The sequence below is a fragment of the Aulostomus chinensis genome, chromosome 3, assembly GCF_037954235.1.
Source record: "Aulostomus chinensis isolate RoL2024-O1b breed Wild chromosome 3, RoL_Achi_v1.0, whole genome shotgun sequence".
NCBI classification, from domain to species: Eukaryota; Metazoa; Chordata; class Actinopteri; order Syngnathiformes; family Aulostomidae; genus Aulostomus; species Aulostomus chinensis.
This window is the reverse complement of record NC_141322.1, coordinates 17,960,973-18,083,958: the sequence shown is the minus strand read 5'-3', so window position 1 is coordinate 18,083,958 and position 122,986 is coordinate 17,960,973. Positions and strand designations below refer to the sequence as shown.

At 41.9% G+C, this 122,986-nt stretch overlaps 10 protein-coding genes across 20 annotated transcripts; 8 read left to right on the top strand and 2 right to left on the bottom strand.

The window, feature by feature from the left end:
- The first annotated feature begins 7,622 nt into the window (after positions 1-7,622).
- Positions 7,623-13,055, top strand: LOC147268010 (inositol hexakisphosphate kinase 2-like). Its single transcript, XM_086199232.1, has 5 exons — positions 7,623-7,930; positions 9,823-10,054; positions 10,753-10,916; positions 11,041-11,216; positions 11,317-13,055. Exons 1-5 carry the CDS (start codon positions 7,717-7,719, stop codon positions 11,953-11,955), a joined length of 1,425 nt encoding a protein of 474 aa, XP_086055358.1. The 5' UTR covers positions 7,623-7,716; the 3' UTR covers positions 11,956-13,055.
- Positions 13,056-23,937: 10,882 nt separating this feature from the next.
- LOC147268009 (protein transport protein Sec61 subunit alpha-like 1) lies at positions 23,938-29,959 on the top strand. Its single transcript, XM_086200745.1, has 12 exons — positions 23,938-24,061; positions 24,697-24,764; positions 24,905-24,970; positions 25,487-25,565; positions 25,647-25,778; positions 25,862-25,971; positions 26,364-26,517; positions 26,633-26,793; positions 26,901-27,098; positions 27,304-27,495; positions 27,665-27,741; positions 28,940-29,959. The coding sequence occupies exons 1-12, from the start codon at positions 24,055-24,057 to the stop codon at positions 29,124-29,126; spliced, it is 1,431 nt and encodes a 476-aa protein (XP_086056871.1). The 5' UTR covers positions 23,938-24,054; the 3' UTR covers positions 29,127-29,959.
- A 441-nt stretch (positions 29,960-30,400) lies between these two features.
- Positions 30,401-32,333, top strand: chchd4b (coiled-coil-helix-coiled-coil-helix domain containing 4b). The gene is made up of 3 exons (XM_086200744.1): positions 30,401-30,781; positions 31,324-31,422; positions 31,532-32,333. The coding sequence occupies exons 1-3, from the start codon at positions 30,760-30,762 to the stop codon at positions 31,873-31,875; spliced, it is 465 nt and encodes a 154-aa protein (XP_086056870.1). The 5' UTR covers positions 30,401-30,759; the 3' UTR covers positions 31,876-32,333.
- A 1,029-nt stretch (positions 32,334-33,362) lies between these two features.
- Positions 33,363-40,841, top strand: uroc1 (urocanate hydratase 1). Its single transcript, XM_086199230.1, has 19 exons — positions 33,363-33,674; positions 34,244-34,374; positions 35,170-35,263; positions 35,423-35,482; positions 35,579-35,707; positions 35,799-35,860; positions 35,968-36,034; positions 36,270-36,413; positions 36,512-36,600; positions 37,149-37,211; positions 37,285-37,464; positions 37,552-37,649; positions 37,754-37,826; positions 38,027-38,216; positions 38,492-38,590; positions 38,692-38,791; positions 39,054-39,135; positions 39,252-39,351; positions 39,439-40,841. The coding sequence occupies exons 1-19, from the start codon at positions 33,549-33,551 to the stop codon at positions 39,577-39,579; spliced, it is 2,028 nt and encodes a 675-aa protein (XP_086055356.1). The 5' UTR covers positions 33,363-33,548; the 3' UTR covers positions 39,580-40,841.
- An 869-nt stretch (positions 40,842-41,710) lies between these two features.
- On the top strand, positions 41,711-49,510 carry LOC147268006 (MAP kinase-activated protein kinase 2-like). Its single transcript, XM_086199231.1, has 10 exons — positions 41,711-42,289; positions 43,018-43,157; positions 45,118-45,182; positions 45,259-45,338; positions 45,423-45,549; positions 45,702-45,777; positions 45,937-46,061; positions 47,437-47,522; positions 47,604-47,684; positions 47,763-49,510. Exons 1-10 carry the CDS (start codon positions 42,035-42,037, stop codon positions 47,973-47,975), a joined length of 1,248 nt encoding a protein of 415 aa, XP_086055357.1. The 5' UTR covers positions 41,711-42,034; the 3' UTR covers positions 47,976-49,510.
- Positions 49,511-50,776: 1,266 nt separating this feature from the next.
- Positions 50,777-67,523, top strand: pfkfb4b (6-phosphofructo-2-kinase/fructose-2,6-biphosphatase 4b). Of its 10 annotated transcripts, none has more exons than XM_086199218.1 (15): positions 51,312-51,804; positions 58,811-58,986; positions 60,412-60,528; positions 60,617-60,713; positions 62,041-62,107; positions 62,198-62,272; positions 62,359-62,415; positions 62,510-62,631; positions 63,284-63,491; positions 63,572-63,718; positions 63,810-63,914; positions 64,052-64,181; positions 64,980-65,042; positions 65,122-65,186; positions 65,371-66,343. In XM_086199218.1, exons 1-15 carry the CDS (start codon positions 51,728-51,730, stop codon positions 65,512-65,514), a joined length of 1,650 nt encoding a protein of 549 aa, XP_086055344.1. In that variant the 5' UTR covers positions 51,312-51,727; the 3' UTR covers positions 65,515-66,343. The 10 variants fall into 10 exon arrangements, 9 of the variants coding, with proteins under 9 accessions (XP_086055352.1, XP_086055353.1, XP_086055349.1 ...); XR_015112093.1 differs by lacking the exon at positions 51,312-51,804 and adding an exon at positions 66,362-67,523 and having other exon boundaries at positions 57,837-58,986; positions 65,371-65,601; XM_086199222.1 differs by lacking the exon at positions 51,312-51,804 and adding an exon at positions 58,021-58,036.
- arpc4 (actin related protein 2/3 complex, subunit 4) lies at positions 67,334-71,615 on the bottom strand. Its single transcript, XM_086199229.1, has 6 exons — positions 71,480-71,615; positions 69,787-69,905; positions 69,600-69,711; positions 69,430-69,525; positions 68,219-68,389; positions 67,334-68,073 (listed from the first exon to the last, which is right to left on the bottom strand). The coding sequence occupies exons 1-6, from the start codon at positions 71,480-71,482 to the stop codon at positions 68,068-68,070; spliced, it is 507 nt and encodes a 168-aa protein (XP_086055355.1). The 5' UTR covers positions 71,483-71,615; the 3' UTR covers positions 67,334-68,067.
- A 1,492-nt stretch (positions 71,616-73,107) lies between these two features.
- LOC147268003 (ras-related protein rab7-like) lies at positions 73,108-81,199 on the bottom strand. Its single transcript, XM_086199228.1, has 6 exons — positions 80,833-81,199; positions 76,862-76,924; positions 75,662-75,788; positions 75,253-75,471; positions 74,600-74,728; positions 73,108-74,441 (listed from the first exon to the last, which is right to left on the bottom strand). Exons 2-6 carry the CDS (start codon positions 76,912-76,914, stop codon positions 74,346-74,348), a joined length of 624 nt encoding a protein of 207 aa, XP_086055354.1. The 5' UTR covers positions 76,915-76,924; positions 80,833-81,199; the 3' UTR covers positions 73,108-74,345.
- A 2,632-nt stretch (positions 81,200-83,831) lies between these two features.
- Positions 83,832-88,727, top strand: LOC147268002 (fibroleukin). 2 transcript variants are annotated; one of them, XM_086200742.1, is made up of 6 exons: positions 83,832-84,429; positions 85,612-85,807; positions 86,195-86,272; positions 86,865-86,977; positions 87,115-87,377; positions 88,153-88,727. In XM_086200742.1, exons 1-6 carry the CDS (start codon positions 84,175-84,177, stop codon positions 88,493-88,495), a joined length of 1,248 nt encoding a protein of 415 aa, XP_086056868.1. In that variant the 5' UTR covers positions 83,832-84,174; the 3' UTR covers positions 88,496-88,727. The 2 variants fall into 2 exon arrangements, with proteins under 2 accessions (XP_086056868.1, XP_086056869.1); XM_086200743.1 differs by having other exon boundaries at positions 85,612-85,811; positions 86,199-86,272.
- A 13,270-nt stretch (positions 88,728-101,997) lies between these two features.
- gata2b (GATA binding protein 2b) lies at positions 101,998-109,736 on the top strand. The gene is made up of 6 exons (XM_086199217.1): positions 101,998-102,097; positions 102,295-102,724; positions 103,136-103,726; positions 104,923-105,068; positions 107,124-107,249; positions 109,133-109,736. The coding sequence occupies exons 2-6, from the start codon at positions 102,499-102,501 to the stop codon at positions 109,406-109,408; spliced, it is 1,365 nt and encodes a 454-aa protein (XP_086055343.1). The 5' UTR covers positions 101,998-102,097; positions 102,295-102,498; the 3' UTR covers positions 109,409-109,736.
- The last annotated feature ends 13,250 nt before the right edge of the window (positions 109,737-122,986 follow it).

Genomic DNA, 122,986 nt, shown 5'->3' with positions numbered 1-122,986 from the left:
AAAAGCTGAGTTTGATTGGCCGGTAGTGGCTGGCTTTTGTTCCACGTCTCATCCTCAGGGCGAAGCAGGTGACTGCCCACACATGCTTGACATTACTGCCCTGTCGTCTTGTCGCTGCTGTCGCTCGGGCACTTGCTCATGGGGAACAGTTGTGTTGTTTAACTAAATCAGTTTAAAGAGTGCAGTCCTAGACTCTTTTCTAAATTGTCAGGCAATAACTTGTTGTTATTTGACTCGATATAAATAAACTTGACTTGGCAGTATTGTATGCTAGTGCACTGGAAATGCTAACCCCACTTTCCCAGCCTGCATCTTGTCCTAAATTATCACAAACCATTAAAACCAATATATCGTTCCTCACTTCTCTCACAGCTACAAGCTGTCCTCTCAAGACTGTTCCCATGGTGATGTGCAAGTGCAGACCTAGCACTGATGTGTGGGGTGTAAAAAAATGGCCCGTGACACTGAGGCAAGCACCTTGTTTTCAAAGCAAGCATGTCTGTGTGTTTACCTTCCAACAATAGACAGAAATATAACCTGTGACACGCCCAGCAATTCGTTTTCTTACACACTCCATCATTCAGTTCTCTCAAAACTATCTCCACGCCTCACATTACAGTTTGACGCATGTTTACAAACAGATAATCGGAGGGCCCCCACCTTGAACCAGGCTGACTTAAGTTGCTTCCTTCAAAGTGGGTCATGGTCTTGCTCGATGTTGACTGACTGAAAGTGCTGATAGCATGGTATTATCTCTGACACTGCAATCATCTGATGTCATGGCATCTGGTGAACGCGTGTATTTATCTCCAACACTCGTGAAGGGCTTTCTTACCCCCTTGAAACGCAGCAAGTATAGCTTATGTTGGAGCTATGCCATAAAGATGTGCATGCTCTCAACTTTCACTGAGTTATGCTCTCAATCTGCTGTGCTTAATAGAGGCCTCAGCTTGAATCTGCAGCATCAATGTTGGTGTGTCCTGAACATATTGAGCTGCAGAGCATTCCTGAAACCTGGAAGAAGTTACTGGAGAGCAGGCACACCAGTTTCCCTCAGGCTATAGACCATTGTAACGCAGGGGTGTACACAGGAATGTGTTACCCTTCAGGAATGCACTTGAAGAATCTGATCGAAATGTGCGAGGTTGCTCAGGTGCTCTCCATCGCCATCAGCAATTAGACTGATGTGCATGTCGAGTCCATTTTTCTACATTAAAAAAAACAATGCTCCACTCAAATCAATGTAGCCCCGCTGCATCTTGTCTTCGTGACTTTGTACAGAAGGAGCCAGCCATGTATTTTTAGCTTGAGGTTCATGGCTGCCAGCTACGAACGGGAGTAAATTACTCCGCTCAAAGTTCATCTTATTGATAGTCGTTTGCTTGCCATGAAACTCAGGATTGAACCAGGGACCTTAAGATCTTCACTGAGCTGTTTTGGCGTATTAAGGTTAATTTTTATTAATGATGACAGTGAAAAATAAAAGCTCTCAGTGCATTGGTGAAAAAAATTCTCTATGAATTCAAGGCACCTATTTTTGATCAAAATTGAAAAATACAATTTTTGGGTGAAGTATTGCTTTAAACTGGCTTTATTTTATTGTGCCTATCAAATCAGTCTGTCGTTTTCTATTCATTCATGTGATCACGTTGTGATGATTAAAACCCCAGTTTATTTACCTCGAGAACTACCGACTGATCAGTGATTATTTAGATTCCTCCCAAAGACAACACTCTATTTTCTCTCACTCTCTTGCCTCTGGCTCTGATAACCACACTTTGTATAAACAAAACACACACTAGCCTAGTTTCTTATTTACCCTGACAGTTGACTATCACTGTTTGTTTTTCTTTTTTCTTGCCAAGCCTCAAATGCCAATGCACACTCATGAGATAATGCTCGTCATCTCAGGAAGTTTTCTTGTCCTTGCAGTGGATTACATATTATCCGTCTATTGCTCTGACGAACGTTTTATGATTGGTGTTCACCGGAACATCCTTATTGCCATCCAGAAAATCTGAATCCCTCATGTTTATCACTCCCATGTGGGCAAATACAAATCGTTTTCTTCGTCTTCTTTCCTGGTGCAAGAGAGACGTCACCAACCATCATTTAAATAAAATTCAGGAAACATGAGAAAAGGCAGGGGCTGAGACAGAAGCAACATTCTAGCAGAATACTTTTTTTAAGCAAAAAGCAAGTCTTAAGGGGGGGGGGTAGCATGGCTGAGAGGTAGAGTGGCCAACTAGCAACTGAAGGGTTGCTGGTTCAATCCTCACTTCCCCCAGTGACCTTGTCAAAGTGTCCTTGAGCAAGATACTGAACCCCTAATTGCTCCTGATGGCCCTGGGATGGGCCTCTCGACCAATGACAGCTAGGATAGGCTCCAGAACCCCGCAACCCTGAATAGATAAGCAGTAGAGAAAATGGGTGGATGGATGGATGGATGGATGGATGGATGAAAGTCTTAAAGGCTCAAAAGAGATTCAATAAGTTGTTGAGACAAACCTCTTTGAAGTGTCAGAGGTTTTCTTTTTAAATGATGGTAATAATAATATCACCGATGACTAACAGCCACTCTGATAGTGTTTTATCATCAAACTGTCAGCGTCTTATGATCTGATGTGTCTTTCTTCCTTCATAGACAAAGAGATAGAAGGAATACCAGGAGGAGTAAACAAGGTTGTCCTTGACTTGGCATCAAGTTTCCTGGTGCCAGCAACAATTATCACTATAAACACACGTATATTTACGAGAGCGTCAGGCCACAGCCTCAACAAAGACAGAGCCAGTGGGTCCATCCCCTTGCTGTCGTAAGCTCCCACACTCACCCATGTTTCACTTCCTCACGTGTCTGGGAACGAGGGGGAGGGGTCACACTGGAAAATGGGATCTCAAGTTAGCAGAATATGACTGTTGTAGTCCCCCCACCCCACCCCCACTCTGGAAATTCAAGCCCTTTCTCACTTCACAGCACAAGACTGTACTCCTTCTGAGTGTGCCGTGTCCTCAGGAGGGAGCAGACAATTTCAAGTCCCTCATCCACTCAAGTAGCTTTACCCCATGAAGGCTTTTATAGCTCATGCCATGGTTGAAGCACATTCACCTGAGCACAGCACTTCTATGCTTGTATGTTTTTGTGTGTCTTTCTTCCACTATATTTTTTTAAGACAAATTCTGTACTTTTGTTTCCGCTAAATTACAACAAAGGTTGTAGCTTGTTACTTTGAACGATGAAACTTTAAATTCAGATGTTTTTGTTGTTTGTTTTTTTTAATGCAATTGGCCACAAGTTGCAGAGTAAAAAAATATGAGCGATACCCGAAGTGATTAACAGTTGATCCGAGAGCGTTTCTATGCTCTAGTTTCAATTTCTGTATCTATAGACTATGTGTAGCGTCGTTGTTCTACAGAGTGAGTCCTATAGGGCTGTGGGTGGTTTCACAAATACTTATATTCTTAAAAGAAAAAGGACTCCAGTACTTCAATATGTATGAGACCTTACAATATTCAGAAGAATCCATCAGTACATTTAGTAAGTTTGTGATACCGTCAGCTTGTTATCATTCCTCTCTGTTATGGTTTTACTTCTCATTTCCAGATTTGTGTAACACAGTTCACACAACTAGTGAGCGATGCACCGACTGGACGCCCCTCCCCTCGACCTCCCTTCCCAAAGCGTTGTTGGAGGAACTACAGCTGCCTTTGAAGTTTGGCTTTGTTAGTTGCTGGATGACATGAGGTTCACAGTTGTTTTGTTTTTGCAGCAGCAGCTGTGGGCTGATGGTTACATCACCAGATGTTTTGGGTCCCAATAATAAAGAAAAATGACAGTTTGTACTCATAAATCTAAAATTACAATCCTAGTGGCGATTCAATTTTTTTTTTTTGTTTTGTATATTTAATGAAGCTTAAATACCTGCCCACCAGATATCGGCAACATCTGCAATACTCTGAAAATGTTTGTTCCTCATCAACATGTTTATGCTTTTTTTCTTTCTCTACACCATGGTGATAATATGATCGTTGCTGTTGGTTTGTCTGTCTCTAATCAAGATCACCCAAAAAGACACGGCTGGATTTTGATTAAGTTTTGTTGGATGATGAAAATTTTTGGAAAAGCAATCAATGGGATTTTGGAGTCTTTGTTTCACATGATGGTACACGCATGAAATCATAATTTTAATCAATTTTAATGAATTCAGTTTAATGCCAGTAGGTTAACCTAAATCCTTTAGTCATCAAACAGTAAGGTCAGTATCAATTAGCCATATGAACCTGGCGTATCCCCTCTAAGTGACATGCCTGGTAAACTTAAATTAAAAACATTTTGAACTTAACGTTTATTTTTCTAAGTGTTGCCGTGTCTCAGGTAACAGGTTCATTGCTGCCCAGCAGGTGCACTTCATGAGCAATAGGTGCCAGCACCTTTGGGGATTAGCCTCTTTGCTAGCATGGCCAGCTCCCATGTCAACGGTCCTGAGTCCTAGTTTATTGCGGGACTGTACTTGTTACACAATGCAGGTTAAATTGGTGCGGTGACCTGCATTGGGAGTGAGGTTTAGGAGGATCAGTGTTACGGGTACTGAAGAGTTTGTTGGAATTTGCATCACTGCCCTGTGTCATTGTTGTTGTGCCAGGGCACATTGTCTGGGGGTTTTGACCCATGGCATGAGAAGGGAAGCCACGCTAAGCTGACGCATCAATGAGGCCAGAGTGACTAGCCTGGAAAGACAGTCATAACTATTCCATCTTTCATAAATAATGACGAGAATTATAATATGGTAATGTCAGTTTGCACATGCCGACATTTGACGCCCGACCGACCTCCAGGACCATGAGAAAAAGCAAACTGCCTGCCCCATTCTGGGTTGACCAAGTAATCTCTTTCCTGCCTGGGTTTGGGATCCTTTTTTTCCCATTTGTAATCCCAGTGAAGAACTGGAACATCAGAGATTAGTGCGTGATTAGACTGTAACCGTCTAGTGACCTGATCTTACACTCAGTACCTCAGCTTGTTCTGGCTTAGCACACAAGTCAAACTCATTAGGTAGGTTGCCAATCACAAAGACATTTTCCATTGGCTCTGTGTACCTGAAGCATGTTGGCTGAGCAGTGACCCTTTACTGTACTGAGCCATCGGTAAGTTCATGTCTGCCCACAAACCAGACAGTGGGGCTCTGCTTACCATTCTTGCTCTTACCACAGTATCTTTGCAATCATTATCAGGGCTGCCGACAAGATGATTGCTCATGTATTTTTGACAAAGTATTACAGCAGATTATTTAAAGGTTAGAGGGTACTTCTGGGCCCCCGTTGGGCCAGGGTGTGAGACAACTGACTCTGTTGCACCTACATGTCCTCTACTGTTCTGGGATTTCTCACTCACTGGGAAAAGAAGTACAAACTAAATTTTAGGGTTTAAGATTTTCACAGCCAGTAACTGCTTCATTGTAAATGCTCTGCACGTGAATGGTAAAGAACTTTTGTCATGATGATGAGTGTCTTTTTGGGATTTACAGGTGGGATAACTTCCTCCAAACTCTAAAACCTACATAAGCAGTTTGAATTTTCCTGTTGGCAAAGCTGCTGGGCCAACCCATCTTTCTGTTCTTTTGACTGAGACGTGCCATTTCTTTTTCTTTTTCTTTTTTCAGAAACGCTTATTTAGAAATGATCAGATTCAAATGTGTTGTATTTTTATATCCAGGAATGTTTTCTTGAACTTCACACATTAAGTGCAGATAATTAATTACAAGCATGGATGATTTTTTTTTTTTAAGGAAAAAAATCTTCCCAAAATGTTACCACAGTGTTAACAGTGAATGTTGGCTCTTTGGTTACTGCCAGGATGTCAAGGGTAAACGAACTCCATACAAATGGGTGACAGCTGTTTACTCTGATCAGGTGTAGGGTGTTCTGGATCTGATTCCTGTGGAGAACAGAGGCAGTCACCTCTACACGCACTGCTGCTTCTCCCCCTGGGGACTGGCAGGTGCCCTACCACTCTGACTGACCCCTAATTGTGCACCTCCATTTGAAGACAAAAAAAAGGCTAAAGATTAGTGCAGCATTCATCGTACATTCCTCACTTAATTTAATATGACCTAATGCAACAGATTTCTTGCCTGATCTAACTGTAAAAGCCAGAAACCTCTGTATGTCTGTATGTGACTTGATTATGTCAACAACTTTTCATCTGATCAACGTCAAACTTGGCATGTGACTTACTTGTGCCCTAGGGTGCAGCAGCACCAAGTTTGAGGTCTGGTTGAGTATGTGTGTAATGTCAAAAATGGTGTGTGTGTGTGTGTGTGTGTGTGTGTGTGTGTGTGTGTGTGTGTGTGTGTGTGTGTGTGTGTGTGTGTGTGTGTTGCTGGTATCCACTGGTACATCCACTGGTCCCATATGTTCTGTATCAACATGGAAATAGGATGAATAGATGAATTCTGGATGTCTGGTGTCTATACTTTCATGGAGGATTTGCCCCTTAGACGGCATGGAAACATATTCTCGTTAGCCTATGTAAGAGGCTACTTTTATCTGTTTTTGGCAACCTACATTTGTGGAATATCTGCATGGAACACTTCAGAGATAACTGCAGAGAAAGCATAAGCCTATTTTTAACTCATCCATAGCCTGTTAGCTAGTTTTTGCTAGCATTGCCCACTGCCTATCCAAACTCTGCTGCAAATTCCCATTTTTTTCCAACCAAATAGAATACATGCAAATCAAATAAAGGATCAACTATGATAACACTGGAAACGGTGATGTCACTGTTAGCTATAATGCACGGCATACCTTTGATTGCTTAGCCTTAATCAATTTCTTAATTTTGTCTTCCAGACAGATGGACAATAGCAGATAAACTTAGACTAATGTAAAGTAACAACATCACATCCAGATCAAACAAATTGTACTGCGCTAACCTATAATAAAATATACATAAGGCGTAATTTCCGCAAATGACACCCCCCCCCCCAACAAAAACCCACACAGGGGTTCCTTCACAGTCATCCTGTTTCATTTTAAATTCTCCACTGACTGATGTATGAATAACATAAATTTAATTTGCAACCTGCAGCTTGTCCCCGAAGTAACACACTTGAAGACAGAACATTCGCTACCCGAGTAAATTAGAAAACAAGATGCCTTCAGTGTTGTGTTTTTGTGTCTAGTATTTTTCCTGTACTCCCCTCCCCCCTGTTTTCTGTCCTTCCTCTTTGTTTGCTTGATCTGCTTGATCCTCTCTTAGGTGCCTTGTCTCCTCCCAGCGACAGCTACGGCGCCTGTGATTGGCTTGCTGTGGGACGGGGGTGGGGCCTAAGCTCTACTTTGTAGATCAGCTCAGACTCTGTCGTCATTTGACCAGCGACACACTGAGTGAGACAGGAACACACGTTGCAGGAAAACGCGTTTTAGCAGCATTTAAAGCTGTATAACACCCGTAACTGACGAACACTGAGATTATCCTGCGCAACGGAGGAGTATAACTATTTACTCAAGGACAAGCGAAGGGAATAAAGGATATTCTTGCGCTTGTCCTCACTGTTAAGCCTTTTGTTTTTCACTGCCTCGCTCCAGCAGCGACTAGCAGCGCCCCCTGCGAGCTAACAGCTGAAGAGTCGCAGCATAGGGAGCCCACCGAGCGGCCGAGCCACTTGCCTCCCGTACGACGTGGGTCCACCCAGCTCAGCTGTCCGATGCGGAGTGAGGATGAGTCCCGCTCTGGAAGCCCTGATGCAGGCGGACGGGACTCCTTATCCCGGAAAAGGGGTGATGCTTGAGCCCTTCGTGCACCAGGTGGGAGGCCACTCCTGTGTGTTACGGTTTGGGGAGCAAACAATCTGCAAGCCCCTCATCCCCCGAGAGCACCAGTTTTACAAGAGCCTCCCACCAGAAATGAGGAAGTTCACCCCTCAATATAAAGGTAAGTGAACCTGATTTTGTGACAGCATTAGCAGTATTAGTATGTCTTCATACTGATGCTATCTCTTGTGCTATTTTGACTGTTTTTAATATTAACCACGTCCGGTTACGCAGATGAGAGGTTGATTATTTTTCTGTAGGTGGTGATGGGTTGATATCGGGCTAAGATAATGATGTAACATCACACAACAGAATACCGTATTTGTTATGTTATAAATAGATGTATGGCCCCCTGTCATGCCAGTATCAGAGGGGAATGTTAAGCAACCTGTAAGCTGAGGGCCTGCTACCTGTATCTGAGTCCAGAGGCCCTGCTTCTAAGATGGCTGTGGTTTCAGCATGGGGTGAAGTTCCTCTGGGATCAAAAATATATAAATGGGAGAGATCACCAGGGGAGTGATTAACAAGTCAGTTGAGTTTTTCCAGCTCTGGTTTCAGGTCCATAGCTGATATACATTTTCACCTACATGCATGCTTTTAATTGACATATCATGTTCCTGGCTGGCATCCAGTTCCGCAGTCTCTCCCAGTTTCAACCACAGACAATAATGAAACTTGGAACATGCTGATCCAAACGTCTCCAGGCTGCTTATGACAGGGACACGCAATGTATCTGACTCCTCAGAAATGCAGTGTGGGACTATAAAAAGACCCAGAATAAGGAGTGGGATTTTCAGAGTGGGTGTTAAGAGGACTTCAGTGTGCTAAGAGAGTTGTCAAACCTGGGTTTAGAAGGGTCACTTCAATATCAAATGTGTAATGTGCATTATGGTGGCCTGGATAATGACATTGTGAATACATTTCATTCGAATGTAAATAAAAAATATTAGAAACATTAATATTAAAATGAGATGTGGACCTTGTTTGAGCTTGCACCGCACTGAGTTAATTTGTAAGCCCTTCTTGTGAATTGAGCCAGTGACTCATGGGTTCCCACACTGGCTGAGGTGGCGTGATGACGGTGTAGGTCTGAGCGCCCAGCTCTCTCCATCAGGACATAATATGAAGGACTTCCTGCAGGATGGTGATGTCAGCGTCTATGATGTCAGCTAGGTCTTGTATGAGGAAGAAGAGTGGACAGAGGGTCTTGCTTTTATTTGAGCTAAAACTCGATGCGTTCAGTGCTTCTTCCAAATGAATGAGTCCTAGTAGTTGCAGTACTACAAGAGCTGCTGTACCTTGTTTGCTTTGTGCGGGTCTCTGCTACTTTCTCTGTCTGTTTTGATTACATCCCACCTTCCTTTCTGTGCTTCCGCTGTATCAGCCGCTGCAGCTGTGATGTTTATTCTCAGTTTGACACCTCCCCCACCCTGAACACAGTGCAGCACACAGGCCCTTCTAGGGACTTTTTCTTTGGGGGGGGTGTTATGGAGGTTCTACCAGGGGGGCCTGTTTTCGGGTCATGTCATAAATTAGCTTTGCCATCAAGGTACACTGTGTTTCCTTTCCTCACCTGTTAGCTCCAATCCTTACCTCTGGTTTGTTTTTGTCTAGCTGTGTTAATAATCTCTACGGATATCAAAAATATAATAAACAACTCTCTCAGTAATTGAATAGTCATCCTTGAATTTTTGCTATATGCTAATATGCCTCCACTCTTATTTCAATGGCGGTAATGAAGGATGACTGGTTGTCGCATCATCAGCAAATACTTTTATTGAGGTTATGTAAATGTTCACTGTAGCTGGTTTATCTGATGCTGTACCATTCATGATTGTGTTTGTGTCCTGCGTGGTGGTTTATGTCTTTAATGCTGCTTCAAGCTATGAAATGTTCACTCGTGCGTGTTGAAATGAGTATTTAAACATGTTGCGTCGTAATAGCTGTTCTACTAATATTCAGTGACTTAAGACTCGAGTGCTAAAACCCTCCCTTTTGTTCTCCTTCTCACAGGTGTCGTGTCTGTCAGTTTCGAAGAGGACGAGGAAGGGAACCTGTGCCTCATCGCTTACCCCCTCCACAGTGAATCGGGGGACCTAGAGAACAAAGATCCATCTTCTGACTGCGAACCCAAGAGCAAGATGCTCAAGTGGAGTAACAAGAAACAGTCGTCTTTGCTTCTGGAGAACGACAACTACAGCAAAGATAGAGCTCGGCAGAGTCGCAAAGAGGACAAGATCATGAGGTGAGGATGCGTGTCTTAGCATCTTAACGTACGTCAGGTGGTGACGCTCGACACGCAGGTCCACAGTGCTTCAGTAAGGTCCGAGCTTTTACTGCTATCAAGAGCAGCAGGTGCTACGTCGAGAGATGAGCGCTCTCGTCCATCACTTTACTTGTGATTGATAATGTCACTGTGCTGCATCTTGGCTTAAACGGCTGTGCTTGAGACGCTTTAGCGTTGATGTTGTTGGCGTTTGCCTTCCTCCTTCAATTTTTTTTAAAATTTCCCAAGCCTTCGATCATTTTATTCACACAACTGTCCACCAGGCTAGCAAGCACTCAACGAAAGAGGGTGACAATTAAAAACTTAGTTCGAGCTCCTCTTCCTCCACACAAGTAAATTGCAATGTGCACTGCAACCATTTAGCCCTGTCAGTTAACTAAAATAACGTTAAACATACATTAAGCAACTGCCAGGAGGAAATGATAAATCTCTCACTCACATCACAAGCGATGGACAACTGCAAATATATGAGCATACACATGTCACTGCTGGTTGGATTATTGTACTATTTTGTTAATAAAAGTAACACAAGCTTAGGAATTTGTTGCCTTTCTGAAATATTCTTGTATTTCTACCAAATAATTGAAAGACTCCTTGTATTGAAAGACTGTCTGCAACACCAGCGCTGACATTTTTCTGTGTTGTCACCTTTCCAGTTACCGTGACGATGTGCAGCCTCAGCAGCAGGCAGAGGTCCTTTACTTCAGCTTGGAGAAGGGCAACATGGTGCCACAAATCAAACACAACCCCTGGAGTCTCAAATGTCACCAGCAACACTTGCAGAGGATGAAAGACAACGCAAAGCACCGTAACCAATACAGTATCCTTTTACCAATGAGCGATGCTTATCACAGGGTGGCTGGTGAACTTCTTGTTTATTCATATTTGCGAGTGTTAGTTTATCAGTCTTCAGTTGTAGTACCATCCTTGACCCACCTCCACAGAGTTTATCCTCTTGGAGAACCTGACATGGCGCTACACAGTACCGTGTGTCTTAGACTTGAAAATGGGAACCCGCCAACATGGAGATGATGCGTCCGAGGAGAAGAAAGCCAACCAGATCCGCAAATGTCAACAGAGCACTTCCGCCTCCATTGGAGTGCGACTGTGCGGCATGCAGGTACAGTAGAGATCAAGAGACTCTTCTGTTGCGTCAGGGTTTTTTTTGTATTTGGTGCCATAGTGCTCATGTTCTTCTATGATCCCCCACCCACCCACAGGTATACCAGTCAGACTCCGGCCAGCTGATGTTTATGAATAAGTACCACGGTCGTAAGCTGACCCTAGCTGGCTTTAAGGAGGCGCTCTACCAGTTTTTCCACGATGGTCGTCGGCTTCGTCGTGAGCTGCTGTCCCCTGTGCTGCGCCGACTCCGTGAAATGCAGGCTGCCCTGGAGGCCTGCGAGTCCTACCGCTTCTACTCCAGCTCCCTGCTCATCATCTATGATGGAGATCCACCCAGAACTCCCTCCAGACCTAGACATCGTGGAGGAGAAGAGGGCGATGAGGACGAGCCGTCGGATGATGATGATGATGATGATGATGATGATGATGATGATGATGATGATGATGAGGAAGAGGAGGAAGGGGCTTTTGGTTTTCCTCGCTCCTCCTCAGCAGGTTGCAGCAGTGGTGTGGCTGGAGGGAGCAGCAACAGTGGCGGCAGTCGCTCGTCCCACATCACAGGAGAGGCCAGCAGCCCTGTGGTCGATGTGCGCATGATTGACTTTGCTCACACCACCTGCCGCCACTACGGAGAGGACAGCGTTGTGCACGAAGGCCAGGACAGTGGTTTCATCTTTGGCCTGCAGAACTTGATCACCATCATCTCTCAGCTGGAGGATCACAGCACTGACTGAGGCCCAACTGGAGCTAACATGGTCTGAATTTCTAGCCTGGGAAAAGCTCAGTGAGTTAAAAACCCGGCTACTCCGAGGTGCATCGTCCTTTCACCTACAGGGCTTGGGAACCTCCGTTGCTTGGAGTGGATGTCGGACACCTCAGAGTCAGGGGAGACTGCGCGGTCACTCCCCCTTACCTGCCAGAGGACAGGGCTGCCTGTGCCCTCACTTGCACTATTCTCTCTCTGAGACTGCTCCTTTTCTTTATTAAACATTGTAGGAGACATGTTGTATGAGATGGCGGTGTCTCGTCTAACACAGGGAGTATCCCAGGACTCTTCCTCCCTCTCCTCCTCTGGACCCGACTGGTTTTTTTTGTTTTGTTTTTTTTTAATTGTAAGTTCTCTCTGAGAGAGAAAGAGCGAGGTAGAGGACGTCAAGTGTAGTTCTAGGAGCCTGATGTGGTGCTTCACCTGTAACATGAGTTTCTTTAGTTTGTCATTGGGGGGGGCGAGTGTGGACTGCCGCTCCCCAACAGTTCAGCACATTATTAGCGGGGAAGATGGCGTACAAGCTGACCTTGGCTGGCTGGGTCGGCAGCCTCGTAGCAATTGACAACTTAAGCTTCTGATAAGGACATTTTTGTGTTTATATTGATGACATATTTGTAACAAACACGGTTTGTGTGTCCGATTGGACGCTTTGATTTACACTTTGTGGTGGAAGAACAAGATAATTTAGTTCTAGAAGAAGGGATTTTCCTTTTTTCAGCAGTTGTTCTCCCCTGTAATTTGTTGCCTGTAAACAAAAGACACTTTGCGAGGGGATACACAGCCTTGTTCTATCTGTCTTTGTTTCCGTCGGATTTTTCTCCTCTTCATTCCTGAAACATTGACTTTTATAAAGAGAATATATTGATACAAAACACTAGCAACAAAGACTATATAGAGAATATTTATTTGAAGGGTTGTTGAAAATGGAAACAACTACATTCCATGTAACCACTCGAAATGTTCTGTTCTGATACCAAATTTGATTTATTTTGTTATTGCAAGAGCCGATACCTTTCTTGTATACTTGTGTGTTAAGTGTCTTGAAAAATAAAGGCATTCATTTGTGATAAGAGCTGTCGTCTATCTCGTGTTCTTTTGCAGTATTTCACATGTGTTTGGTGTTAAAATGCTTTCACTGGGAAGGAAAGAGTGACCTGAGGAAAAGGAAAATGAAAGCAGGACAAAGTCACCTGATCTGCGCATGAGGTTGACGCAGGATGGTGCAATGCCGTGGAGAATATTAGTCACCCTCTTACTTGATACCACAGACTCTGACATTCCATGACTGAGCCGTCCTCCACCTTTCACAGTACCGCTAAACGCCCACGTTGAACAGATCCTGTGGATTTAGATTGGATTACTTCAGTTGGGTTGTTGACAAATATTGTTGAGAAACCTACGCTAGTTTCATAAATGTGATGTCAGAGCGTGGCTCTCGCCCGACAAATCCGTTTGTCCGAAACTCTACGAATGATTTGCTAGAGCTGCTGTCAGCACAGATTTATGACATGACTATGGGCAAATAAAACCCAAGACTTTGTGTCAAGTATGTAATCTCATGGGTGGTTTTTTTTTTCAAAATAGTCTGCTGTAAACACAAGTTACACAAATGTCTCATGGGATGTCACAACTGTATGACGTGAAAAATGTAGTAAATAACCCAAAGTATTTCATTCATACTATTTCAAACCTGTATGATGATTGTTGAGCATGTAAACCCCGGTGTTTCTCAAACACAATCCTTCAAAGAAAAATAGGTGTGAGAAGAACAGTGAAAAACACTTGAGTGCTTTGTTTTTAATTTTTAATTGATCAACTTGATGAAATTTTGTGCCAGATTTTCTTCTGATTGGAAAGACGCAGAAGGTCATGATTAACATGAAATAGCAGAGGAAGCAGTCAGGCAGAATCAACATAAAAGCTGAATCGAAAAAACAATTATTTGATTTATTTTCTCAATTCTGGCTATAATTGAAAGGCCGGCAGACTTGATATTAGCAAAGTCACTGACATTTATGATTGCACTTTGGATCTCGTAGCCCCGATGAACCCGTTGCCTGAGACCGTGTCGTAAATTTCTTGCTGACGACTGCAGCTCAACCACCAGCGCGAGGTCACATCATGTAGAGTCCACGTATGCATAACCCTGTTGTATTATTTACATACATACACGTATGTCTACATGTAGTAGGGCAACTTACATGTGCCTTTATTATACTTACTGTTTCACCTTCAATGAAAATACAGTTACAACTTACTTTACTTTGCACAATGTGTTTACATTAGTCTGTTCTCTCCGAGCAGCCGTTACTGAAGCTTCCCAAAGATTCCGTGTTATAAGTATTGGTGTTAATTATACACGTGTGTCTGACAGAGTTCACCGAGTGAAGGGATCCGTCCGCACATGATTTCTCAAAGTCAAAAGAACGTGTCAAAAGTGAGAAAAGTTGCTCTGAGCGCAAATTAATCAGTTTTGATCTGTTAGCCACATCAAAACAAGTTTTTGTGCAAATTGTTGACAGTTGTACTTATTCTTTTTGCGGTTTTGTGCCAAAACGCATCTCATTTGCGTCAGTGAATGAGAAATTCTGATTTGTTGTTGGGCTTGGCTCATTCAAGGACAGGGCCGAAGTGAATGAGAAAAAAAGGTATTTATAAGGCAAAAAGCTGCTGCCAAGGAAAAAGTCTTCCCTCATTCAGGATTTCTCTTCTCTTCTGTGTGACTGAGAATGTTAGCAGATCATAACCCTTAAACAGGTGCTGGGTTTGGTACTTATGACAATGAGGTCATATTTTTGTTATCTTTTGTAGGAACACACTGCTAGTGGATGAATTAATAACATTTGTAACATCTAAAACATAGATGTGTCGAACATTGGCTCATGATAAATTAATTTCCATAAAATACGGATAAAATGTCACTAGTGCAGGGATGCACGGTAATAACAGCACGTCGTCAGTGTTATACACATGTTTTTCAGTATGTGCACAATATGACCATCGTATGAACTTGTCTTTATGCACATAATATTTACATTGGGAGATATCGGCTGTCGTCCAAAAAATTGGAAAATATCAGATATCTGCAAAAATCCAAAATCACGCAGCCCTGCACTGGACATCTTTGTTAATTTCTCAACAGCTATTACATGGACCCTGATGGAGGGCAGCTCTCTGCAAGGGCACTTCCTCTTACTAATCAGTTAAGCTGAGATTTTTGCCCAGTTGCTTTTCTACGGCGACATCGGTGACCGATCTGTGTAAGACCGGCTCCAGATTACACATTTAAAGCATAAAATACTTCCTCAAGAACTGCATAGTGTGTTAAGCAGGACGCATTAGTGGGTGTTAGCTGGCACCCGCATACACCGACTTCACCACGACCTCAGATGACCCCTCTTTGTTCAACATCAACTTCATGGTGAGAGTTGTCGCCTGACCAATCTGGAAGCTTTGCAACCATCTTAATAGGGTTTCCTCAATAGGAAAAAGACTCCAAGGATGTTCTCAAAGGGCAACAAGTACACCGAGAAATAACTTTGTAACTTGTTACCGCTTGTTGTGGGGTGAAGGGTGATGCTCTCAGTAACGGATGATTGCGTTTCTAAAGGTCAGGTGGTGTAGGCGCAGGAGCATGACGAATGAAATAAACACCTTTTTAATTTCTCATGTTGGCTCACGGTGACTCCTGAATGTACAGTAAATGCACGAGATTTATAACATCTTAAAGACAAATATGATACTGTATCATGTTACATCATGATCATGTAACACTAGTCAGACACCCAGTACAGAAATGAAGTGCTCTGCTGCCACATCCCTTCACCATCATCTCAGTGATGTATCGGCACAACTCACTGGAGCAGACAGATGACCCACATACCCACGCCATTCATGCATATAAGAAAATAACTGAAAATACATTGAGAAAACAATGGACACGGATGGTGTCTCTTATCTGTTGCGTTGCCCCCGGATACAAGGGTGGGGTGGGGTGGGGGGGGGGTTGGTTTGTGCAGGGAACACCATGAAAAAGAAAGCAAGGAGAGAGACAGGCTGTATGATTGCACGAGGCACGAGATGAGAGGGATTATTGTTTCCTCTTCTTAAAACACACACACACACACACACACACACACACAGCCCATCTGCTGCCTGCTGCAGACAGATTTAGGAGTGTGTTTTTCTCCAGGTAGCACAGACTCAAATTTATACATGTGATATTGATGATAAAGCCCCGGAATGTGGCATGAAAGCGCACTTGCTCAACTTCACTTTGTGTGTGTTGCATGTTTTAGATGCTTGATCTGTGTTGTGCTGGTATGTGGGACACAGACGGTTGCCTTGGTGACTGTGTAGGTTTTTAACAGTGATACATTACTATGGCAACAGCTGTAGTATTTTTATCAATGCTGAACTTGAAGAGATGGTTTGGCCTCATTGCTTATATAAAAATATTCACACAATAACACAATAATCTGATTAAACAACCGGAATTGATTGTAATTGAATGTGACAACAGTGATGTAAAAAGCATAAATTTCACTTGCTTCAGTTGACAGAAATCTCACAAAAATACCAATTAGCCCAGCGTGACATTGCTAGTTTACTTCGATGGGGTGTTAGTGGATCAACGGTTATGCAATGAGCTGCACGAATGAATAAAGTCTAACTGACCTCACGCTGGAAGGTGTGGACGTTGAAGCAAGAACCATGATAATCATTGATGATAACGTCCCAATGTAATGTGGCCATCGTACATTAGAAAAGGTCAGTTTTTATTAACTTTAAACTCAGTATAATCAATCAGTATAAAACAGTGGGAGAGCGCTTCATTCCACCTCTGTGCTGAGAGCAAAGGCAGTAACACCATCGAATTGACATCTATTTAAAAGGCAAAGCTGCAACAGCTCACTCAAAAGTTTATACTGTGATTATAAACGAGCTGGCGGCGGCATTGCACCAGCTTTGGTTGGTTCTGTGTAAACAGGCAAGGTGTAATGATGGCGAGGCCAATCTTATGCCCTCATTGAACCATGTTGTGGAGTTTCCCATCCAAAAAAAAAAGGTAACTTCCTCTGTTATGGAAATAATTTTCAGTGACATCTGTGTGTCTGTAAGTTTGCACAAAAAATGAGGCTGATTTTCTTTGTTTTACCTTGAGCTTGGACGAGGTCACCTCAGGTATGTACTCCCTCAGTGCTCTCTGGTTATTTTTCTGTTTACTGTGAGCTTTATAGTTTTACCTCAGGCTACCATTGACCTTTGGTCCAGTTACGGTTCATTCGTTCATGGATTTAAGCTGTTTCAATTTCACTGGTTTTTAACCAGGTGTGTATCTTTCTGAGGAATATGTATTTTAGTGTGCTTAGGAAATGTTTGAATAGACCTTTAAAGGATTTTTGAGGTGTCAACACTGCCTTTCCAGTTAAAAAGAAAGTTTAGTTAAACTTAAAGGTTTAAACATTTAGGTGTGATGGCTGAGGTCAGAGGCTGGGCTTCGCTCCTTGCCCTCACATGGATAGAAGTTTAAATGCGCATGCTTGTCTGAGTTGCAAGGAGGCCTAGTGCATACTTGGCAGTTTGTGTGTGTGTGTGTGTATGTGTGTGTGTGTGTGTGTCTGTGTGTGCGTTTAAGTAGTATGATTGACGTCACAGTTCAAAGATAAGCTGGAAACTTATCTGATTGTGATAGTTGTTGCTACTTGAACATCTCAGCCTCACGTCTTTACAGTAAAGCTGCTCTGTTGAAGAAAGGATCTGCAAGAAATGCTGCAAAAAATTTGTCACTTCTCTCCTAAAAAAGTGTCTGAGTGGGATGTCAAACACGTACGAACTTGCAGTACAGAACATGCGCTCTACTTTCCCCTCAATAAACCACCGTAGGATTTTGACAGCTTGAAATAAGCCAGACAGGAACAGAAAGGCAGAGGTAAGTATGAGATTATGCAATCTGAAATATGTTTCAGATTCAAAATCAAATCAAAGGCAAGGACCGACAGGACTTACGTTCAGAGCGTAGCATGACGTCAGAGCCTGTGCTGCAACCCTGCTGATCAAGATCAGCCCTGATAATCAGATCAATCAGCCAATAACGGCATGAGGAATCAAATGAAAGCTGATTAGAGGGATAATATATGATATTATATGATGCGATAGACCTGAACACCCTGTGGCAGTAATTGCAGGTAACGGCCCATTTTCTTATCAGGCCGGCTGTCATGATTTTATTTCTTACCGTTCACTGAAGTAACCCTGCAGGTACTAACGTTCTCTTGGAACTTTGTCCTTGAAGACTCATGAATATAGATGGATAGATAGATAGATAGATAGATAGATAGATAGATAGATAGATAGATAGATAGATAGATAGATAGATAGATAGATAGATAGATAGATAGATAGATAGATAGATAGATAGATAGATAGATAGATAGATAGGGAGAGACTACTGTTGTGCAACACTCTCAGGGTCTGACTGCAGGGGTCAGGGGTCAGGGTCATTGCAGTCATGGGTATGTCAAGTTGCTGCAGGCCAAAGCAGCACAACAACAGTGTATCCAGCTTAATATTCATCAAAGCTCTATTTTCTGTCCTCTGTCCTTTGGTCTGGCCCAAAACAGAACAACAGGGATTATATAATTCCTCTGTTGTGTCACTGGCTGTCTCTGATTTATTTCTCAACAGAACCTAAGCAAGTCAGTGCAGTCTTTATATGATGTTCAACTTTGGCCATGTTTGACATGTAAATGTTTGCCGCTGGCAAATAGCACCATGACAGTTGAGGGAAGGCTGAAATACATACAGAGTACAACTTGAAAGAAGCCACAGAACCACATTTTTAAAATTTGGCTCAGTTAAAGAACAAACCGTTCTACAACACAGATGTTGTTTCACAGCTCTGCACAGATGTGCACTACAAAGCGTACTAGAGATGGCGTGAGTGTGCATGTGAGGACGGGCATGATGTGGTTGGTTTGAAACTAGAAACCACTGAATAAAGCATGGGCAAAAAGATATTTGTATCCACATGACTATGCATGCACACTTATTTTCCCTGCAGCAACCACAGTGAAGTGTATGAGTATGTTTCTAAAAATAACTCAGATAGGACACAACGCAGTGTTAGCTGGACAGTGCATAGTCTGGAATAATCTGGATTAAGCTTGCTGAGTCCAGTTCAAAACAGTCAACCTGTGTGTGTGTGTGTATGTGGGTGGGGGGTATGGTCAGACATTCAGTGGGACTGAGCTGATCCTCTGCTAGTTACAACACACCTGCATTAATCCTCACGTGCAGGTTCCTCTCTTCATACATAATACATGGCAGCGCTCTTCTTCCCTGAGGTAATTGCAGTGCTTCTAGACAGTTCTAATGACTGGTGGAGGCAGGAAGTTTCAGTGAAGCGCTCTATAATGATGGAAGATACCTTTTTAATTACTGTAATTATAGCACTGACAACTAGGGTTCATGTCATGTACTGGCATAGTTTTTCCCTCAAGCTGTCCTGCATCTAAAAGACAAAGCGGATCTTCTTCACTACTGTAAAATTATATTTTTTAAGAAAATGTAGAGTTTTGTAAAAATATTCTAAATATTCAGCTCAAATAAAGTGGCTGCAAAGACCTGTAGCTGTAGTAAACCTGGAAGGGCCACGTCTCCACTGGGGTCATTTGATCGTCATGTCTATGTTTATGTTAAGAGCATGGACGTCAGCGGTCCTTGAAACGTGTTACATAAGACTGGTACACTGGGGCTGATCTGAGCACAGTGTGACAGTGAGATTAGAAAGAGCACGAAAACAACAAACACAACCCCACTCTGCTCCTGTAGGAGTGGAAGGTGTAGCGCCTTCTTCTGGGCTACTGGTTCGGGAGGGTAGTCTTTTTGCTTTATACACACACACACACACACACACACACACACAATGTTATTTTGTTACCGTCAGGAACAGTTATGCAATTTTTCTCAGCATATATTCTTAAGATTTTGAATGTGCGAGGGAAAATAGTTCTAGATATGAAGGCTGGAAAGACTATAGGACTGTGTTCTTTCCCTGCTATGGGTTCACAGGCCGTTATCTCAGTTATATGAGAATGTCTGTCTTTTCAGTACACATACGCCAACCAGCCATGAAGCCTTTCTCTCCTGCTTGTACATTTGCGTACATTCCTGTGATATTCTTTTTTTCTATTTTTTGTTGAATAGATTTTTTGACATACTTCTGTGCTGTTTCTTTATTCTCACATATTTTCCCATACTTGAATAGGAACACCTGTATTGTGACCGATAAAGTCTGCCTCTTACTAAAATCACTCTATAAATCAAGCAGGACGGAGATATCAGTTCTATCTTACCCGGCAACAATGAACCAGTTAAATATTTCAAAATCGGATGTTTTGCCCTGCTATTTCACATTCAGATTCATGGCTCTATCTCAAAGCTTTAGGGAATCCTCTGACCTCCTTTGTTTTGCACAGGTGTGGATGGTTCCTTCATGTCAAATCTTTGTTGATCCAGGGATTTTAACTCCTGCACCAGTTTTGGTTTTCAGTAAAATATCTCCTTGGTTTCTCCCAGCAATGGATGCCCTCCTTTTACAGCTCAGATATGTTGACAGTTTTTCTTTGCAAACTCCACCGGTCAGTTTTATGTGTGGTGACGCTCTAGAGCCCGTGACTTCTAGTGTTAAGGGTTTTCTGCAGCCAAACGCAGAGACGATCTGCTTCCTGTTTGCACCAGCACATGCATGCCCGGTGTAACAACCTTACACATTTTAAGGAGTGTTAATACAGATTGGGATGAATTCCAAAATGGGGCTGAAACACTTGTGTGGACATTTTAGTTTTAAAAATGACACCTTAAAATGAAAGTATGTTAGCGTGAGTGTAGCTTCAGTCATTTTTGTTTGTTTTTTTTGCTCTTAAACCCCATCTATGTTTGATGAACATGAAGAACCTTGCACCGATATTTTAAACTGAAGCTGTTCTTCATTAACCCTTGAATGCCATGTGAGTCTACATTGAGGGATTAGGGGGTCATTGCGCTGGTGATGTTTATGTAACCTGGATCATGAGGTCGAGGACAAAATGTTCCATCACTACTGGATCGCTGCAGAGGATTAGAAGGACATTTAAATCCATCCAACTTTAATCTTTGACTTATAGCACAGCGAACACCCTGAATGACCATCACCTGCTGTTTGTCACAGGAACCAAAGCAGTGAGAGTTGTTCCGAAGCATCAACGCTTCCGCCGTGTAGTGAAAAATCGGTGACTGTGGATCGACAACACGAGAAGACAGATACGATAACTGAACAGGGACTGACTCACACTGCTCGGTCTCATGGTCTTGTGACTTTTACTCCCACCCATTTTCTTGTGTTGACACTTTCACCCATCCCCCCTCAACCCTCCACAAACATCCCAGGGGGGTGGGACATGGCAGCAGACGTAGTATAACCCTCTAGCCATCAGTATGTGGCCTTTACAAACACTCTGACGTCTGTCTTTACTTTCCTGTGTCAGGAATCCCCCTGTTACTGGTAAAGGAGTACAAAGGAGGACTTGGTTAAATGTGCAGCAACTGAAGCAGAAACACACACACACGTCCATTCAAACGAACAGAACTTGTTTCAAATCTGAGGTCAATGTAAAGCTTTTGATCCCACTGATGGGAACAAGGAAGGTTTGTGATAGGAAAAGGAGATCTCTTGCATCAGAGATGGATAAACTCTCACCGACAAAACAAAGACTGAAATGAATTCAGGGAGGGAAAAAAAATGTAGGGCAATAAAATGGGCAAATAAAAAGTACTGAGGAATACAATGTTCCTTCACGTCTATTTTGAACCACAATAACATTTTCTAATTGTGTGTCTTTGTGTACACTGACACAGAAAAGTCAGCCGGTGGGGGACAAGGGACGTCACCTGATTTGAGGAATGCTCTCATATTTCAGACAAAAGTAGAGTGTCTTTACCCGCTGTGAATGTTATATTGTCACATTTTACAATGAAATGCATTTGTTCAACTGCTGCATCTGATGGTCCAACTGAAAAAACAGATATGATCATAAAAGATAAAGGTGTAACAATATATATTGGATTCAAAATATTTTCGATGATTGGAAATCTTTCGTTATGAAGATCTTTTGAAACTGCCCTTGTTGATTCAGTAAACAAAATAAAGGTCTGGGTTTATTTTAATCCTCTGCCCTCAGCTTGTTCCTAAGGGGCTTTCTAGAAAACATGCAGATGTTTTTACCCCGTTGTTTGGAAATCACATAGAGAAAGAAAAATGAAAGATAAAAACCATTTCGATGTTTATCTTTCGGAGAAACCCGTTTTTATCTTTTCCCTTATGCCTCCTAACACTATGGGCACTCATGGCAAAAATGGAGCTGTAATGTACCGTCACTGTACACTCAACTATGTGAGAAATGCTTCGCCAGCACCACAACGCACCATATTCTAAGAGCAAAAGACAAATTTGACAAATCTACTGGAGGCGTGTCCGTTGCCTCTGGATGCATGTGGTCAAGTCAAGTCCTCTTTATTGATCTCAGGTTTTAACTGCTGAGATCCCACTGCTTGCTGGGTCGATGGCAGTGTAACTAGGGGATGGTTCAAGACCTGAGGCCCAGGTACGCAACCTGACCCACAAATTCTGTTATTCCTTATTAATGTGGAATAACTCTCTGTTTGATGACATTATTGGCCTGAATTAACCTCCTGTTCCCTAAACTTGTTTTTCTTTTTATGGTCACCCTTGAACAAATGTTAGGGGAATGAATCTAGACTAAAATGGGTTTGAATTATTTTTCTTGTACTTTTCAGCTGCCTCTTACTCGCCACTTGAATACCACATACTAACGTGGACAATATTACCCACAAGCATCGGATTTTTGAATAATGAATGATAAATGGTATCAGCATACACTGACAATAGAATGTTGGCCTGCTATATAAAAAAAAAAGCTCACTCCAGTCCCTAAATCACAATTCCTTTATGTCAGAGAACAGAATTTGAAAGTCTGTCTCTTGTCATCTACGAAGCACCTTGGGCCTGAATACTAATTCTTGATTTATGTTGGAAGGATCCAAATCCCCGGGTCATCTGGAACAAGTTTACTCAGCCTTCCCAGGATCAAAACCAAACGTGTATTGGCAGTTTTTCATTTCTTCGATCCCCACCTGTGCAACACAATAGGAAAACCTGCTAAAACATCCAGCTTAATAAACAAATACATGTTGATTTTATATAGATTTAATAATGTTTGCAGAGTTTGTCTGTAACCCACCATCAGCATCTCCCGAGCTCAATAATCCATCATGATCTACAAAGTGTGAGTTTAAGCAGGCTGTTGCGTGATGTTGTAAACTGTTACCAGTGAGTGTCTGGCTCTGTTGACACTGTCAGCCTGGTTGCAGAGGTCTGATCGAACTCCAGCTCGCTTCACCTGACTGGTCATTATGACTTGAATTATCTTCAGGTCACTGCTGCTCTCTGGTGGACATTGAGGAGGACGAGCGTCGCAGCAAATCAATGCTTGTCAGTACAAGCGTCCATAGTCAAAGATATGTACTAGTAAACCAGCAGGTCCTTATCCTTTCCTTTTTTCAGCAGTAGTGTGGAAGATGTAGAAATGGAGAAAGGTGAACATCAGATAGAAGAGACTCAATTTTTGTTGTTTTTTTGGTTTGGTGTTAATAAATTTGTTGTTAATGGACGGTGTGTTTATGTGATTTGCCTCCTGAGTAATGATCTGTTTTTGCTTCTGAAAATTAACTTTATTTTGAGAAATAAAGAGCAGAAAATATGGTTATTGGTATTGGTATCAACACAGTTAGAATAAAAATATTATTCAAAAAATGTGTCATTGCGCACTGTCAGTAATACCCGATAGAGTACTGTCTCTTTAAATGACGGCTCGCGTGTCTGTAGTGGGAACGTGTCTGTATCCGGACTCCTCCTCCTCCTCCTCTTGGGCTGCCGTGTTTCCTCTCACAGAGGCTGGTTAGATTTTCTTAGAAAAGGAGCATTCAGGTGGACCGCGGGGACATCATGGGTAGTGAGTATCACCTGGCTGTAGAAGCTGAATGAAAGTCATCTCCAGAATCAGAATATCGAGCTCCTTAAAGACGCTGAAGATGTTTTTGCCAACTTAGTTTAGCTAACGGCACCCGAGCAGCTCATGGCAGGCTAGCTTAGGTCGCGAACTAGCCGGTTGGTTGTACATATTTAGGCTTTTTTTTTAATTAAATATACATGTAAGTTGATGTAAATAGCCAGACAGTATGTGAGTTAACTACATATACAATATATAGTAATATCCTAGAAGCGGTACTGTGGTTGAGCTAGCTGGAAACATCTTATGAGCTAACTGGTTAGCCCCTCATTCATTGACAGACAAGTTAGTGATGACGATGCATAACACAACCGGGTTTTAAACTGACTTTCCTGCCCTCATCATCTTCATAACGCCAAACAGATCCGTGATTATAATAACGGACATGTTCATTACAACGCGAACTAACGGTGCGGTATAAAAATTCCATATTTGACGTAAAATATGCTAGTTTCAAGTTTATTCCAGTCTCGAGTCCGCCCCCCACCCCCCCGCCTCCCGTCACTGCCACGTCCCGTTGACCAGCAGCTGTGTTTATCTGCCGATTCACTGAAATATTCATCTTTGCTCGCTTACAGTCAAATTCTTGGAGGTGATAAAGCCATTCTGTGCGGTGTTGCCTGAAATCCAAAAACCTGAAAGAAAGGTGTGTTTTTATGTGTTTAATGTTACATCCCAGTTTTTTATTATTATTATTGTTAATTAGTACATTTGTAAGAACTAACAATAAATGAACTCATTCTTGATTTCTAACTTGTTTGTAATCTCATTATGATTTCGTTCCAGATCCAGTTCAGAGAGAAGGTGCTATGGACAGCCATCACCCTCTTCATCTTCCTGGTCTGTTGCCAGGTGAGTGAAGTCGTTTTTGTTTTTTAATGTTACTTTTTAACAATTAAAAAATGAATGATTAGTTGTTTTTTTTTAAAAAAGTGATAATTCTTTGAAAAGTTATGAATCAAAAAGAAATTTTCTATTTTTTTCCCCAATATCTTTTTATACTCTAATCTGATTCAAATAAGTTAATTTAAGTCATTTTGAAAAGGAGAAGGAAAGACAGCATCTATACTAACTGTGAGGTGCAGTCTACCATTTTAATATCATTCAGCACTAATCAAGACTCTTATCACCAGCAGTGAAATGTGCACTTCAGTTTGGGTTTTGTCTGTGATTAAGTGAGCTTACACACTCTTAAAGAATCAGGCAAAACCGAACCACAATGTATTTCTGGGCTCTTCTCATGCAATCGGACAACGTGTTGTGTTCTAAACGACTGTATGTAGTGTTAAAATTACTGTAAACACTTGGTAGTTTGTGATAGCAATTCACTTCATGCAAAACATAAATCTTCTCCTCATTTGCCTCCAGATCCCTCTCTTTGGCATCATGTCCTCAGACTCTGCGGATCCATTCTACTGGATGAGAGTAATTCTGGCTTCAAACCGAGGTGCGTGTCCGTCACAAACTGCTGTGTAACAATACGTGTCCTCTCTCCTGCCCGTGTGTCCTAACCTGTGTTTCCCTCCAGGTACCCTGATGGAGCTCGGTATCTCACCTATCGTCACCTCAGGCCTGATCATGCAGCTGCTCGCCGGAGCTAAGATCATTGAAGTCGGCGACACACCCAAGGACAGGGCCCTCTTTAATGGAGCCCAGAAATGTATGAAGGCTTCTGTCTGTTTTTGTGAAAATGTGTTAAGAATGTACATTCAAGACGGGTGACCCTTTCTTGACATGTTTCAGTGTTTGGAATGATCATCACTATTGGTCAAGCCATCGTTTACGTGATGACTGGCATGTATGGAGATCCCTCAGAGATGGGGGCTGGAATCTGTCTGCTCATCATCATTCAGGTGAGAACACAACTAGTTCTTCATTGATCTCCTCCAAGATTTTCTAATTTGGCTTGAATAGAAGGACGCGTGGATTTAGGTTTGCAAAATTCATTGAAAATATGATCAACAATGCAGTCCGGTCAAGTGCAGCCATTTTTTTTTCACGAAGATAAAATTTGTCATAGCATTTGTCTTTTTCCAAAAACCCCCCCCAAAAACAAACCCACCCACAAATGCACAAAACGGGATATGGAAACACAACTTTTTTTGTGTTTGTGTGGATCAAGAAGTTTGAATCCAGTGGTCCAGCTGATATACTTGAGCAGAACTCCCTGTGTGAAGGGAAATATCAAATGACAGCCTGCCTCCCTGCCCTCCCAGCTCCATGTGTCTGCTGTGTTCCTCCACAGTTGTTTGTGGCTGGGCTGATCGTGCTGTTGCTGGACGAGTTGCTCCAAAAAGGCTACGGTCTCGGTTCTGGAATCTCACTCTTCATCGCTACCAACATCTGTGAGACAATCGTCTGGAAGGCTTTTAGCCCCACAACTGTCAACACTGGGAGAGGTCAGTGAATGTCTTCCAAATATTTATGCCGCATTAGTGATCAGTGTCTCTCCACTCGCTAGAATTATCCCTCATTTCATGACTTTTTTTTTCTTTTTTCTTTTCACTTTTCCAGGCACGGAGTTTGAGGGAGCTATCATTGCTCTGTTCCATCTGTTGGCAACCAGGACAGACAAAGTGCGAGCGCTGAGAGAGGCCTTCTACAGGCAGAACCTGCCCAACCTCATGAACCTCATTGCCACTGTATTTGTGTTTGCTGTGGTGATATACTTCCAGGTGGCTGTCAAACCTCACTTTCAATTACTTAAAGTTAAAAATCTGAGTCAGTGGAACTTTATAACACTCATCTCTTACTTGCACCCCCACCCCCACCCCACCCTCAGGGATTCAGGGTTGATCTGCCCATCAAGTCAGCTCGCTACCGAGGCCAATACAACACCTACCCCATCAAGCTCTTCTACACCTCCAACATTCCCATCATCCTGCAGTCTGCCTTGGTCTCCAACTTGTACGTGATCTCCCAGATGCTTTCCACGCGCTTCAGTGGCAATTTCCTGGTTAATCTGCTTGGAACTTGGTCTGTAAGTATACATTTCATCTCAGAATTTTTCCTCCTTCATAATTAAAAGTAGTAGTCTCTGAATATGCACAATGTCTCCCATCAACGGTCCACTGTTTGTCCATTAAGGCACAGTTTTCGATTTAACTTAGTATATTCTTGAAATGGTTTGTTTCATTGAGTTATTTCTTGCTTAAAGCTTGTTATTGACATTCTCATGTTTGTAGGACACGTCAGCTGGTGGTCCGGCCCGAGCCTATCCTGTAGGTGGACTCTGTTACTACCTCTCCCCTCCTGAGTCATTTGGATCAGTTCTAGAGGATCCGGTCCACGCTCTCATCTATATTGTCTTCATGCTTGGATCATGTGCCTTTTTCTCCAAAACCTGGATTGAAGTTTCAGGCTCCTCTGCTAAAGATGTAAGTCCTCACAGCTTCTCATTACACCAGATAAACGCAAAGTCTCTAATATTTGTCGGGTTTCTATTTCTTTTCTTCTGTTTCCCCTCTTGTTTCCTGTCAACTGTTAATAGCTGATTTTCACCCAAAAACGACTCTTAAAAGAACTTGAATCTTCTTTTTCATCCAGGTGGCTAAACAGCTGAAGGAGCAGCAGATGGTGATGAGGGGACACAGAGAAACCTCCATGGTCCATGAACTCAACAGGTAAAAACTAAGTCCTTACATGTGTCATCTTGGTTTATTTTCATATTCATGTCATAACCGTCAAAAATTGAACGTGGAACAAGTCGTGCGTGAGAGAGAAAGATGGAATATCAGAAACTTCCATGAGTTGAAATAGTTGAAAGGATTAGCTTGATTATTGTAGATTTTGTAGCTGGTAAAAAGTTTAGCAGCAGGCTAATCTTCATCTGCGCCAATTGATTTTTTCAAGAATAACTGCAGTTGTTAGAAGTACACAGCTGATGTTCCGCCATGAACGAAGCACATCACAGATGCAGGACTTCTGCATCACCACAACAAGCTTCACACTGTCTCTGTTTCTGGCGCGATGAGGCGCACTGTAACCTCCGTATGTAGCCAGTTGGTAGCAACTGCCATTTTTGATGCACATTCATCCATCCATTTTCTACTGCTTATCCTGTAAAGGGTCGTGGGGGGGGGCTGGAGCCTATCCCAGCAGCCTTCAGGCGAATGGTGGGGTTCACCCTGGACAGGTCACCAGTCCATCACAGGACCAACACATAGAGACAGACAACCATTCACACTCACAGCCACACCTACTGTCAATTTAGAGTATCAATCAGCCTCGTCCCCTCTTGATGTCTTTGGACTGTGGGAGGAAGCTGGAGTACCAGAGAGAACCCACACAGGCGAACCCAGAACCTTCTTGCTGTGAGGTGACAGTGCTAACCACTGCACCACCGTGCTGCCTTTTGATGCACATAAAATCTTTAATTCAGTAAATTCATGATTGGTTTATTTAGAGATGTATTTTATTTCAGAACAGCCATTCATAAACCTCATAGACCTTGAGCCAAGCGAACTAGGGTTGAAGGACTCATACCTACACCACTCATTCAGAATTTCCCGTGGGGATGAATAAAATATTCTGATTCTAATTCTGATTCCCATGTAGAAGGAGCCACTATACATTGATTTCGATTTTATTTTGCATTACCCTCCTCTAATTGTATGTAAACAAAGATTGAGCAGCCAAATGATAAAAATGGTCGTCATCTTCTCAACAAAGTCCACCTGTTTTGCGTTTCCTGATTCAGCTGATTGTGCAGCTCCAGTCTGTAAAAGACAAGAAGATTGAATTGTGTCTATTAAACTCCACATCAACCTGAGACTTGGATTTGACTTATCTTTATTTCAACCTCCCTGTTGTGTGCTGTAGGTATATCCCTACTGCGGCTGCCTTTGGTGGACTGTGTATTGGCGGTTTATCAGTGATGGCTGACTTCCTCGGCGCCATCGGCTCTGGCACCGGTATCCTGTTGGCTGTTACCATCATCTATCAGTACTTTGAGATCTTCGTCAAAGAACAGAGTGAAATGGGCAGCATGGGGGGCCTGTTCTTCTAGAAAAGCCAATATTGTCCCACCTTCTACCATTTTGTTTTTTTAAAAGGATCTCTACCCTTGCACACTATTGGCATCATTGTGAAGCCCAGCTTCATCAGTTTCAGGACATTCGAGCAGTGATGTGAGGCTGTGGAACGACATGTGGACATTCCCACCTTCTGCTCCCTCCTCATATCTTCCAAAGTAACACAAGTCGACTGTTGCACTTCATCAGATTTCCTATCAGACTCTCCCAACATTCGCTTGAAGGAATGAAATAAAGTCCTGCAGGGATTCCGGCTTTTTTCAGACTTTCAAGATGGCGTCTCAGTATGCAGGCGTACTCGACTTGGATCGGCCTGTGCATCCAGCACTCGACTTCAGCTTGGTATTATGTTAGTTTATACATTGTTATCAACTTGCTTTGTGTCAAATCGCCAGTCTGCTGAATTTGTAGACCAGAAGCTGAACTGTCAAGTCCTGTCATTGGTGGGAAACATTTAAGTTGAGCATCTTGTAAGAGGGCGTGGGTCCAACTATGAAAAAGAAATTCTTCAGGTTATTTTTTTGTAAACAGTGGAAAGGGTTGTTGCTGTTTTAATGTATAGCATTCCCAGGAAACTGCAGTATTAACTGATGTCACGATCCTCCTTTTTACACATCCTGTGTTTGTTTTGTTTTTATTGTCTGCTCTGAGCATACAGTCATCACTTTGAATTCTGATTTTCTGTACATAGACTATGCATTGAATTACTTTGTCTAAGTGTAAGATAAAGTCTTTTGAATTTGTAAAAAGTAATGCATTTCAGAACAAACATTCTCAATAAAACCTTTTTGTGGAAAAAAAACCTAGATGTTTTGGGTTCTACTGGCGAATGAGTCTCACGTCAACGTCCTAAAGCACATGAACCTCTGAGGGTCTTTGGTTAAAGAAAGATTTGTGTCTCCTTCACATTATGTTTCTTTGTTTTTGTTGGAAAGTCAATCTACTGTGAGAGTCATTTTGATTCTGCATGTATTGAAGTCGTTCTCCAGGGTTGCTGAAATAGACTATGACAGGATATCTCTTATATGATGAGATGGACAGCTACCAGGTCCTGGCTGTACAGTTAATATTCTATCAATCAACTGTGTCATCATTTATATTGGATGAATTAAATATTTAATGTTCAATGATAATTTTAAAATCATTCTATGTGGAAGGTTTTGAACTGCAGGGGGCAGTAGCAGTACCCCGGGCCTCCTCACAAAAGAAGAAGAAGAGAGCTCCAGCGGTCATAGGAACAGTGGTTTATAATAGGAATGGTTGTTGATAAGGAACGAACGACAACAACGGGGTCGAGAACATGAACCTTAAGCTCTACAAATATCTCTGGAAAGTGTATTTTTAAGGACGCCTTCACTTTCTCCACAAAACAAGACTGATATCAGGACGGCGGGGTGGGGGCGGTAGTGGGCCTCCAAGTTACAATCCGCCCATAAAAAAGAAGGCGAAGAAGACGTACGAGGAGGAGAAGAGTTGTGAAACACGCTTGTTGGTCCTTGACAGTAACCTGTAACAGTGCGACTCATTACCATGAGTCAATGAGACGTTTTAACCGTCAGTTATTGCAGTAAATTCTAAGGAGGCGTTCGTCTGTTCCCGTGTGGAGAAATGACTACAGTCAGAGAAGAAGGTAACGTGTGTGTTAGCCGGCGGTAACCTGCTGCTCTCTGGTGTCACGTTAAATGGGTTCCCGCTTTTTGTCGCTCTTTTTCCTGTCTGTGTGTGTGTCTTTTAATTCCTTTTCGCTTTTATTGATCTGTCTTTTATTTTGTCAATTAATTGACTGTGGAAAAAAACAAAAACAAAATAGGACTGGTAACCTGGTAGAAAAAAAAGCGAAACAGCCCCATCATCATTTCATAGAATGCAGTACAATGCATCTTATTTCCAATAAACACAGATTAATACATTGAGCAGTTATTCCCCCCATCACAACCAATTTACTGAACAATTAAGTGTCCCTTGTGCTTCTGCAATAGTGTCAACTCGTTTCTACCGACTAACCCTGAATTAAACGTTTAAATCGCTGAAGTCTTACTCTTGACAAACCGTTTCTACATTTATGTAAATTCTTGTAAGTAGAAGATGCATTTTCTCGTGGGTGTTGAATATCAGCCAGCATGCATTATTACTGGCCGCAACGCTGCTACTGACAGTTTTTTTGAATTGTAGGCAAAGATCGAATTATCTTCGTCACCAAAGAGGACCATGCGACACCCAGCAGTGCTGAGATTGTGGAGGAAGATCCCAATGACCCCTATGAGGAGCGAGGTGAGGACCAGGAAGGGTAAACATTTCATCAGGCTGAAACGTCACCTCAATAAAGTTTTTAAACCTATGTTTTGGATGTCCTAACTTTTACTCTCTTCTCTCATTTAAGGTTTGATTCTCCCCAGTGGAGAGATCAACTGGAACTGCCCGTGCCTCGGTGGAATGGCCAGTGGTCCCTGTGGGACTGAATTTAAAGACGCCTTCTCCTGTTTCCACTACAGTGAGGAGGAAATGAAGGGTTCTAACTGTCTGGAACAGTTCATTGCCATGCAGGAGTGTCTGCAGCGTTACCCCGAGCTGTACCCGCAAGAAGACGAGACAGCAGCAGAAGGAGAATCAGCTGAAACAAAGCAGACTGCAGAAGATTCCACTGAAACCTCAAACTCAACATCTTCCACTCTGCAATACTCTAATACCACAGAACCCAGAACAGGAAGCTCCGAGGAGAGCTGACAGTGACCCTCAGTGACAACTGCAAACACAAGGTCGTAAACAGTGTAATGATGAAAGGAATGGAGCTTTATAATAATGCAATTGCTATTTTTACTGTTGAAAGTCAAGTTGTTCCTGCCTCTGAGGTGGTAAAACAATCAGCAGCACAGAGGACCAAGCTGAGGACCACCAGATGCTCAGAAACTGTAAAATGGCCATGAACCTTTCCATTTTATCATCTTTCTGTGTGAAGAATACAGTATTTTAAGTTATGTGAATCATTAGTAATGTAACTCCCAATATCTCGACACATCCGTCATGTGTACAACCTTTGTATGCAACCTTTAGGGAAGAGTGATCAGAAGTGTTTGCTCAGACTAAAAACTTTTTTTCCCATCTGTTGTATTTGTTCTGATGGAGGGGATTTGAAGAAGAAATGGTTGTTTTGAGTAGTTGTTGTTATAAAGGCCCAAACCGACTGTGGTTGTCTGAGTCTGGATGTCCACTGCTGGAGAGCGATATGCAGCAAAAGCAAAAATGAGGAAATATGGTAGTGGATTTTGTTTGAGGTGTAAAAAATAAATATAAAAAAGAATTGTCATCAGCAATGATAAAATACATAACTGATATTATGTATTTATCATTGCTGATGAATACATAATTGATAATTTTATGTGTATAACAAAAAGGCTATCCTTATTTTTCTTCCATTTCCAGAAATGGGAAGCAAAGTGCAGGTATTTCATTTACCCCCTATTACAGACACAACATCTGTCTCCTTAAATTATAGAAGGCAACAGTTGTAGGTGTTTATCGGCCTGGCCCTGGATCTCCAACTGGTCCATGGTGCCGCATTAAAAAAAAGAAGAAGAATGATTCAAGTTTAGAGTGCTTCCACGCAAGCAGGGACACATTCATAATTGAGCTGAAAAACCTTTGAGAGAGGAAAAAGCAGGCTGGGTTTTCTGCAGTCCTCGTTCTCCGATAGCAAACAAGTAATTGTCAAAAAGTTAACTTGAAGGTGGTGGAAAATATGTTTCTTAATCTATTTCTTATTCCTTTAGGTGAATGTTCGAGTGTTGAGTGAGAAGTCTGTTTTCTCATTCAGTGATGAGAATTTTCTCGGTCGCTATTCAAAATTAGATTTTTATTTTTGCATTTTGGAACTGTTATTCCTCTGTGTGTAGTGGCATGTTTCCTGAACACACATCTACGAGGCTACTAATACTTGACAACTGGTTTTCATATCTGCATTTTTAAACAAGGTGGGCTGGTAAAGACAACAGCTGCTGTGGATCTGTAGGAGGTGGTGCTCCGTATTTTTAGAGGCGCTGAAACTCTAGACTAAATCAGATGATACTTCAGTTCACTTATCCAAAGGTTGTGGCATCCAGTTTTTGTGAGAGTTCCATGTTTGAGCATCAGGGTTCAGAGGTCAGTGGCGTTGTTTGTCCACTGAAGCATGTGCCACCTCAAAGAGATCAATAATTACCAAACATCCTTTTCTAACCACAGATCACCATTGGTGGATTTCCGAGGTCAAAGATGAACAAAGCACCAATTGGACAACAAGACAAAGAGTGATCGCCCTCAATTCCTCACTCGTGCTCCTCCTTTGGTCTTATGGTCATTTTCAGTGAAGGGAACGGTGCTTTCCGCAGGGTCCAGCTTGTGTGTGAGAAACACTGAAGAAGATGTCCACTTTAAAGGAGATATGTAGTGGTTTACCTCTGGACCCTTTGCCCCCTAACCGAGGAAGAGACCCCAATATGCCACATGCACCTATTCGGACTCCAAACCTCACGCCAGAGGAGGAACGGGTGGGTACATGAGGTCATTTCTGTGCACCTAAACCGTTTTTTTTAAATAAAGTAAATCATTGGTGTAATATTTAAGTTTAAAGTGATACTTGAAGCACAGCAGAGAACACTGAGTGTCTCTAGCTGTTCTGCTTGTCTCCAGACAAGTCAGAAATATTTTTCGTAAGATGTAAAATAGGGATGATCAAGATTGATGTCTTATGCTAATAAAGGGGGGGGGGGGTGCTACCTTAACTATCATGGAGTTAATGTGAGGTCTAAATGAGGTTGCAGCCAAATGGCATTTCCTTTTTAACTAATTTAGTGTGATAGTTTTCTTTCCACTCTGTGTCCTTATTGCATCACCACTACTGGCTCATGTGCAACCCTAAAAAAAGAATTGATTATTCTCTCAGGTCCCCGACTGACTGCCCAAACCCCCGAGCAAAGACTTCAGTCAATAATTAAGAGAGATAAAGGGCGAGCTCTAACTGGTGATGAGCCGTAGAGAGTAAAAGATCAGCACATGTATGTTTTACCAAGACATTGATTCATTCACTAATGCCCCCACCCCCCCACTTCCCTTCTAGTTGGCACTGAGAAATGCTTTGCGTTACTTCCCCACCTCCCACCACGCAACGCTTGCAGCAGAATTTGCTCAGGAGCTGCGGCAGCACGGGCACATCTACATGTACCGCTTCTGTCCTGCGTTACGCATGAGGTGAGATAACCTGACGATGAAGAATGTTTGTCACATAAATCACTGAGACAGAGGAGTTCTGAATTAACGACAAGAAGACATGAGCACAGATTCGCTTCAGACGGTGGCCGGCTGATATGCACTTACCACCATACATATCGGGTATTAATTCAGTAGCCCTAAAATAATCCCCACCTCATGAGGACTGCAATGTCCTGGGTTTACTTCTACTGATTCTAAGCAATAGGATGGCTGCAATTTAAGGAACCGTGCTGCATTTTAACAGCATCTCACATTTCTGCCTCTGATAAGAAATCCATGTCTCTCAAAAAGTTTCATTATAAACTAAAGATTATGATCCTCATGAAGCTTGGATTCATGGTGGTACTGTTGGATTATACTGCATTGTCTACCTAATGAAGCAGTGAGCCCATCATTGGGCTGTAATGATGGTTCCTGCTGCACACCAAACACCCAGTCTTTTCCTGTATCCACAAGATTGTCATTTATCAAAATAAAACCAAACACAATCTTACTTTCAAGATATAAAATGTATTATTCATGTCGATAATAAGTGTTGTTGCAACACTGGTCAAGTAACTGCAGTGATATATGGTGGATAACGGTAGCTTCCTTCTTAGTGTTTTAATAGCAAATTAAAGCAAGTAAACTTACCCGGGTTACCAAAAATTGATGAGTGTTTAATTATTGCAAGTTGAGTTGCATCAGTCAATATTTAACAAAGGTTTGTCACAGTTCAAGATGGCGGTGTGTTTCCTTGTCCTCTGCTACATCTATGATCCTCCTTGTCCTCAGAGCTTACCCGATAGATCAGTATCCGTGCCGCACGCGTCAAGCAGCCTCCATAATGCTGATGATCATGAACAACCTGGACCCAGCAGTTGCTCAGGTGACTTTCACACTCAGCTTATGAGGTCATGGATGCGTCTGTGACTGTGTTCCAACAAACCTGGCGGAGAAAAGTAGTATGAACCAAAAGGACTTAATCAATTTTGAGCTCTCTGATTGACACATATCTAACCCAGCCTCCATTGGCTTTATATTTCAGTTTCCCCAGGAGCTGGTCACCTATGGAGGGAATGGGCAGGTGTTCAGTAACTGGGCCCAGGTAAGCACCAGTTGGCTTCCTCCTGTAGGTTTGTGCAGGACGTAAAGAGCCTGAAGGAGTGATCTATCCATGTTTGGTGTGATTGTGTGAGTGCAGTTCCGCATTGTGATGCATTACCTGAGTGAGATGACGGACGAGCAGACTCTGGTCATGTATAGCGGTCACCCCATGGGTCTGTTCCCCAGCCTGCCTTCCTCACCTCGCGCCATCATCACTAACGGCATGGTAAATGCACCCCCCCCCCCCTCAAAAAAAGCTCTCCTTATAAAGTAGTGCTGTTAGCCCACATTCACCATAATCTGTCTGCTTCACCCAGGTTATTCCAAACTACTCCTCCAGGGATCAATATGAAAAGATGTTTGCCCTTGGGGTAACAATGTGGGTCTATTTTATTTAGATTAATCCTAATTAACGTCACGATTATACGATAAAATTGTCTAAAATCAAGCTTGCTGAGATGTGATGTTCGTCTTGGGTGTTCTAAGGTACGGTCAAATGACAGCGGGCAGCTACTGCTACATTGGTCCTCAAGGGATTGTTCATGGCACTATGGTAGGTGAATTTCTTTTCGATCATCTCTCATTCAAAATAAACATAATTGTGTTATGAATATGTCTGCTTCACGAATGTATCTCTTAAACATTTTTCAGTGTTTAAATTCAGAAGTCTCTCACCTCTGCAGCCCTTAACATATTGAAATGAAACATGTAACCTGGGGTGACATTCACAGCAGAAAATGTGTAACTCATGATACATATTTATTAAAATAATGTCTATTTTTCCATAGCTGACTGTGCTGAATGCTGGTCGGAGGTACCTGGGCTCTGGTGACCTGAGGGGGCGTGTCTTTGTGACCTCAGGCCTGGGGGGCATGAGTGGAGCTCAGGCTAAAGCTGCCGTCATCGCTGGCTGTATTGGCGTGATTGCAGAGGTCAGCCATCCATATCCATCAAATATTCACAGCTGAGCAGCGATGGAGGAAGTGCTGCTGCTCTTCCGTGTGATGGTGTGAATTTGATTTCTGCATAGGTGGATGAGGCTCCTCTTAGAAAGAGATACGAGCAGGGCTGGCTGATGGAGATCACCAGCAGTTTAGATCACTGCATTCAACGCATCAGGTAACAGACACCATCCTTATTGTTACACATGTTATTTAGAGCATGTCGAACCTTCTTGCTGTGAGGCCACAGTGCTAACCACTGCACCACCGTGCAGCCCATGTATATGATTATTTGCCAGTGAAATAAACACATACTGCACATGGATTTAAAGTATTCCCAATGAAAGTTATTAGCTATCCAAAATAAAAAGATATTCGCTGAAATTTTTTAGCATATTTTTCCAGCGACCTCGAGTTACATTGAGGTAAATGTTGTCAAGTAGAAAGTAGAATTGTGAAATAGAAATACTTAGGATTTTCTCTCTGCTGTCTTTGTATTTTATTACTTTTAGATTGAAAGAATTGTGCATTTTCTTTATGAAAGACCTGTAGTACAGTAAACATGTTTAGAGCACCACAACTACTACAGCATGTTATTCATGTAAAACATCTTTGTTGAAAATATAACACCTAATCCTGCAGCCCCATTAGGAGAGACCTGACCCCATAAGGACCCAGTCCACTGTGAGATGTTGATGCATTAATATGGGATTTTCTGTCTGGCAGAGACAGCAGGCTCTCCAAGTCTCCCCTCAGTCTGGGTTACCATGGCAACATCGTAGCCCTGTGGTAAGTGTGATATTAAAACCCTCTGCTGTCCACTCAAGAGCTTCAGACATGTCTTCCATGTCTCTAAAATTAGGGAGAGGCTGCTGCTGGAGTACGAGAGGACCGGTCAGCTCCTGGTGGATTTGGGCTCGGACCAAACATCCCTTCACAACCCCTTCAACGGAGGCTACTACCCAGTACAGCTCAGCTTCCGCCAGGCAAATCAGCTCATGTCCACTGACCCCGTTCGTTTCCGCACCGTGGTCCAAGAAAGGTGAAATGAGTCATACAGAAGGACTTCACTCTGGTGTGTTATCAGCTAAATACGTCTTTATTAATCTGATATACCCTTTTTAACCAGTCTCCAGAGACACATACAGGCCATCAACAAGCTGGCTGATGCAGGCATGTTCTTTTGGGACTATGGCAATGCTTTTCTGCTGGAGGCCCAGAGAGCTGGTAACTACACGCATGCACACACACACACACACGCACACACACAAACACACACACACGCACACACACACAGTCCATTATAGAAGCTTCTGTTTCTTGTTTTATAGGAGCTGATGTAGGAAAGGTTGGCGGAGGAGCAACAGAGTTTCGTTACCCCTCTTATGTCCAACACATTATGGGGTGAGATTTTTATGTTTTTTCTGTTCCCTATGCATTTTTTTTTAGCATTTAAAACACTTAAAATGAAAAAAAACTTCTTTTTTTCACCTCAGAAACAAATATTACCCATTGGTAAAGAGATAAAGCTAGTGTAAGCATTTAGTGGAGATATCAGATTTTGTCTTCTTGCAATAAATGATACGGAATTTCCTTTCCCTCAGGGACATCTTCTCTTTGGGCTTCGGGCCGTTCCGCTGGGTATGTACATCTGGAGACCCCCAAGATCTCATTGTGACTGATGACATTGCTGCTGCTGTCCTGGAGGATATGAGTGCCAACGTGTCTGATCGCATCAGACAGCAGTATGATGACAACATCCGCTGGATCAGGGAAGCTGGAAAACACCAGATGGTAACTTCAAACACCAAACACTGATAGAGTCTTTGTTTATGTTTATTAAAAAAAAAAAACTGCCAGTGGGGTCAATCTTCAGTCATTCCCGGAACTGGATCATTTTCTAACCTAGAAGATTCTAAAGGCAGAATTAAGATTTATTTAACCCCTAAATGAACATCGATTAATCTTTTTTGAATGTAATTTCTATTTGTTCCAGGTCTATTAACTTCTGTATTGCTAAAAGTAATACAGTAAATCGTTCATTTCCATGGTGTATTTTCTTTCTTTAGGTTGTTGGATCTCAAGCCCGAATTCTCTACTCTGACCAGAAAGGAAGAGTCTCCATAGCTTTGGCGATCAACAAGGCTATCGCCGACGGAAGAGTTTCAGTAAGAGAATAAAATGTCTGCTTTCATAATGTCTACATGTATAAATGTTATTATTGGCAAACTTAAACTGATGCCGTTGTGTGTTGTCATGTCTTGCTCAGGCTCCCGTGGTCATTAGCAGAGACCATCACGACGTCAGCGGCACTGACAGCCCCTTCAGAGAGACCTCTAACGTGTACGACGGGTCTGCGTTCTGTGCAGGTTTGTGCAACTCACATCAGCTTTTTTTGTCTGATTCACAGGGCAGTTTTCGCTCATATCACCCGAGACACAATTACACATGTTTGTTTATTGTTGCTGTATTCATTTATTTTACATAATCATTGTTTTCTCTTAATCAGAAGCTTTTTGTTGCATCTCCTAACCATCTGATTGAACAAAAAAACAACAAAAAACAAACGAATGAGGCCATAGAATAAGAGTCAGCAACAGTGACAGGTCCCTTCATATGTCCTCCTTACAGACATGGCGGTCCAGAACTTTGTGGGTGATGCATTCAGGGGCGCCACATGGGTGTCCCTGCACAACGGTGGTGGTGTTGGCTGGTAAGGCTGTCTGATTATAAGGGATCTGTGTGAATGTCTGTTATAACTGTTTTACACTGTAATTCTAAGTATCATAAAGGTAATATTTTTCACATCATGTTATGTCTGTTCCACAGGGGCGAGGTCACGAATGGAGGCTTTGGTTTGCTCTTGGACGGCTCAGAGGAGGCAGCAAAGCGGGCCGCGCTGATGGTGAACTGGGATGTTTCTAATGGGGTGAGCGTATACTGGGTCAGTTTCCAGCTTGATTTATTATTTACAACAGTCTCTCAACTCAAATGTGTTTCTTTACGCGTGTTGCAGGTGGCTCGTCGCTGCTGGTCTGGAAACTCGAATGCCTATGAGACCATCCAGCGCACCATGGAGGAACACAGGCAGCTGCGTGTCACCATGCCTTTTCCTGTCCAGGATGAGCACATACTGGACCGTGCCCTTCAGGGCTAGCTTAGCATATAGAAACCAGCTGACGACATGTGATGAATGGATCACGTGGCTGTAATCATTGCAGAAATGCCTGAATGAGATCTAGTTGAAATTCCACACCAAAAACTACTGGAAATCAATCACAGAATGATTCGTAGTGCAGAAAACCCGATAAATATGTTGAGTCAGTGCATCAATGGCAGGGGTTACTAAAGTCGTTGCCATGCATTTAGAGAATGCCAAATGTGCTTCTTTTTTTTTTTTTTTAAAGATTTGAGTAACAAGTTTATGTTCTATTTTATTTTGCTGAAAATTAAACCACAAGCTTGTATAGATTAGTATAGTCGTTTGTACTTTATGCCACTGATAGGTGCTCTTAATTTGTTAATGGTTCTCAAATTATCAGGTTAAAGGCAGATTCCGTATTTTACTTTAAACAACGGCGAGGCAAAAACTGAAAATAAAGAAACACCAAAGCAACTCAACTGCACTACGTGCCTCACCGTCTCAGAGGAACTTTGGCCTGGAGGAAGACATGTTGCTTTCAAATGTGTGGAGGCTGATCAGTCTCATGGCTCATGAATGAAGAGAGGATTTATAAATGTAATCGGAGATTTTTGTGGCTCTCATCAAAATTGTTTTTCACTGCATGAAATATAGCCTCCAATGTTATACAAAATGTAAAAAGGACATACAAACATTTAAACACAAATGAACTGCCAGCTCAGGTGCCTCCATGCTGTCGTGCTGCTGTGACGGTGGTTACATAGCCCCTCCACAAGAGGCCGCTGTAACAGTAACTCTGCCAGACTGGCATGTCTCCTCTCTGGGCTACAGTCAAAAGTCAAAATGTGTGTAGAGAACAAGAAAAAAAAAAAACAGCCTTTGGCTCCAGTTTCAGATCGCTACACCACATTAGATAATCTAGCACCCTCAGAAAGGGTCTGCCAGTATTTCTGTCAAGACACAAACAGAAGCTGTAGTAGTCGTAGTTGTTGGCCCTCCTTCATTTCTTGGGCCTCTGGATTTGCTCCAAGTTTTATTCCCTGAACATTTAGTTGAGTTTGTTAGTTCATGCTTAACGTAAAAGAACAGGAAAACTTTACCAAGACAGTGGCAGATGTACTGTGCACAAAATACACGCAGCAACTTTTCAACACAAGTCATTGATGTTTAAGCTATCATTAAAATAAAACATTATTATTCAAAATCAGTGAGCAACAACCATGCATGACAACACATGAACAAAATGACTTGCCAAATCAAATAAACAATTTGTTTGCAGTATGCACCCATAGCAGAGGCGGCCAGTTGGGACCTGGTCACTATTCAGCCACCATCTTTCAGACGACATAGACTACTAGACAGAGTTTATCTAGACAGAACCAAGTTTTGGATGGTGACCAGTTTGTGTCAGTTCGTGCTTGTGCTTGTGTCACATGTAAATGCATCTTTCTAGCTTTGATAGGAACGTTTATCACCCTGGCTTTTGATGACCTTATGAGCTTTTGGGGGGAGTTTCTACTCAAGAGGTGCACACAGCTGCATGCTGGACCACACCCCACATATCTGCTAAGTTTTCCCTTTGCTAAGAACTCTGGTACAATTCTCCCTTGGCACCACTGGGGTCTTCGTTATAGGCACATCTAATGACCCAGGAATTAATGAATGTTGTGAATCCCAACTTGACATTGAATTTATCTCCCCAGTTCTCTGTTTAAGATGGGTGACTGTGAGAACCAGGGTCCTGTCAGCCTCATAATGGAGGGTCCCATCCCCTCCTGACATGGGTGTCATATTGTTAGTGCACCAAATTAGGACTTGGTCACTTGCTATATCTCTCTCCTTGTGTGCCGCCCCGCCCCCCACTTCTAGAGCACAACTACTCTCTGTAAAGACCTTTGATCAGGATCAAGTGTGGTGAGGATGCCACACAGAGATCGGACACAAAATCCAGTGTATTTGTATCATAGGTCATATAATTTAGAGAAGGGACCAATAAATTCCCACTTCTTACTGGTGACCATAGAACAGCATGAACATTTGTTTCCACCCAGAGCTCCTTTCCACACTCTCTTCCATCGTGCGTATTTACGCGTGGTTGTTCCTTTAAGAAAATGTGAATGGTGAATGGATTTGAGCCGACTGACGTCAGGGAGTTGGAGATGTATCCTGCAGGAAGAGGCAGATATCTATGATGAGGACCAGGCGGGGGTACCAGAGTTTTTAGCATGTTTTTCTCTCAGTTATAAATTCGCTTTTATTGTCTCGACGGACACAAAACAGGCGTTTAGTTGTTGTCGTTTTAGGTCCTCTGTGCCATTTCAGACCTCCGCCCTTTTCTCTGGAGACTACACCATGGAGGATTTATAGATTGGTTACCTCATATTTCTTGTACAGTGTTTAAAGTGTCCTCTTCACGGACGTGGTTGAACTAGAATGACACTGATCACTGTTGCTTTTTTACGGAAGAAACATGCATCATAACCAAGAGGAACAGTCGGTAAATCAGATTGGTGCGCAGCGCGGGACAGCTTCCAGCAGCCAAACTGGCTCCAGCAGCCTGGACACCGGTTTCCCCGAACAGCCCCCTGCTTACTTTAAACTGGAGTTCAGGAGACACGCAGTGACAGATGACTATAAAATCACCGCTCAGGTTCTCGGCCTGGGGATCAATGGTAGAGTGCTGGAATGTTATTGCAAGAAGACGGGAGAGAAGTGTGCCCTCAAGGTTTGTCCGCTTCCCTTCTGAGGTCTAAACACTCATTTGGAGGTTGTTGTCACCGGAGAGACAGAGAGCATCCATCAATTATTTATCTTTTTGCAGGCCCCGTGGTCCACATGGCGTCTTATCATGGAAATCTCCATTTTTCCGGAATGATTGAAACTAGATGTGAAGTTTGATTTTCAGTAATGATTGTAAATTTGTTGTTTTTTATCCTATGTGACACATGGAACCGATCAATTATCTGTGCAATCCAGACAGTGTGTCGGGAACACTGCTGTCTCCTGGGATCCATTGTTTCCTCTCAGCTCCAACAATTATCTGAGCTTCTGGTCCTTTAACGTACAAATCTGTATTGTTTACTCATACGCTCCACATTTGGCTGTCAGCTCATGAGATACTTTATAATCGCTGGGAAAATTTAGGGTTGGTATTTCAATTGAACATGAGTTGCAGCAAATTGTTAAGAAAATTTAAAAAAAATGCAAGGACCTCTGAGTTCCTCTGTTTGTTCTCTTTGGTGGTTCACTAAATGATAAAATGCTATAATTAGGAAAGTGAAAGATGAATTTGCTCTTGAGTAACCTCCTGTTCTACTATGGGGATAAGAGCTGTGGAGGAGGTACATTGTGGTCTGCGAATTAACACACACGTGTCAACCCTGTGAACTTGAACAAATATGAAACATTTCATTAAAAACGTGCTGATGTTGTGCTCTGCTGATTGTGGGGCAGATTTTGTACGACACTCCAAAAGCCCGGCGTGAGGTGGAACTGCACTGGCGTGTTTCTGGAGGTCCACATGTTGTCCGTATACTCAGCCTGTATGAGAACATGCACCAGGGGAAGAAATGTCTCCTTATCATAATGGAGTGGTGAGCATAAATGTTCTTTGTTTTTTATTTAATGCCAACATGGATTGCTCATGTCTTTACATCATAGATCAGCCTTGTAAATCTCATGAAGACACATTGTTTCATACATTGATAACAGCTTTTACAATGTTGCTGCAGCTCTGTTCAGTCTACAAACGTCTGGATTACTTCCTCATCCAGCTGAGATTGATTCACATCACACCTGGTTAAAGAATGCTGAGTGTCCACTAGGGAATGTAGGTTCATTTATCAGCCTGCATCCGATGTTAGGGAGCCATACACTAAAGAGAATATATCTGCATTCCCATTCAGCTGGGAGCAGAGGATTTGGTTTCAGTTTGTGTATTGAATAAATGACTCATGAGGCCAATGAGCTGTTCTCTTCTTCCCCTCCCCTGAGCTTCTTTCACTTCCTCTGGTATCAGTTTCATCAGATTGGGTTAAAAAACGTTATGAGCGTTCTTGTCCTTTCTGAAATGATCAACATGTGGTTTGCATTTGATATGGTAAATGAACTGATTTGTACATAGCGCCTTTCTACCTTAGCGGCACACCTTAGCATTTTACAGCGTCAACCCATTCACCCGCTCACACGCTGATGGCAGAAGCTGCCATTCAAGGTGCCACCCTACTTATCAGGAGCAACTAGGGGCTCTTTATTTTGGTCAAGGATACTTCAACATGGTCACTGGGGGAAGTGGGGATCAAACCAGCAACCCTTTGGTTGTTAGACGGCCACTGTACCGCCGAGCCACGCTGCCCAATGTCATGATGTCAATGTTGGTATTTGTCCTTATGTTAAACTTTATATTAATGAAACAAATGGTGTTTTTAAACAAAAATTTAATTTTTTTTTTTTTTACCGCTGTTGCCGCCCTGTGTGAAGGTTCTGGACAAGTATGTCAGTCTTGTGACTGTCAGGTGACCTAACCTGGGTAAACTCCACCTCTCTCCCAAGGTCAGCTGCAGTAGGTCAACCTCTGACCCTGTACAGGACAAGCAGCCTAGATAATTGATGGATGGGTGAATAAATAAACTAGAGGGCCCTCGGAGGATGCATACTTCTGCCAAGGCAATGTGACGTCATCCAGGCGCTTGGAGACTAAAAACTTAAGCCAAACCCAATGTAAAAATTCCTATTTCAAGCAGAATTCTTCCTTGGCCCACCCCCTTCCACTTAATTCCTAGTTTTATGTAATCCTGCTCAAGGACACACAGACCAAGGAAACTTGGTGGAGGGGCGGTCATATGGGCCAAGGCAGGACCAATTCAAGTTGGGCACATTAGTCATTGCACCAACGAGTGGTAACAGGAAATGACATGTTTGTTTTGATAATTTGGCTGGATCAGATCCATGACAGATTTAGCCAGAAAACCCTTGAGAACCTGGTGACGGGGTCCTGGGAAGACGGGGTTTTTATGTATGATGAGGGACACACAGCAAGTGTGTGTTCTCCTAGTTTACATAGACTTTGGCATGAATTCAGATTGGTGGAGGTATGTGCTGACCAAGTGGCCTTTGGTGCTACACATATGAACAAATGCAACCCTGCCCACATGTTAATTTGGCCTAGTTCCACACTGTGTGAGCTTTGAGCTGCTGTATTCAGCACTGTTAATGTTTGGAGGACACAAAATCTCATTTTATTATCCATCCTGAGGGAAAAAACCTGCATCACATGTTAATAAAAGAGATGTGTAACCTTGTTATCATCTCGTTCACATCTTTTACGAACTCTATGATCTAAAACACGACGTAAGCGTTTTTTTTGTGTGGGATTCCCCTTTAATGTTCATACCGCCTGAGTCATCCATGGCTCGGAGAACTGCACTCATCTGAGCAGTAAATATCAAGGCACAATAACTCACATTGTTAAAGAATCATAATTGCAGTGGAGGACCGTGGTGGGCTGCCAAGTGTTCCTCTGCTGCCCAACTTCTCATCTCTTTGTCGTCTTAGTATGGAGGGGGGAGAGCTGTTTTGTCGTATTCAGGCCAGAGGAGACCAGGCCTTCACAGAGAGAGGTATGTCACAGTCAGCTCAATATCTCAAAATCTCTGCTGTGTCTCCTGCTACATCTGCATCATATCTGTCTGTCAGAGGCGTCAGAGATCATGCATGACATCGGCACGGCCATAGAGTACCTCCACCACATGGACATCGCTCACAGGGATGTAAAGGTACTGATGACTTCAAAAAAAGGGTGTATGAAATACATCAACATTTTGAGCCGAACTGTTATTTATTTTAATCACACTCTGCAGCCTGAAAACCTGCTCTACACCACTAAGGAGAGTAACGCTACGCTAAAACTTACCGACTTTGGCTTTGCGAAGGAGACAACGCTACACAATTCCCTCCAAACTCCCTGTTACACGCCATATTACGTCGGTGAGTGTTGTCAGTTTAAGTCTACACCACACATGTGCCTCTTCACTTGTATATGAACAATGTGCAACTCCATGTTCCTGCTTTTATGTGGCTGTTTGTGCAGCACCTCTTCTCCTCATTATTTATGTTGCTGTATCTGTTTGTCCATTCAGCCCCAGAAGTGCTTGGCCCAGAAAAATATGACAAATCATGTGACATGTGGTCTCTGGGCGTAATAATGTACATTCTGTGAGTATTATGTGTCTGCCTTGATGAAATGTTTATAGCTTTGGGACACCAACTTAAAATCTTTCACTTCTCTTCTCTTCTCTTCTCTTCTCTTCTCTTCTCTTCTCTTCTCTTCTCTTCTCTTCTCTTCTCTTCTCTTCTCTTCTCTTCTCTTCTTAGCTTGTGTGGATTTCCTCCTTTCTACTCAAATACAGGCCAGGCCATCTCTCCAGGTATGAAGCAGAGGATCAGATTGGGCCAGTATGAGTTCCCCAACCCTGAGTGGGCTGACGTGTCAGAGGAAGGTCAGACTATAGGCCTTAATTATCCACCATAGCTCTGTTAAAGTTTTTCCACAACTGTTAAGACACACTTCTTGAAACTTTCTATGCACAAACTCCAATTTTTAAAACTACATTCACAACCTCAGACTCTTCATACAGAGCCAGAAAAACAAATAAAAAACGGTTTCATCTGTGCTCAAAAGCAAACAATGTTGTCAGATCCTATTCCATGCCAGTCAAATTCAAAATTCAAAATGCAACTGAGCATCGATAATACACTACATCTAAAAATTAGAAAACACATTGTTCAAGGTGTGTAGCTCTGGGAATTAAAAAAAAAAAGAAATTTGTAGGTATTTTGTATTTTGAAAAACAAATTTAAGTAGACTTTCAGTGAAAATAAAGTCCTGAGAAACCATACTGTCAATATAGTTTGAAGATTGAAAATAAGGGTGGAAAGTTAAAAAAAGTGTCCTAGCTAGTGTGAAAAACTGTAAATGTGAAGCACATTTCAGCATACGACAGCGTGAGTAATTCAGCCTCATGGCATCACGTCCCATGCTGTAAACACTCCTCCTCTGCTCTCTGATCGTTTCTGCCCCTTGCCGATATGATGATTCAACAACCTGAGCACTCAGAACTGGCGTATGTCGGCTTCATCACACTATTAACTGAAAGTGACATCTATTTTGAGGAGTTGTGTTTAAGCTGTGGTGCCTGTGCATGAATTGTTTTAAAGTGAGGGAAAATTATTTAGAGTTTTGCGTAGAAGGTTCAGTAAGATGTGCAACTTGTGTCTAACTAGGTAAAAAATTGTGTTTGGCTTTGCAAAAGAGTGATGAATTCAACAACTGAGGTCACTGAGCGTTCGGTTCAAAGTTACTATTAGTAATTAGTGTTACTATTTACTGTATTGTTCCGAGTGTAAGATGTTGGGATATTCCTTGGAACTAAACCTGGAACAATACAGTATATCAGAACAATAATGGACGAATTAACTTATACAGTGTACTTATATTTTACAGTTTACCTCCCTTAATAGAATGGCTACAATGGCTGCAACTCTGGCCATAACTGTTCTATAAAAAGATCTCTACCTTGCAAACCCTCCTGCACATCTCAAACAGTATTACCCTTTAGATCTTGTGATTTCACTATGTGCATCATTCCAAAAGTCTTAAATGTGTTTTGTTTATAGCTTCTTGGTGTGGTCTTGTAACCAGGCCATCATTTTAAACTAGAATGTTTAGATGAACCTCCAAACTATTAAATAAACTGATCTAATCACATTCTTAGAATATATGAAACTTACACACAATCTTAATTTGGAGAGAAAAACAATTGTTTTTTTCTACATTTAGATGTTTAATCGTGTTTTATTTTATGTCCTCCGCAGCCAAACAGCTGATCATTCAATTACTGAAGACGGACCCCAATGAAAGGATGACCATTGGACAGTTCATGAACCACCCCTGGATTAGCGTACGTTAAAAAGCTCTGTAGATCTGTTTGTGTGTTTACAGGCATATTCATAGATTTCTTGGGGGGTTGTGTGTGTTGCAGCAGTCAATGGTCGTTCCTCCTACGCCTCTCCACACCTCTCGTGTTTTGACAGAGGATAAAGAGCTTTGGGACGATGTGAAGGTATGAATACTTTCACAATGTGTCCACAAGATGTCAGTAAAGTTTTACACAGGAGCACCTTTCTTGTCTTCCCATCAGGAGGAAATGACCAGTGCCCTGGCTACCATGCGTGTGGACTATGACCAGGTGAAAATAAAAGACCTGGACACGTCTAACAATCCTCTACTCAACAAGAGACGCAACAGACCTGTACCTGCTGATGCTGTGTGTGGGGGGGACGGAGAAGCATGCCATAGTATTAGGGAGGCAACATTTTCTGAAGAAGGGGCCATGATTGTTGAGCAGAAGTAGCAATCTATCAAAGTCATAGTTAGCAATATTTTCACATCTACATACCATTTGCTGTATTTTCATTTTCTTCTTTCTTTGTATCACTGCACTCAAGTAGTCCATAGGAATGTCATGTATTTTTATTTCTACTATTCTAACATTTTAAATAAAATGTTGTTTTCACTGTTTTACAGTTACATTTGCTCACTTTGCACATACATCTTTGCATCTCTTATTATTTCTATCAGCAGTAAATCAGAGTCAGTCAGACAGCAGTGAGTGGAATCGCCGTAAACGAATAAAAGCAGTATGTGGAAGTCATAATTGATATTCAGCTAATAATTCCTACTTAGGGGATTTTTGATGATGTCATGTTTAAAAGAGTAATTTATTTGTTTCATAGTTCCAGAGAGATTAAAAAAAAAGTCCCTGTGTTGCCTCAAACATAAATGTGTTAACTGTTTAGTTGTTTAAGAACGAGGACAGGATCTGACTGGAAGATACCCCACTGAGTCGTTAAGAGATGATAGACTTTCAGCAGTGTTCAGATATTTCATCACAGAGCTGATCTGCTTGTGACAGTCCTGAGTCAAAGGTAAAGCCAAGGATCCCGGTACAGGCATGAGGGTCTGATACCAGTGATTCAAAAATCCCTTCTATCATGTCATTCTGCTGAAGAGAACCATCTAGCTTTACATATACTAGAGGCAAATATGGATGCATGCATGTGATGGAGGTGAAATCCCCCAGATTCAATGGAAGGGATTGTATATTTGCATGTCACTATTGTATGACTGAAACACAGACACACTGAGCTTGCAGAACATAGAGCCCTAAGGAAGGAATAAGAAATGAAACAAACATAAAAGGGTCTTCGCCTGAAGTACCTTCAGGCTCAGGCCCTAATGAAATGGGTCCGAAAATGGAACCTTGAGGATCCCCACATTTGTTTTGTGTAGGGGGCAAATCTTTTGAGCGAAGTGCCCTGGATGCATCCCTTCTCCAGTTCAACAGAATGAAGTGTAGGTTGCGCTTGGGTCTGAAAATTAAATGAAACATTTATTGTTGTCTAAAGAACGCAGTGGCGCAGCAGATTCTTGGATGTGACAACCCAGTCTCCCACCAGTATTAATCACGGGGGTCGAGTGCTGCAAGATGTAATAATCTTGTTGCTTTGTAGCAGCTTTAACCTTGATGTGTAATCCCTGGTTGTGCGAGTTCAGCTGCATGTACAGGATTCTTGCAGTGTTTCCTTTCATTTGAAATTTCTTCAGGCAACAATAGGGGGTTCTATCTCAATGGGTGTGCCTGTACCTTTTTTCATGTAGCAACAGTAAAAGTTGTTTATAACCATTCTTCCTTAAATCCTTTTATCCTGACCCCTTTTTTCTTTCTTTCTTTTTACTTGACCTCAACTTGCCAAGTTATTGTGGAGGCAGGAAATGAACACTTGCATTTTTCCACACTTTCACCGCAGTTACATTTTTCTTTGTTGGAGAAAATGAGCTATTGATCTGATTCAGAACTGATTTGTCCTACGTCTGCACATGGCCACCAGTAAGGACTTATAGGCAGAAAAACCAAGAAAGCAACCAAAGGAACTGAGGTTTGAATAGCTGGAAATCAATAACTTCTCTTTGTTGATATTTTAATTTTCCTCACATGAAATGATTTTCAGTTTTCGTTCATCTTTCATTCCCTTCCATTTGCATCTCAGATTTTGCAGAAAAATTAACGACTGAAATGAAATAAAAATGCAGATGAAGACACTGGCTGAACGTGTGATTCAAGGAGAGAAAAATGATGCCTCCTTATTGGCGTTGGTATAGAGAGAAACCAGTTGACAGTTACGAGCACAAATGCAAATCCAGTACAGGACATCATCGGTAGACGTCTGTTCACACAGCTGAAATTCCCAAATAGACACAGATGTAGTACAGATGTTCTAAACAATCATTACAATACTAGGCACAGGCAAGAAACGATAACTAACCCCCGTCAGCAAATAAACAGTGCGTTTAAAAAAAGATCAAGTATCACAAGGAAATAAAAGATGAGACTAAGTAAAATAAATAAATAACGAATCAAACTAATTGAGCAACAGCAATTTAAACAGGGTTTTAGAGGCAATTAAATGAGGGACTCTAAGTTTATGGGGCCCCTCCAGATGCTCATAGATTATATGATAATTGTGCAGGCTCTTCCTTTGTTGATGTCACAAAAGAAATGCCGCTTATTCTATATCAAACTTACTGTCAGGAAAAACTGATATGCGGAAAATGTGCTTTGCTTAATTTTTCTGATAATTATGCGCAAAATATTTGCAATCTATTCACTTATACATGTAGTAGGTTTTCTATTTTCTGGAAGCTGACAAAGGACATACAACTGCTTTTTTATTTATTAGACTTATCCAGACATAACAAGATACAGTAACAAGTGACGGTGGAATACAACTTGTTTATCACAGGTTAACAACATTTTACAATAAGATAATTATTTTGACACAATGAGAAGTGGGTTTTTTTTTTAGCTAAAATTGAGGATAATAGTCCGTTACCATGTGTTAAGTTATCTTATCACAGTATAATGTTACAGACAAATAGGGTTGGGAGGACGGCCTTTCCCTGCCTCCTTAAAACAGTAGTGTATTTTACTTTTGTACTTTTTCTCAAAAGATTTCATAGAAAATACTGTACATTAAATACCACTGAATTTATCGGAACCACTAAGGTAAACATTTTCAATAGGAAACGCGGCAAAACTTGATGAAGATGATGTAATTTCACACTGGAGGTCGGACCATTTCAAGAGAACACAATCAGACCAGCGGAACACCTCAGCCTGACCTTCACAGGTCGGAGGATCCATTACTGGAACGTACAAAGTCCATGCGTAATGTATACTTTTAGTATTTTCTTTTGTGTCTGTGTTCTATCTATCTATCTATCTATCTATACAAATCGAATGGTAAATCATCAAAACAATAGCAGGTGAGCGTGCAGGTGCGCAAGTACGTGAGGAAGGCGTGTGTGTGTGTGTGTGTGGGGGGGGGGGGCGTCGCTGTCAACTGACTTCATTCATTGCATCCGCTGCTGCTGCTGTTGTCGAGGCGAACACACACACGCGCACGCACCTACACACGCATACACACACTCCTCAGCACGCTGGGAAGACCAGACTTTAACACCGGGGACCATGAGGGGCTCATGTCCTCCGAGACACACGCGGGACAGGGCAGGTATGTCTCCAGCTCCCGCTGACTTTTGCCCGTTGTTGGGTGATTTTGACAGCTTGTGTGTCAGTTATTCGATGTTGTGTGTTGGAGGCAGCAGAAGTGCTGGGGAGCAGCTGGGCTAGCAGGCGGATGAAGTAAACAAGTCAGTCACGTAGGCACGCTTCTTTCTGTCGCCCAGCGCTGGAAGGACAGACAGCGATACACCGCCGTGATATATCGCGGAAACAGTGCTTCAGTGTTTATGTAGTGGAGAAAATACATTTGTTACTTTTGCAATTGTCTAGCGAGCTTGTTAAGCTAGCGTCTCCCTATAAGCTGTCAAGCCTGAAGCTGTAGTTTAGCTAGCCAGGAAGCTAGCTGACGGACTGAGTTGGAATGTATTAACGGGAGACTTTATAATTCCAAAATCATCTCCTTTTAATGTTTCAAATGCCTTTATGAGGTAGAGCATTGATTTCAAGTTGGTACTCAAGGAAGAATTTGATTTCTCGGGTTAGTTGACCATAATAGCACTTGTGGTTAGCAATGAGATAAGATGTCAGATCCAAAAGTCAACCTTAAGTGCCTAACCTCTTGTGCACCATTGTTGAAGGACCATGCATATCTACAAAGGTAAATGAAATTATTTTTGGTCTTTACTTCTCAACGGCTACATACGAACTATGTTTTTCCAAGATGATTTGTAACAATTTGCATGTCATGAGAACAGATGGACAGGAGCTTGTAGTATTATTTTGGATCCACAATCCTGGTCAAGCAGGTGATCCCATCACGTCAGTGGGTAACATTTTAGTTCGGACCATCTGTCATTATGTGTACAGCAGAGCAGAGACCCTTATGAAATATCCCTGTTCCCCAGTGAACCCCCTTCATGCTAAATTAAGCACTGTGTGAACTAATGCTATGGCCTATATAATCCAGTGATTCAGTTATTATGTAATTCGGTTAGTCATCCGTCTCCTTTAGGTGCACAGTGTTGTCCTGCTGTGACAATGCAGAAAGAACAAACTCTTGTCTGTGATTGACCTTAAAGGGGAGACTGGCTGTTCTTTGTACAAATATGGTCCCAGTAGCTGAGATGTGTGCAGGCTGAGCCCTTGTAGCAGATATAGGAGGGACGGACAGAGCTACCTGACACACACGGCATTGTGTGAGGCAGAAAACAGGAAAAACATGTTAGAAACTGCATATACTCATGGAGGAGGTCTGATGCGCCTAATATAAACATTGCTGTTGATGTGCACAGTGAGCCATTCTTGCTGTCATGAACACGGTCGTTAAACCCTGGATTGCTGAAATAGTGCATGTGTGCTGAAGAGGGAGGGGAATGAGTGGATGCAGCAAACCCACCAGATTATACACTCATGTGCATCCTGCCAGCTGCAGTAAATCTGCTTCACCTCACTACTTCATTCCTTTTTCTATCTCAGTATCTTATTTTGTCTTTTCATTGCCAGATCCCTACTCTGAATAATCACAATAAATCACTTCTTCTTGTGCTCATTTACCATCTCTCTCTCTCTCTCTCTCTCTCTCTCTCTCTCTCTCTCTGCACCTCCCTCCCTGTGTCTGCTCTCTATCTGGGGGAAAGTTCACCGCTTCGCTCTGAATCTCATTAAAGGCTTTCAGGCAGAGCTGTAGCCTGCTTGTGTGTGTGTGTGTGTGTGTGTGTGTGTGTGTGTGTGTCACATCTATGCAGCAATTGTACGCCTGCGCTGTCCACTGATTCAGCTGATGTTTTGCATCTGGCGACAATGAAGGCTGTTAGTGTTATTTTTTTGTGGGTTTTGGTGGTTTTTTTTTTTGTGCAAATGTAGCAGTATTTCTGTGCCATGGTGGCATTTTCCTCTCGCTCAAAAGAATCACAGACTGTGCTACACACAACACAAGAACCTAGACCAGAATAAACCACTGACAGTACATGGAAAACAGCCCAAAATATTGAACGTTCCAGTATATTCTTGTCTGTGAATTGCACAAACAAGCTTTCAAATTCTGTACACATACATTGTCAAAGGTGTCGGTCAGGATGCTTTTCTAATAACGGAAAACCTCACGCTGCAGAATACAATCTTAGGGAATTGAGCTCAGTCATAGATTGTAAACCAATGCCTGACAGTTTGCACGCTGCAAAAAATTACGCCAGACTCCACAATATTGGAAGTTTGGAACAAGAAATCCAGTAGAGAGCAGTAAACACTCCACTTAAAACTTACATTTATTCTATTAAGAAAGATGACAACTGTGCTGGTTGTCACGTCTGTGTAGTGATTATGGGTGGAATCATCTTCAATAACCTGGAAGGCCAAGTTTGGATGCTGTACATATGAGAGCAGCACCATGTACCCAGTGTGACAGTGGCACTGGCGTTCACATCCAGAGGTCATATCAGTGTTGAACTGACACTGAAATTCTTTGTTGGCCTTTTTCTTTTTCTCCACACAGAAAACTGACTAGTGATCAATCAGTGAATGGAGAAAGATTCTGATTAGCAAAATTGATAATGTCATCGAATTAAGAAAATCATATCGATTCTGGTGTATGCTGATGTTTTTACAACTGATTTGGCCGATAACTGATATTCACAGATGTCAGTATTGTCTTTCATAAAACTGAAAGAATTTGATAAAAGTAACATGTTTATTTAATCACAAAACATTTGGAAAAGCCCATAGATCATATATTTATTACTGTTTCCTCGTCATAAACATGGATGGTGGGCAAAGAAGATGTAACCTGAGTGAAGGAAGCAGAGGAGGCACTGACGCCATTTTGAAACCCAAAAGGGTCTAAAAACATATTTGTAGGAGTGTGACATTGAAGAAGTTGAACTGGGCGCTGACCTTGACCTGTCCAACACCAGCATACGACCTCCCTGGTACTCTTGTGGCTGAATGGTGATAAATCCCTGTAGCCAGGATCCAACAGCAACAGTGCGTAGCAAAGCAGAGTTTAACTTCAGTTCATCAGTCACCCACTGATCTCCCCTATAGCTTAAGCTAGTCAGTCTTGTAAACATTGTACAGGTCTGCATGGAAACGCTGTTCACTTCTAAACGAACTTGCTGTAAATCACACTTTGGCTGCTCTAGGTTTTGTCACATGTTTGAGAAGTAAACGAAACAGTAAAGGTGAACGGATGGTATGTCCAAGAGACACGATTTGATTTAATCGCTATAAGATGCGAGAGGCTTTGTTCCGCTTGTTGCGGGCCGGTGTGTCGGCTGGTGTTGACAGCAACACAAATCAGTGTGAGTCCAGTGATTCTCCTATGGTGTCGCTTCACCCCTCCGTCTGTTAACGGATTAACTCAAAACATTTGTGGAAAGATTTTGATTCACCTCTGTAGACGAGAGCTCACTTTCCACAAAGGAATTGATTATCAGCCAAAATGTCATCAATGACCGAGGTTGAATAACGACGAGTGAGGAGGTTGTCAGCTGGTTGAACTTAGGTTGATGAACAATTGATTCGATTTTGGACATTGATGATGTCATGCTGCCATGTCGTTGAGGCATTCATGTACTGAATGCTCTCTGGATGATGATTTACATGCCTTGAAATTATGCATTTTCAAAATTGTTGCAATCTTGTGCTAAAGCGTGAGAACTACTGAGATAGATGACGGCTAATGTTGGCTAAAAAAAAAAAAAAAACATCTTTTCCAAACTGATTGATTAGCTTCCCAAACCGAGGTACACATGCCGTTGGTGGTACGTGAAGTTACAGTTTCAAAACACTGTGTGATATCTTCTCATAATCCTTCATTCTGTAGAAACCTGTTCCTCCTCTTACTTTGATTGGCTCTGATCCTGTCCCACATGCTGAAATTCAGAACCGAGGACTTGCCAATGACAGGGTAAGGGGGGGCCACAGGTAACCCTCTGGGGATGCGCCCCCAGTACATTTAGCAATGAGATGTCCTGTTCTTCCTCTGTCAGAAATTAAGGCACTTTAGCTTCTACTTTGTTGCCTAACTTGCTCAAATATGGATAAAAAGGTTGAAACACCCTGGCTGCATGGGAGCAGGAGCGAGAGGATGATCTGATCTGGGGTTTCCAGCAGCGTGTCTGACAGGGCGAGCGTGAACGTTGTAGTTCTTTTTGGCAGCAGACACATTTTGAGGGCTACGGCATGGCGTCAGATAGCTGTCAAAATCATGAGAGCGCAAATACAAACTAAACAAGCACAGGATCAGGAATTGAGGGCATAAAAAACACAACATTGAGAGGTCAAAAATAAGTCTTGTGGCAATTCAAGTTTTGTCTCCAGCGTGTAAATTGTGACAGAGAGCAGTTGTGAGACGGTGGCGCTGCTCGCTCTCTCTTCTAACTTACAAGCTCGCTCGCTTCGGGATGTTTTTTCGCTCTCGATATTTTTTTCCTACCAGAAATACGTCACGGGGGTAAGGCTCGACAAGACGATTGCCGATCGAAGTTCGTCGGCGGAATACGCCTGTTAATGGTCAGCTGCTTAAATCAATTTTCTTGTGACTCCACACCTTCCTGAGATAGTTGCTGTGTTAAGACTGTTTGCTACCAACTGTTGATCTAAATAGGACTTCACACAATAATACTTACAATAAAAATCAAATCATGGAGCTGGGTAGTTTTGGCACCGCTGACCATTAACGGGTGTACTTCGAACTACGTCTTATACTCCTTCTTCTTCTATGTGGTTTAATGGCATGTTCGTTGCATGACCGCCACCTTCCGCCTAAGAAAAATTGATTCAAACAGCTGACCATCAACAGGCGTATTCCGCCGACGAACTTCGATCGGCAATCGTCTTGTCGAGCCTTACCCCCGTGACGTATTTCTGGTAGGAAAAAATATCGAGAGCGAAAAAACATCCCGAAGCGAGCGAGCGAGCTTGTAAGTTAGAAGAGAGAGCGAGCAGCGCCACCGTCTCACAACTGCTCTCTGTCACAATTTACACGCTGGAGACAAAACTTGAATTGCCACAAGATTATTTTTGACCTCTCAATGTTGTGTTTTTTATGCCCTCAATTCCTGATCCTGTGCTCGTTTAGTTTGTATTTGCGCTCTCATGATTTTGACAGCTATCTGACGCCATACTACAGGACCTAAAAATACTTGAGAACCACTATCATAGATGATGAGACAGTGACTCCCATACCTTTCTGTCACACCTGCTGCAGCAACAGGAATTCTCTCCTCCTCCACCCTCTCCTGCCTGTCCTGCACCTTACTGCCTTCCGCCTTCTTCCTCTTTCATTCTCTCTAATTATCATTTGGGGAAGGTGTGCTGTCATTTCTGAGAAGCAGGGCTAATCATAAACATTATCCCCTGACAGCATCAGTGCTTCTGCATTCCTTCTCTTCCATTTAAAAAAAAAGATGCAGATTGAATAAAAAAATAGTGTTACCAGTGTTAAAGGAATACGTGACCTGTTTTGATGAAGCTACGATGTCAGATATTTAGTGATTTCTTTTATTCTTAACCATATCCTTTTGAAAATAAATACATTGGTCGTACAATTGTTTTTTCGCTTAATTTAGATTAAAGCAGCTTGAATTAATAGCGTTATTGTTTATCACTGAGGATATTTCCATTTCCTTTCCAGCTGATGTATAAGTAGATGAGCAGCCTGTAGCAACAGTAGACCTGTCTGGTATGCTTCTCTCTGTGTTCAAAGTTTAGATTATATTAATGAGATTATTGCTGAAATCTCAGATTTGGGCAATGGGATTAGTCCTGCTGACTGCTGTGGGACAGGCTAGCCCTCTGACCTCTGACCTCTGGCTGTGTTTCCAGTCACTGTGGCTTCTGACCCTGTCACAGAGATATTGGCAGACTCTGAAGTGTTGTGTTTTTTTCCCCCGCCTCAGTCAGTTAAATCTTTATCCCTGATGTTGTTTTGTGACATTTTCTAAAACTGTGCGTACAGTGCCACCTGTTGTTATAACTGCGACACTACACTTATGTCTGTCAGGGCAGAGACTACTCGATTCATTCCGACAGAATGTAGTTAACTGGTATTATTCAGTCAGGCCTTGACAGTTGAATTTAAAGTTGTGATCAGATATTTGCATATGAATTTCTGAATTAGTAATAATCTGTAAAAATTGTGGATTTAGTGTTGAAACCATTTATCTGTATCTGTATTATCTTCATTTACTGAAAAAACCTCCCTCTATCAATGAATTTAAAAGATTAGCTGCCTTAATCCTCAGTCAAGCTTCTGAAGTGTGATAATTTGCTTTTGTGAATCATGTATCTTTTTTTTCAAAGAAAAGTAAGCAATTGAATTAAAAGGGAGTTTCTATTGATGGCATTTGTGAATGACAACGGAACCCAGTAAATACAGAATAGAGGATCATAATTTCGTAAGAGCCTTTGAAAAATACAAATATCCTCCTTATTTGTCCAAGTTTTTGGAGCTGCAGTTAATGATTTTCATTGTAAATTGATATTCCATTTATTCCATCAGGTATAAACAGTTTATCTGGATAGAAAGAAGTCCACTACATTAAGCGTCAAGCCTACTTTATAATTAAATCTGCTGAGAAAGTGTTTAGGAAGTGGTCGGCTGGTTGTGTTGTTGGTTTATGCCGCAGAGAGGATGCGTGGCTGGGTCGTGTAGAAACTGCTTTACATTTTCTTGATGGTGTTTATCTGAGCGTCCAGGAGCCTGCACGCCCTCCCGGTTTCAGACGCTCCCCTCCTATTGGCTGCTGGGCCTCGCCGTCTGCTCTCTGATTGGCTCCTTTCTCAGCAGCACTCACTGCCCATGTGCGCTGCATGTGAACGACCTAACATTTGTTTTTCATTAACGTCTGCAGTTTTCACGGCAACACTTGCACACTTGCCGTGTTATTACGGTAAAGGTTTCCGCTATCTCCATTGAAAACTTTTTTAATGTGAATGTGTTGTGAAAGCGTGAGGGAGAGATCAAGAACTTGTTGTCCTGAGATCCAAAACACAGGATTTTTAATGTTAAGTACTATGCTTGTCATTGCTCCTTAATTCAGACAATTTAGCGAAACATATTTATTAATGAATTTTTCTTCATGCGAAAGTACCATAGCAGTATGTCTACATGTCCATCTTAGAAATACACGGAATGCAATCGTGTTCGAGTCATTTTCTTCACTGCTGATGTTTTTGAATTCGTTCTGTCTGCTATCAGTCAGACATGCCAGTTCCTTATAAGACATTAGTATAACACCACGTAATGACGTCATAGAAAATAAAAATGATAACGATGAAATGTTATTCCAGTGACGGATATATTCAAGACAGAAAAGTAAGCCACCAGTTAAAGAGACTTGAAATACGAGTCTGATTCAGTTGAAAGCAGCTTAAATGAGGGAGTGCAGACCTTTTGTTTTATGAATATGAAATTTATCGAATACGATTTTTTAAAAGTTGATAGTTTGTTACATTACATTTGAAAACAAAGGGAAAAAAAAACACTTATCTTCAGAGTAGGTCGTTATCGTAGAAATGAAATAAAGCGAATATGAAGAGCAGCACATGGTTGTTTGTTTTGCTCCTGCACTTTTCCTGCGCTCGGTCTCCAGTAGTTACGGTAGGAAGAACTGCTGTTCCTCAGCTGATGTGACATCCATCCCCCCTGCACCCTGCTCCATCAGACTGCCGGGACTGAAGCCCACCGCCTCAGTCTGGCGGGGTAACGTTACCGATCAGACATCCACAATGCTGGACAACGAGGAGTTCATGCGGGATGCTTCCCCGCGGGAGCTCACTCAGAACCCGCTCAGGAAGATCTGGATGCCGTGCAAAAACGGCCACATCGCTCAAAGACGCGGTAAGACGCAGCTTGGCTGACCAAGCACCGCAGTGGATGCGATGTTGTTGGGCAGCTGCGAAATTTGTTTCCATCTTTTATTGAGTGTTTGTTGGGTTTAAACTCATGCTATCCATACATGTGACATTTACGCACAGCTTCTTTTTTTGTTGAGATATTACGCACTCGCAAAGTGTTGAATATGCCCTCATTTTTGTGCGATTTTCAGTTTGTCTGCTTGACTTGAACATTAATAAACCTGCGGGTACATCAGAATTGAACTCGGGGAGACGAGCAGGGAAAAAAACAACCCTGAATTGAATCTGGCCTTATGACACACTCATGACCTGAATGAAAGCATGCACCGGGGCTGACCGCCTGCATCCCTGGTGCTGCTGTTATCTGGATGTGAGAGGCAGCAGTCGTGTTTTTGTTGGTGTTTTTATTCCAGCCGGTGAGGATCGCTTAGCTGGGATGTTTTGCTGAGTCAAGCTCTGCTGTTAGAGCTGTTCCAACTGCAGCTACCTCAGTCCTGCATCTGACACACTGTGTGTATGTATGTGTGTGTGTATATGTGTGTATGTATGTGTCTATATATAATATGTGTGTATGTGTGTGTCTATATGTAATATGTGTATGTATGTATGTATGTGTGTCTATATATGGTGTGTGTGTGTGTGTGTGTGTGTGTGTGTGTGTGTGTGAATGGACTACCACACCACCACACCTCAAACCTTTGAAAACCCTGCATCCCCAGGACAGTGAGTTCAGGAGCTCCTGGAGTCATGCATGTATGTCTTAAAGGAGTGTCTGAGTGAATGTGAGGAGGGTGGAGGGACCTTCTCTATCCTGCAGGGACAACAACAACATTTTTTTGGACTTGATAACATGCCTCTTCTGTCTTTATTTGACTTCAAAGATTATGTAACATCATGATAGAACACTGGTGCATGATGTAGCGATGATATTTGGTAAACAAAACCAACCAGGGATCCTCCAATCCAAGCGTCTTTTAGTCCCAACTATCAGCTGTTACAGAGGACTGACCTGATACCAGTATTTGATCAGAAAGCTGTACCATAATACACACATAGATGCACTGAATTGCTATTATAATAATATTAATAATAATAATAATAATTATTAGCTGTAAAATCCTCATTTTTGGCTGTTTGAGACAAGTTGTTGTTTTCAGAAACATGCAGCTTATTTCCAGCCAACTTGCTCTTTTATTAGTTGTAGTAATGACATCTCTTTCCTCCGGAGGGGATTTTCCATCGAGACGCTCTTGTCGTTGTGCTGAATTCCTCACAACTGTGTAATTAAGGCCCGATCCTAATTTAATTGAATGGAATGATGTTAACAAGCTCACAAACTTTCCGTGCGGGAAGTGAGAATCCATTAAAAGTTTGTTTGTTTTTGTCTCTCTCTTTGTTTTTCTCTCAGTTTGCATGACAAACTGCCCGACCCTCATCGTGACTGTGGGGCTTCCAGCTCGAGGGAAAACATACATTTCCAAGAAGCTAACGCGCTACTTGAACTGGATAGGTGTTCCAACCAAAGGTACCCGCTGCAGCAAATACTGTGATCCGTTAGAGTAGAGACCAGCAGTGCTCTATTTTTAAAAAAATATGAACTTTCTTTCTAACAGAGTTCAATGTCGGCCAGTACAGGAGGGAGTGTGTGAAGATTTACAAGTCCTTTGAGTTTTTCAGTCCAGATAACGAAGAGGGCTTAAAAATCAGACGGTACGTAGCGCTGCGTTCATCGGATGTCATGTACCTACAAGGCTGGCGAACCATGTGACCTGGTGAAAAACTCATTTCATCAATAAATACTCCTTCAGATGGAGAGGAGGAGCCCGTCCAATCACTGGCTGGGGTGGTCGGGTGCAATGAAAGGCTGAGCGCATACCAAAACTGGCACTGCTGCAAAAAACGCAGTACTATGTTATACTGCAGTAGTTAGGCCCAGGGAAGATGATCCAGGGTGAATTTTGTGGAGAAATGCAACCTGAAGGCACATTGTGATGTTTCATCATGACAGCTGGAGATCAGACTGGAATACACCTTGTACTGTTTCTAGAACAACAGACAGAGAGAGAGAGACTGCTCGTTTTCATGAAGCGACTGCAGCCATCTTCCTTCATTTTGTGTCCATTTGTTTTGAATTTGTGGAAAGGAAATGGATGACAGGCTCCATGTCAGGCTCTGAGGATCTCCTTCCTCTGGTTTGTTGTTTAATGCTGGTTAGCAAACAGCTCACAACATACTAACAGGCCACGCAATGACACACAACCGCTGCGGCGCCAGATTTAATCTGGATCCAACCAGTTGAATCCATGAAGTGTGAGATTCACTGTGGTAATCACAATCTGTAAACTCAATGATCGGAAACTGCGGGCACATGAATCCAATATTTCTGTGCGATCAATTCTATTGGCCTTAAAGAAAGAAGAGTGTTTCTTTCAACTGTTCTTTGGAGAATCCACTGCAAATTACCTGCCGTGTCTGGCAGTCCTGTGCCAATGAGCATCGAAGTGATTTGAGCTACCAGTGTCACGGTGATCCTCCCGAGGCTGCTTCTGTCCAGCTGTCAGACTAGCAATCCTTTTGTGACCCACTTTTCAAAGTTGCTGAGCCACTTTTTCCTGCCTTGTTCTGTGGAAAAAAAAGCGTCACACAACGGTCGTTGCAGTGTGGCAGCAGCCTGCAGCCGCCTTCTCCAGTCTTGATCGCATGTGTGGAACAGCGGCATCCTTGAACTCACAGCTGGGTAATAATGTCAGTATATCAGAGTTAAAAAAAACAAAAAAAACGCCAAAAGAACCAGACGTGAAGAGTCATTCAATCATTTGAGGTTCCCAAGAGTCCCGTGCAAATTAAGAACTTGTGTTGTCGTGCAATGACTCATCAGCAAAACTGTCCTCAGCTTGTTGGGAAAACTGCTATCATCATGAAACTTGAGGAACTGATTCTCATGTTTGTCCCACACTGAAGTGACAAATGCCTACAACTGAAGTGCAGTTAACGATCCAGCAGGTAAACTGATGTTTTGTCTGCTGGCGTTCCACAGTCACTGTGCAATGGCCGCTCTGAACGACGTCCGGCAGTACCTGAGTGTTGAAGGAGGACAGGTGGCGGTGAGTTTTCGATGCGTCTCTGTAATTCTTCAGGAATGATCACAACATGACTCTTCATGTGGACTTTTTTGTTTTTTTCTGCGGATTTAGGTCTTCGATGCCACAAATACGACAAGAGAACGAAGAGAGACAATCGTCAAGTTTGCTGAGCAAAACGGATTCAAGGTTTGTTAACAGAAGCTTGATTTCGTTGATTTTACTGTCGAGTCTCCTGAACTCCATGAACGTTAAACGCCGTTTCATCCCTCTAGGTGTTTTTTGTCGAATCCGTGTGTGAGGACCCAGATGTCATCGCACAAAACATCGTAGTAAGTTTTGCCTCTTAAAATCCTGAACGTTTCACAGAATGAAAAAGCAGAATGAGGCAGGTTTCTTTGGTCTGTCCTGGTGTTTCCTCTGTAGCAAGTGAAGTTAGGCAGCCCAGACTACATCCACTGCAACACAGAGGAGGCCATCGAGGACTTCATGAAGAGGATCAAGTGTTACGAGTCGTCCTACCAGCCTCTGGATGAGAATCTGGACAGGTAAGGATGCACATGGTAGCCTGGAGCAGGTTAAAGGGTCAACACAGTGAGGCGTTTAATGGCAACCACCTTTTGACACCTTTTTAAATATTAAAAGTTTACTTTGGTATACAGTTTTAGCGGCTGCTTAACTTCTTGACAAACCTGTGGGCCCCTTTGCTCAATTTAAAAGGGTAATCAGGGGACGTGTAGGATTCCATTGAAGCAACCCACTCAAAGACACAATAACAAGACCCACTAATGAACTAATTCTTACATGAATGAGGTAACTTTGCTACAAAGCCACATAATCCTCCAACAGTAGAAAACATTCCAACAATCCAGTCTGCATTTAGCCAAAAACAAATGATCATATCCCCAAACACACACACACACACACACACACACACACAGGCTACTGTTATCATTTTAACTGAGCTGGCGCATGTGTAAATTCTCCATCAATGGACTGATAGGAGCTTCCTGTGCAGTCCAGACAGAGTCTGTGTTGAAGGGCTACCTCACCTGCCATGAGGGAAAAAAGAGCTGATGGAATAGATTTACTGATGAAATCCAGAAGAGTAAATGGCCTCCCGCTAGGGGCTCCTGCCTCCATTGCTCACCCTGGTGTTTGGTCTTACCACCCAACCCTAACGAGGAGCTTCTTCCTCAGGGACCTCTCCTTCATCAAGATCATGGATGTGGGCCGTCGATACCTGGTGAACCGAGTCCTTGACCACATGCAGAGCAGAATTGTCTACTACCTGATGAACATCCACATTACACCACGCTCCATCTACCTGTGTCGCCACGGTGAAAGCGACCTCAACATCAAGGGACGCATCGGAGGCGACTCTGGCTTGTCTGCCAGAGGCAAAGAGGTGTGTGGTGAATCTGAACCATTTGTCAGCCCAGCCAATGTGTGAGTATGGATGTATTTATCCATGTTGTTACTCTCTAGTTTGCCAGATCTCTGAGGAAATACATCCAGGACCAAAAAATTAAAGATCTGAAGGTTTGGACCAGCCAGATGAAGAGAACCATTCAGACAGCCGAGTGTCTGGGAGTTCCGTATGAACAGTGGAAGTCTCTCAATGAAATCGATGCTGTATGTTGATCCACCATAAAGAAGGCAGCTGCAGCATTTTAAAACACTTCGGCGTGGAGACTGATACCCTTCTCTCTCCTTGTTTACCAAGGGTGTGTGTGAGGAAATGATGTATGAAGAGATTCAAGAGCATTACCCTCTGGAGTTTGCACTGAGAGACCAAGACAAGTACCGCTACCGCTACCCTAAAGGAGAGGTAAGAGAGTAATTCATCAAATTCTCAATCCAAACGTTGACAAATTAAAGGAAAAAACGAAGGTAATGAATGAATACTTTTACCTTTAATATGTCAACCATCTGTCTAAACTGTTAAGCTTTGTTGTCGTCTCTCAGTCGTACGAGGACCTGGTGCAGAGGCTGGAGCCAGTGATCATGGAGTTGGAGAGACAGGAGAACATTCTGGTCATCTGCCACCAGGCCGTCATGCGCTGTCTTCTGGCATATTTCCTAGACAAGACTGCAGGTAGGACCAAAAAAAACTGACATATGTTTAGTTTTTGGTCCAGTCTGGGATTGACATCAGGATATTTTGACTAAAGTTAGTGAGATTTGTACTCCTTGATCAGGGTGGAAAGAATAGTGAAAATCTACTCATGTTATACTACTGACATCTTACATAAGTTCAAGAAAAACTAAGTGTTAAGATACTTAAAGGGATGGTTCCGATTTATTGAGCTGGCAGACACATTGACCCAAGTCTAGCAAAGATAAGACCTTTACTGTGTACATCACACAAACCAACGTCAGACTGTCCCGTTAAGTAAAAGTCAAAAGCATTTTTCTCAAAACTACTCAGAATATTCCTTACTTTCAACCATTGATGTTTTTTTTCAATGAATTATTGCAGCCATCAAAGGGATACTATCTTCTCTCAACCACATTTCTTTGCTAAATGATCAAATGTAGATTTTTGGATCAAATGGAAGTTCATTTCTTTTCTAAGAAAATATACAGATAAATCTCCTGAGTTGTTTCTGCTTGCTTTTTTGTCCGAAAACAAAGTGAAGCAACCATCATTGAAGTGCTAGTTTTTTAACCCCCCCCCCCAAAAAAAGTTAGTTTTTCTGATAGATTGAGGTTATTTTTCCTAATCATAACCCAAAATATTCTGGAGAAGTTCTGAAAAATAAATGGAAATGTTCCAAAATGAGGGCTGTGGCTTGGAAAGAGTTTCATACAGTAACACGGGTAGTTTTAGTTAGTTGCTTCCACTCATCGACCATCCCTAAAATGACCGACCTCTCTGCTGCTGCTTCCACAGACGAGTTGCCTTATCTGAAGTGTCCGTTGCACACCGTGTTGAAGCTGACCCCCTTGGCCTACGGTGAGCTTGGAAACATTTGTAAAACTTGTTGTTAATCTTTCTGGCATCTAACTGGGACTGTTTGCCTGCTGTCACTCAGGATGTAAAGTGGAGTCTATCTATTTAGGCGTGGACGCAGTGAACACACACCGAGACAGACCAGAGGTAGGTACCGGACGACTCGAGCCCACTCGGTGGCTTTTTAGTCTCACTGCTATTTCTGTCCCACCTCCTCCGTTCTGCCACTGAGTCTGGAGGAAGTTCCCACGGTAAAGGCTGTATGTCTAAAAGCTTGTTTGTGTGTGTGTGTGTGTGTGTGCGTGACTGTCTCATGGTGGATCGTCCCCAGTGTTCAGTCTGCACCTCCCTCCTCAAGCAGGCTTGGCAGACGTCGCTGATCCACTCCTTCTCTTCTTATCGTACAGAGAATATAAAAAAATCCCGCTATGTCGAGGAAAGCCCCATTAAATCTCCACCAGCCAGCGATCTGTGACGTCCACCAAGACGACTGTGACACCACTCCTACCTCCGTCATGTCCTCTCGTTTCATCTTTGTCACTCAGTGACATCAGCCCTGCTGGCATGTTTCTACTGTAGCTTTTCCCTCTTTGTCAGAACTACATATCTGCAATCAAATAGCTACTGCACTGTTGAATAAACTGACATTTTAGGGTAAATACCTGCATTTTTTAGTTTAGGTGGTCAGTCACAGGAGCTAAGCTAGATTAAGCCATGTAACGTGTGTGACAACTATGAATTAAGCATATGACAATGTGTTTCTAAGGGTTTTATCGAGTTTTTCTTATTAGATATTCCCCTGATTGTGTTGCATTTACATGTGTATAATTACATTTTACATCAACATTAATTGCTGCATGCGAATGAACTTAAGCTAAAAGTGTCTTAACATGTTTTACAAGTGAATGTCAAGTGCTAATTTCTCATCACTAGAGTCAAATGTACATTTTTTTGGTGCTGTCAAAGTTAACTTAATGTACAGATACATATTGAAAATAAATAATTTTCCTGACTTGTTTTCCTGATGAAGTGAATGCCAGTCATATTCAACAACCCGTTAAAACGATGACATTTATGAAGATATGTTTATAGTAATGTGTCTGAGCAGGATTTGCTTAGCGTCTGCTCTGAAGTTTAAACAACGTAAAAAAAAAAAGACTTTTGCAAAACCCACATTCACTATTTAAAGACTTTTTATTGTACAAGTTGAAAGTGTGAATTCTACGTTAAATTACTTCCTAGTAATTTCTAAAGAAAATATTTATAAACAGACAAGTATTGCGGGATTATTAATGTGGACTCCTTCACTGTCGTCGTTTCAGAACGTGAATGTGCAGCGCAGCACAGAAGACGCTCTGCAGACAGTCCCAGGACACCTCTGATTGATCTCCTGCACTTCCTGTTTTGAGCTTCCGGTTCAGGAACCGAACAGAATCATGGGAAGAGTGACATCACCTGTGACTGTGGCAGCTTCTTTGCTAAACACGGGATAATATGCATATTCCCAGAATCAAACTGTAAAGCACTTTCACTCAATGTATTGTTTTTTTTATACACCTGTTTATGTGAACTCTATGATAACTGTGACTCCAAGTGAGGAGGAAAAACAACAACAAAAAAGACAGGAAAATGCCATTCTTTTATACGTGGGTCTAATGTGATAGCGCAAGCAATGTTATTTAATGTGTATCATGAATTGTGTAAAATGCCATATTCTTCCACTGCATAGCAACCACATCAACTTGACATTTCTTTCTTAACTCTATAAGCTTAACATGAATTTACAGAATCATTGATCAGTAATATGTTAATTGGCCCTGTCGGTTGATCGATCCAGCCATTTGTGTCAGTGTTGGCCTGATATCTCAGATACCTCAATCCTCCCACCCCAGTTCTTATCGAACTTTAACGTCTCAGTACTTTTTGCCTTTGCAGCAAAGTCTTACTGACACACAACTTGTCAAACCTGCAGCATTTGGAAACCTCCAGCAGTTCCCTGTTTACTTTGGTGCCATCTATGGTTATTTTTGTGGATTTGAACTGTTAAAATTTCAGTAAAAATACTGGAAAGATGGATCTTTTTTAAGCAGCACTGTTTTGTTTTGTTTTGAAATAATGTGCTCAGTGTTTGAACTCAGCATTAAGAAGGTGTGACATGAATCTTTTAACATTCCAGAAATGATATAAATCAAGCTTGTGGGTTTTGCGCTGTGAGTCTTGTCGTTGGTCGAGCCAAACTTGATTTTTTGGGATTGAAGTAATGATCTTTTGAAACGCAATGACAGTTTGTTAAAAAAAACAACAACTATAAAACTTCATTTTGGAGTATAAAAGTATGTTTTGTGTGCAAGTCCACCTGTTATATGCTATGTAATATCCTGGACAATTTTGTTTATATTTGATGATGTAACCGTCCTAAACATGTACATCCAAACGCCTTGTTGATGACCAGTTGAACAATAAACCTTGATGGTTTGTGGTGGAGACATTTTGTGCTTATAAAACAACAAATAACTCGTTAAATTACAAAAAAATGTTTTTATTCATCTTGACAGCCAGCATGTATATTTATTTTAATTAGTTCAATCCACAGTAGCCCCCACTGTGGATTTGAGTAAGAAAACAAAATGTGCACCAATCGATTCCCTTACACGTCTGGTGTAACAAAGCTTAGCAATAAAATGTATGTGCATAATATATATATATTTAGAAAAAAAAACATTTAAATTCTCTGAAACTAATCCATATGACCCTGTGCTCTCATTAATATTGATTATAATATCTTTTTCTGTTTATTGAAAGACCATGTCCTGACTCTTAGTTCTCCAGAGACGGAAAACAAGGTCAGGTATAAATATTCATCATGTACAAACGTTGAGCACACAGGCGGAATGCCGGCACATTTTACTGTACGTCTTCTATTCCTCAATTTCTCTCGGCTGATCGTATTTTGGTTCTTCCCTGGAACGTCGACACTCCACAGTGACGGTCGACATTGCAAAAGCAATGTATTTCCAGGAATTACTTCTCAGAACTGAAAAATGAAAGCAAAAACTGTCTGTAAGAAATCTACCAACAAAGAATTGACATACTCTGGTGGAGGCTCAGTACAATGTTAACTGCTGCTGCCCTCTTAAAAAAAGTCATTTTACACATTAAAGGCAAAGGCAAAAACTCACGTTCTTGAGGAACTCCTCGGCCACGATGCGAGCTCTGGCGTTGACGGACAGCTTCATCTCACTGATCTCCTTATCAATCTCCTCCATGAAGTGAATGACAAAATCCACCAGTTTGTGTTTGTACATCTGCTCTGTGTGGAAGTTGGTGATGAGAAAGCTGATGTCATAGCCCTGCGAGGTGGAGAGGGGCGAAAGGAGAGGGTTAACATTTCAACCCATTCTCCACTGGATCCCTTCACATGACATTCTCTGCAGACCTGACAGCAGGTTCAAGCTTCTGCTATCAGTCACACTTGTTTGTAAAATGAAGAGAACGCTGTTGTGGGTCTAGTGTTCCAAAGCATTCAGTGTTTCTGACATTTTCTGATGTCTTTGAGAGCTCGTACAGAAAACCTAAACTGATGTGACATCAGATACATCAGGAGTCTCATCTGTAGCGATACACTAATCTCAAGATACGATACACGATATTCAGCTCACGATACAATTCGATTCACTTCCATCCTTTTCTGAAAGATTTTAAAGGGACAAAGAGACTTTGGTGACATCTTGTGAGTGTTCCATTGACTTGGATTGAATTAATTGAACTGAAAGCATCAATTAGACAATATATGGCTCTGACTGGCAGCTTGCAAATGCTGGACAAAATGAATCAAAGATGTGGTGAGAAAATTAGTTTCATTTATTGAAACTGAGTGCAAATTGTAGCTTGCAAGCTTTTGAAAAGGAAAGTGAGCAATGGAGAGTTTAAGTGCAGCAAGTGGCCTGTTTTGGCAGCTTTTTTAGCTTGATACTGAACATATGAGGTAGCCACTAGCCAGTCTAGTCACCAGGTTAACTAAAACTAAACCATGGCAGCCAATAACTCAATTCGCGGGTGACTATAGCATAGAGGGGCTCCATCCATTCACCATGCGCCTAGAACCTGTGTTTTCCACCACCCAATAAGGTCTCAAATCCTGACTAATAAAGTAGGCAATGGACTTGGTAACTTTCTGCGACCTCGGTAAAGAAGATGGGAACTTGTGGCAACCACTATTATTTAAATGTCTATGTTGAGGTAGGACGACAGTAGCTCAGCGGTTGAGTTGTAAACCCCCGAAAATACTAAAAGTAAACGAATAGAAATTGCTGCTGTAATTTGAGTGTGGCCACAGCGTGCACAGGCAGAAAATCTGTACAGCGTTTGTGTCTTTTCTCCTCCCTCTTACCTCCACTGGTTTCCTCCTCAGGATGAAGAAGTTCTCTGCTCTCATCATCATGAAACGCATGAACTTGTGGCAAAGAATCTTCTCGATCTCATCCGCCTGTTCACAATCACAAACACAGTTTAGTGTGCAGTCATCTGTTGTGTGCGCGTGCCGACAGCGCCCCGACTGACCTGTTTGACAGCGATGCTGACTCGCACTGAGTTGATGGAGCCCTCGATTAGAACTTTCTCCTTGTCGTTGCGGCTGATGATCACAGGCTGGAGGAGAAGCTCTTTACTACTCCTGAAGGAGAGAACGTGTTCATCAACAGCCTGCTTTGCTGCCATTCCTCTGATCAAACATGAACCACACACTCACCGTACTTCCACCTCTGGCTTGTTGTGTCTCTCCACCACTTGTGAGGAGAAATTCTCCAGGCAGAGTGCAGCCTGCAGAGTGGCTCGCACCGCGTTGAGATACGGACGCAAAGTTGCAGTCTGAACAGAAGACAAAAGCCTCAGTGGTTTCATAGGCACAAAGGGTTCAATTGATTATTTTGCTCAACATTCCTAAAATTTAAACTACCACAAATGTTAAAGACTAAAACGTCATGTGCAATTCCTGAAATAAAGAACATAATTGATATTTCAGAGTTATACAAAAGAGCTTCCAAAGGCACTTATATTTGAATTTAACAAAGGAAAACATTGAGAACTTTTCTCACAATTGTGACTTCTGTAAATTTGTGCTACCAAGCTAGATAGACAGAAGCTAATGCAGTAAATGTTAATCAGGCTTTCACATACTTTATTTTGACAAGTGAGTCTACGGGCAGAAGCAGTTCTCCATTTTTTGCAGGCAGTCAAATTTTGGTGCTTGTTGTGCGATAATACATCAGGGAACAGGTCCGACTGCAGGAGTTTTTAAAAGATTGAATATTTCTCAAATCTCATACCATCTTTTAGGCCAAAAATGTGTTGTCAGTGAGCGTTCCATCCTACCATACCATTCAATTTGGTCTGTCACATGATGTAAAAATGAACTAATACTAAAACAAAAAACAATTTTAAAATCTATGTAAATCAATGTTTGCTGTTTGTTTAAGAGTTTGAAAATCTCATATATACACACATATATATAAGTACAGTGGGGCATAAAAGTATGTACATATATGTGTGTGCATATATGTGTGTGCATTTGAAAAAAATATATAAACACACACGTTATAAAGAATTCCGAATATTTCATCATTATTTGATCAGGCAGCAGATGGAGGAAGTCAGTGAGCCACAAGTGAATTTAGAAATGGTGTGAGTGATTACACTGTTCCAGTTTCGAGTCCCGGCTCCATCACAGGATCTTTCTGTGTGGAGTCTCCATGTTCTCCCTGTTCCTGTGTGGGTTCTCTCTGGTACTCCAGCTTCCTCCCACAGTCCAAAGACATCAAGAGGGGACGAGGCTGATTGATACTCTAAATTGACCGTAGGTGTGACTGCGAATGTGAATGTTGCCTGTTCACGTGTGTTGGCTCTGTGATGGACTGGTGACCTGAACCCCGCCTCTCGCCCAAAGGCAGCCGGGATAGGCTCCAGCCCCCCACCCCTCACCCCCCGCGACCCTTAACAGGATAAGCCGTAGGATGGAATTCAGGAAAGCGAGCACAAACGATACTACACTGACAAATGTCATTTTAACAGCATCTGTTCAATATGACCCACTTGTCATCTGATTATAGCAAGAAAAACACGAGGCCGCGATAGGAGCTGCGGGTCAGCACAGCTGGCTCCATTAGCAGCTGTCAACCAGTTCAACGCTAGTAAGAAAAAAACTTCAGAGTAGCACTTTACTGGCACGACTAGCTCAGCACTATACGTCATAGCGAAAGAACCGACGATAGTTAGCCTGTTAGCTAACTGCTACTAGCCAAACCCGGATGAGAACCGCTGAGCTCCGGCTCTGTGAATGAATGAAGACTGAGTGGAGGAGCGGTAACAAGCTGGTGTGGACACGCTCTCGTGTATGTAACCGTTTAACAGCTTATCTGACGACATTTCTGATGAATTTATCTTACCATTTCTATTTGTCAGGAGAGGCGGCCTCAGGCGGAAGTGGCTCTCTCGGTGAAGGTTTTTCCGTGAACATACCGGAAGTCAACCCTTCCACCGAGTTGCGTCTGACCTCACAGTGAAGCTGCTCCTGAATATTATAAAGCTCATTTTGACTGTTCAAATTTAATTAATCTGAATTCTTACCACAGTGCTGTTTGCTGTAACTAGGATATGTAATACTGCTAATATCTGTATTTCATATGAATATTTCATGATTTTTTTATATGTACAAAAAAAACCCAGAAAATCGAACCTTAACACAAGAAGGTCAACATCGGCAGGAGTCGGTAAAAAAAAAAATGCTGAGCATCAATAAAATATGTTCAACCTGATGGTTGAATCTATGTTATCTAACAAGGGGAAAATGTATCTTTGGATGTACTTTTCAATCCCCACAAATTCAGCTATTGTCTCATGTTCCAAACTTCAAATTTGAAGAGACTGATATGGATCCCTTCAAACCTGACAAAAATGTTCCTTAAAGGCCCTTGTGAGGCGAGCATAAGGGAATACAGAAGTAGCAAAACATCAAGCCAATATATTCCCCGTTAACATGGTCATGTAACTGAACACTTTGTGGTTGCTGAAAGATCTGATAGTTTTATCAAAAATAAAATTAACCATTTAAAGAATAAAAAAAACAAACAAGGCTGGCAGAGAAAGAGGTGGTGTTGCCTCTTTAGCATGCTAGGGGGTCAAGCAAAGCTGCCAGGCCAGGATCTCTCGCACCAGAGGCTCTGCAGGCTTCTCCTCTCTGAGATTAAACACTGGCCTGGTTTGATGTGTTGCAAAAGTGGCAGAATCTGTTTGATATCCTGTCAAAAAAAAAAGAAGAAGCATCCCACAAGATTACTGGAAGAGGTGATGAGAAAGGTTTGTCTGGCACTCCAGCCGCTACCCTGGAGAGACGAGACTGGCTGGGATGGAGACCACCCATCACCAGCGCTTGTTGAATTGCAACCCCTCCACAACCAATATTGACTCACGGATCATGGAAAGAGGCGTCACCATGTTTGGTTGGAGCACAAGAAGCACATGAGGCATCCAAGAAAAAGGTGGCAAAAGCAGGGCTGCCATCCTGAAGAGGACAGAGGCACACAGGGACGCTATCTGCTCTTCCTCCTACACTTGAATGTTTATCCTGCTTGCGGTATTTGTCCCCTGGTCTGGTGGATGTCAGGATCTTGAGAGGATGAGTGACAGAGGTCAGCTGCTGTAAGGGGAGAAGAGGACCTGCCACAACCACAAGGGCCATGGGAGTCAACTGAACCAGCAAAAGGTGCAACTCTACTTAGAGGAACTGGTGTTAGGGGACAGCGCTCATCGGTTTTTCTGCCTGAAATTGCATTTGATATTTAAAAAAAAAAAAAAAAGAGATTGTAGCTATCAATTGTCAATCAAGCCTGGGGAAGACAAAGTGTAAGAACACCTGAGTGTCAGCATCATTCAATCATAATCCAGGAAAAGCTCAGTCAGTGTATGAAGTCAGTCAGTAAATATTAGACATTGATATATTCAAGAGTTTTATTATTAGATGTCCCAATTTCTGTTGACAACATCATTGGCATTGCAGTGATTTTTCTATGAGGAGAATGAATAATACCAGGCCAAAAAAATTGGATCTTTTTTTTTTTTAAATGGAAAGAGAGAACATCCATTTCAATTCAATCCATCAGCCTTTTTACCTTTATGATCTATACACCATAATACACAGTCCGTTAAAAATATTTAGTACTTAGCCGACCTGAGCTACAAGCAGATAGATAGAACAGCAATAACGAGGACGTGACAGACGACAGGTGTATGCTGGGTTGGTGACACATATTTGTAATTTTATAGCGCTGAAAGATTTTTTCTTTTTCTTTTTTTTTGGATGGAGGATAGAACACATACAGCAGTGAGAGTACCAGTACAGGACAGGCTGTGTGAAGGAATCCGTGTTGTACACTGACTGCATGATCAGATTGGACTCTTCTATTTAGGAACATTACTTCAGTGTGAGGCAGTTATAAACCCTTAAACACACATCCTTGGGAGGGGGGGGGGGGGGGGGGGAGGGGGGGGCAGCAATACAACCACCAAAAGTGTTCAACAGATTCTCAGGGGAGATTAGACAGGAATACGTGAGGAGGTATAATTTGCTTCCACCCAAAACAAAAAAGGCGTGTAGTAGCAGGTGTTGCCCAAAATCAGCCATCCCTCTACGTTTATAACATAAGGGCAAATAAACCCATAAGAAAGTGCAAAAAAACAAGAATATGTTTTCAAATTGGCTTCAGAAATAAAATAAGCCAATTAATATTTATATAATATATATGTATATATATTTTAACTTGATTATTTTGATAGGTAGTAGAAAGCAAACAGAAGGAGCTAAAAGGATACTTGGGATGCTGACCTTAGCCAACATCATCTCACATTATAGAGGAGCATCAACCGGTCCAGCTAGAGTTCCCAATTGCACTCTTTGAACGTCTTGCCCCCTCAGTGTGAGAGTCAGACAAATGGACAAGAGGTCACTTACTATCAAGTCGGGAGCTATGAAGTCAGATCGGGGGGGGGGGTACTCTTCTCTTGTGATCTGTGGAGGCTGGGCGTATTTTTAGGAGAGTACACTAGTGGAATAATCGGTGTACTAAGTGAGGGGGAGACACATCCATGTGTGGCTTACTACGTTGGGGGGAGGTGGGGGTTGCTGAAGGAATGAACAGTGGCATGAAGGAGAAAAGACAGTAGGGAAGTGCTTTCCCTGGGAGTCAGGTGCAGGAGGTGGAACCGATGACAGGGTGTTTTCAGAAAGCCAAGAGAGAAGATGGTCCAAGTTGTCCCTTAGCAGCTGCAGCTTTCTGCTGAAGGTTTAGCTCTGTCATTTCTATCCAGTTTTATGGGCTCTGGGAATTCGTTATACAACTCCACCTCTGTCTCCTAGCAGGCAACAATAGAGAAAAACATCATCAGTGGAAGGGAAAATGAAACTGACAGAGTAAACAGACAAGATTTTAAAATATTCAGTTGTTCTTTTTGTACAAGCAGCACAGTGGAAGGTGCTAAATCGAAAGCGTCATGTCAGACGACTGACTCACCTGTTTGAGGGCATTACGTGCAATTGTCTGGAATGCCTGTTCTACATTGATGGCTTCTTTGGCGCTGGTCTCAAAGTAGGGAATGTTGTTCTTACTCTGACACCAAGCCTGCGCCCTTTTGGTGGTTACCTGCGAGAAGAGCAAGAACAATGAGTGGGTTCATGGTGAGAGAATGGCATTTTCATTCAAGTCAGGAAAGTTTCAGAAACACACATTTCCCCACGAAACACATCCACATACACAGGCCTTTTTGAACCTTGGTAAAGCTCCTAATAGAGGATGAGGAGCTGCCCCAGCCACTCATATGTGGGTTGTTGGTGCTGGAGCTGATAAATACTTGTCTACAGCAAAGTCATTTGACCCAGGAGTGGGTGCCGATGACACCCCTTCCCTTTACGGTCAAAAGTAATATTACTGGGTTTAAAGTCAGTTTTCAGGTAATTTTGCACAATTGTTTTAATATTAAGTAGACTAAGATGGTCAACACTGGTTATTTAAATGCAACTTCACACTATGGTTCAATTCCAACCCTCGAGTGATTTTCCAGATTCCTAACAGGAACAGGGACTGCTGGATGCCTGTGCTTTCACCAGCACAAAGGCATACGAGCACAGCCAGTTCAGACAATGACATCCAGACACCATCATACCAACCTGTCTATTCTCCAAGTCAATCTTGTTGCCTAGCACGACAAAGGGGAAGTTCTCTGGATCTCGAGGGCTGGCCTGGATCAGAAACTCATCCCTCCAGCTGTCCAGTGTCTTGAAGGTGTTGGGTGCGGTCACGTCAAACACCAGGACACAGCAGTCGGCTCCACGGTAGAACGCCACACCCAAAGACTGGAACCTCTCCTGGCCAGCTGTGTCCCAGATCTAACCAGCCACGGGAGGACAAAAAGTTTAGTAAATGAACAGGAAGGAAGGAAGGAAGGAAGGAAGGAAGGAAGGAAGGAAGGAAGGAAGACCAGTGCAAATTTGAATGAGTGTAGGGATACTGCAGCATGTTATGCTTAAAATACTGTAAACAGCTCAGCTCATTTTTGCAGTTGTGATTGTGCTGCACCTGCATTGTAACGAGCCGGTCGTCCACCATCACCTCCTTCGTCAGGAAATCTGCGCCTATTGTAGCTTTGTACTGGTTACTAAACTTCTTGTTCACGTACTGGTTCATGAGGGAGGTCTTTCCAACACTGAGGTAGAAGAGGACAGACACCAGAACAAAGATTTTTCATTCATTTGAAGCTCAGAAGACAAAGTGGAATTTTAAAACACTTTATTGAGGCATTAGCCTCTTTGCTGACTAGCTAGCTGTCAATGTGTACGAATAAATCAAAAGTTTGCTCAGCGTTTCCATTAATATTCTGACTCCATGCTGGTTCTGTTGTTGTTCCTGTCACTGCCTGGTGAAGACATGACCTCCACATGCATCAGTGTAAAGAGCAGATGTAATTTGAACCCACACCATGAGCTTTCACTAAGCTAAATGCTACTGTGCCTAACCCAAACCAGACTGTAACCACAGCGTTGACGTATCATGAATCACCCTTTTGAAATAGATTTATTGATGTTGACAGTATTTTCTGATTTCTGGAGTGGTAAAAGGAGAAAATCCCCTCTGTGAAAACATTTGGCTCTAATACTGTATGTCCACAACATGAAGTGGGAATTCTGAATTTGGCTTGATTGAATGTGATGTTTTCTCTTATGCAAATTTGAAATTAAATCATGCATCATTTACATATTTGAACAGAAAACCTGCTATACAAGAAATAAAAGGTATTAATGAGAGTGATCAACTGAGGTTTCACAGCTGCTGGCTCACAGTTAAGAAGTCCATCACTTGGACAAGAAGGAGGCATCATCAAAATACTCTTAATAGGCAAGAATGTTCCAGGCGTGCTTCTTGATTTGATTTATTAACTTAAATTACATCAAGCCAAGATTAAACATCAAAGCATACGTTTTTGTTATTTTGAGAACCAAAAGTCAAGCATATTAAAAGGGGCAAAGAAACCCTTTATTTTTAACTGTGATTTAGCAAGAACACACAGCTTTTTCTGCCTGCAAGCAGCTCATTTCCCAGCAATAAATCAACAAGGAAGTTAACACTGATACAAACTGATAAGCAATGCAAATTTGGGTTAGTGAAAAATAAATTTACAAAAATAAATCCACTGATATGCAGTTTGTCTTCTTAGACCAAAAATTACGAATTAAGCAAGCTAAGTGTTTTTCAGTTGAGCACAAATATTTTGTGACTCACCCAGAATCCCCCAAGATGATGACTTTCAAGAGCACTTTCTTCCTGGACGTCATTCTTCCACAGCTATACAAAGACAGAGAGAAAATTGTTCATCATACATGGCAAAAAAAATCATGGCAACCCCCTGATCACAACTGTTAAAAGAACTAGTACTCCAACACACCATTTCTATGTTGATAACCACAAATTTGGGTGTGCAGTTCCATGCCCCTGAACCAATCAGATGGGAATACCAATCATTCCAGTCATGTGTTTTCTGAGCGGTTGAGCAAATCACGAGGAACACATCATTCTTTCTCTTAACCCACAGGACGTTACTTCCTACAGGACTGACTCCTCCTTCATTCTACCAACTCCAAACCATGTGACTAGAAACACTTTATTAAAGTGTGAAAATTGTGGAGTAATGTGCGAGCACACAGAATAATTTGATAATACTGTCTAGCTGTGTAAAAAGTATAATAAAAGGAATAGGGTACAGGTGTCTTCATGATTCTCATCTACAAGCTGTCATTTTAGTGTGTAAATAACGCATAAAAACTATGTTACAAGCGAGACACAAACGCACTGAAACAGCCAATTACCCCCATGACGTAGATCAGTCAGCCAATGACAAGTCATGTTTCTTCGTGCAACTGTGGCTTAGCATTTGGCAATCTGTGGCATTTCTAAATATCATCAACAGGAGTGAATTACAACAAAATTCCACTGGGGTTGAACAATGAATTGAAATTCAAATGCAATACAGCCTGGTGAAACATCTAAATTGCAGGAAAAGTGATATTTGCAACAGACAAAAGGTGTGTCAAAATAACATCCTAAATGAAGTATTCTAAAGAAGGAAGAATACGGTTTAAAACAGATCCCCATAAAAAGCTAATCTTATATATATTTCTGAATTTCATACCCCTCTCACACATTGGTTTACATTTTGAACATGAATTTGGAAGATGCAATATTCTTACCAAGCAGAAAAAACCTGAAGCGATTGAAAATGCCACAAACTAACTTTGACAACCATTAAAGAATGATTTTGTTTTTGATTGTAGAATTACAGATGCCCAACAGCTACGACATGATTTTTTTTTAGTTTCTAAATTCCTGAACAAGCCCACCATCCCTGCACAGATTTACCACAAACTGGTCAGAGAACCAATAAAATGCTAAATGCGGGGAAGAGCAGAAAAAAAGGGACCGTGTTCAAGTTTTAAGTATTTATCGGTACACATACTCATGCTCAAATACACTGCACAGATTTAAATAAACATGAGATGACTATCTTTTTCACACATGCAGACTTTGTCAAGCCTGCCAAGTACTTGGACTAGTAGGTCGTGATGGACAAGAGGAACATCTCAAAGACAACAGTGGGTGTGTAAGCAAAGGAGTATTAATAGTCTACAGGGAATATGTAGTACATAATGCAGCTTCCTTTTAATATAAGATTATCTGATTGTGGATCAACACATATTGATGTTAGGAAACTTGTGACTTAAATTGTCATGAATACAGATTTTGTCTGTCAACAGACGATTGTGTCCACCCTTATTTGGAATAGCAGCCAAACAACCTGTTACACAACAGCTTGATTACTTCAGACCAACTAGACACATTAAGACAGGTTGAGGCATAGACCTGTACTGAACACAACTCTAAAATTGTTCAAATCAGAAGATAAACTCCGATGTGGACTCTTACCTAGGGCTAGGCATCGTTTAAAACATTCAATAGAAGTATCTTCAACAATACCTGTTTTTTTTATATATCAATTAAAATCCATTATAACAAAATCAAAATAGCATTTCTTTACAAATCTTTGATTTTCAACTCCATGGAATTACACATTCAGCATCGTAACAAAAAAATGATAAACTTCTTATAAATTGACCAAACTACAGTTCAAGTTCATTTGTTTGTTTCAACTCTTTAGTTCTTTGTTTCACAATGTTGTCATTTTTCCCACTCAAAGCAGTTAAAAAGAACTGTGAATACTACATTTAGTCCTTAGGTAATAAACGACAAGAAATCTTTCAAAACTTGATAGTATTGAAGTCATTTGGTCTGTGCAATAAAAATATCGAAGTTCAATGCCCAGTCCTACCCCTAAAAGTAGGACAATTTAGCCTTTAAAGCAAAGGTACCATCAGCAGAACACTTAGGTTCTGTCTAAGTAAGCGTGGCAGAGCACTCGTGTGGCTATCATGCTGTGAGGCACAGTCACTGACAGAAGCATGAACAACCACACTGAGGTGTGCTGAGACCAGTCACATGATTACACGAGTCTGATCTAATATCTGGCACACAGCTCTGATGATTCATGAGCTGAATACATAATTGCTCCATGTGACCAATAAAAGTCTGATTTGAAATGAGCTAAGTATATAGCTCTCCCATCAGTATTTTAAAGATTGCAATTCAATTATGGAGGTTGAAGGCATAATCGCGATCATCTGAATCATTTTACGACACTTGTAATTGTGTTTGCATCATCTGTCTAATTGCAGATATAGATCGAGCTGCAAATCTAAAGTACTACAAAGCATTATTGGGTAAAAAAAAAGGTGAACGGGGGAAGCTAGCTGACGCTTGTGGAGTGTATTAGAATAACTGAAAATCTGTGTTGAAAAGTCATGTACTGGACTAAAGTAGAAGCCCTTGAAACATTTCTGCCCACTAATCACAAGCATGCCCAGCTGTTATTTACAAGTCACTTCTGACATTTATTATATTTGCACATCCACAAACGAGTGAATTTACTTGATTTTGGATGGGTTGAGTGCAGTTATTTCTCAACCCATCTTGACATATCACAAGGCCATCTTCGTATTTCCTGATTCGCTGTGCGGCCTGTATCTTGTTTCATCAATAAGTCAGTAAGAGCATAACACAACTAGCATATATGCATGCAATAATACTGAAGAAAAGCACAGTTCTATGTATGGTTTACATAACATTATAAAGTATCACGTTAAGTTAGATGTAAAGGGAGAATTTAACAGAAGTCCTGTCAAAGTTTTTTTTCTCTCTCAAGGTTTAGGGCATTCTTTCATTGTTAGATGTCGTATTTCTGTATAAGTTAAATAAAAAAGCAACAGTTCGGTTTAAAAAAAGTAGCATCTGCTGCTGGGACAGAGCAAACAAGCCAAAAAAACAGCAACTGATATTTAACATTTTATTTACAGCTATACAAACATACAAGAACCAACCAACACACCTATTTGCCATTAGCTCCAACTCCACTAAATGAAAAATTAATCAGAGACATCTTACTTTGAATGTAACAAACACTGTGTCGCTTATACATCTCACTAACTCTCCTGTATTTGAACAGCACCAGACGTCAGGTTTCTCGTCCTCCCAGCAAGCTCACTGACACGAATCATTGGCGTTGTAGCCTCATTAGAACAACACATCAAGTAGCCGAGATAGACGTGTACCTGCGTGACCCTTCTTCGTCACAACTGAAACTAAACTATTTTAAGCACAGAAAAACACGACCCAGGCAAGTCTTCCTGCAACACACAATCCCCCCCATGACTTCTGTGTCGGACGACGTGTCAGTCACAACAGTGCCAAAAAAGTTAACCAAACCCATCACGTCATTTATTTATGGGAATCAAGGGACAGAAACATTTGTGTGCCTTCCACCTATCGGTAGCGTTACACTCGCATCCGAGTTCAAACCTGAGGTATTTGAAGCAAACATGTTCAAACCACTAAATGTGACTTGAGAGACGAGGTGTCTTTCTGAAGTGCTTTGATTGACGTTGATTTCCTGGCTCCCCTTCTTTTTGGGGTCGGCCCAGAGGAGCTACAGGACGGCCTTGTTGTTGCCAAGCAGCTTCTCGAAAAACATTGCACCACAGCACCATTAACAATTAGAAAACTAGCATTAACATGTGATCCTCCTTAATTAGCTAGTGAGCATACATTTCAAATATGCAATGAATGTTCTTGTCTAAACCACTTACTTTTAGCTTGAAGCACAGCAAGCGACTTTCCTGACTGGGACAGTGGAGGTTGCGAGCCAACTAGCTGTTATTGTTCACAGCAGCTAGCGTTTGTTGCTAACTAGGCGTCACGTTAGCTAGCTAGCTCGCTGGCACTGAAATCGTTGTCGCTCTAGCTAGCGTTAATTTAGCAATGCTTGGTTTTAAATTCTTAGAAAAATCCGTCGCCCTTTACGTGAACACGGACAAATACGAATCTTGAATCCAAAAGGCAGACCGTTAATAAGTAGTGAGTAAATTTGGCACTTAGTTTAAAGGCTTGCCTACCAGCGAGCTAACTGTCAGCTACCCTCTCAGTTCTCTCTTCCCCTTTCACTTCCTTCTACAAAACAACGCTGCGTCATACGTCAGACGCAACTAAGCCCCACCCACTTTTAGCTCGCTGTGCGTCCAATGGCAAAAATGCAGTAGTTGTGGGTTTTCACCGTAGTTTTAGGATATGGAGGAGATGGCCATCATGGGCCAAGTAAGAAATCGTTAGTTTTTGGAGCAGATGTCAATGAGGTGATGCCATCATTTTGTGACTTACTCTGCGATTCCCCGCCCTAATGTCAGAGGAATTTCAACAGACCATTTTTCGTGCTCTTTAATTTTTGTGTTTAGAACCTCTAATGGTTGTAAAATCTTGACCTGATAAAATCAACATAAATAGATAAATAAACACTCCTGTCTGTGTTTACATTATGATAAAGATGACGTCAGCCATGTAATCGCTCATGCTGCATGATTTGTATGAATCACTGATTCACCACTAGAGGGCAGTATCAATTAATTTTGCCTGGATGACCAAGGCCAACTGGTGATTTTACATGCTTCTGGACCTCTGTGGAGGAGTGTTATATACAGTGGAAAGTTTACGTGCCAAGAAAGTGAGATATAAAAATAGAAATGCATAGAAATCAGTGGAAAACGTTCAAATGTTCACATTTTAAATTTTTTACTGTGGACCAAGTTAATAAAAGGGACCTGAAAGAGCTCAAAATAACACACTCACTTTATAATGATTATCTAAAGGGAAGTATTTAATTTTGAAAAAATCATTTGGAATCAACAAACAGATCAATCAAACTCTTCATAACAGCTCGGTCCTGATGGGAAGATCTTAAAACTAAATGCCATCTTTACACTGAGCAGAAACTCCCAGGACATCAATAGAAAAATGCATACGATATTTATATCCTATAATACAGTATGTACACAATTGAAGCATTTAACTTGGGGGCTTACACTGATCATCAGGAACCTAAGTAGGCTTTTCACTGAAAGTCAAAGAGACAAGGAACAACAGTTGTCTCAGCAATACTGAGTCCTCCTAATGTAACAGGGCTACCTGGGCTACCAAGCTGCATCCGGGCAAGTGGAGCACAGTCAGACTGATCTGTAAGGTGGAATTGAACCCTGTCCAGCTTTTATTCATGAGATATATTTATGTTATAAATTCGAACATCTGACCATGGACAACATATAATAATAATCATATTATGTGCCATCCATTTTCTTCCACTTGTTCCTTTTAAGGGTCGTGGGCGGGCTGGAGCCTATCCCAGCGGCTACAGGCTGGAGGCAGGGTTGACCCTGGACAGACAACCATTCACACTCACAGTCACACCTACAGTCAATTTAAAGTATCAATCAGCCTCGTCCTCTCTTGATGTCTTTGGACTGTGGGAGAAAGCTGGAGTACCAGAGAGAACCCACACAGGAACAGGGAGAAAGATCTTGTGATGGAGCCGGGACTCAAACCCTGAACCTTCTTGCTGTGAGGTGACAGTGCTGACCACTGCACCACCGTGCACCGTGCAGTTTATAATAATAATGTTTGGTAGTGTTTGAATACGTAATAATTAACACTCAGTTTAAGTACCAGGGGAATTAGTGGCCTTAATTTATGATCTCTTGGCCTCATCCTTGGGCGCTGGCGTTAAAAATGAAAGTCCCCATTTTGAATGTTCATTGAAGAAAAGCATTATCAGTAAAATATACAGAAAGTACCAGAAAACAAGTGTATATATATATATAGTCACCGTTAGAATATCACATCATTCTTTATCATATTTTTTGTCTCAGCGTGGAGCTGATTTGAGACACACTTTGGAACACAGGTTATATCAACAACATTGTCCTAAATTTTAAGAAAGGTATATATTTACCTCTGAGAATGCTCCTGTATGGAGACACTCCTTATGTCAGTGCAAGTATTCATTATAAGCTTATACTGCTGAGAGTGTGTTTTGTTCTGTTCCATGTTCATGTGTAAGTGTGAATAAGTTGTGTGTTTGTGCACCTTGTTAGTGGGAGTGTGCCTCTGCCCAATCCTGACCACTGGGACGACATGGCTGTTTAGAGGAATTCCTGCCCTCTCACACCTATTGAACGTGGAGTTTTTATGGTCTCTTTGGAACTCAGTTTGTAAACACAAACTCTACAACACAAAAGGACATAAGTGAGAAGATGTACACAGGAGTGAAGGAGCCACATACTTGAAGCATCTGCTGTATTTTCATCTCTGCAAACACGCTGATGAACGAAGTGTGATTCATGTCAGAATGAGTATGCAGGATTCAAATGGTCCCCCAACATCTCCACGCTATGTGTTTGTGGGATGAGGAGCTGCTCCAAAGCAGAAAAATGAATGCTGTTAAACACCTGTTTATGTAAACATAAACTGCAAATAATGCTCACATGTTTTTGTGTTATTCACATTCTGGGTGTGTGTGTGTGTGTGTGTGTGTGTGTGTGTAAACATGCATTTGTTATTTGTGTGGGTGTCTGAGAGAGAGAGAGACAATGAGATGAGTTAGGGAGATGCACATTGTGTGTGTGTGTGTGTGTGTGTGTGTGTGTGTGTGTGTGTGTGTGTTTGTGTGTGTGTGTATGTGTGTGTTTGTGTGTGTGTCTATCAGGGGGTGGGTGCATTAGTCCGTGTCAGACAGCAAAGAGTGCCGCAGTTATCTAGGAATCTGAGCCAAAGCAACCTCACAAACAGAGAGTGAGCAAGAGAAAGAGGAGGACTGCAACTGAGATGAACTGAGGGGAGGGAAAAAAAGAAATTGAGAAGAGGATGAAAGAGCATGCAGCAGAAAACAAGACAGACAAGAGCAGCAATAGAAAAATCTAAACAAAAAGGTCAGTACACACGTACCAACTCTTCAATGGTCTTAGAAGTGGAGGTTACCAGAGAATCATCAACAACAAAAGGACGGACAGCTCACAGCTAAGAGGAAGAAACCAGTTTACTGCGGGACTAAAAGTTGCAACAAGTTTGTCCAAAAAAATCCTCAATTCCCCAGGATTCCTCTTAGTATGCTTCCTCTGCTGTCATTGTATGTGGGAGCAATACTCTTCTCCCAGGCATCTCCGGACTGCACACAACCTCCCTGCAGGGACAATCTGGTAGCTGCACCCATCCCACCTGGGGCTGGAGCAGGAGCGGGCACTGGGGCTTGTGAGGATCAAACTGGGAGAGCAGGCTGCACAATGGGGCTTTCGCTTCCAGCCATCTCAGATGCTCCTCGGAAGCTAGAACAACGACACAATTCACCCCAGGCTCAGCCTAAGGTGAGTGACAGCTCGTCTCTTGATGTAAATTTCCTGATCAGATTAGATTTTCCTATTTTACACGTTTAATAGTGTTACACTGAAGAAAACCAGATGCATCAATAACATAAGGGACCAGGTGAATTGCATTTGTCCTCCTGGCTGTTCATCCATGTGAGCCTGGGAGACTGCGCCAACCCTCAGCCAGGTCCTCTCTCTCTCTCTGGGGAAAATGGGCACACTAAGTTTGGCACCACCTAACAGCCATGGAGCAATGACAGTCAAATCAAAGGAAGGATAAAATTAGGTCTGCTTTAAAAATGTCCTCATCACACGGTTGTGCTGAGCTCATGCAGCAACAGGTGTGTGAGGGGCAGGATGGTTGATGTAAGTGTAAGAGACAAACTGTGTGACACAAAACATGAGGTGTGAGGTTTGTGTCTGAGTTAGCCTTTGAGAGGTCATCTTTGAAACTGAGAGATGCATGATTATGCTCTACACACATCTTACAATCCCTCACTGATGAACACATTTAACATAAATCAAGTTAAAGTGATACTTTACCCAAAAAGTGCATTTCATCAGGCTCTTTAGTTCTTCAGATCACAAATGTGTTTTTTCCCTCTTGCGTGACTTGTTTGTGTCTCCAGAATGAAAAGCCGTTAATTTACGGTAGCACCAAACGGGACCAGCTGGAACTTTCAGTTGAACCAACTAACTTCACATACATCAAAGCTTGCTAATGGTAGTACGCACCTTAAGTCTTACAGTTTTTGTTTTTAGCATGAATCAAAGTGTCTGTGGATTATTGAGTATACCGCTAGATGAGGAAAACATGGATTATTCCAGGGGATGTGTTTGAAACTTGTAAATGGACATTTTTGGACAGTTTTCTTGCTGTAGTTGTTGGTGAATGTTAGTTACCATTAGCATCAAGATAAACAATAAATGCTCCTTTCTGCATTCTGGAGTCACAAAGAAGTGATGCGAGGGGGTGGGGGGGTGGGGGGCTGTCTCTGTGAGCTCAGGACATATATTTGTAAGTGTTTGAATGACATTTTTTGGGTGCAATTTAAATGCGTTAACCATTCATGAAAGCCAAAGAGGATTTGGAAGTGTTAAATCAGGATCTGATGCTCATTTCAATTTCTGTTTGTCTAACTATAACCTATGAAAGAGCATGTTTGGTTAATGTCTTGGCAGAACGGCGGAGTCAAAGAGCGTCTGGTTCAACTGCAGCGCTGCATGCTCTCTCTCCAGGAAACAGGGGGACCCTGGACTCAAGGCGGCCAAGAGAGCAACTCTCTGGGGGCCATCCTGGCACTAATGGCAGCTGTGCTGACAGAGTGTGACCTCCACTGTCACAGCCAGGCCCTCGGGGCGATGGCCAAACGACTGGGTTAGTAGTATACATTTATATCCCCTACGTCTGCAACACACTAATGTGTGAGCACGTACACACACACACATACACACACACACACACACACACACACACACACACACACACACACAAATGCCAGCACAGTCACTCCCGCACACATAGTAAACAGAAGCTCAATGAGGCCTGCTAAGTGTCGGTCATAGGTGAGCGCATTGGAATTTGACTGTGCAGGGAAAGACGTGAAAAAACTCAGTACGCACACACACACACACACACACACACACACACACACACACACACACACTCATGGGTCACAATGTGAGCTCAACTGGACTTTTATTTTCCACCGGTGACTACAGTGATGTATCTGAGTGATAACTTTATCTGTCTCTGGGCTGACAGAGAGTGTAGCGGTGGGAAGAGAGGGAGAGAAAGACCTGCTGCTTTTCCTGAAGAGCATTACACAACATCCTCCTACAGGTGAAGGCATTAAAGGACAGATTCATCTTCTGAGAAAACAACACTCTCGTGCCCTTATCCTAAGACTTATTGAACACTTTCATAATTCAAACAAACCTTACATGATTGGAGATACTCTTCTACTTACATGATAGGAGATACTCTTCTAATTCCATTGCAATGTAAGTGCTTTGTTATGCGTGAACATATATTCTGAGGCTGCCATTTCAGATAGCGTTTAATACAAAATTCTATAATGTTTTTCCCCTAATATTGCTGAGCCATGGTGGCGATAATAATTAACTTAACCAAGTCAGACTGTAGAAACCTCATATTAGTTCTGGCTGAAGCATTCATGCATGGGACTGGAGATCTGGACCCCCATAGCTTTCAATGACATTTAATTAGAAAAGGATTGCTTCACAAGGACAGGCAAAAATGCAGAAGAAGGTAACTCATTAAATGTGTGTGTGTGTATATATATATATATATATATATATATATATATATATATATATGTATATGTGTATATATCTGTGTGTGCATGATTATTGTTTGCAGATAGAATTGAGAAGATCAAACTGAGTTATTAAGAATGCTGTGTGGTTGTCAGTTGCCCCGCTGGAAAGGTTGCATCCTCAGGACTGTGCAGAGATTTACAGGCTCGGCATCAAAGAGAATGGTATCTACACCATCCAGCCTGATCTGCACCGAGCTGCACTGGAGGTATTTCACATGCACCACACTCTTAAAACACCCATACGGACCCCCCACCTTACCCTGCTTCTTTTAGAGATGTGTATGCTATCTGTGGATCAGTCAAATCTAGACCTTATAATATCAAAGTCTTTGCTTTGGCTCAGGCTAAATGTGACATGGAGACGGCGGGTGGTGGGTGGACAGTGATCCAGAATCGACAGGACGGCTCGCTGGACTTCAACAGGACATGGCAGGAATACCGTGAGGGCTTTGGCAGTCTGCAGGGAGAACACTGGCTGGGGAACGCAGCACTGCACGACCTCACCTCCGCTGGCCAACAGCAGCTTCGTATTGAGCTGGAGGACTGGCACCAACAGAGGCGCCACGCCACCTACAACAACTTCAAAGTGGCCTCAGAGTCACAGAGGTGAAACATACAGACACACTCTGTCAGGAGGTTGCAGGTAGCTGTAGAGTGGATGAATATGGACCTATAAGTACCTGCAACCCTGTCAAACACTTATCAGACACGTTGAAGGTTATTCACTTATAATATTCCTGTTTTAGCAGTTTTGCCAGAGCTTTTTTTTAGCTGTTGCTTATTTGGAAAAGATGTCACATACTTCCAAGCACCAGTCAGTATTTGGAAACTTGAATTAACTGTGTTCGCAGTTGAGGTGTTAGTTAATTATAACTAAATAATCAATGAGGATATCTTGGATTAAGTGGTGCACACTCAGTACATAAGGATACTTTTCGATGCTAGTTTTGATGCTTGTTATTTCATCATAAATTTCCTATGTTATATTGAAACATTTTCAATTTAATTGACTTTTCTGGTAGCTGTGAAAGGATTGGCCTCTTGTTTTAGTAATTGCAGGGTCAAAATGTTTCTTTTTTTTTTCAAGCATTTACCATTTGAGGATACAAGCTTCATTCAAAGTATTAAAGTAAGTTTTTTCATCCAAGCTGAATTCCAAGATGCCTTATTTGGTTGGTCTGACCCCAAATGTGAGTGCTTCGGCTTTTCTCATGATAAATAGTGCCCTCCATCACAGTCATCAAATAAACTAATGTGGCGGTAGCTGTTGTCAGACCAATGGCGTCTTCTTGTTACTTCTCCTTGTTGTGGCTGAACACTTTACTATGACACTTCAGGTTGTTTATTAAACCTTCTCAAATGTTCTCTGTCCTTCCTGCAGGTATCGTCTGACAGCACGGGAGTACTCCGGTGATGCTGGCAATGCCTTGAGCTACAGCAAACGTTACAACCATGATGGCAGATCCTTCAGTACTGCTGACAGAGATCATGACCGTTATGCGGCTGGCAACTGTGGTCACTATTACGGCGCAGGCTGGTGGTTCGATGCCTGCCTGGCAGCTAACTTGAATGGACGGTATTACCACGGCCGCTACAGTGGCGTGACTAATGGTATCTACTGGGGGACATGGTACATCCTGACTGATGGACGAACTGGTGAACGATATTCCTTCAAGAGAGTGGAGATGAAGATGAGACCCCGTAACTTTGCCGGGTCATCCTAAAGAAGAGGGCTGCACTGGAAATACACAGTAGATTACAATAATTAATAATTGTCATGTCAGTCACAGAGGAAAACCTGTTTGCATTGACAATCATTTACTAGTTGTTTTAGTCTTTGTATATTTAGACACGTAACACATAACATGTAAATACGTAGCTGGGTCTTTCTGCATTCTAGACTCACATAGAACTGATGCAGTAGGGAAATACATCTTTGTCAGCTAAAGACATAATTACGTGTACCGGAAAGGCAAAATATCTTTTTTTGGGTGACATATCGCTTTAACAAACAGATGGCAGCTAATAGAACATTTTTATCATGAATGAAAAAAGTTATTTAAACAGTAAACACAAATCCACTGCATTGTAAACTATCCTTTTGTTTACTGTCTGTCTTTGAAAAGGAAAAAGAATTGACTGGTATGCCATGATACTCAAACAAAAAGAAAACTTGTGGATTTAGTTGTTGAAATAAATAAAAAAGAATGGATATTAAAAATTTCATTTGTGGTATTTCGATTGCTCACCAGTAGTGAGTGCTCACCTACCAAAAACTTGTTTACAAATACAAGGTTATGGGAAATGTAAGTCAAACATCATTCTGACAATATAACCCCAAAATAATCATCTTAGCAGTTTGGCAGTGTAGGCTTTAACTATCTAAACTTACTGTTTGTGACAGCTCACAAGAATTTAAGGTCAGATAACGTCACTTGATAAGCTTGCAAACCTGCAGGAGGGGGCTTTAAGAGTTGGTTTATACTCAGCTTCTCAAATAAAATCTGTCATCAGGTTATCAGTACATTAAACCCCTTTGTGGATTGGTCACAGACCCCTGTGTTCCGCCTCCAACTGTGCTCACATAGAGCCAAACCCAGAGTGCCACATTTGACACTAGACAGCGATGAGCCCAGTTTTGGAGAAGCCATTTAAATCTCACTTTCAAATTCATACTTTCCCTGGTTGAAACCTGACACACTGATGCTGACTGCTGAGTGGTTTATTCTGCCATTGTACCAAAACACCGCTGTCCAGTCAGACACACCTGCTTTCTGGGTTTGCTGTCAGGTGGGTGGCGTCCTCACTGGCAGGGCTTCACACGGGCTTTTCTTGGTGTTTTGAGTGTGTGTGTGAGTGCTGAGTCTGGTGGTTTTGTGTGTGTGTGTGTGTGTGTGTGTGTGTGTGTGTGTGTGTGTGTTGGGGATTGTGGGTTTGAGTGGTTGCGCCTATTTTAGCAGCGTTCACGGTGAACTGTCTGTCTCTCCAAAAAAGTGTGTCTATTATTAACCAATGAGTGGTTTGAGGGTCTGAGAACACTGATACACACACACACACACACACACACACACACACACACACACACGCTCACACACACGCTCACGCCACGGGCAGACTCCCGACCTGCTATGATATTTCACATCAACCGCACTAACAGTTGCTTGCTCAGCAAATAGGGAGGTGCATGATGTGCTTGGCTTCTTAAAAACAAGTGTACTTTTGAAATAGAGAGAATTCCATGTGGGGAGAGTTTGATTTTGCTGTCTTAAGTATTGTTGTGCACTCTTTAGTTCCTTTCCCCCTTGTTTCTTTCTCTTACACATTGGCTTGTACACACCCTCCTGCACAAAATACACACGTCCAATCAAGACCAGTCGCCCATCATACATGTCCGTTTTCTCATTTGATATTGCCAGTGAACTTACTCTTTATGTAGTATTTCCAGAGTACAAATACATCCTTGCCTATGTTTTACTTGAGATTTTGTTGACAATAGTGGATCAGAGGACTTGTCATAGCAATGCAGTGAGAGGAGCTGACTTCTTCCTGGTTAAGCAGTCTCTGACATTCAAAGCACATTACAGCAAAGTGAGAGGAATCTTTCATTTGAAGTTAGAATCGTCTAATGGCCTTCAAATATATGTATTATATACTTGAATACATATTATCCTGCATTTTATATATCACATTATCGTTATGTGATGTGTTTCGGTTAAAATTGCATAGAAACAGCCTGTGAATTTCAAATTACACATTTATACATCTCAAGCACAGTACTTTTCCCAGTTTTACTTGAGAAAAGACGTTTAATCCTTAAAACTTCTACTTTACTTGTTTATGTAACTTCAGGATAATTGAAGTACTTGTGTACTTTTGCCGTTTCTGAATAGTTCTGCAGAAAACAATTCAGGGTTGAAATGTAAAAAAAAAACAAACAACACCTCAATATTCTGCCACCTTGTGGCTCAAGATTGTATTGTACATAAAAATACAAGTGTTCTGAGCTGAATTTAAGTTGCTAAATCATCACCGGGCTGATCACATATTTGCTGACATGTCCTCTTGATGATCTACCCAACTACCTGACTAAGTATATACTTTCAGAGATTTTGGCGATACTAAAATGTGGATATGGTGGAATCTGAAAAGCAGAACATTAAATAGGCCTTAATTTCATCCCTTTTGTGGAAAGAAATCACTTGTAACTCATGTCTGGTGTTCTCCCCTCATCTGAAACTGTGGTGCTGTCTTTCACTTTCTTCCTCTAAATAGCTTCTAAGAATTCTGAATTCACGCTCTGCAGATAGCGAGTAGCATGATGTGCTTGGCTTCTTAAAAACAAGTGTACTTTTGAAATGAAGAGGATTCAACATGGGGAGAGTTTGATTTTGCTGTCTTGAGTATTGTTGTGCACTCATTAGCTCCTTTCCCCCTTGTTTCTTTCTCTTACACATTGGCTTGTACACACCCTCCTCCACAAAATACACACATCCAATCAAGACCAGTCGCCCATGTTAAGCATCATATGTATCAGTCCTCCTGTCCTCCTTTCTGTATCCATCAGTCTTGTTGACAAGTGAGGAACAGAGACTTAGGGTTGTGTCACCACAGTATCCTGGCACGATGTCTGGAGAGGATTGATAGTGGTGCTGCTGCATGATGTGGAGGGTACCGGCATATGCTGCTGCCCCCGAGCCGGAAGCCCAGGTTGGGCAGCGGTTAGCCAGCACATCCCTCAGAGAAGCTCTGCGCTCCACCAGGGGAAGTTCCTCTGTGACTTGTGTCAGTCGCTACAGTGTGCCTCAAGAAACAGAAAATAGACCGCAAAGGCTGACCTCATCTTTGACCTTGATACAGTACATTCAGGAGCAATTATTCACTAGAATTCTCCTCTCTTGAGCACAAGCCAGTTTGATGGGTTATCAAATCCAATCTAATTATATCTACATAACCCTGAATCATAATTGGCATCAATGGACTTTATGATAGATAACCCTCTGTCCTTACACCCTCAATTCAGGCGATCAAAACCCATTTTAACAAGGAAAACGGGGCAGAAACCGCAGGGAGAGTCACAGAAGAGGGATGACAACAGACATACAACAGATGCTGCAAGTAAAAAATCAGATCATAATGTTCAGCATTTGAAGACGATACTTGTTCATTATGCATCTGGTGAAATTCAACATTTAGTAGCTTCAGATGCTGCCAAGTGGGCCCAGAGGAACCCCTTTCCACAACTGCAAGAAAAGAAACCCAACAACTTATTTCTCAAATGGCTCGATCATCTATTCATCCTGGTATATGTCCATCAGTCCACCCAGCTCTGCTGATGATCAGCTTTACTCATCTGGTGATCAGTCACACCCAGAGTGAGAATATTGTATAAAAGTTGGTAGATTTGACAAAAATTTCACTTCAGCAACAATGAAACGGTAAGATTTAGCGCTGCAGTAGTCTGAATCAGTGAAGAACACAGCAGTATTTATATGGATATTTCATACTGAGCAAGCTTTGCTGTTCAGGTCAGGAAAACAGCCATCAGGACCGCATGGTGTGTGTCGGTCTAACAGCAGGTGGTGATGTTGCTCAGCTAAACTAAAATCTGGGAAGCGATTTCCTCCTTGCTTTTCACATGAGAAAATACAACTTCACTTCAAACAAAAAGCCAGAAACTCTTAATGTCCAGAAAATAGATATCAAAATGAAAAGAATCTATGAAACTCTAAAAAGCACGTTTGTGTGAAAGCTGATAGATAAGATGGTTAAAAAAAAAAAAATGTCGTGTGTGCGTCTGTGTTTGAAAATTTGAGCAAAATGTAACATCTTTTTCTTTCTGTGGTTTAAACTGATTTCAATTCACAAATCCAAACTAAAGAAAATTGGAGTTTTATTTATTGCTGACAGTGTAATGTTGTTTTTCAACAATGGGAGCAGCATAGTGGAGGTTGAAGGTCAAATGGGCCGAGCCAGTCTGATGTGAGAGAGGAAGATTAAAGACTTTGATTCTTTGTAACACTGTTTTAATGTAGGATATGAAAAGATAAACCTGAGAATCAACCTCATGGTGCCTGCCGCAAAAAAGCATAAGGTGACATAACAGTTTGTTATAGGTGGTGATGTTAGAGGCCTGCGGTGGAGAGAAATTCCATCCCTCCATCCATTTTCTTCCTCTTATCCTGTTATGGGTCGTGGGGGGGCTGGAGCCTATCACAGCAGCTTTCAGGCGAGAGGCAGGGTTCACCCTGGACAGGTCACCAGTCCATCACAGGACCAACACATAGAGACACACAACCACTCACTCTCACAGTCACACCTACGGTCAATTTAGAGTATCAGTCAGCCTCGTCCTCTCTTGATGTCTTTGGACTGTGGGAGGAAGCTGGAGTACCAGAGAGAACCCACGCAGGAACAGGGAGAACATGGAGACTCCACACAGAAAGATCCTGTGCTTGAGCCGGGGCTCGAACCTGGAACCTTCTTGCTGTGAAGGGACAGTTCTAACCACTGCACCACTGTGCCGCCTTGGAGGAAAATTTTCATAGTTTAATCTGCTCTCATGGTGATAAGGTAGAGCATGTAGGCTGTCAAGGGGTGAGGAGGGGAGGGGGATTAAGGGCAGGAAGCAGGAGTGGGTGAAGTTTCAAAAGGTGTGTGGGAGTATAACGGGCCGTTAGGGGCTCCCCTCCCTGACCACAGGGCCAGAGAGAGACAGCATGTACCTGCTGCCTATGATACTGCTACTCCTGCACAGAGACAGAGCAAAGGAGGCAGCGATCCGTTTGAAACCGGAATTCACCAGAACAAGTGTATCCTGATGTGGTGAGGAGCTGGGGTGAGGAGGGGAGGGGAGAGAGGGAGGACATGTGGCAGGCCTCACTCCACTTCTTGTCAGTTCTATATCTGCACAAGAGAGTGAGTAGGGAGGGGCATGAGGCCTTAGAGCATGAGTGCATCGTTCTTTAACAAGATTTTAAGTGCCTAGAATACTTATTTGATAACCTATAAAGTGATATTTTTTCTGTATATGTTGGTAATTATGTGCTGTTACACCATCATGTGACTATGAGAAAATTCAACCAAAAAAACAAAACAATTTAATTTGAAGATCATGGGAATCCAGTAGAACCAAAATAATCAGATCATAACTGTCCCAACCATGACAATGAGTGACAATTCAGAAAGTCTGAAAATGAGCAACAATATGATTCAGTTTCTGTTGCAAATGGATTGTACCAAAACATTTACTTTGGTCATAGAGCACTCAGAATGATGTCAAACCTGCCAATGGTTTAATAGGTCGAGAAAATGAGGTTGCACACCATCATGCAGTCATTATATCAAGGGAGAAGAGAGAATGCATCTTTCAGACTTCCTACTGAAACACTTTTCACCTTCTTTTAAACTTTATTTTTTTGATTTCTTATATCAAATTAGTCTAAAAGATGACCATTTTCTAAAGTTGTACATTTATGGAAATTAAGGTCAAAGTACAACAACTTTGGTCATCTTTCGGCTGCTGTAGTGAGTTCTGCCGTAATGAAGGAAGTCTACTAATTTCATTGACTCAACCCTTCTTCCACCTGGCTGTAATGACCATTTGTATTCTTCACAAACAGTCACATGACTGCTTGCTTTTGAGACATACTGCTCATACCGATTAAGCTACAGATAACTCTTATCTTTCAGCTCTTTCTTTTATTTTTACAACCTCCACCTTTTACTGTTTTGGTTCATTTTTTCTGCTCCATCAATGTTGTTGTGCTCAGCAGGCAGGAAAAGTCAGTGATTGCAGCTGGTGGACATAGTGGAGCATTTAACAGCTAGATATTTCCCATATGAAAGAGTGGAGACCGTAAACCACATGGCTGCTAACACCTGTTTGGAAATAGATTCACTGTGCCTACTTAAAGGTCTAATATGTAGCACTGAAATGTCTAAAAACGATGCTGAAGTTCTCTTTTGGTCATATCTGTACTTAAACTTTGATTAAGGTAAATATTTCTTATATCCTGCAGTGAGAAAAGTACACACATTCCTCTGATAATTGTGTAAAATGAGTCTCTGGTAAAAGTACTTCATCAGTTTCCTAAAGTGAAACTGATGAAGCACAAGCTCTGTAACTGGCAGTGGCAGTGGCAGTCATGTTTATTCATGATTGCACATAACATGAATAAAACTTAAATGTATTTTCTCATCTGTGAACATCATTATGCCGAAGTGATGGTTTTGACAATGAAGACAACAACTCCCATGATCCTATTCTCTTTGATTCAGAGAGATTTGTAGATTTAATCTTTTGCGCCAGAGGCAGATTAAACAGCTTCATGATGTGATGTATTGTCAAGGTTTACATCACTTTAAAAAGCCAATTCATTTATAATTTTCAACGTAACCGAAACAATAAACTATGTTTTTTTGCCCCCTCAGTTGACCTTTGTCTCAGACTGTCACTGTTCCTGTTATTCTCCACCTGACTGTCACACTAAAACCAGGGAGAGGAGATCAGGTGAGGTGAAGACGTTTGGAATCCTGATCAGGCAGATTCTCTTTTTCAAATAAAAAGGAATGTTTAATCTGATAATACCCACTGACACAAACACACCAGAAAGGAAAGGTCAGAAACGGATCATCATAATCCACATAAAATATCAACAATAAACCAATACACAATTATAAAAGTGTGTGTGTGTGTGTGTGTGCGTGCGTGCGTGCGTGCGTGCGTGCGTGCGTGCGTGTGTGTGTGTGTGTGTGTGTGTGCGCGTGTGTGCGTGAAAACTAGAATACAGCATCGGTCAGTTATGTTTGTGTTTCTCTTCTCGCTGGGACATTCTCTTGTACACCTGCTGGAGTTGTGGCCAAGTAACAAACAGACACACACTTATCTTGTAACTGCAAGTTCACAACTTCCCTCCCTTTGAACAAATAACATAGTGAATTCCTTTAAATGCAATGAGAAGATGTGTGTGTGTGTGTGTGTGTGTGTGTGTGTGTGTGTGTGTGTGTGTGTGTGTGTGTGTGTGTGTGTGTGTGTGTGTGTGTGTGAGAGAGAGAGAGCTTATGTCAAGTACCTTTTTATACAGTGTGAGAGAGGAAGAGATGAATAAGATATTGGCTCTCTGAAGTGTGTGTGTGTGTGTGTGTGTGTGTGTGTGTGTGTGTGTGTGTGTGTGTGTGTGTGTGTGTGTGTGTGTGTGTGTTTGTGTGTGTGTAAGGCAGGACGGGTTTGCTCAGCTTAAGTAAAGCAGCAGACATTTCATCTGGAAAAGGAAAGTAGGGATTTATATTCTGAGGATCAGAGGCAGATTGAACACAGAGATGCACACAAAGCTTGCTTGAAAGCATCAACAAACCCCCCCCCACACACACACACACACACACACACACTGAACCTTTAGACAATAAAAAACACGCAGGTGCATTTCTATAAAGTAATGAGGGGTTGACACCTCTTATTTAATTTAGCAGCTGCAGGAGATGAACGCCACTTTGTCCTCAATAAAAGGTGAATGAAGTAATCTGAGACGCTGGGTGATAAACACTAAAATCATTTTTATGCAAACGACAAATTTACATCACTATTTGGAACCCGTTCAGCATCTTCTTGTAGTTTGTGTGTATTTGGTCTTATTTGATCCATCAGATATGAAGAACCATGCATGTTGTGTTTTGTGTAATCTATCAAGTCAGTGATACATCTGAATTTAATCTGCATCATCACACAACAGCATAAACATAACATGGACAGAAGTTATTCAGATTAATGGAGACTGAGTATTTGTGAAATGTTTTCATGCTATCTTACTATTTAATAACCATTTAGTTTCTGTCCACTTTAACCAACTACAGTGACTTTGGCAGTCCAATCCATCATGCAAACACAATTTATTCATAAAAGCTTTGTTCACGTCAAATTTACCTTTGAACCACAATCTCAAAAACCAAAAAAACTAAACTAAACTAAAAACATATTATAACCAACTGCATTAAAAAAAAAATCATCATTATGGATTAGATATCCCAGAATTATAAGAGCGGTACATGGATTTTACACACATCTGAACATGCGTGCTGCTCCTCAGCACACACAGACACATGAGGTCCCACAGGAACTGGAATGAGAAGTTCTGAATGTCTGAAACTGATGAAAAAGGTGTTTAGAATTCTTCAACTCCCTGGACAGCTCTGGTGAAACATGACTTTGACTGACAGGTTGTTAAAGACGAGGTGCTATAAACCCTCAGTTCCTGCTGCTCTCTGAGCAGGAAGGGAACGAATGACCCTTTGACCTCTAGTTACTTATTGGAGGCGCTTCTCAGAACTGCACGCAGTGAGACGACATCCTGAAGACCCTCCAGTAAATGTCCTTACTTGACATCCAGGAGCCACTCGAGTGTCTCTGCAAGCTTCTTAACATGAAGAAACATAATAAATGAGTTATATTCTATATAATACCCACGCAGCAAAGGAGGATTCATACACACAGAGAGCAAGAGACAAATTTAGACTAAAGTGGAGTCTAAATGTTTCTGTTTACTACAGTGTGGATTGCAGGGCTTTACAGAAAGAGAGAACGTGCAGGAAAATTACAAAAAACAAAACCAATGTACCAGTGCAAGATGAGACGTGCATGATAAGTCACCAGTGGGGTGATCTCCATGGTGCCCCTGATCCATCAATCTGATTGAACAACTTGAACATACATCACTCTAGAATGACTCACAATGAAGCACTCACTTATGGTGAAGGGAAAAAATAGTAAACATGGAGGATAAATACAGTGTTTTTGCTCCTCATGTCTCCCAGATGGTGACAGTCAGATTATAAAGCAACATTAAGCATGTTAGCTTCCAACATTGAGTTCAAATGTACCTAAGCTATCTTTGTCCTGCAGGTCTTAATTCAGGGTAACCTGGAACATTAGAATGCGAGTTGGGTCTCAACTAGAATGACTTATTCACGTCCTGGTGGATTACCTGCTGCTACATCACTGCGTGAGGAAGGAGAGAGCCTCTCCTCTCCCCTAGATGTCACTGTCCGCCTGCAGCATGGTGGGCTGTCCTGTTCACGAAGCCTCATCACGGATGCTCCTAAAAGTTCTCAGTTACAATTTAATTTTATTTAATTTAATAAATTTCATGAGGTTTTTATGTAATTATTCATCCATGTTACATCAAATATGTCATGAATTTGGAATTTTTAGTTAATAAAATGAATAGATTATAATGTGAATCATTTTGCACATCATCTTGAAACCAAAACTAAGTTCTGTCTGAACTTTCTCTCCTGCACTGACCCACTCATGTCTGTGTTAGTGTGAGAGGGAAAATGGCCTCTACCTCAGAAATCCTGAGACTTGTGGATCTATAGAAAGCGAGAGGAGAAGGACTCAACATCATGTCTTTAATCAGGCGAGATGAAATCTGTGTTTTGTGTCTCAGGTCAAGAGAACACGATGTTGTAGTCAAGGAACAATGAATCGAGCTGGATAAAACATGAGAGTGAAATAAGAATAATTACACTGTGTTGATGTAGAAGATCAGAGAGAAAGATGTAACAGCTCACCACAAACACCGCCAAACTGATGATTAGTGGGAAAATCAGCAAGGTTTCAAGTCTGTTTTGTGTGTGTGTGTGTGTGTGTGTGTGTGTGTGTGTGTGTGTGTGTGTGTGTGTGTGTGTGTGTGATGACGGCTATCAAAGCATGTCAGCAAAGGTCATCACACATCTTTAACCAGATAATATATGAAAAACTGGGAAATGCTCTGTCACTGTAGAGAAGAGGAGGAGGAGGAGGAGAAGGAGGAGAAGGAGGAGAAGGAGGGGCACTCCTGACTGGCTTGACTTTATGTTTGACCTTTTCGGGAAGGAGAACTAATCCTTGAATATAATAGACTGTAAGATATGGAAAATGAGTGCACTGTTATCTCAGTTACCCTGGAGACCATCAGCAGCAGCCAGAGCTGCTGCAGCTACCAAGATATTAAGCATACCATTTGTATATATTGGAAACATACCTTTTCTGGTCACACGTGCACACGCATGCATGCATGCACACACGCACAGACACATGCACACACGCACACACACACTCGTGCACTGAGGTTAAATGCTACTGTACTGTCTCTCTTCATTTTACTGGATGATGATTCCTCTTTGGATGAAGCACGTAACCTACAGCTCAGTGGACCGCGTGTCATGATGTGTTATTATCATGTTTATTCTGTCAGTCTTAATTTGGAGCACAGTTTAAAAAATGGACAAATGGGTTGTGAAGTGTCTGTGCCACCTTATTCAATGAAAATTTTGCAGATGTTTTAATCATTCTGGTTTGCCAGAAATAATCTTATAATAACACAGACACTCATAATGAGGCTTTATTCTTTTGTGGGAGGCCTTATCAAACCATCTCCACTGCTTTATTATTGAAGTGCCATGATTCACCACTGCAACCAAGCAAAGTGCTGAATGATTCAAACCAAGATTAAATAAATAAAAAAGAAATTCCATATGATTTGGTTTATGAGGTTAATGGAGCCTGAGCCGTTTAAGCTTTTATTTGACTGCATATACATTTTCTATTTGCACAATCTCCAATACGTGAAAATATTATTCAAATATATATATATTTTTTTCTCGCTGTGTGGAAGCGTCTGTGTCTGTTTAACTCTTATCCAGTAAAATCCGACATGAAAGAAAGAAGAAAAAAAAAAAAAGATAGCTCAACAAAGAACCGGAACCTCAGATGGCTCCTGCAGATAACCTAAAAATAATGGAAAAACGAGGTGGGTGTGTGCTGTGTCCAAATACGCAGAATAAAGACTTTGCACATGCAGAGCATTAAACTAATAGCGGACACGCTTCTATCTATCTATCAGTCTATCTATCAATCATCCACACAGATCTGGAGCAGCAGGCTAAATGATGCATTCCCGGCATTAGATGTATTTGTTGTGCGAATGTGAAAAGGCGGCGATAATCTGGGAGGGAGAGATAAGAAATACCATTTATTCCGCGGCACTTGGGAGCCTATTTCCCGGGCCGATCAGCCCCATTCTCCCGACACCTCCAGCAGCTCGCTGATAACGATTAGGCTATTTATTATCTTCACAAAGAACAAAGATTAGCCTGCACCGATGAAAAATTACCCCGGGATGGGTTATAATCAGTGGGACCCAAGGATCCTAGCAGCGTTGGATTCCCTCCTCTCTCTCTCTCTCTCTCTCTCTCTCTCTCTCTCTCTCTCTCTCTCTCTCTGGGACAAACACGCACGCACACAAATACACACTCGAACAAAATCATATTAATAATTAAAAAAAACAAATTCTATTAAAAAAAAACCTTTAAACAAATTATTTTACTCATTTGATAATATTATCATTACATTAACATGAAGAAGACACTTCCTTTTCCATGCAGTTCTAATGAGATTCTCAATGTTGGGTTTTTTTTGTTTTTGTTTTTAATTCTTCTTGGTTCGCGTGAGGGGAAAAAAGAGCATTTGGAAAAAAAAAAAGGCGGATTGAATTAATGTCAAATCCTGAAATGGAAGAGGATGTTTGCAGCCGATAAGGTTTTATCGCCACGCCAGATCAAAAGGGCTCACACTCCAAGCATGTGTATTTCCACATTATCATGCTGATGAGCTTTAATACTGCCGCTCTCTCGCCCCTCCGGTGGCTTCTGCTTTCTTCAGGCTGGAAGGTGTTTTTATTTAGCAAAATGAAGTTAAAATAATTATTTCAGGCAGTTATTTAAATTACAGGCCCTGATTTAAAAAAAAATATATATATACATATAAAAATATATATTTATATATGTGTATATATATATATATATAAATGTGTGTGTGTGTGTGTGTGTTCCTTTGAGTAAGGAAGCTGTGATATTTTAAATGTTGCTGCCTGTTTCAAACACACCCGTTCTACTTTTGATTTGCTTCAGTGGTTCAACAGCAAAAAGATTCTTTCTGCCAGGATCCACATTTGAGGGGAAAAAAATGAATCACTGATTGTTGAATAGGTGACATCTGCACGTGAGCATGTAAACATACTTCATGAGGCCCTTGAACGCGTAGTGACGTCACAGCTTGAGAGAGTTTGAAGGGTAACTGAGGGACTCTAGGCAGATTCTGTGCAGCACAGTCAACAACGGGCCGGCTGTGTGCGTAATATGCGGAACTGAATCAAGTAAAATGTGGATCAGCCTTTTCGAGCTCATCACAGTCACGTGAGCAATCAAAACGTTCATCAAGCCAAAGGTTTGGGGCCCCTGAAAATACATCGATCATAAGATATAAACTTGAGGGCCCCCGAGTTATTCCTGGATGTGCCTTTTTCCCCTCAATGCAGTGAAATGAATGTAGGGCGTTGTTGTTTTTTTTTTTTTTGTGAACGATTTCTGTTTTCTGGTGGATGTGACAGTAAAAGAATTTTCTCATTGATGAGATGTATTTTTAAACCGAGTCTAACAGCACTATTAAGTCCAGTTTGGTGCTTGGATGCAGATTTATTCTTGGAAATCTCTGCAGACTCCAGTTAACCCCTCTCCCCCCCCCCTCTCTCTCTCTCTCTCTCTCTCTCTCTCTCTCTCTCTCTCTCTCTCCCTCTCTTCCTTATAAAAAGTTCATGTCCTGTTTTTTTTTTTTTCTCAACTAAAGATGCACTGACGTCAGGGGACGGCGTCAAGCAGGCGGCAGCGTCGAGCAGTCGGGACTGCACGCGCTCCCTCTCCAATTATCGTCTGTCAATCACGCGCGAGTGTGGGGGGGTATTGAGTAAATAATACAAACATTCAGTGTGCACACAAACGCGGTCAGTGTATTCATTCATTTATTTCATCTTCCAACTGTTCGCTTCAATTTAAAATGATTGCTGGACTCCGACGTGACGTTGCAAAGTTGGGGAATGATATTATTCCTTAATGACGTCAGACAAAATTTCCTTAAACAGCTGTAATTTTACAGAAACCCAACACGAGATGCTGCAGGACTTTCCACATATAGCTAGGTTTTAAATGTTGACAGAGACTTCAATCTATTTAGCTGTTTCAATATTAGACTACAATAGGCCTGGTCCCCGGTATTAAGCCCAGATATCTGCACACTATAGAAAAGATTTTTTCTGCACCGCCTCTGAGGTTTTGTGCAATTGGCTGAAACGAATCTTTATTGGTGGCCCCGCCCACAGCTGTCAGCCGCGGTTACATGTTGCTTCAAGTCCCGGTGGACGCAGTTCACTCTGACAAACACCGACTCAGAGAACCGAGCACGGACACCCAGCGTCCAGACAGTTTTGGGTGGGAAAAATAACAGTGGTTTGGCAAAGGTAGGAAGTGTTACTTTGAGGGACTAAAAATGAATTCTGGCGCATGTTAGCGGGTGGAGGTTTTTATTCTGGTTATTTATTAGTATTATCTAAAGTTGAATCTCCCCGTGCAACAGTCTGCTTTGAATGATGGATGTCCGCAGGCTGCAGGACAACTCTTCTTTTTAAATATTAACATCTGCATTTGCGTCTTGCAGGTTTCCAGTGTCAAACTCGACGATCGATGTCCTGGAGGAGAAACGAGGAATTAAATGAAAGTAAACGCAGCTTTGGTTCTCTGCTGTAGATGGGCACCGTGAAGACCTCATAACGGAGAGAGGTGTTAGAAAAATATTTTAGACCAACTCGAGTCCTTTTCTCGGGATATATTTGGCTTTTTGACGCTTCAAATAGTCACAGAGATGGATGTGGCGGCGGATCAGCCCCGGTGGATGCACCACCACGCCGTGCTGAACGGCCAACACCCAGACTCGCACCATCACGGCTTGGGGCACAACTACATGGAGCCCACGGCTCAGCTGCTGCCCCCGGACGAGGTGGATGTTTTCTTTAATCACCTGGACTCACAAGGGAATCCGTACTACCACAACCCTGCGCGGGCCAGGGTGTCCTACAGCCAAGCGCATGGTGAGATCACGTTGGAGCAGCTCTTTGACTATTAATCTTTAGTTTCACAGCAGGAAGCTGTCATTTGTAGAAATATGTTGATGTTTTAGCCATGAAACTATTGCACACATTGTATTTATCCTCAGCGAGTGTAAAATATCTGAAGTACATCCGGAAGTTTGGGATCGTTTTCTTGAGCAGCCTTTCTGTCTGATCCTGGATTTTTAATTAGTGGGGGGAAATTGAATAGTTAAACTCGTTAAATTAATTAAATGCACATTTTACTTCAGGTAATCAAGGTTTGATTAGACTGTTTTTAGTTTTTCTTTCCTCCCGTTAAGTTGCGGTTATTTGTGCAGCCAGACTTGCCCGTCTCCTCACTATTTTAAAACCCCTGAATCGGCCTCTTCTCACCTCCACATTATTTCACAGCTCGTCTGGCCGGGACTCAGGTTTGCCGGCCTCACCTCCTCCACAGCCCGGGGATCTCATGGCTGGACGGTGGGAAAGCAGCTCTGTCGGCGCACCACCACCACAACCCCTGGGCCGTCAGCCCCTTCAGCAAGCCGAGCCTGCACCACCCGGGCTCCGCGTCCCCCGGCGGCCTCTCGGCCGTCTACCCGTGCAACAGCACCTCCAACACGGTCTCCGCATCCTCGTTAACGCCGTCGTCGCACTCCAGCCCCCATCTATACACTTTCCCTCCCACTCCACCAAAGGACGTGTCTCCAGACCCGGGAGCCGCTTCTCCGTCATCCACCAGGATGGATGAGAAGGAATCTAACAAATACCACATTTCCTTACCGGAGGGGATGAAGATGGAGGGTTCGAGTCCGCTGAGGAGCAGCCTGTCCTCCATGAGCGCTCAGACCCCCTCCACACACCATCCCATACCGACGTATCCCACCTACTCGCTGCCAGCGGCCCACGAGTACGGCAGCAGCCTGTTTCACCCCGGCAGCCTGCTGGGAGCGTCACCCGGCTTCACCTCTAAGAACAAAGGCAAGACACGGTCCTGCACCGGTGAGTGTCCCCTATACCTGTCCAACAGCCAGGCAGCGGGAATTAAACCACAATAAAATAATAATGTTGTTCGATAAGTTAGTCAGAAAATTAATAATAAATTGTCTAACCTCTGATGCTGTGCAAAGAGTATTTTTGCAGCTTATTTTTGGATTTATACATACAATTCAAATGACTATTATTTTGTTTCTATTTTTAAATGACGCTTTCTAAATGATGCCTTTTTTAATTAATATACAGGATGATAATGCAAGACAGTACTTCCTCAGTTAATTAAGTGATAAAGGCTATAGACAAAACAATTTGAAATTATTCAAAAGATACAATGAATTTGCACAGGATACGATGACTAATATAATATGGAATTAATGTATTCCAATTGTAACCAGATTAATGTCTTTGTTTGATCCATTCTGCAGCTTTGTCTCTTTTTTTATCTGTCATTATTCATTTATAATCTCCAAATTGTTTTAGAGTTCAAAAATAAAGAATGTAACAAATAATGTTTCCAAAATAAATACAAATGTTCTCAGAAGCCTCACCTGCGCTGCATGGCTCCCAACACAGAGCATCTGAGACAATAATCCTCTTTAGTTAAGTGAGACTCTCATTAGTCTGCAGTAGGACAGTGAACTGGATCCGGCTCAGAGGTGTGAAAGGAAGCTCCACATGCACCCAGTTAAACCTCAGTATTTAGAGTCTCTGTTACAGGACACATTAATACATTGTCCTGCTTGTTATTTGATTGAAGGAGCTTGAATGTGTTAAAGAAGGAAGGAAATTCCCTTTAACTAAAGAGTTTGTTTTAAATAAGAGACAAGTTTACTTTTACAGGTTTTATTACGTTGTTGATATCTAAACTGGACTGTAATTCAATGGTCACTGATGCAAACGTTTAGAGTCACCTAAGTTAAATAGTAGATGCTTGGATCTGTAATGAAGGGTGTTGAGCTAAAAATAAACGAATTTGAATTTACATTCAAGCAGTAAAAAAAAAAAAAAACAACAACTTGAATTTTGAAATGGATTGTCCTCCTCCTCATGTGAGCACATATTAATTCAAATATCCTGTATGGAAATTTAAAAAAAAAAAAAGCACTGTGGCAAATAAATCTGAAAATGTTTGGCAGATTAAAAAAAAAAAAGTGAAAGCGTTGAGTCTCCTTGCTCGGTCTCAAGGCTGTGTTTCCCCTCAGAGGGCCGAGAGTGTGTAAACTGTGGAGCCACGTCTACGCCTCTGTGGAGACGCGACAGCACCGGACACTACCTGTGCAACGCCTGCGGCCTCTACCATAAGATGAACGGCCAGAACAGACCCCTCATCAAACCCAAACGCAGGCTGGTGAGTCCACTGCTGTGTGTGTGTGTGTGTGTGTGTGTGTTGTGAGGGTAGTACATATAAAGAGTGTAAGGTGGAAGGGGAGGGAGAGGAGGCACAATTCCAGGAAAGATATATTTTCCCAAACAGTTTCCAGGAATTGTGTTTGGTGCTCACCTCTTGCTCCTTCGGCTCGAGCTGTTAGCGGAGTGGGACTATCTGTGTTGTTGCTGTTATCATTATTACTGCTACTTCTGATTCTGTCATTGATAGTAGGGCCACGCAGCACACCATTGCTCAAAACAACACGCTGGCCCTCTTGACTTGCTGAGTGTGTTGCACTGAGGGGTTTTTATATGCAGGGAGAAAGTGTGTTAGTTTGTTTTTATCATGAGGGGAAGGCAGCAGCGGGGGAAACCATACGTTTGGTCATCAGGGATTTTTCTTTGAAAAGGGCTGCTTTTTTAAAGTTAGGAAAATTCTTCTTCATCTAATGCTAATTAAAATCTTGAAAAGTCATTATATGATGTGGAAAAATGCAGTGTGTGTGTTTCGTGGTTTCGAGAGAGGGTTTGAGGGTTTGATATTCCCCATCATGCTTCAGACATCTGTGCTGCTTTGTTATACATTTCAGCTGTCAAGTTCATGTCAGAAAATGCTTCAATACACGATCAAATTCTGTGAAACATAATACCTGCTGGTGAGTTACACTTATAAAGGGTACAAATTTGGATTAGACATGTCAAAACTAGCAGAAACAATGCTGTAAAGACTTTAAAAAGAAGAAGTTCATTAGCATTTTCAGCAACTTAAAAAAAAGAATAAATGCTTTGCCTTCTTTCTGCAGCATCTGTGTGTTCATGGAGCAGCTGTGTTTGCAGTTCTCTGTTACATTAGATTCAGTCAACTTGGAATAAATGAGCAGTAGGCTAATAAATGAGTATATAACAAGAGATTCTTGTCCTAAATAAACCAGAATTACCTCACGGTTCTGATGATTCAGTTCAAAATGACGATGATATGAACCAAAAAAAACCTCATTGGTGAATCACCTGCCATGATCCCAGTCCGTTTATGTTGAGACTGTTCGGACAAGTAGACCTAAATCTATACAACATAAATTCATGGAGCACGTAAGCAAACAACCGTCTTTTCCGTGTAAAATATATGAGCATTTGACTTCAACATGTTTTAGCTATAACTGCGTATAGGGCCATATATCAGGCCTGGTTTCCTTGCAGCGCTCCAGCAGTGAGTCTTGAGCTCAGAGGCAGCAGCCCTCCAGTTGTTTCCTATCCGGATATCTGACTGGTCCAGATAAAGCAGCTGGGCCAGCGTCTGTTTCCTCCTGCAGGCTCCTAAATAGGCTCAGACCTCATTTTCTAGTGGTCAAACTCTCCATCCATGACACAGAAAACACAACACAGTGTGAACAAGTTTAAAATAGAGGATTGGGAAAGTTTTGGGAGCAGCACGGGCGCTGTTGTTTTTCAGCTGAAATTATATATTGTAGAAAATAATGATGGTGTGGATATTAAGAGAAATCACTTCTACAGCGAAGGGTGCAGATGGAGGTTTAAGTGAGGATCAAGCCTTGTTCGGTCAAAAGCTTGAGAGAATGAAGGAATTGTTCACACACACTAATACAAGGTTGCTTTGAAATGAAAAAAAAAAGCCTTTTTTTTTTTTAAATTGTGATTAATTCATCACGGCTGTGTCTTGTGCCAATGTAGCAAAAATTGTACTGGTTCCAGTTTCCCAATTATACATATTTTTCTGGTTCTTTTATACTACAAGAAGAGTAAACGGAATCATTTGAGGTTTGGATTGTTGCTAAGAGAAAAATGAGACATTTAAAATGGCACTGCGATCTCTGAGAAAGTATGATTGACAGTTTTTTTGAAATAAAATCAAGAATTGAACCAAAAGAAGTTAGATTCGCCATAATTAAACAGTTTAGATCACAAGAAAAGGAAGTTCAACTACATGTATATATTCAATTTACTGATATTTTCTCTTGTAGAAGCTCTCCTTTGTCTGCCTGAGCTCTTTAATCAAAAGCTGATTTCTTTTTTTCAGTCTGCTGCCAGACGAGCAGGCACCTGTTGTGCTAACTGTCAGACGACCACCACGACACTCTGGCGGCGCAACGCTAATGGAGACCCAGTGTGCAATGCCTGCGGCCTCTACTATAAACTACATAACGTAAGTCTGCTGATGGCCACGTTGGTTCTGTACAAAGCCGTAGACGGGAAGTAAGCATGCAGGTTACACTGATTGTTGAGGCATAAGAGAGAGTTGTTCTACTCGCAGACACTGTTGGAGTTATTGCTGTTTTCTTTCTTTGTGCTTTATTGTTTCCATGGTAGGCGTAATCCCCTTGAGAGTCACAATGGTGGGACTGTTATTGAGTGGAACTGCCACAAGGCCAGTCTCTGTATGAATAGCATTAAGACTTGAGGCATCAAAATTCACTAAATCTTCTAGGGATGCTTATTTTGAAGGGAAGAGTGTAATCTTAACATCTCCCACACACATACAGCCTCTGCAGCAGAGGCCTGATTTGTATTTTCTCTGCGTCTCTGATAAATGGACTGCGTTCGCTCCGTGTAGCACCTTCTCAGAGTGCTCCTCTCATTCACTCATTCATTTATCCATTCACACACTGACTCACACAGTCACTTAAATGCCGACTCCGATTACCAGACAGCCTCTCTCCCTCTGGAGCCATGCAGCGCTCGCTGAATGTACCCACAACGCTGCACGTAACTTCATTACAGTAAATAGAAGCGCTGTCCTGTTGCTGGAAATACTCACACGAGTAAAAAAATACGTTTATCCACGCTGGAGACCCCAACAGACACTAACAATGGAAGTTCTGAGCTGTTCAGGACTTCATTTAGACTTCCAGCCCTGTTCTTAAGATAGGAACCGGTAGATCTGGGGGCTGAGAACCACACGCAGGGAAGTTAGAGGGTGTTTCTCAAATATGAAGGATTCTTCCCTCCTTCAATCTGGAGTCCTCAGGTCCTCTAAGGGCTACAGACAAGATTCCCCCTTAGAACTGGGGAACACACCAGGAACAGACCAGCTAGCGGAGCGTCTGTGTTTCAGGACCATGTGATGGCTATTGTGGCTGCACCGGGCGCTGATATGTTTGAAAGCATTAGCTTCAAACTGCTGCATCTCATAGTATTAAGAAGTAAGTCATTATGGTCAGAACCATAATGTCAGATCATGAAAGTTCATGTCAAAATGATTTAAAAGGCAGATTTCACTGCCATATTATAATTTTCTTATTTCTTCTTTAATGTAAATTATCAGCTCCAATGGAATATTCAATTTCTAAGTTACATTTTTTCTATTCATCACTAATGTGGCACTGTGGCAGGAATGAATATGAGGTATATTTAATCTCTGAAAACAAAAATGTTTATTTATCACGGAAAAATAACAACAAATGACAATATAAGAATTTTCCCTGCAACGATGATCTTTATTAAATGGGAAATTAGCTCCAGAATCAGACTGCTTGCTGCCAAGAGGACAAGTCACTTCTCACCTTGGGCAAATTTCCAACTGGACAATATTTGGATATTATTTTCAATACATTATTATTCTCTCAATTGAAATGGAGCTTTGGCTCTTATATTTACATCGCCAGCGATGCTGTCATTAATTCTAAAGTCACGCATGTGTGGCAGTGTGGCTGACTGATGTTGAGAACACTAAGTTCATTGTTTCAAATTCTCAGATTATAAAAGATCTTGGAAAATGGATCAGTGCTTTGGTGAGGCTTGATACTGTAGCAACCTTGAAATATGGACACGGTTTTAGGATCCTTCCTCATGCTTGAGAAGCACCAAAGGCAGGCTAACACACTCTTGGTTTTACAAGATTTAGTGACTAGCAAAAAAGCAGCGCCGCCTCATCCTAGAAGGACTGGGATATTAAGTCTCTATATGTCACAAGGCATATTTAGAAAAACATTTTCATTACACGTAAAAAAGCGTATTTTCTTGGTCTCAACCTCATGACTTTCACCATCATCATCACTCGTCTCCTAATGTCTCTCTCTCTCTCCGCAGGTCAACCGACCTCTGACCATGAAAAAGGAGGGAATCCAGACACGCAACAGGAAAATGTCCAACAAATCCAAAAAGATCAAACGTGGCAGCGAAAGTTATGAGGACTTTACCAAAAGCATCCACGACAAAAGCTCTTCCTTTAGCTCACTGGCCGGACACATGCCCATGGGCCACTTACCCTTCAGCCACGCTGGACACATGCTTCCCACACCCACCCCCATACACCCATCCTTCGGCCACCCACACCACACTAACATGGTGACGGCCATGGGCTGAGAGCTGCTTTATGTAACGTGGTGATATGAAGGGTGTTGGGGGTCTCATAGGTGACAGTGTGTTGACGGTTAAAGACATTCAGTCAGTGTGTCTTCATCTAGATTGTCTCTTGATTGATTATGCAAAACGGCATGTTGGATGAAGGATGTATCATGGGGACTTCCATCTGTTTATCTATACAGTTTTTTATCCACGCACGAGAGAGAGAGAGAGAGAGAGAGAGAGAGAGAGAGAGAGACTGTATCCTGTCATCATCATGTCAGTCAGGCACACACACACACACACACACACACACACACACACACACACACACACACACACACACGCATCATCATCGTTTTAGTTCACCACCCAGCGCTGACAGCACGACTGCAGCGTGGCTCCTGATGTGCCCAGCAGGTTAACAGTAACTGTGAATATTGTAAATGAGAGTGAAAGGGACGTCCCAGACAGAGCCCCCCCACCCCCACCCCCACCCCCACCCCCTGCAACATTAAAGGAAAATATGCTGGATTTTTTTTTTTTTTTTTTTTTGCTCATAGATGATTTTAAAGGAATTTTCAACAACAAGCAAACAAAAAAGTTTATGAATCCTAATTTGTTTATTATAATTAATGTTATTATAATTATTGTTATTCAGATAATTTATTTTCACTGCTATGTGTTTTTAATTTTTCTTCTATTATATCCACCGAATCATAATATGGATACCTTTTATCCCAGTTATGAATATATTTTTTAGCTGAAGTGCTTTCTTTGAGCTGGACAACATTTTTACACCTAAGAAATAAAGAGATCGAGTTCATGATGATGACACCCGCTTCTTCTCTTCCATAACTTCCGCTCTTCATCCAGATATTAACATTTGTACTAACTGTGCTGTCCGCTGTGATGATAACCCTCGTCACCGTGTCCACTTTATCCAATTCAGAGCTACAATCTCAAAAACAGTCTTTTGTTTTTGGGTTGTTTTTTTGTTTTTTTGTACGATTATACTCAAATATTTGAGTATGAACTTCTGTGCATCATATAAGTTGTTTGCATCCCTCTTCATCTCTGGAACACCAGATTAAAGGCATCCTTTGACATTCAGGAGATTTGCTTTTTCATTTTCTTTGATAGAAAAGACTGATCCAACTTTCACTTCTGACATCTTTCTTAACCGGTAGCTGAATAACTGAGCAAACACTGGAAGAAAGAAAAAAAAAGAAAGACACAGCCTGGTTCTTTCCATCAGAAACAAAATCAGAAAAACCCCTTAAGTTCAGTCCTAACATCCTGACACATAAAACTGTGATTTTTATGACTAAAACTACAGAAATGTTGCTGTACTCATTCCTTCTTTCAGCCTTTAAAAGCTGTTCTTCCTATCAAACTTCGCAAATCAACACATATTGGATTTACACTTTAATTTACATGCAAAACCAGTTTTCATAATCATAAATCCAAACAAAAACAGTTGAATGGAAAAGAATAACTGAGGCAACCAATTTAGCAAGTTCAGAGGTAAAAGAGAACAAGCATCCTCAGGGAAAACCGACATGTACACAAATAACAGAGAGAGGTCTAATGAAATCAAGTATTGTTGGTCCCACGTGAGTGAGCGTGCAAACAGTTGTTTTGATAAAAAGGTTAAATAAGCAGACAGGATGATGTTGGCTGTTGCTGCCATGATTTCTCAAAGCAAAACGACAAAGTCAGCAAATTCTGAGGCTGAGCAGAAGGGAGAAGTGGACTCCAAGACTTTCTGCCAGACAGCCTTTGTTTGACATGGTTGATGCTGTTCTATTTTAAACCAAACTGACTTTTTCCTAAACCTAATCTAGGAGGTTTTTTTTCTGCCTCAAACTAAAAACTGTAAATGAATATTTAAAAAAAATAAAATAAATAAACCTCTCTCATGCAGAGATACCCTTTTTCTGTCAGAAAAGGTCTGTCTGCCAGAAAATATTTGGGACAAATATCCACCTCATGCTACAGAGGCTGCCCAACTTCCCGCTGCCACCTCCTGACATAGTCGGGTATTACATCATAATAAAAAGACCAAAAGACCAAATAAAATTCTAACTAAGTGCCTGGGACAGCTTTGAGCTTCAACTGAAGTGCGTAGGATATTAATCAAAAATATGACAACGTCATATGCGGGCAGCTAAGAAGTATTCACAATGCAGTTTGCAAATGACATATTGTGCCAAATGATATACTGTAGGTGAGCATAAAAAGAAAACCAAACAAACAATATGACACGCAATTAAACTCTGTGGATTTCTTGTTCATTGTTATTATTTTAAGTCAGTCTTGCCTTATTTTTCATTTCCACTTTTTCATGCTCGGTTATGTGGATGAGAAGCCAACATAGCTTTTGTGTGCACATAACATTTATGAGTCCGGTTCCTGTGGATGTGCATTCGCTGGCCGCTCCTAAAAACCACACATTCCAATATATTCAGCCAAATACGCTCTAAAAGTGAGTGCTCTCTCAGTCCGTATGCTAAGCTAACCCAGCGCTGACCTCTTCATTTCTGCACACACACACACACACACACGAGTGGTAGTGATTAGTTGACTCTTGGCATGAAACTAAAGCTTATTGTCTAAAATATAAAACTACGAGGCTTTTGGAGAATCAGCAGCCACATTAACCAGCTCAACAAGTGTTGCTGATCTCACCATGGGAAGAAAATCAATAAAAATGAAGCGATAGATACAACTGTCGTTTAGCTTCAGCATCAGAACCTTGACTTGATATTTTCTCCCTGGATTTTTTTTTACAAACCTACAATTCAACTGAACATATTTCCATCAAGAAAAGCTCTAAACGCAACTGAATTTATCAAATACAAGAATCTGATTTATCTTCTGCAGCTTTTTAAAGACACTCATCAATCATAAGGAGTCACTCTTTCTTTCCTGCTTTAAAGAACACCATAATATTTCCCGCTCTGGTACGTGTTGACACGAGCAACCTTTTTCTGCCCATTGAATGCCAGTACTGTACGACACTTACAGATATGAGTTCTAAAAATCATCTACATCAGCTTATTACAGTCTGACATAGAGAGCAAAATATTTTCTATAGTTCCGACTGCGGCTTTGACATAAATAAAAGTTTTTTTTACTCTGATAAATCAAGAAGAAACAGTGCAAGGTATGAATTTAAAAACGTTCTAATTTGTGGTCATATTATCAGAGCTAATGTAAACCATATATAAACAACTCCACCCTGCTGTGTTCCAGTCTTGACTGTGACACAAATTGGAGCTGTTGAGGCTTGAGATGATATGGGTCAACTGGAGTGCAGCGCGCCGTCTTCTCTCAAGACTTCCCAAACATCTCACCCTGGAAACTCTTACTCCGTCCTGCCTCCCACATTGCACTCAACCTTCATCACAGACACTGTCACATCCTCCCCGACAGCGAAATACGGAGACTCTTCCCATAAAGAGGAAGTTTAAAAGTGGCCAAGTGGTAAGAGAAGCTTTGGGGACTGGGTGGGCATCTTAAATCAACTCACAAGCAAGATATATAACCCCCCACCTTTGTACATGCACCCCTGCTTAGACCATTTGTTTTTCTACCAAACCTAATTAATGGAGCCAAAAACAAGGCCAGGAGTGACTTCAGAGGAGTGAGCTAGCAGAAAGATGGTGATAAAGGAGATGAAAGGGGAAAGGAGCTGAGTTTTATCCTGTTCAGAGCCCTAAAAATGATTAAGGGAAGGGGCGTCTACTGAAAGCTGGAGGGAGAGAAAAAAAACTCCCATTATTTGAGGATCCTGGATGCCAAAGTTTAAGATGAGAGGAGGAGTTCCATTCAGTTTCGGGGAGGCAACACTAACAAATGTTATTACAAGGACATCGTGTAGACCAGCCGACATGTATGTGATGAGGCTTAAGAGATGCAGTCAGGACTTCTCCGTTCCAGGAAAGACCTTTTTGTTGTGGCACAAATTTATGTAAAATCAAAATATTAGGCAACCTTTGCTTGGATCAAATAATAATCCCGATCCCATGGTACTCAACCTCTTCTTCAAATTTTAAATATTGTTCTTTGAGCTTCTGTAAATCATGAGCTTCATTATCAAACGCAGTGCATATCTTAACAATGACAACATCTCTGCAGAGTCCCTGTGTGATTCCAGTCCTGGACCTTTTATATCTGATATGAACTGTTAACTAGCAGTCAGCGAGTGAAATAAAGAGGAATTGATGGAAATAATGTTTCCCCCTGGACTATTTAACAACAACAACAACAACAACAACAACAGAAAAGAACAGAAAAAGAAGCTCCCAAACTATCTTTAAGGGTAAGAGAAAAAACGCGCATGCAAAAATACAAGAATCGCATGAAACAAATAATTATATATTTATAAGCTTTCCCTAAAGCTGGAATTGTGTTCTTTCTTTGCAACTGTTGCTACTCCTGCTCTGCAAATGCAATCAAGTCTTTCAAATTTCAAATGTATCATCCTTAGCTAACAGTTAGCAGTGTGTGAATACTGGTAGAGCTCTGGTTCTGCTGAGGTCTCACAACTGTGTGTTTGTACTGTTTCAATAAAGACGCTCAAGACGTCTGCAACTTTAGGTCAGCGCCAGATAGAGATGTACGTCCACAGGGAGGACTCACAGAGGACAAGTTGAAGTAACCTCCTTTGCAAACTAAAACATAGTCAGTGTTCTCCCCTGGGTAACCACTCACACGACTATGATGTGGTCACTTTCCTCCACACGCTCTCACACTGCTCTCTAGATAGACTTGAATGTGTGACGTGTCAAAGGTGCACCTGTGAGACTGGGCCACAATCTGGGACGAGCTTCACTGTCATTTGAGTTTCATGCACACGGATTTAATCTCTGATGGGATCTTAACAATAACAAGATGCACAAGTATGAGTGAGAGCAAAAGAAAGAAAAGGCAGCTATCAGTGATCTTGACAACACGTGAAAGGCTTTGCTGTGGCCCCTCAGAGACCCACTGATGTACTGAGGCCAAACTCGAGTGTCAATATGTGCCACTGCCACAGAATTCAAGTTTTCACATTGGTATTGACAGCTTACCTTGTAACCAACCTTGATTCTACAGAATGCTATCATCATTTGAGTTGATTAATTTGCGCAGCCTTGTGAAAAAAGTGCTACAGTAGCACAAATTAACCGCTGTGTAACCCCAACCCTAACCCTTAGGTAGTGCATTACAGTAGGTAGCCAAGATCAGTGGAACACCGGTGGACCACCGTTGTCATGAAGTTGCAGAGGGGCAGCAAGGAGGCTCACCAGCTTCTTCCTGGTGACCAATAATGAAACCAGTGGAGACTGGGATGCCTGGGAAGTACTGCCAGGCTCCAGAGGTCTCAACATGCAGACTGTCTGGTAAATGACATCATGGAGCGCTGCTCTCTTCCCAGCGAGATTCCCTGATCTGACTGAATTAGCCATTTTGTTTTGAACTTGGAACTGCACACCTGAACGATCATCGATTGGTCTTCTCCATTCACAAAGAATCGCTTATGCTTGGCATATATGTTATGTTAGTAGTCTTTGCAAAAATCCTCCAAAACAGACCAAAAAATGGTTGCCAGTAGGATAAATGTTATATTTGAAGTGGTTCATAGAGGCACACACTCATATAACAGACTGTAAACCAGGACCTAAAGACGGAAAAAAGCTGTCCCAGGGTTCTCTTGGAAATGTGGGACACGCTCCAACCACCCGATCCACAACAACTGACAATTCCCTTTCAAACTGCTTTTCTTCTCCTGTCTGATGCAGACAAATTCATCTCTCTTGTCTCCAAACAATCACCTCTTTTCTTCTGCCCGTTGGACCAATGACAGAGGGAGGGAGGGTTCACCAGACAGAGGGAGAAATACATCTGCCCCACTGAGCCATACTGTATGCACTAGGCAAATGTCCTGTGTGTTAGTGCCCCTGGGACTGGGCGTCTTGGACTCGCTATCTTATAACACAGTTGACAAAAAGCCCAAGGCTCAGCCCTCAGGAAATCTGAGAGGCGGGGTATCTAGGCCGGGTGGGCAGGAAAGAAGGAAGGAGAAACAAAACCTCTCAGGTACATTGCTCCTAATCTGGCCCACATGTGTTTACGGGCTCAGGACAGCTAGTTTGCACAACGTACCCACACTCATCTACAGTTTACCGAACTAGTGAGTGATGGGACTCAGTGGTTAACTCAGTTGTGGATTGGCTTTCCTCATAGACAATCATGGTGCAACAAATGTAAAGTGATGAAAGTGCTGGAAAAAGCTCTGTGAAGAAACCCTGCAAGGATGTTTTTCCTTCCTGCATCTCTTTTTTGAGACTCCAGAATGCAGAGAGCCAGCCATGTATATTCAGCTCGAGGTTAATCAAGACTTATAGGTAACAACTGCAAAACAGCTCCCTAAAAACAGCCCCAAAATGTTCATTTATTGATTCTCAAGCACATCGACGTCCAACATCCACATCTCAATAATCCACAAACACTATGTTTTGAGCTAAAAATAAATAAACTAGAACCTTTACAGTTTGGTGTTCCTGTAAATATGCGTAGATGAGTGTGAGCCAGCTGGTTGCAGCTAGAGCTTCCACGGAGGTGCTCCCATCCAGAGGTGTTATGGTTCATTTTTAGTTCAAATCAATGTGCATGTAGATTTCTGCATTATGGAGTCTCAAAGAAGTACTGCAGGAGGGACAAGCCTCTTTATGAGTTCAATAAACCTTTTCATGAGAACTAGAATGCAAAAAATATCACTTTAAAGTGACTCACCTTGCGTACCAGAATCCAGAAAATGCAAGCCTCATATTTATTGCTGAAAGCTAATGGAGAACAACAACAGCAAAGCTACACAAAACATCCCTTTACAAACTCTATAATGGACCCTGTAGAATAGTCCAAGTCCTCTTTGTGCAGTCCTATGCTCGATACTCAACAAACAATTTGATTTGGGTTAAAATGACTTAGCTAAAGCAGTCAAAGCTCTATACGTACTCCGTGGCTGTGACCGACCAAAGACAGATCATGTGAAATATTGCTGTAAGCTGCACCCCTTAGATGTACGACAGCTGGACCGTTGATTTCGGCTTCAGCAGAATATTTATATAATGATGATGACTTCACATTTGCCTTTCCACTTTTTCCTCTAGCGCCATAGCAATGTCTCCAGCTAGCAGCGGCCAACATTTGTTTTGCTCTCAATACTGACTTTAGTTTGAACAAATCACAGTGTCCTGTGATTGCCAGCAGCAGGGATGTTTGAGAGAGTGGAGATAATAATTTCTAGGAATTCACCCCACAGGCAAAGTGTTGCCTCTCAGCTGACCTTCCAGTGACCTGCAGAACATATAGTAGAACAGCTCAGAGCAGAGCCTCATTGGCTGGCGACCAAACACTGGAGGGAAGCAGGGAACAGACAAGAACAAGAGAGAGAACAAGATGAAATGAGAAACATTTCCTTCAAAGGGTTGTTGCAGCAAACAAAAAATAACAAACAGACAGAAGATGTAATGAAAGCTGAACAAGGGGAAGCTATGGACTGAGAATAATAATAATGTGTTTGCTACCTCCACCGAGGAGGTTATGTTTTTCTTCAGTGGAATTCTAAAAAAAACCACAAAGCAGATTTTCATAAAACTTGAGAGGCGTAGCAAAGACCAAAGCGTATGATCTACAAGCTGACACGATAGCCCTAATCAAGGGGCAGATTCAGGAGTTATTTTTCAATTTCTTATAATTACGGGGAACGTTTACATGATCAGCAACACTCTGGTCTTAACCTGATCAACACTCTGAAGAGGACACTACCATGTAAACACTGACATGAATAAGGTCATAATGTGGAGTTTACAGATCTTGGTTCCATTATCAAAGGGTAGAATTTTTGCAACAGTTTTGCAAAATGCACGACAGTCAAACTACTTTATGACTCATGATCCAGCCTCTGTAAGTGTTACAAACTTAGAAATTCATTCTTATGATGTTTCATCGAGAAAAAGGTTAAAACTCAGTCCGGTTATTGCTGGTCATGCTAACATAGGCAAATTTAACTTTCCAAACAAAAAGATTCACACATTTTGCTCCGTGACTGGCCAACGGGAGTGACCTCCAACTGACCCACAGGCAACTTTGTGATGAGCCCGGGTTTTTTTTGCGAGGATCAGCTTCAGATCAGCTGATTAGATCACTTCTCTGATGTCTGACCGAAATATCTGTCGCTCTAACTTCTATTTTTTGCTGAGACACGTTGTTTCATCATGTATTTTTGTTGAGTAAAGAGTTGGAGTGTATGTTATGACGAGTACGAACACACTGACGATATCCTCATTAATAGCACACAAACGCAGATGTCTATCAAATTGTGGACAGATGTACATTTTCATGAAGATAATAAACATGTCGTGACTCCTGTCTCCAGACATTGCGATTGATTTCTCATGAAATCATCTCGTGCACCGTGGTGGAGCGGTTTTAAGAGATCAGGCTGTCTTGAGCAAAATGGAGAACCTCAGGACTGGAACCCAGACACAGTGCGTATGTTGCTACTGTCTTCTTCTGCAAATGTCACAAGTCTGCTATCTCACTCACAGCAGTAAAAACTGGTCAAGAGCAAAATATGCAAAACATGCATACGCGTACATACAAGTCTAGTTTTGCTTTATGGATGCACAAACAAATCCATAGTTCTGATAGTTGTTTTTTTTTTTACATTGATTGCAAAACACGTCGCATCACGTGATCACACTCTCGTTCCTTGCAGCTTTTCTCACTTCTCTCCCGAAATTCAATTTGAGCTGATTGCCTTTCTGACAAGTGCACCGCTTATCATCCTCCACCATCAAGCTGCTTTTCATTTCCTCTCCTTTTTATTGCTTTTCTTTTGTCTTTATAATTTGTGTGGTGTTTGTCTCCTGTCTCCTTAACCCTTCCATCACCTCGCTGAGCATCTGATAACTCCCTAGCCGCTGCTGCTAACACGGACCGACTCATTTTATTCAGACTTTTTATTCAAAATTGTGAAAATCTTTGTTTTGTCAGGTTTCATCATACATAACAGATACCCACACACATCGCTTCACAAAGGGAACGGCAGAGGCTTGCTGAAACACAACTTTCACACACTTAGGTGGGGCGAGGGATGGAAATAGGGCCAAGAGAAACTGGAGACATGGATGTGGCCGCCGAGGGAGAAAGAGGCAGAAAAAAAGGAAAGCGTGACAGACATGGATCCGTCTCACCTGTAGTTTATTCTGCTGCAGTAAAGGAGCCCAACCCCCCACCCCCCAAAGTTCCACATGGTCTCAACCAGCTTCGTCACATCTTTAATTTCACGGCTATTGTTGTGGTGGCCATAACACCCTGTTGTATTGTGCTTTTTACAGCCCTGATATAATGAGGATGTTTTGTCACCTGCAGAAGAGACGTTTTGTGTCGACAGAAATCACTGTAGGCATTCGCAGCTGCTATGATTCAATGAGCTCAAAACATTTAACCTCTTTTAACAACAAGAAAACATCTACATCACGTTAGACAGAAAAGATACGTACTGCACTAATGAGGTAATGTTGTTGTTGACTCCTGGTTTGGCTGTCTGAGTGTAAGCAGGAGAATTCAGAAAGTTGGATTTTGATTAGTTGGATGACAGAACTTAGGTTAAAGAAGACTTGATTACATTTTTGGAATTGATCCAGAACCCTGTCAGTATCTGATGATGTCATGTCACCTTGGCGGAGCCATGCACTCTTCAAGTGACCATTAGTTTGTCGCCTCTGCAAAGAAGGTAATAGAAAACCATGGGTTTCTGAGGCATTTGTCTGTGAGCAGGATTACACAAACACCTTGAGACCGAATTTCATCAAATTCAAAAGTTTTCATCAAACCAAAATTAGACATGAAGGAATTAAGGAGGGCTGCACGGTGGTGCAGTGGTTAGCACTGTGGCCTCACAGCAAGAAGGTTCCGGGTTCGAGTCCCGGCTCGGGTGCGGGATCTTTCTGTGTGGAGTTTGCATGTTCTCCCTGTTCCTGTGTGGGTTCTCTCTGGTACTCCGGCTTCTTCCCACCACCCAAAGACATGCAATGTGGGGACGAGGCTGATTGGATTCTCTAAATTGACCGTAAGTATGAATGTGAGTGTGAATGGTTGTTCGTCTCTGTATGTTGGCCCTGGGATGGACTGGCGACCTGTCCTCTCACCCGTAGATGCTGGGATAGGCTCCAGCCCCCCCCCGCGACCCTTACTAGTAAGGAACAAGCGGAAGATGACGATGGACGATGGATGGAATTCAGGATTCGCCACTTCAGTGTGAAGTTGTGTGTCATAAATGGTCCAAATAAGATAAAATAAGACAGCAGATTCTGTACGAATCAGCACGGGTTTTTATCTGTATTCAGATGTGGTAGAATGCTGATCAAACACGGAAGTCTCTCTTGTTTGACTTTCAGTCAATCCAGCAGGTAATGACCAGCGAGTGAAAAGTGCTTAGATAGAGCCGTTAGGCTACTGAAAAAAGTAAAAGCAGTAGGCGAAAGAGAAGAAAGCAAGAATACTTGGAGGCATTGATTATTTTTTGGAGGGTGGAAAACAGCCCAGAATTAAGAGTAGAAGAGAAAAGTGCCAAATGCAGAGAATAATAGCTATAGAAACATAAAAATATCAGGAAGTCGTCTCTTTCTCCTATAATCAAGCTCTCAAATCAACTCAAACTTCTTCACATTCCTCTCCATTCGCGTCCTCTTGCCAGTTTGTTCTGACCTGCTGATGAGCGAATCAGATAGCGCCCCCCGTCACGCTGTGCCACCACGCCACCAGCGGGGAAAGGGGGGGGGTTAGAAAGTCACTTTTTAGTACAATGTTTTCACTGTTGCTGGATCGACCTCAGCCATGGTGGGGGTCTTGAAGTCAATGTGGGTCCAAACTTACACAGTTACATCAGTCTGTGACAGTCTAAGTTATTCAGAGGCATAAAATCAAGAGTTAAACACAGTTACAATAACGTGGCCATAAGTAAAACTTCCAATGTTATGTTGTTTTGTGTTATGTTTGTGTGCAAGTTGGCAAAATGACCAGCAGATTTTCAGTCTGAGATGTTCACACAGTCATCTCGTACCTCACTCAAGTGCACGGAGTACAAGGAAATCCATCTGTGTCTTCTAAACTGGATCTTTTGTGAAATAAACATGATCAAACTCCTCGTTTACACCCTCTCATTGTGCTTTTTTATTGTCATTTAAGAAAATACTTCCTCCATGAACCATTGCCCTGGGCCACGTATGGAGACAATACCGCTCGGATTGCTTTGACATCTCAGCCAAGACGTCCCACAATTGCTGTGGATTGAGTGACACAGTGAGCGTATTAGTCCGTGTTCTGAAGCCTCGGCCTTCACTCCGCCTATAAATTACACCTCGCTGCTCTGTACTCCTGCTACACCTGCAGTACTGGGAGAATTCCAGATACCCTGTAATCAAGCATTACTTTACTGTAGCCTTTCTCAGCTTCTTCTCCAATGTCGGAAGGATTTACTACTCTTAAAGTCACTTTACATTAGAAAATATAAAATCCATGCCCCCAAACAATCCTTTATCTGTATGTTTTCATCAAGAGTTATAATCCACTATTTGCAGCCTGCTCACTGTGATACTCTACCCTCAAAATACCTGAGAAAATGACAAGATAAGGACGATGATTTTATCACGATAAAAAATAATGAAATAGTTCAATGTATAGATGATAAATAAGTAAGTAAATATTCAATGACACTGCAATGATGCAGACCATAAACGATGTGCCAAAAGACCCCAAAACTCACTAAACTGGGGAGGACAAACCTCTTTTTTTGGATTTTCTTTTGTGTATACGAGTATACATCACTATTTTATTGCAAACGACATTTTTCATATGCTGAAAAATTCCTTTTTATTGCATTTTATTGCATCCTGTGTTTTATATGAATATTTACTTGCAAAATGCTTTTTTTCTTTTAAATTTCAATAATGTAATGCTTTTTCCATAGTTTCCATGTCATGTGACCCAGGAGCTTGAAAATTCGCTGGCTTTTTAAACAGACAAAGAGAAGAATTATTAAAGTCCGTGATGTCTTTTATCACTGTACTCCTTCGGTGGTCTGTGCCATGATATGTTTGGAAACTCGCGGGACACCACCCACTGTCCTTTTATCCTCCATCTAGGCTGGTCCAGTTCTTTCTTGCGTCGGGACTCTATTGTGTTAGAAAGCAACACACGCACAGTACAGTATATTACAGACACACTCACCTACAGATGGCTGCAGGGCTGCTCAAGTGTGTGTGTGTGTGTGTGTGTGTGTGTGTGTGTGTGTGTGTGTGTGTGTGTGTGTGTGTGTGTGTTGAGGGGTGGGGTGGGGAGGGCAGAGGGGACTTGGTTCCGTGAATTTCTATAACAGGAAGTCAGGCTGGAGTCAGCCCACACACCAAGGATGCTGGGACACTGGAGGCCCTGGGCCTCAACCGTGGGAGAGACGGGAGAGTTGAGAGGAAGTCAGCTTCAGTTTGCTTAAAGGTACAATTTGTAGCTGCTCTCACCAAGCTAGTGATTCAACCCCCCCATCCCCCCACCCCACCCCGAATCAATAGGGGGCAGCATATGACCTGAAATTTGGGGTTCTTCAGATGAAACCCAGTGTACCACCATTTTGCTGTCCAGTTTTGATCACAAGCTTTGATTAGTGACAGAAAGAATATAATCGCTGCAGCTGAAAGTAGTTTCCTCCTTAAGTTGGCAGGTCTGGACCAACCTGTTGGGGTCACCAAGATGGCTGCCTAGCTTCAGCCCAATCAGCTGATCACTGGTCTAAACAATCCCAGTGATTCCAGGAGTTCCTGCGGCAAGAAAGGAAATAAAATAATTGTAAAATGAAATAGCGCCAAAAATGCCAGTGTTTGTTAATCTGCTCTGTTGGTTGATGCAGGATTGCAGCCCCCGTTGAAGAGAGCCGCCACAAACAATAATAGACTTGTTTTCAGTTCCAGTTTCGGTGTAATTAGAGACGAGTTAAAATGTAGTTATACTCATTGTATTATATTTCTGACATCAGTCAAAATATACCATTAATGTTGCTCACTAACATTTGTCTCTTTTTTGTGTTTTGTCTTTAAAATGAGGAGCAATACATGGTCTTCTGACCAAAACCTTTAGCACGTCTTTTTTTCTTTTGTCATATTTGCATACTTCTTGTATTTTACGAGCGTGCAAAGCTGTGCTGTGAAATGCAACTGAGAAAAAAAAAGAAGCAAGGACTTGATTGACGAAGGGCACGCGTCCACTATTAACGCAAACCCGCCTCCACCTCAGGCCACCTCATCCATCTCTCACCTCACTAATCCCTTAATGACAAACCAGAGAGAGCAAGAGTCGGCAGACAGAAGGAAGAGAGAGAGAAAGGCCTCAAGGCCTGAGGGGTTGATGATTTTTTTAAAAGCTTGCAGCAACAGAAAACTGTGCATCAAATATTGATTACTCTCAATATTATTACACCTGAGCAACGCTAGCACACTTCTATTATGTACAAAGACAGCCTTTATTTTGTCTGAATGTTTCTCTACAAAGTGT

What these genes read in the sequence shown, in the direction of transcription:
- LOC147268010 (XM_086199232.1), top strand. Translation starts at nt 7,717, where the DNA reads ATGAGTCCCGCTCTGGAAGCCCTGATGCAGGCGGACGGGACTCCTTAT. An exon ending in AAAGCACCGTAACCAATACA is followed by an intron (nt 10,917 to 11,040) that starts GTATCCTTTTAC and finishes CCACCTCCACAG; the next exon opens with AGTTTATCCTCTTGGAGAAC. An exon ending in TGCGACTGTGCGGCATGCAG is followed by an intron (nt 11,217 to 11,316) that starts GTACAGTAGAGA and finishes ACCCACCCACAG; the next exon opens with GTATACCAGTCAGACTCCGG.
- LOC147268009 (XM_086200745.1), top strand. An exon ending in CTTTAATGGAGCCCAGAAAT is followed by an intron (nt 25,779 to 25,861) that starts GTATGAAGGCTT and finishes GACATGTTTCAG; the next exon opens with TGTTTGGAATGATCATCACT. An exon ending in ATGGTCCATGAACTCAACAG is followed by an intron (nt 27,742 to 28,939) that starts GTAAAAACTAAG and finishes TGTGTGCTGTAG; the next exon opens with GTATATCCCTACTGCGGCTG.
- chchd4b (XM_086200744.1), top strand. Translation starts at nt 30,760, where the DNA reads ATGACTACAGTCAGAGAAGAAG. An exon ending in GACTACAGTCAGAGAAGAAG is followed by an intron (nt 30,782 to 31,323) that starts GTAACGTGTGTG and finishes TTTGAATTGTAG; the next exon opens with GCAAAGATCGAATTATCTTC. An exon ending in TGACCCCTATGAGGAGCGAG is followed by an intron (nt 31,423 to 31,531) that starts GTGAGGACCAGG and finishes CTCTCATTTAAG; the next exon opens with GTTTGATTCTCCCCAGTGGA.
- uroc1 (XM_086199230.1), top strand. Translation starts at nt 33,549, where the DNA reads ATGTCCACTTTAAAGGAGATATGTAGTGGTTTACCTCTGGACCCTTTG. An exon ending in TCACGCCAGAGGAGGAACGG is followed by an intron (nt 33,675 to 34,243) that starts GTGGGTACATGA and finishes CTTCCCTTCTAG; the next exon opens with TTGGCACTGAGAAATGCTTT. An exon ending in ACTGGGATGTTTCTAATGGG is followed by an intron (nt 39,352 to 39,438) that starts GTGAGCGTATAC and finishes CGCGTGTTGCAG; the next exon opens with GTGGCTCGTCGCTGCTGGTC.
- LOC147268006 (XM_086199231.1), top strand. Translation starts at nt 42,035, where the DNA reads ATGCATCATAACCAAGAGGAACAGTCGGTAAATCAGATTGGTGCGCAG. An exon ending in GAGAGAAGTGTGCCCTCAAG is followed by an intron (nt 42,290 to 43,017) that starts GTTTGTCCGCTT and finishes ATTGTGGGGCAG; the next exon opens with ATTTTGTACGACACTCCAAA. An exon ending in CTCCTTATCATAATGGAGTG is followed by an intron (nt 43,158 to 45,117) that starts GTGAGCATAAAT and finishes TTGTCGTCTTAG; the next exon opens with TATGGAGGGGGGAGAGCTGT.
- pfkfb4b (XM_086199218.1), top strand. Translation starts at nt 51,728, where the DNA reads ATGTCAGATCCAAAAGTCAACCTTAAGTGCCTAACCTCTTGTGCACCA. An exon ending in CTGGATGAGAATCTGGACAG is followed by an intron (nt 62,632 to 63,283) that starts GTAAGGATGCAC and finishes CTTCTTCCTCAG; the next exon opens with GGACCTCTCCTTCATCAAGA. An exon ending in TTTCCTAGACAAGACTGCAG is followed by an intron (nt 64,182 to 64,979) that starts GTAGGACCAAAA and finishes CTGCTTCCACAG; the next exon opens with ACGAGTTGCCTTATCTGAAG.
- arpc4 (XM_086199229.1), bottom strand. An exon ending in AAGCCAGAGGTGGAAGTACG is followed by an intron (nt 69,712 to 69,786) that starts GTGAGTGTGTGG and finishes TCTCTCCTTCAG; the next exon opens with GAGTAGTAAAGAGCTTCTCC. An exon ending in TGAGGAGGAAACCAGTGGAG is followed by an intron (nt 68,390 to 69,429) that starts GTAAGAGGGAGG and finishes TCCACCTCGCAG; the next exon opens with GGCTATGACATCAGCTTTCT.
- LOC147268003 (XM_086199228.1), bottom strand. Translation starts at nt 76,914, where the DNA reads ATGACGTCCAGGAAGAAAGTGCTCTTGAAAGTCATCATCTTGGGGGAT. An exon ending in ACCGGCTCGTTACAATGCAG is followed by an intron (nt 75,472 to 75,661) that starts GTGCAGCACAAT and finishes GTGGCTGGTTAG; the next exon opens with ATCTGGGACACAGCTGGCCA. An exon ending in CACGTAATGCCCTCAAACAG is followed by an intron (nt 74,442 to 74,599) that starts GTGAGTCAGTCG and finishes GTTGCCTGCTAG; the next exon opens with GAGACAGAGGTGGAGTTGTA.
- LOC147268002 (XM_086200742.1), top strand. Translation starts at nt 84,175, where the DNA reads ATGCTTCCTCTGCTGTCATTGTATGTGGGAGCAATACTCTTCTCCCAG. An exon ending in GGCGATGGCCAAACGACTGG is followed by an intron (nt 85,808 to 86,194) that starts GTTAGTAGTATA and finishes CTGGGCTGACAG; the next exon opens with AGAGTGTAGCGGTGGGAAGA. An exon ending in TGCACCGAGCTGCACTGGAG is followed by an intron (nt 86,978 to 87,114) that starts GTATTTCACATG and finishes GCTTTGGCTCAG; the next exon opens with GCTAAATGTGACATGGAGAC.
- gata2b (XM_086199217.1), top strand. Translation starts at nt 102,499, where the DNA reads ATGGATGTGGCGGCGGATCAGCCCCGGTGGATGCACCACCACGCCGTG. An exon ending in GTCCTACAGCCAAGCGCATG is followed by an intron (nt 102,725 to 103,135) that starts GTGAGATCACGT and finishes ATTATTTCACAG; the next exon opens with CTCGTCTGGCCGGGACTCAG. An exon ending in TCTACTATAAACTACATAAC is followed by an intron (nt 107,250 to 109,132) that starts GTAAGTCTGCTG and finishes CTCTCTCCGCAG; the next exon opens with GTCAACCGACCTCTGACCAT.